The sequence below is a fragment of the Cervus canadensis genome, chromosome 1 (genome assembly GCF_019320065.1).
Source record: "Cervus canadensis isolate Bull #8, Minnesota chromosome 1, ASM1932006v1, whole genome shotgun sequence".
Classification (NCBI taxonomy): Eukaryota; Metazoa; Chordata; class Mammalia; order Artiodactyla; family Cervidae; genus Cervus; species Cervus canadensis.
Window position 1 is genome coordinate 70036290 of NC_057386.1, and position 144179 is coordinate 70180468.

A 144179-nucleotide genomic window follows, 5' to 3' on the forward strand; every position below is an offset into this window, starting at 1 on the left:
TTCTTCAGTTTGTATCACCCCTGTGTGGAGCCTGGTTCTTTCTTTATGGTAGACAGTATCCGCATCTTTATTAAAAGTGAGACAGGAAACTTTTCAAAGCAATTTTTCCAGGTTGCTTTGGGTACTTATTACTGAATGATTTTCTATAAAAAGTTTTTTTGGACAAAAATCTTAAGAGATGTACAAATAAAGTCTAATAAAATAATTTTAGAAGAAAAAAAATGTGAGGCAAGAAAAGCTGACATAGAGGGTACTTGTTTATATAGACTTGATCTAATGTACATAATGTATATGATTTTGTGGACATTTGAGTCTACTACCCTTGTACAGTGTGTGAAGAGATAATACTGTGTGCTGCTAAGTCTAAGATGCCCATTTTCCCTCATATTTGACCAGCTCTGAAATCGAGAGTCACTGTAGAATCGCTGTCAGCCAGGCAGCAGTCATGGTGGAGCAGCCGCTGCCTGCAGACAACGTCATCGCTGTTTTTGTTGCTGTGCCGATTGAGATTATGTGCAGTGCTGGGGAGGTGCATGGTGAGTGTAATTGTTATTTCAATTTCAGATGTCCTCAACAAGAAGCCTATTATTCAGCCTTGCCACGAAAAGTGACCGTCTATGCAGAAAGACAGCAGCTGGCCATGAGTTGGGTAGTAGCTGAAGCCAATGTTTTTTGTAGGAGGAATGACTGCAATTCCTTCTTTTCTTGGAAAGAGCAGCCAGACACTTCAGGAGACTAAGGAGGGGAAAATCTTACAGGTCTAGGAGGCTTTGTTACATTTTGTTACTGAGATAAGTGCAGAAGTATTCCCGTTACAGGCCAAACAGTGCAATAGGAGGCAAGAGAAAATGTCAAATAATTTGGAAGAGATGAAAGAAATTTCTGGCCAAAGCAGACTGTGTGGTCCACCCAGGCTGCAAATAGAACCAACATTATTGTGTCATAGACTGATGGGGAGTGTATATTCTTTTTTGTATTGCTGTGTAAAATTTCAACTCTCTCAGTCAATAATGTCTTAAATTCAAGAAAATATGGTAAAATACCACCTGCTGTTGTTGTTCAGTCTCCAAGTCATATCCGACTCTTCGTGACCCCGTGGACTGCAGCACACCAGGCTTCCTTGTCCCTCACATCTCCTGGAATGTACCCACGTTCATGTCCATTGAATTGGTGATGCCAAGCAACCATCTCATCCTCTGTCACCCTCTTCTCCTTCTGCCTTCAATCTTTCCCAGCATCAGGGTCTTTTCCAATGAGTTGACTGTTTGCATCAGGTGGCCAAAGTATTAGAGCTTCAGCTTCAGCATCAGTCTTTCCAAAGAGTATTCAGGGTTGATTTCCTTTAAGATTGACTGGTTTGATCTCCTTGCCGTCAAAGGGACTCTGTATGACCGTCTCTAGGTAGTATATTAAAAAAAGGCAAAATACCACCGTTTTGTCACAGAGAGTGAAGTCAGTCAGAAAGACAAAAACAAATATCATATATTAACACATGTGTGGACTCTGAAAAAGCTGGTATAGATGATCTTATTTATAATGCAGAAATACAGAAAGACATAGAGAACAAACATATGGACACCAAGGAGGAAAGTGGGCTGGTGGGATAAACTGGGAGATTGGGATTGACATATATACACCATTGATACTATGTATAAAATAGATAACTAGTGAATTGAGAAAGTAGCATGGAAACACATATACCACATGTAGAATAGGTAGCCAGTGGGAGTTTTCTGTATGGCTCAGGCAGCTCAGATGATTCAGTGGTGCTCTGTGATGACCTAGAGGGGTGGGAGGCGGGAGGGAGGCTCAGGAGGGAGGGGACATATGTGTACCTATGGCTGATACAAGTTGATATCTGGCAGAAACCAACACAATACTGTGAAGCAATTGTCCTTCAATTAAAAATAAGTAGATTTTCAAATTAAAAAAAGATGACTTTCGTGAGAATCTGTATAGCACAGAAAACTCTTCACTCGATGCTCTGTGATGACCTAAGTGGAAATAAAACCCCCCAAAGAGGGGATATATGTATATGCGTAGCTGATTCACTTTACGGGGCAGGAGGAACTAACAGGGGAAGCCTGGCGCGCTGCAGTCCATGGGGTCACGAAGAGTCGGACGCAGCTTGGTGACCGAACAACAACAAGAACAAGAAACTCGTGCAAGACTGTAAAGCAACTATACTCCAATAAAAATTAAACAGAATCAAACAAAAAGAAAAATATGGGAAATAAAGCCAAAAATCAGTGTTGAGTGCAAAAAAAAAAAAGAAGGACTACCTGAAAGTTGTGAGTTAAGTTTTGTTTGGAGCCAGATGAGGACTACAGCCTGGGAGACAGCCTCTCAGACAGCTCTGAGGGACTGCTCCGAAGAGGCAGAGGGGAGGTCAGTATACATCTGGTTTTGTTGAAGGATGGTATGTGTAGTTGAGCACACATTTTGGCAGATGGTCGCTGCTAGTCATGAGGAGCAGATGTCACCATTTATGATTATAGTGCTTTTCTAGATAAGTGAAGATACAAGAACCTGGGCTCGTAAAATCTCGTGAAGTTATTTAACTGTCTGAAGACATGTTCTGCCAGTTTTTTCCCAGAGCACAGAGCGTCTCATCCCTGATCTCCACCCTGAACTCCTTTTAGGAGGTGTTGAAAGTCAATGACTGCAGTGGCTAGTGAATTCATTCTTGTAGACAGGCAACAATTTTCAGTTGGCAACAGTAAGAACTAATTGAGCTAGCCATCGACACCATCTTTTCACCTAGCAACTACTCACATTTTTTCGAAATTGCTTCCTTTCCCTTTCTGAGCACTGAGGGAAAGAGAAGTGGAGGCAAAATGAATAAGTGGTGTAGCTCTTAGGAAACAGTAAATGCTGGCAAAGCAGAACACAGAACCTGAGATTGGTGCTCAGTCATAATAAGTAACACAACCTCCCAAGCTGCCTGTAAAATTTTAAAGGAAAAGTAATTAAGACCAAAACACCAGAGAATCATCATCCCAAGTATTTCCGAGTTAAGAAAGGGCATTTTTTAATGCTAAGAGTTTTGGAGGAAGTCACGAGTGAAGGGCGAGGTGAACTTGACTTACTGCCTTTACAGACAGCGAAACCCACTATTCAGGACAGTGACACATCCATCCTTTGTCATATGTTATTACTTACAGTACATGCCATAGGACAAATGTTTGTTATTAGCAGAAGTTTCGTGGACAAGTTTTATCATCCGTTTTCTGGTCCACTCCAATTTAACAACTATTTTCTATTTTGCCTGCAGGCTAGAAAGCCAAGTTTATGCCAAAGACATTTCTATTTTCGCTGTCATGGCCCTAAATGAACATTTTGTTTTGAAAAGGAACTGGAAAAATACATGCAAGAAGGAGAATGTAATTTACTTTTTGACGTTTTCTAAAATAATATAAAGCAATTCCAAGCAACAAATAGCTGCTTGTTTCAGTTATCTTTCCAGAAAGTGAATTACTGGCTTTGGTCTGATTGGAAAAGACTTGTTGTTACTCTGCAAAGGTCTGCGTTGTTAATGCACATATTTGGGGCATTGTCTAGTTTTACCTCTGCTCAAGGGGCTTCCTAGGTGGCTCAAGTGGTAAAGAATCTGCTTACCAGTGCAGGAGTCTCAGGGGACTCAGGTTTGATCCCTAGGTCAGGAAGATCCCCTGGAGGAGGGCATGGAAACCCACTCCAGTATTCTTGCCTGGAGAACCCCATGGACAGAGGAGCCTGGTGGATTATAGTCCATGGGGTCCCAAAGAGTCGGACATGACTTAGTGTCTGAGTATGCATACACCTCTGCTCACAGAACCCCTGAAATGGCCTTGGAAGTTATGAAACTCACTTGGGTATTTAGTGTTTCTTGCATTTTAAAGTTATGATATCAACCAAATAAAATGCTAATTGGAAATAGCCTCATCTTATATCTTTTGGTAAAATCCTTGACTCCCAGGCCTAATTAGCACATCTTTTATTTGGAAAACAAAATGGGAATGGCCTTTCATAAAAGTTAACCACACGTACTCCTCTCTACAGAGGGAAAACCAGAGCACAAGGTAAAAGATGACTTTCCCTAGCAAATTTCTGCTTTCACTTTTAAATTGCTGAATGACTTTGCCCTTGGGCTGACGTGTTTTCATACCCTTTACAGTTTTTTTAAAGTGAGATTTTGGTGATTGTTTCGAGAGTATCACTGTAACATGTTGAAAGCCAATTGAGAAATAGCTGCTGTTCATTGCTAGAAATTTTGCACTTGGATAGAATTAAAGCTGGGAGGTGTCAGAAGCTTAATTGGGCTGGAACATATCAACATACTTTTAGTTTATACAAGTTTGTGATACAGAATAGGCACTTAATAGACATTTGTTGAATAAACTCTATGACTTATGCATACAAAAATGCCTGTGCATGAGCTATACATACTATCAATAAAATTTGAAATTAGGACATGTCCTACAAGTAAAATATTTATGATTAATCAACAGATGAACTCAGTAATGACAACCATACTAGTAACAATTTTTAAGTAATAATAATAATAATTCATTTTGCTCTTCTGCTGTTAACTCCAACACAGATAGTGACTCCCAGACCTCGGTAAATTGTAAGCAGATGAGAAGTCTCTAGAGCAATCACCAGATTCGATCTTTGTTAGGTTACAAAACTCCGTCTTCATCCTCCGGTAGAGTAAGACCAAGAAGGATCTTTTCACTGTTTATACGTGGTTGAGATGAGAAGAGCAAAAAGAGAGACTTTCATTTATTCATTGATACATTCCATGTATCTATGTGAAAGGGGCAAGTTAAATGAAATTTCAGGGGATGGAAGAAAGCCATTCATACATGGACCAGAGCATCCTCTTTCAACTTTACCTAGGAATTCTCAAGAACCTCTCAATTAATTTAAATTAATTTGATTTGAGAGGGATTTGGAAAAGTTTAAGAACCCAAGCCGTTCCCTGGTGGGCTCAGTGGTAAAGAAGCAGCTGGCCAATGCAGGAGATGCAGGTTTCGTCCCTGGGTCGGAAAGACCCCCTGGAGAAGAAGATGGCAATCCACTCCAGTATTTTTGCCTGGGAACTCCCATGGACAGAGGAGCCTGGAGGGCTGCAGTCCATGGGGTCACAGAAGAGTCAGACAGGACTGAGTGACTAAACAACAAGACAATGTGTGCCAAACCAGGTGCAGTGCAAGGGCGGTCAACCAGGAGAAGCTGACACCATCCTGCTCAAATTATTTACTTGGGTGTAAATATTTCCATAGACTATAATTTCAATTGCTAAGTTATTAATTTTATACTCACTTCCAAGCAAATGTAGGTATATTAGATTACAGTAATTAATGCTATGAATAGTTAAGACTTCTATCATAGATTTAAATTTTGGAGAACAAAGAGTTCCATATTGGCCCTTGGAAAGTCAAAAATAATAATAATTGATTTTTTTTTGTAATTCTGTTTTTCATTCCATGCATTTATCTCTTGGTTTCACCAAAGTGTTGAAGAAATCCATGGCACAAAAGTACTTTTAATACAAGGAAACCCTGGACTTGCTATACTGAAATAACTGTTAAAAATAAAATACATGAGGGAGAATGCATTCTACATGCCTTAGTTTGTTAGAACTTTGAACTGATGCTCAGGTCAATGAGCCTTCCTTTTATGACAGCTTTGGATGGATGACTTGGGAGCAGCATGAAACAAGTTGGTGTGGCTTAAATCTTGGTGGAGAGTTATAGGCTTGTCCTGGATGCTACCAAGCACAGTTCTACAGTACACCATAACTGAATTAATTCCCAAGGAAGTTCAAATATGGACACTAAAGGAAAATGGCAAAAACTACTAAATTTCACTTCTGGGAAGTAAATGTTCCTTGTAGTATTACTACAGTATCATGGGCCCAGTTAACTAATTGGGAGAAAATGGTTTGTTTGTTTTTTGGGGGTGCTAAATATCTAACTGTGACACATGTCTCTAGTTATGGGCATAAAGAGAGAAAGGAAATAGTGTGAGCTCTGTATTCTGACTTTGTTGGCTGACAGGATGGTGGATTGTTCATATGTATTGAGCATCCATGTTGCTCAATAAATGGCCCAGGCATTGTGCTAGCTTTTGAAGGGTCTATAAAGTAAATAAGACAATTTAAGAAAATGAGTATATTATTTGGGCCCAGAGAATGATCATTATTTCTTTAGAATGTGAATATTTTGTTAAATGACATTGCTATGACTTTAAACAGTTAATTCTACTAAGATTTCTTACCATCGGGAAACAATTGAATTAACTAGTTCTCCTTTCCTCTAGAAATTCCCAGACTCTCAATATTCATTGTCATGCCAAGCACCAAATATGGACTCCCTGAAGAGGACAGCACATAGAGAAGGGAGCCTCCCTCTATGAGAAGGGAGTTGAGTTGGTGAAGTCACTAGATATCAGTGAGGGATCTGGGGCACTTGGAAGGTTGTCTTGACCCAAAAGATCTCTCCTGGATTGTCTGAGATGGTTCACCTTATTGAATAGCTCTTCCCTAGAGAATCATTGAAGTAAATGAAGCCTCCTTGTTGGTACTGGCCTCAAATGTGGACACACAATTTCTGATAAATCTTCAGAGCAGAGCTAGGTGCAGGCAGAGACTTTGAATAACATTTTATCAACAGTGTATGACTGTCAGAAAGGAAAGACACAGGAATATAAAACTAAGTGATTTGCCATATAAGGAATAATTCCTGGAGACATTACCAAAATAACAACTTAGGGTCTTGAATTCAAGCGTAGAGTCTGAATAGACATTTTTCCAAAGAAGGCATCCAAATGGCCAACCGGTGCATGAAAAGGTGCTCAGCATCACTCATCATCTGAGAAATGCAAATCAAAGGCACAGTGAGATAAGACCTCACAACTGTTGAAATGGATGTTATCAAAAAGTAACGATAACCCTATATGCAAAACAGAAAAAGAGACACAGATGTACAGAACAGACTTTTGGACTCTGTGAGAAGGCGAGGGTGGGATGTTCTGAGAGAAGAGCATTGAAGCAAGTATACTATTAAGGGTGAAACAGATCACCAGCCCAGATTGGATGCATGATTCAAGTGCTCAGGGCTGGTGCACTGGGAAGACCAAGAGGGATCGGATGGGGAGGGAGGTGAGAGGAGGGATCGGGAAGGGGAACACATGTAAATCCGTGGCTGATTCATGTCAATGTATGGCAAAAACCACTACAATATTGTAAAGTAATTAGCCTCCAACTAATAAAAATAAATGAAAAAAAAAAGTTAAGAAATGAAAAGGTTGGCGAGGATGTGGAGAAAAGGGAAATTTTGTGCACTGTTGGTGAAAATATAAACTGGTATAGCCATTGTGGGAGAAACAGTATACAAGTTCCTCAAAAAACTAAAAATAGATCTACCATGTGAGGCAGTGTTTCACTTCTGGGTGTATATCCAAAGGAAATGAAGTCATTACCTGGAAGAGATATCTCTGTACTCCCATATTGATTGCAACATTTTTCATAGTAGTTGAGATGTGAAAACAACCTAAATATCCATCAACAGATGAAAATGGGAGATATCATTCCATTATATATAATATTTCCATATATGTAGTAATATTATTCAGCCACGAGAAAGAAGGAAATCCTGTCATTTGTGGCGACATGGATGGACCTTGTGCATTTTAAATGAAGTGGAATAAACCAGACAGAGAAAGACAAGATATATCACTTATATGTAGAATCTGAAAAAAAAGTTGGACTCATAGAAATCAGGTGCAGAATGGTGATTGCTAGCAGCTGGTGGGGTCAGGGGACTAGGGAGAGGTTGATAAAAGTGTATAAAATTTCAGTTATAAGTTCCATAAGAACTGAGGATCTAATGTGTACCACAGTGACTGTAGTTGATAATCCTTTATTGTATAACTAAAATTGGCTGGGCCTTCCCTAGAGGTCCAGTGGTTAAGGCTCTATGCTTCCACTGCCAGGGCGTAGGTTCAGTCTCTGGTCAGGGAACTGAGATCCCGTGAGCTGATTACAAAAAAAAATTAAAATTTGCTGAGCCAAGAGAGTAGAACTTCAGTGTTCACACCAGAAAAAGAAAAAAGACAATTATGTGAGGTGTAAGGGATATGTTAATGAAGGGGACTTTCACATTATGTACACATATCAAATCACCACGTTGTACACTTTAAATATAATTTTATTTGTCAAATATATGTCGATAAAATTAGGGGGGTTGAGGAATAACTTCTTTCTCTTGAGGTTGTGGTCCAGCAGCTTCTGTCCAGAGAGGCCATGCTTCCTGCTCCACCTGGGGACGCCCTCCGACACCTTCATGCCCCCCAGGCTCATTGGGGTCCCAACCCCGAAAGGAAGCTCAGAGAGAAGAGCTGTCAGTCCTGTGGCCCGTCCCCTTCCTGATGCCAGAGATCACATCTGCTTTGCTTGTCCTTCGCTGAGCAGTTGTTCTTCGAGTGCCCACCCTCTGCCAGATGCTTGGGATGTGTCAGGAAACTGGAGAGACAAAAGCAAAACAAAACTGTCATCGAGCGAAACACAATAAGGAGGTTTGAGTGGAATGAATTCTGTGCCATGGGGAAAAAAAAGAAGAGGGTGAGGAAGGTCAGAAATGCTGGTGGGGAGCTGGTGTGTCCAGGGTGGGCTGTCTTTACCGTATAGGATAGAGTGGTATGCAGAGGACATCTGGAGAAGGTAGAGCTGAGACAGATTGAAAGAGGTACAAGAATTAACCTTGGGAATATATGCTGGTGGGGGAGCGGATTGTGTACCAGGCAGAGGAAGGAACCAGGGCCTAGAGCTTAAGCTGGTTGCTAATTACAGCAAGCATGCAGAGACCAGCATGGCTGGAGGAAGGGACGGGTGACCAGGAGCAAGTGTCAAGGGAGGCTTAGAGGCCGCAGTAAGGACTTTGGCTTTTCCTGAGTGAAATGCAGTCACTGAAGGGATTCGAGCAGAGGTGTGGCATGATTTGAACTTAAATTTTATCAGAATCATTTGAGCTGTACTGTTAAGAGTCCACTATAGGGAAGCAAGGGGAAGGCTGAGGAATTTGTGTGGGGGGTGTTACAATATGCCAGTTGGGACAATTCTGCAATTGTCCACCCTACCAGAGTTTTTTTTTTTTTTTTCCTACCAGAGTTTTAATGGTGGAGGTAGTAGAAAGGAGCCATGCTCTGGTTATATTTTGAAGGTAGAGACAATGGGATTTCTTTCTCTGTTTTTTAATTGGAGGATAATTGTTTTACAATGCTGTGTTGGTTTCGGCTGTACAACAATGTGAATCAGTCATAATTATATATATCTGAAGTGACTTAGCACGCATGCCTCCCTGCCCCCTCCCATCCTATCCCGCTAGGTCATCACAGGCTGGGCTCCCAGTGTTATAGAACAATTTCCCGCTAGTTATCTGTTTTACACATGATAGCGTATATATGTCAATGCTGCTCTGTCAATTACTCCTATGCTCTCCCCCAGCTGTGTCCATATGTCCATTTTCTACATCTCTATCTCCACTCCTTCCCTGCAAATGGGTTCATCAGTACTATTTTTCTAGATTCCGTATATGTGCATTAATATGCAATATTTGCTTTTATCTTTCTGACTTACTTCACTTACTTCACAGGCTGTGGGTTCATCCACCTCACTAAAACTGACTCAAATTATTATGGCTGTGTAATATTCTATTATATATATATAATATATATATATATCATATCTTCTTTATCCATTCATCTGTTGATGGATATCTAGGTTTCTTCCATGTCCTAGCTATTGTAAACAGTACTGCAGTTTTTCTGGATTGTGATTTTCTCAGGGTATACGCCCAGTGATGTAATTGCTGGGTCCTAGGCTAGTTTTATTCCTGGTTTTTAAAGGAATCTCCATACTGTTCTCCATAGTGGCTGTATCAATCTCTGTTTCTGCCAACAGTGCAGGAAGATTCCCTTTTCACATCCTCTCCAGCATTTATTGTTTGTAGTTTTTTTTTTTTTCTGATGGTGTGAGTTGATACCCCATTCTAGTTTTGAGTTGATACCCATTCTAGTTTTGTTTTGTATTTCTCTAATAATGAGCAATATTGAGCATCTTTTCATGTGTTTATTGGCCATCTGTGTGTCTTAGGAGAAATGTTTGTTTAGGTCTTCTGCACATTGTTTTATTGGATTTTTCTGATATTGAGCTGTATGAGCTGCTCATATATTTTGGAGATTAATCCTTAGTCAGTTGCTTCGTTTGCAGTTATTTTCTCCCATTCTGAGGGAGACAACAGGATTTCTTAATGGATTGAATATGGAGTTTGAGAAAAGGGGAGGAATCAGGTATTTTGAGCAACTGGAAACGAGTTGTTAGCAGCTGACCTTGGGAGCATGTTGGGGAGTCAGAATATGAGACCCTTAGTTATGAGCACATTGAATTGGAGGTGCCTTTTAGATTTCCAAAAGGACAAGCTGAGTGGGATGTTGGATATGTGATCTCCAAGGAGTTCAGAATATGCCACTCTAAAATATGCTTCTTTAGCATATTGATTATTTCAAGTCAAGGGTGCTTGAAAAACAGCAGATGCAAGAAAAACAATCTGATCTTCCTTCTTTTTCTTAAAAATAGGACATGAAATTACTATATGAAAGATGTCCTACCTATACAGTAAATCTCCTATGGATGAATAAGTTCTGTTCCAAGAGCATACTCATAGGTCTAATTTTGTTTCTAAGTTACCTAAGGTGTCCAACTAACACATTGAACTATATGCTGCTGCGTTTCCTCTGGCTTCTGGACATCCTGGGCTTGAAATAAAGACACTGCACTACTATCCTCTCTTCAGTGCTGTACTGTGGAAGTCACAAAAGCACAAAGTGCCAATGCATGCCAGACATGTGAGTCAGCTCACGTGACTGGATATGTGAACACTCGTTTGCATCTTTGAACGTTCATAACTTGAAGGTTCATGTGTAGGGGACTTACTGTACCAGAAGGAAAGTAACATTCTCATCCTCAAGGACAAGAAACTGAAATGGAGAAAATTCTACATAAATAAACCTTGTTAAAATAATTCTTACCTTCCTTCAGCCTCCCCACGTGGTTTAGTCACATTTCCACAACTGCCTCTCTTTGTTCAACCTCATGCAAAAAAAAAAAAATAGGTTTTGCCATTTCTTTGGGTTAGAATCCCATGTCACATAAAATTTCTTCTAGATTTGTATGCTTTTCTCCTGTTGCTCTGTCTTATATCAATTTAATTCTCAGGCCCAATTAAAAGAACCCTAAGAGGGTCGAGGTAAAAGTTTTTCTCTCCTACAGTCTTCAGTTTGGACAATGGTTTGGGCTGGAGAACGCGGTCAGGTGTCTAGGAAGACCTCAATAAATATTCATAGAATGAAAGAATGAATGAATTTAAAGTTTGTCTTCCAAGGTCCAGTTTTCTGTCTGAGGACTTTCCTCTTCCCCAGATAGTTATCACAGAAATATTAATTCTCTTTAGTGGAGACATCAGTCTGTTTGACATCACAAGACAACATTGTCAAAACATAGCAGAGTGAGTCTAGCTAACCTACAAAAGTACAGATTTACATTTATATGTAAACTGGGTGTAGGTGGGAATGTTGGTTGGATGGGTGGCTATTATTGTTCAAGGTCATTGAACAAATGGAGAATAAGATGGGGCCAAGGAAAGTGACATGGGTCTTAAATACATAGGGCATACTCCTAAAAAAGGAGATTAAGAGATGTAAAAATCAGTACCATGAGGTCGAAGGCCTCTAGGAGGCACCATATGTTACTGTTTGACCTGAAAATGCTCTCAGCAGTTCAGAGAGGGCAGAGGTGGACATCTAGGTTTTAGATTCTATGATGTATATAGACTCCCTTCTTTCCCCATTTGCTCCATGTGCTTTTCTAGAAAATTGGTCCCTGTGGGAGACAAAATAGCTTAGCTATGGGAGGAATTGGCCTCAATTGTAGTAATACTGTATCACAACTTTACTTTTTAAAAATGAAACTTCCCTATGCAGTCAAAAGTCATGTAGGTCTTTCATACACAAAGTGCTTCTATAAAAGTAATTAAAACAACATGAAAGAATTACCAACTTGGCGGAGAGTCTTTTTAAACAGCCCGACTAGTTTGTTTATGAATGTGGTTTTCTAAAGACATGCTTAGAATTCTTTGCAAATAAATATTTGCATGATATTTTTGTACAAAGATTAATTTGTCCCGGGAGAAAATGAGTTATGAGAAATATTCTTGTGCATAGCTTCACACTTTCAGTGATATAATGAATTTATAGAATTATTAAGTGAAAATTTTGGTGAAATTAATTTAAAATGTAGGCCATAGTCAAATTGTGGGATATGCTGTTTTAAATAATTTACTACAGAGATAAAGGAAAACAAAAAGCATATATAGATGACAGTAGTTTAGCCATTTTAAGAAATCAATCTCACTAGAGGCTAAGTTACCCTCTTTATGAGATCATATATTGAGTTCTGCTACTTATATCTGAGAGTGACTGTACATCTGTGGAATATTGTTAAAAGATAATTCATCTTTTTGTAAAAATAAACACAAATTTGGTTGTTGGACAAGGCTATTTGTACACAAAATATTACTTTTTCACCTAACAAGAAAAGATTTGAAAATTTTGCATCTGAATCATCTTTTTCTTCTACTCAGACTGATTCTTTTGTTTATATCATATTCATCATCAATGAATGTTTTTTACTTGGTTTGGTGATTTATTTTGGCAGTTTCCAGACATTCTATTTGTCTTTACATCAGTTTTCTTATAAAAAGAATAGAATATGTTGGTTAATTTTGGCAACAAAAACTCTTATAGTTTTATGATGTTAAATTAGATGTTATCATGAGGGAAATAAAACTGGAATTTGGAGTAGGTATCAGAAATAAATTTATCAAAGTACAGCAACTGAAACTATGAATTCAGGTAGTAGGTGGCTAGATTTGAACATTTGCATCATTTGAAATGATTATGATTGTCGATTTAGCCTACAAAAGTTCAAATTCCTGAAATGCATGAATTTGTAAATAAGATCTGGTTTCCTAAGCAGGAAGTTGGTATTGCCACACACAGACACAAATAGACCCTAACTTACTCTGGCAGAGTTTAGTTGAACCAGAATAATATTAATATTGTAAGACTCATCCTAGCTTGAAGGATGAGCTCAAGAGAGTATGTTTTTAAGAGAAAACTAGTTCTAAGGAGTGATTTCTCACCATGAATTAAGCTTAATTAAGCTTGGCTTTCTTCCTGGAACTTGATGAGAGGGAGATCCTGACTTAAAAACATCCTGATTCCTTTTGGGGACCAGACTTTTTCAGGCTTATCCTTCACTCACTGCAGGCCAATTTGGTTTGGAGTGTCCTTGCCCCATAGCTCTGGGTTCATGGTAACAAAGTGGGAGTTCTCTGGTGCTTCCAATTGCTCAACAGGCAGTTTCTCTATCATAATGCATCTTTACAGACTGTTCATCTCTCAACTAGAATACAGGAAAACTGCCATCAGGAAGAGCAAGTTGCACCCTTCCCTTACCCCTTCTTCTTGGCGTCTCCTTTTCTTTTTTGTTCTAATTAAGGTTGGGGTCAAAAAGGAGCTGCACTGGGGTGCTCGAGGAGGGGAGAATAAAAATCTAACGTAAATCCTGAGACGCTTTCTTTTCTGTAAACAACTTGCTATTTGTGTTACTGAGTCCAAGCTCATACTGCTCACCATACAACAGGCCAGTGAATCGAGAGATGAATTACTGGGGCAAGGAATAGCAACTTTATTTGGAAAATCAGCATACAGAGGAGATGGTGGACTCTTTTCTCAAAGAGCCATCTTGCCTGGGTTAGAATTCAGGCTTCTTTTATACTGAAAGGTTCATTCATGCATGCATGCTCTGTCATGTCCGACTCTGCGACCCCATGGAGTGTAGTCTGCTAGGCTCATCTGACCATAGGATTTTCCCAGGCAAGAATACTGACACGGGTTGCCATTTCCTCCTTCCAGGGATCTTCCTGACCCAGGGATTGAACCCATGTCTCCTGCATCTCCTGCTTGGCAGGTGATGCCACCTGCGAAGCCCCTTATACTGAAAGAGGATAAAGTAAAGTTAAACATTTCCTGGTTCCGGTCAGCCTCCAGAAGGGGTCTGTTAATTTCATTCTGCATGCAGCCATTCACAGGTGGGCCTGGTCAGGCTGTTTCCTGTGAACTAAACACAGGTATTTTAGTTTGATGCTCATTACCTTAGAGGTAGGATTCCCAGAGATGTGCCTTTATGTATACTTTGAGCTTATAGGCAACGTCCCCTTAGTGATTAACTTCTAATAGAATCTAAAGATTCTTCCCTATTGCACCTGAAGCTACATGTCCAGATGGTAGTTCTCAGCTCCCTTCTCCTTGTTTCTATCTTTATAACATAGCTCATGATGCTTTGAATACTGTGTTTAATTGGACAATATAATGTTTGAAGACATTTAACAAAGGGACTTTATCTCGTTTGTTTGAGGGCAGTTTAGAAAGCATCAGTTATCCTATGCCCTTCTTTGGTATTGTGGGCATAGGTACCCAAGGATATTTTAGCAGCCAATTGAACTGGCAGCCTCAAGGCAGTCTGACCATTGTCGGGCGAGTGTATGCTGCTCGGTTCTTTGTCTCGTCACAACAAAAATTTGGAGTGACGGACATTAAAGCCCCCTTGGTGGGTCACAGCTCTTGGAGGACAAACCATGTTATAGCTCTCAGGTCTAGAACGGACCGTGTTGTAGCTCTTAAATAAATCAGTGTTACAGCTCTATTTTATTTAGATAATAGCAGGAAAATCCATCTTCGATGCGTGAGAGCACGTCGACCCAAAGACGTGAAGAGAAGAGCGCCCCATCGCGTGGGAGAAGAGGGCTTTGGTTCCTCTTTTTATATGTTTCTCTGTCCCTGGGCCAGCCAGGAGTGTTGTTTGTTCTATTTTCGCGGGCTTTTCCCTTCCAGGTCTTTTAGCCACCGCCATTCTGGACTCCTTTTCCCTATTCTATTTTTTTTTTTTTTTTTGAACCTTTGGAATCTATTTATTTATTTATTTTTAATTTTTTTTATTAGTTGGAGGCTAATTACTTCACAACATTTCAGTGGGTTTTGTCATACATTGATATGAATCAGCCATAGATTTACAACTGCCTAACACCATCATTAGGGTTTGTGAAATTTCCTAGTTGACAATACTTCTAAATTTTCTTTTAGTTGGTGAAATTGTAATCAGTTTCTTTAAGTTTCCTGCTTTATGGAGAGCAAAAGGCCTGGATGGAATGAGCAGGGTTAGAGGCTTTTCTGGCTAGCTGGGTGAACTCCAGTCAGAAAGAATGGGACAAGCCAGTTAGAGATGCTAGACATGGCTTTGCTCTTATCTGATCAGTGTGTGTGGTTATTTTCTATTAAGATTTATGTATTTATTTTTGGCTGCTTTGGGGTCTTCATTGCTGCAAATGGGCTTTCTCTAGTTGCTTTGAGAGGGGTCTGCTCATCACTGTAATGTGTGGGCTTCTCATTGCAGTGACTTCTCTTGTGGAGCGTGGATTCTAGGTGCGTGGGCTTCAATAGTTGTGGCTCACAGGCTCAGAATTTGTGGCTTCTGGGCATTAGAGCACAGTCTCAGTAGTTGCAGCTTCTGGACTCTAGAGCTAGGGCTCAGTAGTTGTGGTACACGGGCGTAGTAGCTCTGAAGCATGTGGGATCTTTCTGGACCAGGGATCGAACCCATGTCCCCTGCATTGGCACACACTTAACCACTAGATCACCAGGGGAAGCCCTGATCAGTGTATTTTAATGATCAACAGCCCTTGGGACGTCTCTGGTGCTTCAGTGACTAGGACTCCTCGCTCATGCCATAACTAATAGTCCTGCAATGCTACCACAAAGATCGAAGATCATGTAGGTCCCAACTAAAACCCAGTGCAACCAAATAAATAAGCACTAAAAAATAAATAAATAAATAACAACCCTCAACAAGGACCAAAACCCTTTGTAACTTCTGTGCCCCCTGAGCATAAGTGCTGCTGGGAGGGGCGGTCTCCTGGGCTGGCGATGAATTAGCTGAACTGCTCAAACTCAAGCAGTGGTGAGGGTGCAAGGCAAGGAGGCCTGAGGGGTGGAGATTCCCTGGTGGTGATCTTCACCAGCCTTGCTTGTTCTGGCCTCTAGCTCAACAGCTGGATGGGCATGGATACTGGAGAAACTGGGCAGAGTTATGTTCTGATATGAACCTCCCATGGACCAGGCGTCCTGATCCCACCATCACATTCACAGCATCCTGAGGTCACAGATTCCTCTCCAAGAGCAGAGTGTACTTGTCAGGGGGGAATGTTCCCTTACAAATGATCAGAGAGTGGCAATAACATTGTAATCAGGATACAGAAAGTACTTTTCACCTCTGCCAAGTTTTCCTACTATGTTCTTCAAAGTACATTTTCTCATTTTCATGAATTCTCTTTCCTTAGGCAGAGTTAGAATTCTTCCTCCACAGACAACGCCTTATTGTGTCTGCAGCTTTGAACAATGTTCACCTTTTAAATTGCTAATGTGGATTGTGAAAATGAGAGAATGTTGATGGTAGTCCCTCCCAAGATGAATACACCATGATTCCCCCAGCTGTCCTAATCCTGACCTGATCCTGGAAGGGTTCCATGCCCTTCAGGAGGCGTGTTTTCCAAATTAACACATTTCCATAAAATGGGTTTCCCTTGGTAAGATAATTACTCCTCTGTAATGACCAATGACTAAAATATCTTGACAAAAGGAGGGAAATTGTGTCGATAATAATGTGTCAGATTTTATCTTTTAGAATATCGGTTAACTTAAGGTACTTTGTTCTATGTTATTTTCTATTTACCTTGTCTTTCAGGAAACTTATTAGATGAAGAAATGAAAGACCCTGAATGAGAGAGGGAAGTCTTTTTAATGTAGATGCAGTAAACCTCAGAGCTGGGACCACATGGTAGCTCACATTCGGGTTGTGTTTTATATCCTTCCTCTGGCCACTCTCGACTGTGTGACCTTCAACCAGTTCCTTAACTAGTCCTGCTGTGGGAAGCAGGGACTGAAGAAGGTGGGCATTGCACAAAAGTAAGAATGTGAAATCAGTACCTGAAATAGAGTGGTCACTTAGTACACATGTGCTGGTTGAATAGAATGACCAGCAGGCTAGAGCATCTAAGTCTGGAAGAAGGACAGTGCCATGCAGAGGGTACCTATGAAACAGACAGTGGTGCCATTTCTAGGGGCTTCAAAGAGCTCCAGTCCTTGATGTCTCAGCACAGAAAGAATTCAGCAAGAGGAAAGTGATAGCTAAGAAGTGATTTATTAGAATAGGACACTTGTGAGGTTTACAGGCTGGCAGGTGAGAAGGTGCCATGCCCGAGAACTTAGTGGGTTAAAGCCTTATCATCAAAGGAAAGTGGGGAGGGGGAGATCTTCTTTGTCTTTCTAGTCATCATCGATTCCTCCTCCTGGTTGAGCAGGGGAGTTTTCTTGTCCCTACATGGTCAAACTAGGTCCACAAATGATTGTTTTTATGTGTGCAGGGAAGAAGTCCTAGGGCTCATTAACTTCCTGAGCTCAATGGGCAGGATGTGGGTATCATGGTACCATTATTTTATTGTTTGGGGGCATGCCTCATGCTTCTGTTGCATGGTTTTGTTGCTAAGCAAACCTGCTTGGTTTTGTGGTCAAGCAAGCTTGCGTTCTTGAGTAATCATTAACTTAGGGGTTTCCCATATTTTTCTACTTACAATCCACTAGTGGGATTAACCATTTAATCACCTGCTTTGTTCCTTTGTCTGTCCCTACCACCTAAGTGAAGATACACAATGGTGGGGGGACAGGGACTGAAGCAACACCAAGTGAATTGAAAGCAGAACAAGATGCTCCTATCAGTAATTTGGGGCAAAAGGAGGCTGAATGCTTCTCTGTACTTATACAGATGATCTACTCTGTGATAAGTCACAAATGTGAAAAGCCCTTCCCCACCCTTCCTAATCACCTATACCTGTATTCCAACCAACCCCAAAGTTTGCATGGGCAGTAGAGAGGCCCATATTTTAAAATACCTATTATTTGGTTTTTTTTATGATATAGTTTTTAAGATAAAATTTTGGAATATTATTTTTAATAATTGAGTTTCAACTAGATTGCATCTAGTGTACATTTATTTCATGTCTGTTTTGGAAATGCTCATCGAGAGAGAAAGCTTGAGTTTTTCCAGGTGCATATGATGTGATTATCCAGAAAATGATGATGAAAAAAGCAGGAGGATCAGCAATAGGGGGTGGGGGAGAGGATGGAGAGAGTCCTTATTCCCCAGATATTTGAGATTTGCTGACAAGAAAAGGGTTACATTTGCCTTAGAAGAAGGATGGAAAGGAAGACAGAGCTGTATTTTAGGACCTAATTCTTTCTTAAAGTCTGAATAGAGGAGATCCCTGGTGGTGCAGTGGTTAAGAGGCTTCCTGGTGGCTCAGTGGTAAAGAATCTGCCTGCCATGTAGGGGACGGGGCTTGGGTCCCTGGGTTGGAAAGAGCCCCTGGAGGAGGAAATGGCAACCTACTCCAGTATTCTTGCCTGGAGAGTCCCCATGGGCTGAGGAGCCTGGCGGGCTACAGTTCATACGGTCACAAAGAGGCAGACATGACTGAAGTGACCTAGCACACACACTTACACCAGTGGTCAAGACTCAGCACGTTCATTGCCAGGGCTCCAGGTTCGATCCCTGGTGGGGGAACTAAGATCCTGCAAGCCATGCATCTCAGCCTTAAAAAAACAAAAAACAACAAAACAAACAAACAAACAAACAAAAAAACCTTGAAATAATGAGATTATTTGCCAGACTACACAAGGTCAGTAGAAAAGTTACCACCATAACCATGTCCGAACAGAAATCCATAAATCTGTGGATCTACAGGAAGAAAGTAGGAAGCACAGGAGTCATGATGTTTTGGCCTCAGGTTATAGGAAGGAAAAATCCATAATCCAGGTGTGATTCAGGGAGGTGAAAAGTCCAAAAGCATCAGCTGGAAATCTGGCTTCTTTGCAGGGCAGGAATTTGGCAGTGATGGAGATACACTATCTTACCACCCCCAGAGAAAGCCTCCAGCTCTGAGCTTCACGGGGTTGGCAAGGAAGAATCAGGGAATTGAAGAGTATGTAGCTTTGCTGGACTGTGACTGTACCTACTGGAAGATAAGCAAGTAACCCCAGAGCTCTCTACCACCCTTTGGCCCCAGTAAGGATTACATTTCTCCAGATGCATGGGTATTTTTAAGCCAAAAATGAGAACAGGAACACATCCACTATGGAAAGAGATAAGCTTTGGTCTGCTTAGACAGCGGGAGATCCTGAGAAACTAAATTCCAAGACAAAATGTCACCCTGAGGAGTTTGGAGGGGGGGAAATTCTTAATCTCTGTGAGATGACAGACTGCAATTGATTCCCTCAGCAAATGGAATCACCTGGGATGTGGTCTCAAAAATCAAGAGACACACTTGTTTTAGGCTTAATAAATTTTTTTGTATCACCTATTACAGACATCACTTTGCCAACAAAGGTGCATATAATCACAGCTATGTTTTTTCCAGTAATCATGTACAGATATGAGTTGGACCTCAAAAAAGGCTGAGCACTGAAGAATTGATGCTTTCAAATTGTGGTGCTGGAAAGACTCTTGAGAGTCCCTTGGGCAGCAAGGAGATCCAACCAGTCCATCCTAAAGGAAATCAATCCTGAATATCCATCGGAAGGACTGGTGCTGAAGCTGAAGCTCCAGTACTTTGGCCACCTGATGTTAAGAACTGACTCATTGGAATGTTTTCCAATCTTTCCCTGATGCTGGGAAAGATTGAGGGCAGGGAGAGCAGGGGGCAACAAAGGATGAGATGGTTGGATGTCATCACCAACTCAATGGACGTGAGTTTGGGCAAACTCAGGGAGATAGTGAAGGACAGGGAAGCCTCGCGTGCTGCAGTCCATGGGTCACAAAGAGTTTGACATGACTTAGCAACTGAACAACAGCAACAACTTTGTCAACTGAAGATTTGGCACAATATATGATTTTGAAAAGAATGTGCCCAAAATAAAGGCAGCTTTTCTATAGAGATGCAGCCTGATGTAGCAGAATGAGCATGGATTTGTGGGCCAAAACTGTGGGATAAAATCTGAAATCTTCACCTTGCCACCTTTGTGATCTTACGTAAGTTACTTACTGTCTCTGATTCCACTCCCCACCCGCCACCGCCTTTTTTTGTCTGGTGATGTGAAAACCTACGTACTATTTTGTGGTGAGGATTAAATGAGATACTGCTATGAATGTGCCGGGTTCAGGATAGACATGTTAAATGACAGCTCCTAACATCATGTTGTAGGGTTTGGGGATATAATCTGAATCCTGAAATTCTCAGATGTCCTCAAGTGGCTTCACTGTTCTCTTCTTAGATACAGAATTGGGAGGTGGGGACAAGGATGAAGTAATGGGAGAATTATTTTAAAATGAAAAGAGAGCACCAGAGTTTAAACATAAAGCTTAGAATGTGTTCTCTGTCATCCTCCACTGTTAGCTTGCTCTGCTTTAGTAGATCCATCTCTAAAATGGGAATCTCATTCCTTACAGTGATGAATAATTTATAACAGAGGACAGAAGAGTAATTGGCACTGTGCTTCCCCATGTAGAAGGTCTGTATTTTTAGTATTCTAAGCTCTTCTATCTTTGCCCGTAGCACTCAAAACCATGAGGGGTTTTTAAAGACCCCCCTAAAATGGCCAGGTTTTCTCCTGCTATAGAAACGAGAGATGAGGTGTATTCAAGTGGTAAGTCAGTGACACCCAGTGGCTGTTGCTTTTACATTTACCTTTTCCACTTTCAATGTAACTTTGTAAGGTTCTTCCCCAGAACAAGTGAAAAAGGTGATGAGACCATGGAAGTCATAGGAGGCTTCAAAGGAAGTTTTTCAGCTGATACAGCTTTCCTAGCAGATGGGAATAACCTAAAAGCAATACCAAAAATAGAGTGCCGGAAGGTGGGGAAAACAGTTCCGGGAATTTCCTGCCCTGTCATTTTGCGTTTTATTAAAGTATGTCCTTAAACTTTCCTGTTACTGTTAGATTTCCCAAGAAACATTCCCATCACTGAAGTGATAGGTCAACTGTCCAAATTTCCCCGAAATTCTAATCTGTTAGAGACAGTTGGGAACAACCCTGAGAAATTAGACTCCATAGGTGTCAATAAAACTTAGCTGAAGGTTTAATCCAAAGCTCCACAAAGCTTCTCTTTGACGTCATAATGGTGGTGGGTTAAAGGTCTGCGAACTGCTGCAAGTGCGTGGTGCCCCGTGGATGAAACGGAGTAAACATCAGTGTAATGATGCACAGCTAGGCTCGGGTCCCAGCTTGTACCCTCTGTTGCTGGATGCTCTTGGACCACTCATCACCTCCTGGAGCCTCAATTTCTTCATCTGTACAATGAGACTAATGATACCTAACCTATAGGGTGCTCTAAGGTTTTAATGAAGTAATGTACCCCAAATCATGGACATATAGCCAGTACTTCATAAATAGCAATCGCCCTTATCCTTATTTTTAGTCAGCTGAGGTTCTTTGCCAACCCTGATGGAAGACGATGATGTCTGAGAAAAACCCTTCTGTGAAATTAAGTCACCTGACTCCTCTCTCAGTGACCACATGGGTGGGACTCTACTCACTGTCATTTTTATATCGGGGATAGGACTGTTTTCCATAGAGGACTGCTGGGCTGATCTTGCTACAGTACTTTGGGTTTCTAGAATGAAAGACTCTAAAGAGTGCATTAGAAAATTCTTACCTAAAAACTTACATTGTAAGGATTAGTATTTTCACCATATGAAACATTGAGGAAGTTATCACAGCATAGAGATATGTGAAGCAATTGGGTAACACAGTTCGTAAAGGATTCCACAGAGCATTTGTTAAAAACAGGAGAGTCTTCTAGCTCTTGGTTTGCTGCTCTTTTTAATTGCCTCATAAATATTTTCAACAAATGGTTTATTAAAGTATGTAAATAAGAATATGGTAGCAAGTACAGGTTCCAAACCATGGCCTATTTCTTCCCCTTCCCTTCCTTTCTTTTTTTCCTTCTTTCTTTACACTCATTGAATACATGGGATGGTTAAGATGCCAGGTCTTGCAACCATGTGAACTTGAATTTGAATCCTAGCTTTTCCATGTACTGGTTAACTTAGATTTTCTAAACTCCAGTGGCATCCTCTATAGAGGGGAGATGATAATGCCCACCTTACAGAATGGTTGAGAGGAATAAAGGAGGGAATGTCTGGAAAATATTGAGTGCCTGGCACATAGGAAGTGCTCAGTGCAGAGAGGGGGAAAATGGAGATGACCCAGAGCATAGCTCTTATCCTTACCTGGGTCCAGCTTTCTTTGTATAATAGTTATTTTTCACTCCCCCTTTACTATCTTAAAATGAAATTGTAGAGCTAATATTAACTACCTACTACATTCTTTAAATATCAAGGCAATGCTCTCACTGAAATACAGAGGAGAGATAGAGGAAGTTCGCTGCTCTGTCTGCTGGCAGCACCAGCAGCATAGCCAGGGTCATCTCCTTACCATGCGTGCATCTTCAGTCGTTTCAGGCATGTTCTGCTCTTTGTGACCCTGTGGACTGTAGCCCTTCCAGGCTCCTCAGCCCATGGGATTCTCCAGGCATGTCAGGGTGATCAGGTATCACCCAGGAGATGGTTCACCAGGACTCAGGGACCCCACAAGAGACTAAGCCAGACCTGACTTTGAGTGTCTGAGTGTCTTCTATGGAGGCACGGGTCAGCAGTGGCTGGCCGCGGGGATAGGGGCTCTGGTTGCAGCAGAGCTGGGAAGCATGGTGTGTGAGCCCCACCGTAGAGCCACCGAGCAGACAGCCCACAAACTGGAAAACAATGATACCAAAGAAGCTCCTGCACTGTTGCAAAAATCCTAGGGCCCACAACAGATTTCCCAACCGGGAGATCCAGCAAAGGAACTGAGAAGGCCCAGGGAATTTGACTTTGAAGGCTAGTGGGATTTGATTACAGAAATTCCACAGGACTGGGAAACAGACTCTTGGCAAACAAAACCTTGTGCGCACAAGGACCCAGGAGAAAGGAGCAGTGACCCCACAAGAGACTGAGCCAGACTTGCCTGTGAGCGTCCAGGAGTCTCCAGTGGAGGCTTGGGTTGACGACAGTGGCCTGCCATGGGGTCAGGGGCACTGAATACAACAGTCAGTACTGGCACAAGCCCTTTTGAAGGAGGTCACCATTATTGCTGTTACCCCTACCATAGTTTGGCCTCAGACAATTATAGGGAGGGAACACAGCTCCACCTATCAGCAGAAAATTGGATTAAAGATTTGCCAAGCATGGCCCTGCGCCGCAAAGCGAAACCCAGATTCCCCCACAGACAGTGGCTCCCATCAGGAAGCTTCCACAAGCCTCTTATCCTTCTCCATCAGAGGGCAGGCAGAATGGAAACAACAACTACAGAAAACTAACCAGACTGATCACTTGGACCACAGCCTTGTCTAACTCAGTGAGACTGAGAGCCATGCCGTGCGGGGCCACTGGAGATGGACGGGTCATGGTGGAGAGGTCTGACAAAATGTGGTCCACTGGAGAAGGGAATGGCAAACCACTTCAGTATCCTTGCCTTGTGAGCCCCATGAACAGTATGAAAAGGCAAAAAGATAGGACACTGAAAGATGAGCTCCCCAGGTCAGTAGGTGCCCAATATGCTACTGGAGATCAGTGGAGAAATAACTCCAGAAAGAATGAAGAGATGGAGCCAAAGCAAAAACAACACCCAGTTGTGGATGTAACTGGTGACGGAAGTAAAGTCCATGCTTAAAGAACAATATTGCATAGGAACCTGGAATGTTAGGTCCATGAATCAAGGTAAATTGGAAGTGGTCAAACAAGAGATGGCAAGAGTGAACATGGACATTTTAGGAATCAGTGAACTAAAATGGACTGGAATGTGTGAATTTAACTCAGATGAGCATTGTATCTACTACTGTGGGCAAAAATCCATTAGAAGAAATGGAGTAACCCTGATAATCAACAAAAGATTCTAAAATGCAGTACTTGGATGCCATCTCAAAAACGACAGAATGATCCCTGTTCATTTCCAAGGCAAACTATTCAGTATCACAGTAATCCAAGTCTATGCCCCACCCTTAATGCTGAAGAAGCAGAAGTTGAATGGTTCTATGAGGACCTGCAAGACCTTCTAGAACTAAGATATAAAAACGGCATCCTTTTTATCATTGAGGACTGGAATGCAAAAGTAGGAAGTCAAGAGATACCTGGGGTACCAGGCAAGTTTGGTTTTTGAGTATAAAATGAAGCAGGGCAAAGGCTAACAGAATTTTGCCAAGAGAACACACTGATCGCAGCAAACACCCTCTTCCAACAACACAAGACACGACTCTACACATGGACATCACCAGATGGTCATTACTGAAATCAAATTGATTATATTCTTTGCAGCTGAAGATGCAGAAGTGCCATACAGTCAGCAAAAACAGGACTGGAAACTGACTGTGACTCAGGTCATGAACTCCTTATTACAAAATTCAGACTTAAATTGAAAAAAGTAGGGAAAACCACTGGACCATTCAGGTATGTCCTAAATAAAATCACTTACGATTATACAGTGGAAGTGACAGATAGATTCAAGGGATTAGATCTAATGGATAGAGTGCCTGAAGAGCTATGGATGGAGGTTCGTGACATTGTACAGGAGACAGTGATCAAGACCATCCCCAAGAGAAAGACATGAAAAAAGGCAAAGTGATTGTCTGAGGAGACATTGAAAATAGCTGAGAAAAGAAGAGAAATGAAAGGCAAAGGAGAAAAGGAAAGATACACCCAACTGAATGCTGAGTTCCAAAGAATAGCAAAGAGAGATAAGAAAGCCTTCCTAAGTGACCAATGCAAAGAAATAGAGGAAAACAATAGAATGGGAAAGACTACAGATCACTTCAAGAAAACAAGGGAACATTCCAAAGATGGGCACAAGAAAGGACAGAAATGGTATGGACCTAACAGAAGCAGAAGATATTAAGAAGAGGTAGCAAGAATACACAGAAAAACTATACAAAAAAGATCTTCATGAGTCAGATAATCACGATGGTGTGATCATTCACGTAGAGCCAGACATCCTGGAATATGAAGTCAAGTGGGGCTTAGGAAGCATCACTACAAACAAAGCTAGTGGAGGTGATGGAATTCCAGCTAAGATATTTCAAATCCTAAAAGATGGTGCTGTGAAAGTAATTCACTCAATATACCAGCAAATTTGGAAAACTCAGCAGTGGCCACAGGACTGGAAAAAGTTCCATTTTCATTCCAATGTCAAAGAAAGACAATGCCAAAGAATATTGAAACTACTGCACAATTACACTGATCTCACATGCTAGCAAAGTAATGCTAAAAATTCTCCAAGATAGGCTCAATATCTGTGAACCGAGAACTTCCAGATGTTCAAACTGAATTTAGAAAAGGCAGGAAACCAGAAATTAAATTGCCAACATCCACTGGATCATAGAAAAAGCAAGAGAGCTCCAGAAAAACATTAACTTCTGCTTCTTTGACTGTGCTAAAGACTTTGACTGTGTGGACCACAACCAACTCTGGAAAATTCTTCAAGAGGTGGAGTACCAGACCACCTGACCTGCCTCCTGAGAAATCTGTATGCTGGTCAAGAAGCAGCAGATAGAACTGGACATAGAACAATGGACAGTCCCAAATTGGGAAAGAAGTACGTCAAGGCTGTATATTGTCACTTTGCTAATTTAACTTATATGCAGAGTACATCATGTGAAATGCCAGACTGGATGAAGCACAAGCTGGAATCAAGATTGCTGGGAGAAATATCAATAACCTCAGATATGCAGATGACACCACCCTTATGGCAGAAAGTGAAGAAGAGCTAAAGAGCCTCTTGATGAAAGTGAAAGAGGAGAGTGAAAAAGTTGACTTAAAACTCAGCATTCAAAAAACTAAGATCATGGCATCTGGTCCCATCACTTCATGGCAAATAGATGGGGAAACAATGGAAACAGTGAGAGACTTTATTTTCTTGGCCTCCAAAATCACTGCAGATGGTGACTGCAGCCATGAAATTAAAAGACACTTGCTCCTAGGAAGAAAAGCTTTGACAAACCTAGAGAGTGTATTAAAAAGCAGAGGCATTACTTTTCCAATAAAGGTCCATATAGTCAAAGCTATATTTTCCCAGTAGTCATGTATGGATGTGAAAGTTGGACCGTAAAGAAGGCAGATGAATGGATAAGAAAGCTGTGGTACATATACACAATGGACTGTTACTCAGCTATGTTTTAGCTATGTTCAAAAAGTACACATTTGAATCAGTTCTAATGAGGTGGATGAAACTGGAGCCTATTACACAGAGTGAAGTAAGTCAGAAAGAAAAACACCAATACAGTATATTAACGTATATATATGAAATTTAGAAAGATGGTAATGATGACCCTATATGCGCAACAGCAAAAGAGACACATATATAAAGAAGAGAGTTTTAGACTTTGTGGGAGAAGGTGAGGGTGGGATGATTTGAGAGAATAGCATTGAAACATGTATATTACCATGTGTGAAATAGATCATCAGTCCAAGTTCGATGCATGAAAGAGGGCACTCAAAGCCGGTGCACTGGGATGACCCTGAGGGATGGAATGGGGAGGGAGGTGGGAGGGGGATTCAGGATGGGGGGACACATGTCAATTATGGCAGAAACCACTACAATGTTGTAAAGTAATTAGCCTCCAATTAAAATAGATTAATTAATTTTTTTTAAAAAGAAGGCCGCGAGCTTTTAAACTATGGTGTTGGAGAAGACTCTGGAGAGTTCCTTGGATAGCAACAAGATCAAACCAGTCAATCCTAAAGGAAATCAGCCCTGAATATTCAGTGGAAGGATTGATGCTGCAGCTGAAGCTCCAGTACTTTGGTCACCTGATTGGATGAACTGACTCATTGGAAAAGACTCTGTTGCTGGACAAGATTGAAGTCAGGAGGAGAAGGGGATGACAGAGGATGAGATGGTTGGATAGCCTCACCAACTCGATAGACATGAGTTTGAACAAGCTCTGCGAGCTGGTGATTGACAAGGAAGCTTGGCGTGCCGCGGTCCATGGAGTCGCAGAGTCAGACACGACTGAGCGACTGAACTGAACTGAGAGCTAGTTGACTTCTAATAATATGCATTTCAATATAATGCCTGGGTGCACCTTAAGGCATAAGATTTGTGCTTCCATGATGGCCCTGAATGACAGCTCACCATGCAGACAGAGTCAGCAGTGTGATGCAGCTACAACAAATAGTAGTGGTCTTGGAGATTTTTTGGAATTAGCGGGAAGACTTTTGCTAGTATTGCACACAAGGCAAAGAATCGTATTCTCTTATGTGTGCATTAGTTACAGTGCTGGGAATTTTATACTGGTTTATCTAAACTAAATATTTATATTTAAACCATATAGAAACAGTTTGTTAGAGTTAGATCTTCAAATTATCATTAGAGTTTTCCTCTATATGAACTTTGGAAAGAATGAATTTTCATCATGGAACTGCCTCCTTCGTGACAGGATGTTGAGCATCCTTGGTCCTCAAGTCCCCTAAATGCCAAAAATCTTGTGCTGCCTAATTTTTGTGACAACCAAAATGAAAAACACAACTTTCTAAAATGCCCCCTAGGACCATTGACCTAGAGAGGCTTAAATATCAAAAGTTGACTTGCTTAACTTCTTTGAAAAGCCAAAGGTTTTGAAAACCAGGCTGTGAGGAGCTAGCCTGAGGAAATTTCTAATAACCAAGTGTCTTTAAAATTTCAACCGAGGAAACCAGATCTAAAAGAGACACAAGCACCCCAAAGTTCATCACAGCACTGTTTATAATAGCCAGGACATGGAAGCAACCTAGATGCCCATCACCAGATGAATGGGTAAGGAAACTATGGTACATATACATAATGGAATATTACTCAGCCATTAAAAAGAATACATTTGAATCAGTTCTAATGAGATGGATAAAACTGGAGCCCATTATACAGAGTGAAGTAAGCCAGAAAGATAAACACCAATACAGTATACTAACACATATATATGGAATTTAAAAAGATGGTAACGGTAACCCTATATGCAAAACAGAAAAAGAGACAGATATATAGAACAGACTTTGGGACTCTGTGGGAGAAGGCGAGGTGGAATGTTCTGAGAGAATAGCATTGAAACAAGCATACTATTAAGTGTGAAACAGATCGCCAGCCCAGGTTGGATGCATGAGACAAGTGCTCAGGGCTGGTGCACTGGGAAGACCCAGAGGGATGGGATGAGGGAGGAGGTGGGAGGGGGGATCGGGATGGGGAACACATGTAAATCCATGGGTGATTCATGTCAATGTATGGTGAAAACCACTACAATATTGTAAAGTAATTAGCCTTCAACTGATAAAAATAAATGAAAAAAATTAAATGAACAAACTAGGGAAAAAAAAATTCAAGAGTCAGGAGCAGCTGGCCAGGGTGCAGAGCTTTCACAAGGGAATCCTGGTCCAACCCTTCCCCACCAGGAGACTGTTAGATGGAGGAGAAAATGCAAGAGGCTGGATGAGACACTTACATCCCATCTTTCCTCTTTCAGATTAGGTACTGGGGGAGGAGAGGTGTAAAGTTTAAGGTTGAGAGTCATTAGCCTACTTTGGAACTCTGCAAGGAGCTTCCATACACATCAACAATGTCAACACTGGACTTGGGTAGGGGATGGCTACATCTGAGTAGATTCAATAGCAGAGTGGGATTGAGCAGGGAGGCTAGGCTTGTCTTATCCAGGCCCCTTAGTCTGTTCAGGCTGCTATAACCGAAATACCATTAACTGGATATTTTTGTTACAGCATTCTCACTGATGGTCAGGCTGGAGCCTCTTTTATGAGGGCACTAAACCCCTTCAAACCCACTCCTGACCTCATCACTTTCCAAAGGCCCCAACTCCTAGTAACGTCCCTTTGGGAGTTAGGATGTCAACCAATGAATGTGTGTTTAGCTGGAGGCTGGGGACACAGATATTCAATCTGTAGCAGTTCCCTTGACTCTTCCCAGTGTGAATGGAACTCAGAAAGCTCCACAGTCCTCCAAGGGGAGCTGGTCAGTGGGTCATGGAGCTGCAGCGGGACAAGGGTGAAAAGATGACCCTGCAACAGAGTGGACAGCCTGGCCAAGGGCAGGTGGAAGATGAGGCAGAGACTCTGACGGGACCTGCAATACTTGTGTGAGACGACCTGAAGCCTGGAACACGAGGGAACTCCACAGAACTGGAAAAACTGCAGCCTTTCACAGCAATGCCAGCCGGAAGTCCAGAGATGAATTTTTCATAACTCAGTGTTTAAATCCAGCCTGAACAAGTTGCTTTCTCTGAGTGGTCCATGAAGATCTGGAGGATACCCCCTGGTTCCATGGAACACCTGTCACCTCACCATCATATGATCATATAATCCATACTTCCTGCTGATAAAAGAGATGATCTAGGGTGACATTTGAGAGAACTGACCTTGGCCTGAAGAGATAGAGTATTTACTTAAGGGGTATTTTAAAAAATAATTTATTGAAGTATAGTTGATTTATAGTGTTGTATTAATTTCTGGTACACAAAAGTGATTCTATAATGTATATATGTATATGTATTTTTTCATATTCTTTTCCATTATGGTTTATTGGTGATGGTTTAGTCGCTAAGTTGTGTGCAACTCTTGCAACCCCATGGACTGTAGGTCACCGGGCTCCTCTGTCCATGGATTTCCCAGGCAAGAATACTGGAGTGGGTTGCCATTTCCTTTTCCAGGGGATCTTCCCAACCCAGGGATAGAACCTGTGTCTCCTGCTTTGCAGACGGATTCTTTATCACTGAGCCACCGGGGAAGCCCATGATTTACTACAGGATATTGAATATAGTTCCCTGTGCTATGCAGTTGGACTTTATTGTTTATCCATTCTGTAGTGATACTTTGCATCTGCTAATCTCAAACTCTCAATCCAACCCTCCTCCACCTCCCTTCCTCCTTGGCCAACTACAAGTCTGTTCTCTATGTCTATGAGTGTTTCTGCTTTGTAGATAAGTTCATTTGTGCCATATTTTATATTCCACATATAAGTGATATCATATGATACTTGTCTTTGTCTGACTTACTTTGCTTAGTATAATGATCTCTAGGTCCATCCATGTAGCTGCAAATGGCATTGTTTCATTCTTTTTGTGGCTGAGTAATATTCCATTGTATATATACATCACATCTTCTTTATGCTTTCATCTGCTGATAGACATTCAGGTTGTTGCTCTGTCTTGGCTTTTGTAAGTGGTGCTGCTATGAGCATATATCTTTTTGAATTAGAGTTTTCATCTTTTGTGGATATATGCCCAGAAGTGGGATTGCTGGATCATATGGCAGCTGTATTTTTCATGTTTTGAGGAACTTCCTTACTGTCTTCCATAGTGGCAGCCAGCTGGTACATAGTGCAATACCAACTTATATTGAAGGAGTATTTTTAATTATTGTGCCAGACTAAGTTGATTAAGAGATTTTTCTCCCAGGATCCAGCAAGTGGAGGCCTATGAAAAAGGTAGACTCAATTATAGGGGGATGTGGAAATCTTACTTTCTTTACATATGATTACAGACTGAATAAATTTGTGATCATTCTGTGCTATTATGAACCTGGCATTTACCCCTGGGATCTAGACATTACACAGTTAAAATGCTGTTTTGGTGGGAGATGGTTCAAACTCACATATCATAGCTGCTTGATTTACAGTGTCACTTCTGATTCATATTTGGGTCCAGAATTTACCTTGCTAACAAACAAAAGCAGCTCAGTAATTTCCATTGGAAAATTAAAAGACCATGGAAGTTTTGTTTGAAAACATGGTGTCAATTATTAGTTATCATCTGTAGGCTAGTTAAGCTTGAATCTTGTTTAAAAAAAAATCAAATGCCCATGTTTTGAATTTTCATGACTGTTCTCAGTTTCTGGACTTCATGGCCCTGAACAGGGACCCGTGGGGAGAGGAGGGAGGCTTCTCCTAAGGTGGGCACAGCCTGGAAGCCTGTTCCCCTTGCTCACCCGGGGACACCACCAAGAGTCTGCCAGTCACAGTGGCCATGGCTGAGCGCCCACATTTATAAATAGATTCTTAGTAGTTCTGGGAAGGGTATGGACTCGCCAGAAAATAGAGCAGTTCTGGGTCAGATGGGAGACAGAGGACCGTGATACATGTTAAATTAATGCCAGAACCCAGAGCTCTATTATTAATAGTGTTTTCTTTCTCAGAAGGTCGGGCAGTTCTCTGGCTCCAGGGGATTTTTTTCCCCATCTTGCCAAATCATTTGATTTCTGCCAGTGCCTGTCTTTGCCTCTTCCTGGCAAGCTCCGGGGCTGACTTCCAATCACTTCCCCCAGTGGTCACACACTTCCAGGGTTCCGTGAGCTCATGGAGTTGATTTTTGTCTTCAGGGTTTTGTGGCTACAGTTATTCTAACATGGCTCTTTAAATGCCACCAAAAATACGTATTTCTTAAAGATATGTATACATGGGGAAAATTGTAAGTTTGAATAAAATGTAATGGCTAGAAAAAATTCATTGTAAAACAGAGTTTTAAAAAAGATCAACTATAGTTAAATACACTAAATTTTTTAAAAAGGCAAAACTCCCTCCACACTTTGAATAGACTATGTGGTCCAACTTATGTAATAATATAGAAATAGATTAATGTTTATTTTACTACATAAATGCATAGAGAAAAATGAATGACAACATAAAAGTTGGAAGGAAATCTAATGAAATGTTTATACAAATTGACCTCTATGATGTGAAATTACAAACAATTTTAATTGTTTTCCTTATAATTTTCTTCACTTTCAAGTTTTTCCTATAATAAGTACCCAGAAGTTTTATAATAAGAAAAACCCTTTTAAAACTGCCAGCTATTTTTCATTTCCTTTTCCACATCAACCAGGATTTATATTTCTTTAAAATGACAGTAGATGTGTGTGTGCTGCTGGAGGTGGAGGGTATAATACAGGAAGAGGGAAGGGGGGAAGAACAGTGTTTTCATAAGGAATGAATTTATGCTGTTGTCTTAGATACAAACGATTTTACTTGAATTGCTCCAGGTGTCTCATTTACGAACAAGGGTTATAAACTGTAAAGAAGATTGTCTGGATTTTGGCAATGCAGAAGGCATTTTGCCTTACTTTTTAGAAAATTTTTATTTTATATTGAAGTATAGTTGATTTACAATGTTGTGTTAGTTTCAGGTATATAGCAAATTGACCAGGTGTATATATATGTATGTATGTATATATACACTCTTTTTGAATGTTCTTAAGGACACTGAATATAGTTCTCTGTGCTCTGCAGTAGGACCTTGTTTGTCCATCCCACTAACCCAAGTTCCCCACTCCATCCCTCTTCCAGGCCCCTCCCCCTTGGCAATCACAGGTCTGTTCTATGTCCACGACTCTGTTTCTGCTTCATAGTTAGGTTCATCTGTGTCATGAGTCAGATTCCACATATAAGTGATATCATGTGGTATTTGTGTTTCTCTTTCTCACTTACTTCATTGAGCATGATAATCTCTAGTTGCATCCACGTAGCTACAAATGGCATTATTCTGTTCTTTTTTATGGCCGAGCAGTATTCCGTTGTGTATATTTACCACATTCATCTGTCAGTGGACATTTAGGTTGTCTCCACGTCTTGGCTATTGTGAATAGTGCTGAGGCTAGCAGTCTTCGATAACAGCTCCAGAGAGGGGTAATGTGCCATAATTTCTTCATGAGCGGGCAAAAATCTAAGGGGCACCCTAGATGATTTTTCTAAGATACTGTGAATCATAATGAAGTAGGAGAGACTTGGACCATCTTCTGTGGATGATGTAAACCCCGCCTGTCACTGGAAGGATGTCACAGCTGTGGCTTAATGGCAGAGCTAGTGAGCATATGTTAATTGCTCTTTTTGGATGCTTCTTCTTGGTCCTACCTCCTCCACAAAATTCCATTCTCTGGCTGCATTCTTCATGCCTCTCTAGCATTCTGCAGTTGCGTGGTGAATCTTAAACTAAGATCTAGTGAACTTTTTGAGAATCAGTGAACTATGCGTCCCAAAAATGCTGTTTATGCATGTGGTCAAGCTATAGACTAGTTCTGGTCTACAGAGAATTACAGGATTCACAAGCCCCATAACTCTGTGCCTCTCATTTAGGAAGAATGTTTTGCCTCTTTGTACTGTCACAAAGAGTTATTTTTGCATCTTTTTTATCTCCCCTACTGGCTGTAGGCATCTTGATTGCAGTGACTTATCATTTATCTTCTCATCCCCAACACCATCAAACAAATGCCTTGCACATACTAAGTGTTCAATAAGCATTTATAGAATAAGCATGTGTGTGTTTGGACATCTGATAGACAAACTACCAAAAGCCCCCCAAAACCTATGTTTTGCCTTCTGCTCTATTGTCAAAATTTTGAGAGTGATTAGAAGGAAGTATAAAAATTTAAAATTCAGCATCTAATATTTGGAATAGAGTGATTTTTAATCACATATATCATCGGAGTCCTGGTCCAGATACAACCTAATCTCTTTCCCAATCTATCCAGTACAGCACTGTGGAATGAGTACTGGCATTCCTGATGAGGAGCCGGAGGACTCCCCGAAAGCCTTTAAATTAATCTAGGAAAACATGTTGTGTGCCATATGGTTTCACTTGTGCTTTGTTGAATTCTAATTCTTGAGAAGGGCTGAGGTTCCATACAGTAACACAGCTTTGTACAGCAGCTAGATGCTTCTGGAGACATATGTGGAATCACATTCCGTTCCTACACTTGCTGGTTGTGTCCTTGGGCAAGTCATTTAACCCTGCTGTGCCTTAACTTCGGCATCTGTAAAATGGGGGTGATAAAAGTACGTACCTTTTAGGTGGGCTTCTCCAGTGGCTCAGCAGGTAAAGAACTGCCTACAATGCAGAAGACACAGGAGACTTAGGTTTGATCCCTGAGTGGGGAAGATCCCTGGAGGAGGAAAATGGCAACCCATTCCAGGATTCTTGCCTAAAAAGTCCCATGGAAGAGGAGCCTGGTGAGCTATAGTCCATAGGGTTGCAAAGAGTTGAACGGGACTGAACACCTAAGCGTGCACACACCTTTTAGGTACTTATGAGGATTAAGCCTCCCTCTCCCCCTTTCATGTAATTATTCAAACAAATCCATATCTAAGGCCTCACTAGCCAGGAATTTTGGATACAGTCCACAAGACTGCTGATAAGCTGGTGTCTTTCTCTGGGTTGTCCTTACCTATATTCTCTCCGGCAGGACTTCTGGTGTGCACACATATTGGTACAGTGTGGGCAGAGTCCTATCCCTGTTGGGTGGGGCACCTTTTCATTTTCACAGGACTGGATAACAAATACAGAGGCCCTAAATCAGTTAAAAGGAAAAGGAAATCTTATTTATTTTTTTTTTTTTTGATAGTGGAGTGCAGTTTATTACACCGGCGGGCCCAAGGCAGAGTCTCCTCTTAGCCAAGGACCTGGACCAGCATTTGTGAAAATCTTTTATACCCCATGTGTATGTGTCCAAACCCACCACCACAAATCCCTTGAGGCTTACAAAGGAAGGGTAAATACAATCCCAATAACCCCATCATTCACGTGTTATGTGTTCAAACAGTTAATACTCAATAAGCCCGTGGTTACATTCCAACCAGTTAATAACCGATAAGCCTGTGGTTACATTCTGATAGATACTGTCTGGAGGCAGGGGTGATTAGTGTCTGTTTTCTCTTAGGTGATGAATAACCTGGATACAATCTTCAAGGTTTCCCTGTCTGGAGGGGGTCTTATCTTTCCATTGTCGTTCCCACAGGCACTAAGCAGAGAGTTCAGAGTCCACTGGAGAGGTGACCGAGCACGATCAACACGGACAGGCCTCAGATGGAGTCAAGGCCCTATGAATTCCTTCTTCATTCCTCCCCTTGATGCTCTTAACTCATATTATGAGCATCATTTATAGGGATATATTGCACCCTGGCTCTCCAACTGCCAATTAGGGAGAATGACATCAACCTTCCGGTTACAAAGTTCATAATATATTGTAAAATTCAGGGTCCACAAAGCAGAACTATCAAGGCAACTATAACAGTGGTAAATATAGTTTTCCACCAATCGCCCTTCACCCAATAGGACCGAAGTCCAGAAAGGAATGTTTTCATTTGACTTGTTTTTACCTGATTTTTCATGTCATCTAAAGTAGTCGATACATTGTCAGATAAGTCAGGAATGTATACACAACATTCAACCTTAATTATAGTACAGGTCCCTCTTTGAGCAGCTGTATGTCCAAAGCCATTTTATTATGAATTACTGCTTTTTTCATTTAGATTTGCTCTTCATTTAAGGCTTGGATGGCTTCTGTTTTATCTAGGAGGGCCTGTTTGTGAAATTAGTCAAGATTTCTACTTTAATCATAATATATTTGTTGTCCCTATAGAGGGTACAAAAAAGGCAGCAATATACTCATACCATTGAAACAGATCTTGTCCACCTAGCATGTAAATAAGGTAGATTTACTGGGGCTTGTTGTAGGTTAGGCTTTTGTTACACTAGCATTTATATCAAATGTAACCCCATGACCTGAGTCAATTGACTGTAGGCCTTACACCAAGAGAGCAAGGAGAGGTTATGATTGACAAGAGAGAGGAAAGTCTCTTTGTCATCCCAGAAAAGAGCAGAGTGGTTAAAATCTCCTTGGCTGAGCGGTGACACCCACCAAGGAAGTCCATCCATCACAGACAGAGGCATAGCCCCACGTACCCAGCAGTTGGAGGTGTTGTGGAAGTCCACGTAGGAATGTGCCCATGAGGTGAAAATGTTGTCCTGAGTTGAGACAGAAGTTAAATTCAAAATCATGTTGATGAGGCCAAGCAGCAGGAGTTGATTGTGCGGCTTCATCCTGAAGGGGCTCGTCCGGGATCTTCTTTTCCTTCTTCTTGAGGATGGTCTTAGTCTCTTGAGGATCAATGTGGTCCCTCTGTGCAGTCCACTCAGCGTTTTCTGAGTCTGTGTGGTATGCTCTCTTTACCCTCATATGATGGATCAAGGGACAATACCTGCAACTTTAACTGCAGTAGGGGTAGTTAGAATAACATAAGGGCCCTTTCACCAAAGGGCTAGCAAATCATGTTTCCAATCTTTGACCCATACTTGGTCACCAAGTGTAAACTCATGAATCTGTTCCCCAAGGGGGAACGGCACCCTTTTTTGTACAAACTTAGTTACCCGATTTATTACCTTACCCAGTTCCATCTGCTGTGAAATCCTATCCCCCCTTACCTGAGGCAAACTTGTTGACACCTGTTTTATTATGGGAGGAGGCCTCCCATACACAATTTCGTATGGAGAATAGCCTTGGGACTGTGGGGTCATCCTGAGTCTGAGCAGAGCCATCGGAAGCAAGTCCACCCAGGAGCACTCAGTCTCTCTGATCCACTTGGAGAGTCTCTTTAAGTGTGTGGTTGGTTAATTCCACCATCTCAGAACTCTGGGCCTATATGCAGTGTGCAGTTTCCATTTGATGTTTAAAGTTTTGCTTACTTGTTGTACTAAATCAGCTACAAAAGCTGGGCCATTGCCTGATCCAATGCTGGTAGGAAATCCAAATCTGGGAACTATTTCCCTAAGCAGGCACCGGGCTATTTCTGATGTTCTTTCAGTCCAGGTAGGAGAAGCTTTTACCCATCTCGGGAATGTACATACCATGACCAGCAGGTAACAGTAGTGTCGGTGAGGTTTTATTTCAGTGAAGTCCACTCCCAGGTGTTCAAGGGGCAGCGTGTCTTTCAGCTAAATACCCGGAGGTTTTTGTCTGAATCCCCGAGAGGCAGCATTAACCTGTGAGCAGGCAGCATGGCCTAGGTGGGTCGCTTGGTGTGTTTGGCTTACCAGAGTGTGTGCCAGCTCCTCCAGTACCAATAATTTGCCACTTGGCAATTCCCACCATCCCTTTTCAGTCTTGATGGCCCCTTCCGCTTTGGCTAACCTGACAGCCGTTGTCCTTGTTTTATCAGGCTAGTGCCATCAGTATATAGGACCCAATTAGGGTCTGGAACCTTGAGCCCTTCTTTAAAACAAAACCCAGATATCTTACCTCCTCTTTGAAGATCTGTGCCTTCTTCTTTGACACCGGGTAACCTGCTTCCATCAACAGCTGGAACAGTGCATTTGTCCCTTTCCAGCATTTTTCCTTGGTCTCAGGCAGCCAGCAGCAGGTCATCCCCGTATTGTAGGAGCCGACATCCATACTCTTCCAGATGGAATGAGTCCAGGTCAGAAGCCAAGGCTTCCCCAAAGATGGCTGGGAAGTTTTTAAACCCTTGTGGGGGAGTCCAGATGAGCTGTTGTTTGGTGCTCCTGACTCGATCTTCTCATTCAAAGGCAAAGATGGGCTGTGGAAAAGGAAATCTTAAGTAAGAAGGCCTTTTATTCAGGTAAAGACGGAAGTGTATCCCAAGATGCAAGTGTTAAGTGAAAAGAACAAGGAACAGTTAAGTCCCAGACATGACTGACGTCTCCCTCTAAGAAGTGTATTTGTGAGTTTTGCTGCAGGACGGTCCTTTCTAGCCTTCGCTGGGGGACCCTACTTCGTGTGTAAAGCAGGTTATTTCAGTGCTCTTTGAAAGGCAGCATTATATCCTTCACCTCTTTTTAAAAATTGGAGTGTAGTTGCATTACAGTGCTGTGTTCGTTTCTGCTGGACAATGAAATGAAGCAGCTACGTGTATGCGTGTCCCCTCCCTCTCGGACCTCCCTCCCACTCCCCTGTCCCACCCCTCAGGTCATCACAGGGCACCAGGCTGAGCGTCCTGTGCGAGACACAGGAGGTGCCTGCCAGCTCTCTGTTTCACGCATGTGTGTATATGTCAGTCCCAACCTCCCCGCTCGTCCCACCCTCCTTCTCCCTCGCTGTGACCACGTGTCTGCCCTCTCTGTCTTAAGGTAAACTATGCGTTTAGGTGACTGTGGCTGTGTTCCTGCCCTGCAGATGGGCTCATCTGAGCCATTTTCCTAGGTTTACACGGATGCGTTAATACACCATGTTCGTTTCTCTCTTTCTGGCTCCCTTCACTCCATGTGGCAGGCTCTAGGTCTGTCCACAGCTGTACTACGGCCTTGCCCTTTGAAAGGCACGCGTGATGGCGGCCCCCAAAGTAGTCTTGAAACCCTCAAAAATTAAAAAAATCAATAAATAAGAGTAACACTCAATTTAAGAGATCACTTAGACCAAACTAAATATTTAAAATTAAAATAACTAAAATTGCTGAATAAGATGCCTTTTCTTTGATGGGTGCCTTTTCCTTCCTCTATGATTCAATGTGTGTTAATTCCTAGGGACGAGTGTACATGCATGGGTGGATGCAAAAGCCTCCCTCATCCAGTGATTTGGGAGACCAGCTCCACCATAGAATGGAGTGCTGGTAACATGGGATGTTACTAGAGGAAATGCCTCAAGGAGAGAGTACTGCCCCTGAGAAGTCAGAGGTGGGGAACTGCTGTAGAACCTGCCTTTTAAAGGCTTTGTGTGTTCAGACAGCCTGAGTGATTGGATAAACCAACGGGCCTGCCACTGTTGTGAAGGATGGTGCCACTGATGGCTTGAAAGACCCCTGCTATTAAAATTCACCTTTGGTTGTGGTTTAGTCGCTAAGTCATGTCCGACTCTTGTGACCCCATGGACTGTAGCCTGCCAGACTCCTATGTCCATGAGATTCTCCAAACAAGAATACTGGAGTGGGTTGCCATTTCCTTCTCCAGGAATCTTCCCGAGCCAGGAATTGAACCTGGGTCCATACACTGTAGACAGATTCTTTACCAACTGATTCAAATTCACCTTTGAAGCTACATAAATATGAGCAAATTTACAATGTCATTTTTTAAAAAGCCAAAGGAAACACAATTCTGCTCTCATGTGATTCTAGAAACTGTGATTCTAGAAGCTGACACCAGGGCCCAGAGGGCCCAAGGGTAGTAATCCCTAGTTTAGAAAAAATACTTCAATAATAGAAATCTTTACTGAAATTTGTTTACCTTCCTCCCTTAGGGTTCACTTCCTTCAACTTGACATTTCACAAGACATTCTGAGTCTTTAATGTCTCCACTTGACCACTAGATGGCAACATCGTTCTTTAATGTCACAACTCTGATACAATTAACAGGATGGATTTCTTTTCCCAACAACCAAATTTAAAAAATTAAAAAGCAAAGACTAGTAATTGAAATGCATCCCCCTCAATCCTAGGAGGAAGGTAGAGGATATTAAATTATGATTTTGCAATTTACGTACCTAGAAAGTGTACTAAACAACATTCTGTTTTTATGCCTCCTTTGAAAACAGGTAATTTGTGCTTGATGCTTATAGATCCTAGAGTGGTTTCTGTTCCTCTGGTTTTTATGGCTGCAAGGAACTACCCAGATGTTGGATGATTTTTTAAATAAAACAATCTAACATCTCAATTATGCAATAACCTGGACGCACTGGTTTCCAAATGCAGAGGCATAATATTAAATAAGTAAATGAAAGATTCCAGTGACCTTCCCTCAGAGATCCTCATTCAGTAGGTCTGCAGTGAGGCCTGGGTGTCTGGATTTTTTTTAAAGCACCTTCACATGCTTCCAATTATCAGTAAGTTCGAAAGTGGACCCCATGTCCTTAATTTTTCATATAATTCTTGAAACAAAATGAATTTTAATTTAATTTAAAATTACCATATGCACTTTTTTTTAAAAGAGAAAGTGTACTAACTGAAAAATACTCAAATATCTCAATAACAAAAAAGTTGAATCTGTAAAAATAGTAGAGCTCTAGTAATTGAAATATTTATTCACCTGATGTATCTAAAACAAAGGTTACCAGACCTGCATGTGGCCCAGCATTGATGTGATGAAAAGGTAGCTTTTGAAAAATTCCCTCTCTCCTGTGTGTTTTTTATGATGGAATATTCTTAAACTGGGAAGTGTTGAATTTCTACAGAAATGACTTCAGATTTTCTAGAATGATGCCCCTCTGTTGTTATCTATTAAATATTAGGGTGTATATCCTTAAACATCATTATTTATCTGAAAGTATCTGACAAATTTGAGGAGCCCATCAGCTACATGAAGTATGAGTTTTCTTTGTCATTATTTATTTTCCCTCTCCTCGCCTCCTCTGTCTGTCTGTCTGTCTGTCTGTCTTTCTCTGTGATTCCCTCTCTCTCTTTCTCTCTGTTATTTCTCTAGGTCCTTATTCAGTGTTTGGTTTAATGTGAAAGATTTAGACCAACTCATCACCTTTCAAATATTATTTGCCTTGACGCATTTGAATCCACAAACCTCATGAGTTTTTTCCTGTACCTAATATGATCTTTTCTGAAATTAAACGTTATCGTGGTGATGAGTGTTAGAAAACAAACACCACCCTTTCTGGTGTTAACTCATGGTTTTAAATAAAGTTCCTCATAGTGACAATTTAAAGAGAACAGTGCTTTCTTGAATGTACTTAAAATGAAATTACAGATTCTTCTTAAACACTACAGAGCAATTTTATTTTCATAGCAGAAGAACACCAGAATGCCGTAGCACGATTTCTCCAGTTTAAAAGAATCAAATCAGCTGCTCACCAGACTATACATATATGACGTTTTGTGGCTAGCAGGCAAGATTTGGGGAAACTTACTGCTTTGTTAAATTCCTGTGTCTTCTTTTTTTGTTTGTTTCTTTGGTTCTTTGGAGTTAGTATTTAACAGGGACAGAGTTACAGTTTAGGAAGGTGAAAAATCTGGGAATGGATGATGGTGAGAGCTGCACACCAATGTGAGTGTCCTTAGTACCACTAAATATGGTTAAATACAGTTAAAATAGCATGCTTTATACTATGTGACTTTTACTACAATTAAAAAAAAACACTTAAAAGAAATCCTTGAATTTAAGGACTAGATTCCTATAAGTTTTCTAATTCATGAAAGATATTTCTAATTTTTAAAAAACATTGCAAAAATTTCATCAGAAGATGGAGCATGAATTGCACTGTGCATTGGCTTCAGAGTCAGACACCAGTCAGAGGAATCCTCGCTCGGGCGGCTGCTCGTTCTTCTTGTTGTAAATGGTGTCCGCCTGCTCCCCTCCCTGCATCCCATTGCTGGTCCTTGGTGGTAGGAACAGAGCAAACAGAACATTCTATCTGTCTGTCTATCCCATTCTATCTGGGAAGTTTTGATTCAGAGGCAGCATCTCAGAAGGCAAGCTGATGGGAGATGTTCCCACCGAACAAGGCCAGCAGAGGGACCTGGCGTCCTGCACATCTGTCTAGGGCGGCACGGGAATGTGTGTGTCCAAATAAACATTTATTTTCTGAGAATTGTATCCCCCTTTCCTCTTGTTTAAAAAATGCAAGAGGATTATCTGCAGGAAAACATTCAGCATCAGATCAAAACAGGAAAATGAAGCCATGCTTTCTAGTGAGAAAGCTGTACCTCTTCCCCCCTGAAAAATTGGCAGTGATTTTGATTAGCGGGAGCCACTGACACTACAAACCAACCCTGTGTTAATTTTTAAAAGGCACGTGAGGTTTGTTTCATGGCACCTTGTGCCTGTGCAAACTAAAAAATTAAAATAAATTTTAAAAATATTTTAAGCCTCCCCAAAAAGTGTGTTGGAGGTAGAGGTGGGGAGGACCTCTAAATTTAGAAGGTGCCAGATTGTAAACACCAGAAAACCCTGCCCTGGTTTCCAAATGTTTACCTTTCTACAGGGCTGGCCCCCTGATTAGCTTCTCTCTTCAAAAAGAAATTGTGGTACCCCGAAGATTGGGTTGACAGTGTTAGCAACAACTTGTTTAATGAGCAGCGTGATTGAACCATGCAGGGGATGCTGAAGAGTTTTCTTTAAAGGACTGTGTTTGGTGTTTCCATGTTGCTATGTTGTATGCTCCTACTGTCTCTTATTTTGACAAGCTATCGAAAAGTTTGAGATGAGCATGGGCAATTTTTGTTTGGTTTTAAGACTGGTTGCTAAAAAAGAAATGGAACCCTGACTCACTGGCTTTTAAGGGAACCCAGGCTGTGCCATTTAAGAGAGCATGTGGCATTAATACAGCACCGAAGATTCTCCACGTCTGTACCTACTGCTGGGCAGGAACCACCAGGGATGTGCTTATTTGTTTTAAAACATGAGGCCCCCCTCCTCTAAGGACAGGCTATTTACTAAATGGTAGGCAAATTGCCAGTTCTTAAGGCTGGCAGGAGTTCATCTTCAGAAATCATTAACTGCATTCCAGGCTTCTTCTTGAAGCTGCAAATCCATTTTTCTTGGAGTGCCTGCCTCCTCCCTCCCCTGAGATGTGTATCTACTCCAGCGTTTGTTTATTTTAGATTAATTTTTATTGGAGTGTGCTTACTTTACAATGTTGTACTGGTTTCTATTGTAGAGCAGTGAATCAGCTGTATGTTTACATATATGCCCTCTTTTTTTGAATTTCCTCCCCATCTAGGTCATCACAGAGCCCTGAGCAGGGTTCCCAGAGCTATACAGTAGGTGCTCATTAGTTGCCTATTTTACATATAGTATCAGTAGTGCATATATGTCAATCTCAATTTTCCGCTCAGCTCCAGTCTTAAATCCTGCCATAGACTGTACACATTCTATCTCTCATAACATGTAAGATCACTCTCTTTAGAAGTCTAACCTAAGTTTCCCTTTACAAAATTACAATGATTACCTTTTTTCTTATTAGAAAAATGTATCCCTTTTCTTTGCCAAGACACAACTCCAAATCCTTTTGTTTTGTGTGTTGGCCGTTTTGCTTCTGAGGTTTGGTCTTCTTTCTCAGCTAGTTCGGACTATCTTATGCATTGTTTGGAACTTTCCCCATTTCCCTTATTTGTGGAGCCATGACCTGAGAATAAGATGATGTTAAGCAACTGGGAAATGTTGAGTTAAAAGAAACTCAGGATAATATACTGAAAAACAAACACAGAAATTAGTGCAAACCTACTATTGTAAAATTCTAAATTTCATGGTTGACTAGTAGAATAAAATTGCACATCTTATTAGTAAGCAGCTTTATTCCCTCCCAATTGATAAAATCAGACTTATTTACTTATAGAATCCCTTAAAAGCAAACAAGTGGGTTAAATAGTCTAAAGATCCCAGCCTCTTTTTCTACTTTTGTTTTTCAATTAATTTTTATTGAAGTGTGGTTGCTTTATAATGTTGTTATTTTCTGCTGTGCAGCAAAGTAAATTAGGTATACATATACATATATCCACTCTTTTTGGAATTCCGTCTCGCTTATGTCACCACCTAGCACTGAGTAGACAGCCTTATTATTTTATCCTAGAATTTTCAGATTTTTGCATGTAATATTTTCTTTTTCGTGTCTTCATGGCAAAAAGAAGTCTATATTCAAAGTGAATTAACCATATTTTTACATATATGCCCTCTTTTTTTAAATTTCCTTCCCATCTAGGTCGCCACAGAGCACTGAGAAGACTTCCCTGAGCTAAATAGTAGATTCTCATTAGTCATCTATTTTACACATACTATCGGTAGTGTATACATGTCAATCCCAGTTTCCTGCTCAGCTCAAGTCTTATAAAGTCTAATAAAGACTGAATTATTTACCTACTTCAGAGTCATTTTGTGAGAGTGATTTAAAGATTGAGACATAACTACAAATATGTGCAAGACAAGAGGTGTTTATTTTTAAAAACAGATGCTTAAGTGCAGAGCTTTCAAAGGAAAAGACTATGGAACTGGTTCTGTGGAGATGCAGCAATATTGTGATTAAATTAAACATCTGCTCTCCTTCAGACAGACTTCTGTATTCACAAGGGCAAAGATTTCCCTCCACTGAGCAGTAAACGAGATGGAATAAAATAACTAGTCGTTTTTTAAGGGGAAATGCTACAAGATCGGGAAGCACAGACTGCGGCCAACAGTAACTGGTGAAAAGTACAGTGGGTTCAGAGAAAACTCCAGACTGACTCAGAAAGCAAACGCGCAAACTGGGTTGTGAAATGGACAGTACCACCTGTCATAAAAGAAGGCTCGCATGCACGCGTGTGTGTATGCGTGTGTGTGTGTGTGCGTGCGTGCATGTGCGTGGTGTTTTCTGTGGCCAAGGGCTAGGCAGCAGATAGTAAGAGGGGGTGGCCAGTAGCCGGAACTTCTGGGCTAATTCTTTCTCAGTTTTAATGATCAAGACCCTTAGAAAATCGCAACTTTCACATGGAGAGAAGAATGTTAACGTCTTTTTATTTTTATTTGAAGTATAGTTAATTTACAATGTTGTGTTAGCTTCAAATGTACAGCAAAATGATTCAGTTATACACACACATGTTCTTTCTCAGATTCTTTTCCTTTATAGGTTACTACAAGGTACTGAATATAGTTCCCTGCGCTATACAGTAGGACCTTGTTGATTATCTATGTAATATGTAGCAGTGTGTATATGTTGGGCTTCCCTGCTGGCTCAGACAGTAAAGCATCGGCCTGCAATGCGGGAGACCTGGGTTCGATCCTTGGATTGGGAAGATCCCCTGGAGGAGGGCATGGCATCCCACTCCAGCATTCTTGCCTGAAGGGCAACAGTCCCTGGGGTCCCAATGAATTGGACACAACTGAGCAACTAAGTGGAGAAGGGAATGGCAACCCACTCCAGTGTTCTTGCCTGGAGAATCCCAGGGACAGAGGAGCCTGGTGGGCTGCCTTCTATGGGGTCGCACAGAGTCGGACACGACTGAAGTGACTTAGCAGCAGCAGCAGAGCAACTAAGCAAGCACAGTGTGTATCTATTAGTCCCAGACTCCTAATTTATCTCCCCCTTCCCAGCCCCTGCAGTCCCTGGTAATCATAAGTATGTTTTCTATGCCTGTGAGCCTATTTCTGTTTTGTAAATGAGGTTGTTTGTATCACTTATATATATATATATATATGGAGGGTGTTATAGTAATGATAGTCACTCAGTCGTGTTCAACTCTTTGTGACCCCATGGAGTGTAGCCTGACAGGCTCTCTGTCCAAGGGATTCTCCAGGCAAGGACATTGGAGAGGGTAGCCATTCCCTTCTCCAGGGTATTTTTCTGACCTAGGGATCAAAGGTGTTAACTTCTAAACAAAACCACAGGAAGTGGCACCCAAGCAGAGCAGACCAGCAGGGATTGTTAGAGCAGAAAGGCTCCCTGGGACTCTGGGACCTCCAGGTTACAGAGGAGGAAGCTGGGGCCACTTAATGGATGTGGTCAGAGATCCCTCGGTGAGAGCTTGCTGGCCAATGTAGCTCCCAAGCACGCTGCTGGGTCATTCATTGCTCTTCTAGATCAGATGGGTCACAAGTCCTTGACTTTCTTTCCTACCAATCCTCCTCTTCCTCACTCTTCTCGAGGGGAAAATGATCTTGAAGTGACAGTATGAAAACTAGCTGGGTTTGATTTCAGTGAGTTAAGTAACACCTCGGTTTAAGCTGGATCACCAGAGAACTGTGTATTTCATCTGGTGGAGAATGGACTTTGTGAATTCTGCTTTCTTTGTGTGGTGCCTCTGGCTTGGGTTATACTGTATCTAGGAAGAGGCTCTATGAAATCTGCTGTCTACTCACTTTGGGGATCCCCAGGTTGTCATCCACAAAAATCAGGCACTGGGGAATGCCTTGATATGACTTCAGTTCAGTGAGATCAGTTGTTCAGTTGTGTCCGACTCTTTGTGACCCCATGGACTGCAGCACGCCAGGCCTCCCTGTCCATCACCAACTCCAGGAGTTTACTCAAACTCATGTCCATTGAATCGGTGATGCCATCCAACCATCTCATCCTCTGTCATCCCCTTCTCTTCCCACCTTCAATATTTCCCAGCATCAGGGTCTTTTCAAATGAGGCAGTTCTTCGCATCAGGTGGCCAAAGTATTGGAGTTTCAGCTTCAGCCTCAGTCCTTCCAATGAATATTCAGGACTGATTTCCTTTAGAATGAACTGGTTGGATCTCCTTGTAGTCCAGGGGACTCTCAAGAGTCTTCTACAACACCACAGTTCAAAAGCATCAATTCTTTGGTGCTCAGCTTTCTTTATAGTCCAACTCTCACATCCATACATGACTACTGAAAAAACCATAGCTTTGACTAGACGGACCTTTGTTGGCAAAGTAATGTCTCTGCTTTTGAATATGCTGTCTAGGTTGGTCATAACTTTTCTTCTAAGGAGCCAGCATCTTTTAATTTCATGGCTGCAGTCAGCATCTGCAGTGGTTTTGGAGCCCAGAAAAATAAAGTCAGCCACTGTTTCCATTTTTTCCCCATCTATTTGCCATGAAGTGATGGGACTGGATGGCATGATCTTAGTTTTCTGAATGTTGAGTTTTAAGCCAACTTTTTCACTTAGGGGAATGACATGACTTAGGGGAAGATATTTTTAAAGTTTCAGAACCCAGGAAAAGCCATGTTTCTCTCCAACAATTAGTGTGCGTGTTTTCTTTCAGAGGCTGTGAGTCTCGTAAACTGATTGCTTCTTTTTCGATCAGGCTATTAGGAAGCATCATTTGTCAGTAGAAAGACAGTAGAGGATGGTGATTAGAGCTCAGAACTGAGAACCAGAAAGATCCTGTTTGGGGGCTTAGCATCCACACTCAACTACTGGAAGCATGGGTTTCCTCACCTGTAAAATGAAGATTCTCATAATCTCTCTATGGCTCCACTGTGAAGAACAGACCTTTTCACAGTAATAACAGAGGTAAAACAACGGGCATCTTTGTGGCTCGTGTGTGTGTGTGTGTGTGTGTGTGTGTGTGTGTGTGTGTGAGTGTGCGTGCTTAGTCACTCAGTCATGTCTGACTCATCTTGATCCTTTGGACTATATCTCATCAGGTTCCTCTATCCATACGATTTTTCAGGCAAGAATACTGGAGTGTGTTGCCATTTCCTTGTCTAGGGGATCTTCCTGACCCAGGAATCGAACCCCTGTCTCCTGTATCTCTTGCATTGCAGGCAGATTCTTTACCCACTGAGCCATCAGGGAAACCTGTGACACGTGGTAAATGCTTAATAAATGGCAGTGAGTATTATTTTTTATTCATGCAACAAACAATAACATATAGTTAAGCCATAAATATCAGGCATTCTGCTAGGTGCTGGGAGTAAAATACAGAGCGACTTATACCTCGTTTCTATTCTCAAAGAGTGTATTATCAGACAGCAGAATTAGGCTATTAAGTAAATGGTAAAATGTGACAGATGCCAAGATGAGGGGTGTTAGGTGAGAGCAGATTTCAGGAGTATTGGACCTGGGGATGAACCCAGAACTGGAGGAAGATTGGGTGTAAGTTCACCCAGTGGAGACTCAAGAAAAGCCTCGCTGGCAAAGCTTTGCAGGGAAGGACATACCTGGACTGTTGACCACGGTGCCATGTGGCCAGAGGAATGAGGCTGAGAGCAGTGAGAAATTGGGTCATGAAGCCTTGTGAGCTACACAGAGGAATCCTGACATTATCCTAAATACAATGGAAAGTCATCAATATGCTGTCAGCAGGAATAAGACCTGATCTGATTTGCTTTTTAAAGGTACCTCTCTCCATGGAGAATGAGGATAGATGGGGGCAGTGGTGGGCTCTGGACCAGGGTTGCAGCATCCACAGAGTCAGATGTGTACCTTTCACCTTCCAGCAGCCATACTGGAGTGAATGGTTTGCATTTACATATTTTGGAATATTTCCTTTGGCTTTTTAAAATGACCTATTTTCCCCTTGGCTTTAATTTCAGCTATTTACTGTATACTTTTGTATCATGTGCCTTGGTTTGTCTCCTGAAATATACTTTGTGGAATGAGGATGGAAAGAAAAGAAGAAGAAAGAGAGGAGAGGGTACTTATGAACTGATGCTCCTTTTAAAAGACACATTTGAATGTACGTGTGACTCGGCGGTAAAGAACCTGCCTGCAAAGCAGGAGACTTGCAGGAGATGCAGCTTTAATCCCTGGGTCGGGAAGATCCCCTGGAGGAGGAAATGGCAACCCACTCCAGTATTCTTGCCTGGAGAATCCCATGGACAGAGGAGCCTGGCGGGCTGCAGTCCATGGGGTTGCAAAGAGTCGGACACAACTGAGTGACTAAACACCAACCATGGATGTGTATTAACAGCTGATTTACTTTATTGTACAGCAGAAAGTAGCCCAACGTTGTAAAGCAATTATACTCCAATAAAAAAATGACGCATTTTAAATTTAAAAAGAAAATTAAAAATACATTACTTCTAAAGAACTGAAGGGCTTCTGCCGTGGATGTGATGTGACTGGGGAGAAAGGCCGCAGAGCGGACTCCGTGGCGCGTTTCCACCATCAAGTGCGCTATATTCTTGTTAAGGGTGTGACCCAGAGAGCCTTCCCATTTTAGTCCAGTCCCATCTTTCATCCTCTGTGAAACATCTGACTGTAATTCAGAGAAACCTGTGTGTTAAAGCTGGGGCAGTCAGAATAGTTTTATCGAAATCAGAGTTCATCAGCTCTCTACCCAGCAAGGTGTGTCAGAGAGAAAGATTTGTTCAACCAGGTGATATTCAGCTGCATAATAGGCTAACCTGAGCCCTCTGAATTCAAACAAAAGAAGTTCTCAGCCTGATTGGAATTAACCCACTCTGACTTCTGCTTCATCTTCAATAAAGCAGAGATGATACTGTTGGGCAGGCAGAGAACCTGTTGGGTGTTAATGGGGGGTGGGGTTCAAGTTGGTCTTGCTTTTCTTAAACTATTAAGAAAGAACAAAAAAATTATTTCGAATGAAATCAGTTTCCAGGAATAAGGAAAAAAAAAAAAAAAAACCTTGAGAATTTATTATTAAAGAAAGAAATAGAGCCAAGGTGAAAAAAAGGCCTCCTCACATCTCCTGGCCAGGTGCTCTGTGCATATAAATGTTTCAAGTTAAGCTTTAAGATCAAGGGGAAGTCTGTAGGGAGCCTTGTTTCCTGGAGATCTGCTTGCTGGAGCTGCTCCCGGATACAGGCTGCCCATTTTTATTTGGTTATTAAGGATTAAAGGGGGCAACGATTCTGGAAAGGTAGTTCCTTAGTTTCCATTAACTTGGTACAAGATGATGAAACACAAGTGTCCAAGGGAGAATTTGCATATGTATTCGGGGCGATCAGCTCTCATCCTTGCCTGCCATCCTGTGTGTACGTTTGACATGAAATTGCCCTCTTCTCATGAGCTCAAGCCAGAAAGCAGCTTTGCTGCAACGACTGAGAATCTCGGTGCCTCTCAGAAATCCTCCTGGTTCGCACAGGAGTGCAGAGGGAAGATGAAAAGAATTTCACATGAGATGGTGGTTGCTTGAGGAACCTCGGTGGAGCAGTCACCTCAGAGGGCAGCTGGCCCTTCCCAAGTTTGCTGGGCTTTCAGCGTCTCTGAACATACGAGCAGGGAGGCCACCCATCACTCCATATCCAGATTTTAAAATTGGGTTTGTTATTGCTTGTGTCACAGCATGTCCTCCGAACTAAAGTGTGCCTGAAGTTACTTTTGTCAAGTGCCTAAGAAAGTTTAGTGATAAAATAACACACACTTGAAGAGAAGGCTTTGCCACTGTGGTGGGTCATTTTGTTCCAAAGATCTCAGAGTTTGGGGTCATAAATGCTTATTGCAATAATAGTCATTAAAATAAAAGAATAAAAGTGCCAATGAGGAACTCCATCATCAAAAAAACCAAAATAACCCCTCCCCCAAAAAACAGTTCCAGATTTCAATCCACTCCTAGCAGAATGAGAACTCAGAGTTTATAAAGATTTACACTTTCTGTCATCAACACTTTTCATCCCCACAACAGCTCAGGAAGCTCAAATGTAAAGACCAATGGGCTGAGTCTAAGATACCAAAGTGACTTGTCCCAGATCACATGACTAGCAACTCATCCACTTTGGAATGGAACCTAGATATTTGACTCTGATTCTTGTGACTTCAATACTGCACATTCTTCTTCAATTATTCCCAGTTTTTGTAGCACAGAAATAGGCTGCATAGTTTGAATAGTGAAAGATCAAATAAAGAAATATAGTTTTGGAACAGTATCTCTTACTGACTGTATGTTTTTCATTGAAATTTGAGTGTGCTCAGGGCCTAATTTATTTTATGTTATAACTTCATAGTTTCGTGTTCGTGACTCCCCAGGATCATGGAGATTTTAAATGCATGGGTGCTCAGTTGTGCAGTGGTATCAGACTCTCTGTGACCACATTGACTGTAGCCTGCCAGGCTCCTCTGTCCATGGGATTTCCCAGGCAAGAATACTGGAGTGGATTGCCATTTCCTCCTCCAGGGAATTATACATCCATTACTTCCTGGTAATGAACACAGTTAAAGATTATAGACATGTAGTTTCACTTTGTGGTTATAGCAGTCTTCTGCTAAAACGTGAACTACTTCTGTTTGAGATGGAATAATAACCTAGAAATAAAGACCTAAAAATATTTTACTGCTGTGCGTACAAGTCCTTAGACCTCTGCAAGGTACTTGCTAGCTCTCGGCTTTTAAAATGTTTCTGAATGCTGCTGTTCCAGCCTGTGATATAGAGGTGTTAGAGAAATTCAGGTTGAGAACAGGATTGCTCAGAGCAGTTGACAGTCCACTTCATTTATTATTTGAATATATCTTAAGAAAAAGTCATACACATGCATTTGAGGGTGTTGGGTTTAGCCATGATCAGATGCAGAATCTGACTCCCTCTCTTGGTCCCACCAGCAGTGCCTTAATCTGTGGGTTTTTAAGGAGAAAAGATGTGTTGCCTCACTCACCCATGTAGCAAGTTTTCACCCCATTTCTACTGGGCCTGGGGCATGAGCTGATCACCCAGAAGTCAGCTAGAGAGAAGACCTCAAAGAGCTTTGAGTTGGCAGTTCCAGCGGCTTGTGGGAAGGGGGCATTCCCAGTGGGCAGCCCAGGACCACTCAGACCCTTGTGAAAACCCTGAAGAATCAGTATTGTTTCAGCATGACCATCACTGTTACTTAAATGTGATGGCAATAACTTATTTTCTACTGCAATTCTTGTTGCTAATGCACATGGTGAAAATTTCTAAAATAATTTACCGTTGTATTACTCCAAATTTTTTTCCTAAATAGTATGAATTATTGTAAGACAACTCTGTTTAGGGTTGAATTGTTTGGGGATGAGAATAAGAAAATACATGGAAAATTAAGCTAACAGACAAATTAACAAAATGAAAATTGCAACCTGAGTGATCTAAGAAACCCCAGGCTGCAAATTCTACCAGAGCCATGAATAGGCTCTCTTTAACTTGTTACTTTTCCAGGAACCTCTGTTTTAGTATTATAACAACGTAGATTCCAAAGCACTGGATGGTTTAGAGTTCATTCCCAAGCATTTCTATTTCTAGATATTTAAACAACTCTATGACAATGACCTAGTCAGAGCAGATGTTATTATGGCCGTTATATAGCAGAGTAGCCTGAGACTTAGGGATAGATTAAAGATACCAATTAGTGGTAGAGACTGGAATTTAAGTTCAAATCCAATCATTTTTCTACCTTCTTACCCTGAATTCTAAATCAGGTCTTCAAAAAATTTGAGTATTTAAAACACCCATTATGTCTAGTTAAGTCGCTATTTTGGGAGCTAAGTGATCTTCGAGTCATCCACCTTTGCAAGCAACTCCATCTCAGAACTAAGAGTGAGTTCAGTTTTTCCCAGCTTCAGAATGGAGGAGCCTTTGGGAAAATAAGTTTAAAGGTTCTGGATCACCAGTCACTTTTGACTGGTAATTAAAAAAATAAATAAATAAACCATCTGGCAGTTGTGTCTTAACTTCTTCCTGCTGCCAATAACTGGACCCATACACATTCAGACCTCACACACAAATGCCAATGTCTGCATATTCTCACTATGAAGAGGAATTTTCAGTCAAAGCAGAGAGAAATGAGGCTCTGCCTGTCTGTTGCAATAACATTAATATTATCTCTGTTCAGATGCCTTTAGAAGTACGAAGTTAAATGCAGAGCCCTGGAGATGCCTAGGAGCACACATGAGATAAGTATAGGCATTCACGAAACACCTAAGAAATGGAAGATTTGCAGAATAAACTTCACCATGACTAAGTAGAACAATGTCGCCTTTTCCAATATGAGATTGACAGCAGGAAGTAATGACAATAAGGTTAGTGTAGGATGTATTTGTGATACAGAGATGTGGAAGATATATATATATATATATATATATATATATATATATATGTTATATATGTTCTTGGTCAGAATAAGCCATGATATTATTAACTATCCATGTAAATTTAGGCTTGGGAAATAAAAGGCCTGAAATTTGAGGGAGACCAAATTCAGTCTGGCTATAGATAAGCTAAGGAAGAGTAGATACAAAATAAGTGTCCATTGCAGGTGCTTTGACAAGGAGATGTCATCCATATTAGTGGATAGAATTTCAGAATTTAGAGGAGCAGAGGGTCAGCTTTGCAACAAGAGCTTCAATTGCAGAATGGAATGTGCTGAGTAAGACTGGCCTGAGATGGACCTGGCAAAGGCAGTGATGGGCTGAGTCGGCCCCTTGGGACAGGGAAGAAAATGCTGGTGTCCAGTGGTCTATTGATCACTTCAACTCTTATCTTTTCCACTGCCGTTTAGTGAGAAAAGGATTTTACACACACACGCACATCTATATACATGCTTGCTTATTTATCTATGTAAGACTTAATTTTTAATTAAAAAAATTTTTTAAGACAATTTTTTTTGCTGTTTTAGGTTCCCAGCAAAATTGAGAATACAGAGATTTTCCATGTACTCGACACACGTGTGTAGCCTCCACCCTTATCAACATCCTCCCACAGAGTGGTATACTCACCCAACATCTGTAGTTTACATGTTTCACTCGTGGGCTTGTACATTCTGTGGGTTAGGACAAATGTGTAATGACATGCATGCATCATCATAGTATCATACAGAGATTGTCACTGCCCTTCACATCCTCTGTGCTTTGCCTACTAATTTCTCTCTACTCCCCTACCTTCAATTCCTGGCACCATTGATTCTTTTGCTATCTCCATGCTTTTACCTGTTTCCAGAATGTTGGAATTTTATGGTATGCGGTCGTTTCAGATTGGCTTCTTTCACTTAGTAGTATGTGTTTAAGTTTCCTCCGTGACCTTCATGATTTGATAGCGCATGTCTTTCTTGTCCAGTCACTCAGATGTGTTTGACTTTTTACAACCTCGTGTACTGCAGCACGCCAGGCTTCCCTGGCCTTCACCATCTCCTGGAGCTTGATCAAACTCATGTCCATTGAGTCAGTAATGCCATCCAACCATCTTATCCTCTGTTGTCCCCTTCTCCTCCTGCCTTCAATCTTTCCCAGCATCAGGGTCTTTCCTAATGAGTCAGCTCTTCACATCAGGTGACCAGAGTATTGGAGCTCCAGCTTCATTTCTTTCTGGTGCTGAGTATTATTTCATTGTCTAGATGTATTACAGTTTACATATCCATTTACCTAATGAAAGACATTTTGGTTGCTTCTAAGTTTGCCCTAAATATTGGTGTGCAGGTTTTGGTATAGGCAAAGCTTTTCAACCCCTTTTGGTAAATGCCAAGAATGTACTGGATTGTACACTAAGAGTATGTTTGGTTTTGTAAGAAGCTGCAGAATTGCCTTCTAAATGTCTGTACCATTGTGCATTTCTACCATCAGTGAAAGAAAGCTCTGGTTGGTCCACATCCTCACCAGCATTTGGTATTGCCAGTGTTCTAGATTTTTGGCCCTTTTAGTAGGTGTGCACCTGGATCTTACTGTTGTTTTAATTTGCTTTTCTCTGATGACATATGACGTGGAGCATCTTTTTCTATGCCTACTTGCCATCTGTATATCTTCTTTGGTGAAGTGTTTGTTCAGCTATTTGACTCATTTTTTAAATTGGGCTGTTTGTTTTCTTATTCTTGAGTTTTAAAGGTTTTTTGCATATTTTAAATAACAGTCCTTTATCAGATGTGCCTTTTGTAAATATTTTCTCCCAGTTTGTGGTTTGTCATCTTGTTCTCATGATGGTTTCTTTCACAGAGCAGAAGTTTTTAATTTTGATAAAGTCCAACTTGTTAATTATTTCATAGACCTTGCCTTTGATGTTGTATATGAAAAATTATCACCATACTCAAGGTCATCTAGAAAACCTAGATGTTATCTTCTAGAAGTTTTATAGTTTTGCATTTTACATTTAGATTTGTGATCCATTGGGAATTAAGTTTTGTGAAGGGTATAAGGTCTGTGTCTCGATCTATCTTTTTGTATGTGGATGTCCAGTTGTTCCAGCACAGATGGTTGGAAAGACTATCTTTGCCCCATTGTATTACCTCTGCTCTTTTGTCAAAGATCAATTGACTATATGTATGGAGTTCTTTCTCGGCTCTCTATTCTGTTCCATTCATCTACTTGTCTGTTCTTTCACCAATAGCATACTGTTTCACTACTGTAGCTTTTTAGTAAGTCTTGAAGCTGAGCAATGTCAATCCTCCAACTTTGTTTTTCTTCAATATTGGGTTGGCTCTTCTGGGTCTTTTATCTTTAATACAAATTTTAGAATCACTTTGTTGATATCCACAAAATAGCTGGAATTTTGACTGAGGTTGCATTGACTCTATAGATCAAGTTGGTCAGAAATGACATCTTGAATCTCCTTATCCATGAATATAGACTGTCTCTTCATTTGTTTAGTGCTTTGATTTCATTTATCAGAGTTTTACAGTTTTTAAAATATAGTTATTATTCCTATTTTCCTAGCATTATACCGAAGTATCTCCTTTTTTAGAGTGGTAATGTAAATGGTATTTTGTTTTAAATTTCAAATTCTACTTGTTCATTGCTGATATACAGGAAAGCAATTGACTTTTATAAATTAACCTTGTATTTTATCCTGAACTAGGCTATAAGCCCTTGTTAGTTCCAGGAGTTTTTTGTTGTTGATTCTTCCGAATTTTCTATTAATACGTAGATCATCATGTCATCTATAAACAAAGATAATTTTATTTCTTCTTTTCTAATCTGTGTATCTTTTCTTATCTTGTTTTATTGCATTAGCTAGGACTTTTAGTACAATATTGAAAAGGAGTGGTGAGAGGTGACGTTCTCACTTTTCCTGATCTTAGTGGGAAAGTTTCTAATTTCTCATCATTATGTATAATGTCAGAGGTAGGTATTTTGTAAGTGTTTTAGATCAAGTTGAAAAAGTTCCCCTCTATTCCTAACTTGCTGAGAGTTTTTAAAATCATGATGGGTGTTATATTTTATCAAAATTTACTGATATCATGTGATTTTTATTGATATGATCATGTGATTTTTCATTTTTAGCCTATCAATGTGATGAATTACACCAACTGATTTTGGAATGTTGAACCAGCCTTGCCTACCTGGGATATATCCCATTTGGTCATAGTATATAATTCTTTTTGATACTGTAAGCATGCACATTTATTTAATTTTGCATTTACCCTTTAAGTTTTTTGTGTGTGTGTGTTAGTTCTAGAAGGTCTTGTAGGTCTTCATAGAACTGTTCAGCTTCTTCAGCGTTAGTGGTTGGGGCATAGACTTGGATTACTGTGATATTGAATGGTTTCCTTGGAAATGGAACAGAGCTCATTCTGTCATTTTTGAGATTGCACCCAGGTTCTGCATTTCGGACTCTTTTGTTGACTATGAGGGCTACTCCATTTCTTCTAAGGGATTCTTGCCCACTGTAGTAGATATAATCTAATGGTCATTTGAATTAAATTCATCCATTTAGTTCACTGATTCCTAAAATGTCGATGTTCACTCTTGCCATCTCCTGTTGGACCACTTCCAATTTACCTTGATTCATGGACCTAATATTCCGGGTTCCTATGCAATATTGTTCTTTACAGCATCAGACTTTACTTCCATCACCAGTCATATCTACAACGGGGCGTTGTTTTAGATTTGGCTCCAACTCTTCTTTCTTTCTGGAGTTATTTCTCCACTCATCTCTAGTAGCATAGTGGGGAGTTCATCTTTCAGTATCATATCTTTTTGCCTTTTCATAGTGTTCATGGGGTTCTCAAGGCAAGAATACTGACGTGGCTTGCTATTCCTTTCTCCAATGGACCACATTTTGTCAGGACTCTCGACCATGACCCATCCATATTAGGTGACCCTAAACAGCATGACTTGTAGTTTCATTGAGTTAGACAAGGCTGTGATCCAAGTGGTCAGTTTGGTTAGTTTTCTGTGATGGTGGTTTCCATTCTATCTGCCCTCTGATGGATAAGGATAAAAGGCTTATGGACGCTTCCTGATGGAAGGGACTGGTTGCTAGGGAATTTGGATCTTGCTCTGATAGGTGGGGCAATGCTCAGAAAATCTTTAATCCAATTCTCTGTTGATGGGCAGGGCTGTTTTCCCTCCCTGGAGTTTGACCTGAGGCCAAACTGTGGCAGTGGTAATGGCAGTAATGGTGACCTCCTTCAAAAGGACTTTTGTAAGCATGTCACAGGGCCTAGGACTGTCGTATTCAGTGTCCCTGACCCCATGGCAGGCCACTGTCAACCCATGCCTCCACCAGAGATTCCTGGACATTCACAGGAAAGTCTGGCTCAGTCTCTTGTGGGATCACTGTTCCTTTCTCCTGCATCCTGGGGTGCACAAGGTTTTGTTTGTGCCCTACAAGAGTCAGTTTCCCAATTACTGTGGAAGTTCCACCACCCTGTGGAAGTTCTATAATCAAATCCCTCTGGCCTTCAAAGTCAGGTTCCCTGGGGGTTCTCTGTCCCTTTGCCAGATTACCAGGTCAGGAAATCTGTTGTGGGCCCTGGAATTTTTGTAACAGTGTGAGAACTTCTTTGGTTAATTGTTCTCCCGTTTGTGGATTGTATGCTCAGTAGCTCTATGGTGGGGCTAATGGTGACCTCCTTCCAGAGGACCTATGTCAAACACCATGCATCCCAGGTCTGCTGCAGCAAGAGCCCTGTCCCCGCGGCAGGCCACTGCTGACCCGTGCCTTCACAGGAGACACTCAAACACTCAAAGAGATATCTGGAGTAATAGGCAAGTTTGGCCTTAGAGTACAAAATGAAGCAGCGCAAAGGCTAACAGAGTTTTGCCGAGAGAATGCACTGGTCATAGCAAACACCCTCTTTCAACAACACAAGAGAAAACGCTACACATGAACGTCACCAGATGGCCAACACCAAAATCAGATTGATTATATTCTCTGCAGCCAAAGATAGAGAAGCTCTATACAGTCAGCAAAAACAAGACCGGAAGCTGATTGTGGCTTTGATCATGAATTCTGTATTGCAAAATGAGACTTAAATTGGAAAGAGTAGGGAAAACCACTAGACCATTCAGGTATGCCCTAAATAAAATCCCTTATGATTATACAGTGGAAGTGCCAAATAGATACAAGGGATTAGATCTGATATACAGGTGCCTGAAGAACTATGGACAAGAGGTTCATAGCACTGTACAGTAAGGCGATAATCAAAACCATCCCCAAGAAAAAGAAATGCAAAAAGGTAAAATGGTTGTCTGAGGAGCCCTTACAAATAGCTGACAAAAGAAGAGAAGTGAAAGGAAAAGGAGAAAAGGAAAAATATACCCATCTGAATGCAGAGTTCCAAAGAATAGCAAGGAGAGACAAGAAAGCCTTCCTCAGTGATCAATGCAAAGAAATAGAGGAAAACAATAGAATGGCAAAGACTAGAGATCTCTTCAAGAAAGTTAGAGATACCAAGGGAAAATTTCATGCAAGGATGGGCACAATAAAGGACAGAAGGGATGTGGATCTAACAGAAGCAGAAGATATTAAAAGAGGTGGCAAGTATACACAGAAGAACTATACAGAAAAGATCTTAATGAACCAGATAGCCACAATGGTATGATCACTCATCTAGAGCCAGACATCCTAGAGTGCAAAGTCACGTAGGCCTTAGGAAGCATCATTACAAACATAGCTGGTGGAGGTGATGAAATTCCAGTTGAGCTATTTCAAATGCTTAAAAATGATGTAGTGAAAGTGCTGCATTCAATATGCCAGCAAATTTGGAAAACTCAGCAGTGGCCACAGAACTGGACAAGGGCAGTTTTCATTCCAATCTCAAAGAAAGGCAATGCCAAAAAAATGTTCAAACTACTACACAATTGCACTTATCTCACACACTAGAAAAGTAACACTCAAAATTCTCCAAAGTAATGCTCAAAATTCTCCAAGCTAGGATTCAATAGTACATTAACCAAGAACTTCCAGATGTTCAAGCTGGATTTTAGAAGGAACCAGAGATCAAATTGCCAACATCCACTGTTTCATAGAAAAAGCAAGAGAATTCCAGAAAAACATCTGCTTCATTGACTATGCCTTTGACTGTGTGGATCACAACAAACTGTGGGAAATTCTTCAAGAGATGGGAATACCAGCCACCTTACCTGCCTCCTGAGAAATCTGTGTGCAGGTCAAGAAGCAACAATTTGAACTGGACATGGAACAATGGACTGGTTCCAAATTGGGAAATGAATACGTCAAGGATGTAGATTGTCACTCTGCTTATTTAGCTTTTATGCAGAGTATATCATGTGAAATGCTGGGCTGGATAAAGCACAAGCTGGAATCAAGATTTCCAGGAGAAATATCAATAACCTCAGATATGCAGATGATACCACCCTTATGGCAGAAAGTGAAGAGGAACTGAAGAGCCTCTTGATGAAAGTGAAAGAGGAGAGTGAAAAAGCTGGCTTAAAACTTAACATTCAGAAAACTAAGATCATGGCATCTGATCTCATCATTGCATGGCAATAGATGTGTAAACAATGGAAACAGTGACAGATTTTATATTCTTAGGCTCAAAAATCACTGCAGATGGTGACTGCAGATATGAAATTAAAAGACACTTGCTACTTGGAGGAAAAGCTATGACCAACCTAGACAGCATATTAAAAAGCAGAGACTTGACTTTGCTGACAAAAGTCCATCTAGTGAAAGCTACGGTTTTTCTAGTAGTTGTGTATGGATGTGAGAGTTGGACCATAAAGAAGGCTGAGCACTGAAGAATTGATGCTTTTGAACTGTGGTGTTGGAGAAGACTCTTGAGAGTTCCTTGGACTGCAAGGAGATCCAACCAGTCCATCCTAAAGGAAATCAGTCCTGTGTGTTTGTTGGAAGGACTGATGCTGGAGCAGGAGCTGCAATACTTTGGCCCCCTGATGTGAAGAGCTGACTCATTGGAAAAAACCATGAAGCTGGCAAAGATTGAAGATGGGAGGAGAAGGGGACGACAGAGGATGAGATTGTTGGATAGCATCACCAACTCTATGGACATGAGTTTGAGCAAGCTCTGGGATGGACAGGGAGGCCTGGCGTGCTGCAGTCCATGGGTTTGCAAAGAGTTGGACATGACTGAGTGACTGAACTGAACCTAGTGAACTTCTAACTTTATAAGGGAGAGGAGAATATTTCCTGAATATTTAAAAAGATCTAAATATCTGAAACTGTTGGCTTATGTCACAAACTGAATACAAGTTCTGCATTTTCACATGGATTTTGATCTCTTTATTGAATTCTGCAGGTAATGAGATTGGAAGTTTTCTCTTGGAACATGATGGTAGTGATCAGACTCTCTGCAATCTTGTACTCACCTAAAATTTGAAGCTATGGCCAAAAATTATATTTATCTTATCTTTAAAAAGTACAAACTGTGTTTTTAGGAATATAATTTTAGGATTTCAAGATAATAAATGAACTTAGTAAAGATTTCACTATCCTGCAATTCATGTCTTGCTTTTTATTTTCCATGTAAATAGGACTAACATACAGTTATTTCCAAATTAAGGAAGTTAGATACTGGCATCTAGAAATTAGGAAAGTTGAGGTTCAGTCTTGATTTTGTATTAATACCTTAGTCACTATCTGTTTATTGCATGTTAGAGTTGGATCATTTCTTTTCCTCACTATTGTGAAGTAGAAATAAAAGGATTAGTCACACATTACAGAAGTTATTCAATGTCTATTGATTGGCAAATATATACCAGGGCTATAATAAATAGCAGGGATCAGAGATTAATAAAACAAGGTCTCTGTTCTAGCAGAGCTCACAGTTAAATGACGCGGGTGAGTAAGCAGATTAATAATTAGAGTGCTCTAACTGAGATATACTGGGAGGGATTGGGGGCAGGAGGAGAAGGGGACGACAGAGGATGAGATGGTTGGATGGCATCACCGACTCCATGGACAGGAGTTTGAGTAAACTCCGGAAGTTGGTGATGGACAGGGAGGCCTGGCGTGCTGTGATTCATGGGGTCGCAAAGAGTCGGACACGACTGAGCGACTGAACTGAACCAAGATATGACTAGAGTTTTCTGAAAATTTAGAGGATAATGAATCACTGGTGCTTCCCTGGTGGTCCAGTGGTTAAGAATCTGCCTGCCATTGCAGGGGACGTGGGTTCAGTCCCTGGTTTGGGAAGATTCCACATGCCTGGGGGCAGCTAAGCCCCTGTGTCACAACTACTGAAGTGCTTAGAGCCTGCAAGCCGCAACAAGAGAAGCCACTGCAATGAAAAACCGACACACTGCAACCAGAGAGTGACCCGCGCTTGGCACGACTAGCAAAATCTGTGCACAGCAATGAAGACTCAGCACAGCCAGAATAAATCCTAACATAAATGAATATTTTTTATAAAAGAAGCTCTGTCTTAGGGAGCTCCATTTGACTTGTGTCTTGAGCACTTTTTGTGTATGCTCATCAATTCTCTTAAATGAAGCAAGGATTACTGTCTTCATGTATTTCAGAAACCCTCTCCCCGAATGACTGAGATGTACTCCACACTGACTACCCCTGCTGTAATAATGTGTTCTGTTTTCAGTTTACAGAGCATTTTCTCATATGAGTCTTGACACAGTGCCTGTTACTTGGATGTGATGCTCCTCATTTCACAGGTGAGAAAGCTGAGCTCAGAAAGGTCAGTAATTGGCATGAGGGCCCATTCCCTACCGTCTGGCTTTGAACCTGGGCTTCTTTCTGGTTCCCTCAAACTGAAGTCTTTTCTCTTGTTTAACTGGTTACCTAAATGGCAAAGTCTAACAGCAGTGTTTCATTAAGCTTCCTGTTTCAAATGGAACATTTTTCATTTATGTTTCTGTTGAAGAGATGGGCATTCATGGGCCCAGATACCCAATCTGTTAAAATGAATTTAGGAACCATTCTGCTGGGCAAGCCAGCTGTTCTGTCCAACCCAGTCTAGTGTCGACAACAGAGGCCTCAAGGGATTTGCCAGGAAAGGACGTAGTTTTCCTCCCTGACATTAACCTTAAAGGTTAGGTGTACTCTCAGTAGCCATTTATGGCTCTGACATTCATAAATTTGGTCAAAACCTTTATGAATCCATTTATATTCCTTGCCTGTACCTCTTTTGTGGTAATGAGCTCCATGGGTTTATTATTTTCTTATAAAGTAATACTTCCTTTTATTTGTCCTTAACTCACCTTACTAAGTGTGAAGAAGCCTTCCTCCTCTAGTGAGGAATTGAGAATTCGAAAAAATTGAACTTGCATTTATTTTGCATCCGATCTCCCAAATTCTCTAGGAATTTTTTTTTTCCTTGAGCAAGAATAAAGAAAATTGTGAATTCTATTTCTGTTGCAGAGGGACCAATATTTTATTTAAAGATTAAGAATCTATCTTCTGGCATATTTTCTGTGCACTTTTTGATGATGCTTAAACGTGCTCTGGAGTTCTCTTTTAGAATAACCTCATTTTGGTATTCATAATACATTATTTGCATGTTGAAGGCAGCTCCGATCTGGCCCTCGGGAAACTTGAGGAAATTTTTGTTCTAATCTACAGCCATTTTTGGAGAGTAAGTATATAGTTTATTATGTTGTATGTATTTCATAACTGAGTATAACAGATGTATTATAGAAGCTTATAGCATAGAAGAAGAGCACTGGCCAAGGTGTGAAGAATTTGGTATTCTAGAATCATCTCTGGAATGTGGCCTCCGACTTTATAAAATTAGGGGTTGAATTAAATAAGTTTCAACATCTCTTCATACTTTAAAATTCAGAGTCCCCAGTTTCCTTGGCTGTTGAGTTGCTGATTTAACTGAACACACCCAATCCTCTCTTCTCTAAGTCCCAACGGCTCCCCCAAAACTTCATCACCGCTCATTTGCTCAAAGGCTTTTAGATGGATCAAATACACTGTTTACTTTTCTCCATGTTGCCTATTTCTCACTTCAGAGATCTCTTATTAAATGAAAAAAAAAAAAATTCCCTACCCCACCCCTTTATAGAAATGATGAACTTTCCTATAGATTATTTTCAAGTGATGGGTTTATTTTAGGTTCCACAGACTTGTCTAGTTTGGAAGTAAGTCTTGAAGGTCTCCTCTGGATTTCTTCTGTTCTAGTTATTCACCCTTGTAATTGATCAGCATCACTCTTTAGGAGTTGCTATTGACAAAGGTAAATATGAACCAAAGGCTCTCCATTTGCATCTTTGAGTTTGCTCAAAATTTTAAGGCCCAGCGGTATCTATCCTAGCTATATTTGTTTGTTGACTTGAATTGATCTTTTTTTTGGCATTGGCCTCTTACTGGTTTTGCCATGAAGTGTACACATTGGATAAGAATTATTTTCTTCACTTTTTTTCAAACAGCAAACACAGGGCTGTCAAGTTTTGAATCATTTGAATACATTACCCTGCTCAGCAAATGACACTCATCATACATGCATTTGTGACCAGGCCTTCTCTACGTGGAGGCTCTGATACTTCCAGCACACAACTCATGCTGTGGTGAAAGCATGTGAACTCATGGGGGCAACAGTGTCATCTGTGAAATGGAGCCAGTGGCACCACATTCTAGGACTGCATGTAAGGAATGCGTAACACACCTCTGACACACGGAGGGTATTTCAGTTTACGGATGTTCTCCTCCCTGGTGCTTTCGAGCTCTTTCATCCCACCCTCCAACAATGCCAGTAGGAATGGACCACAGTGGCAGAGGAGTATGAAAGCCTTAGGACCCCGAGTCCAGAGGAAATGGTGCTCACAGATGAATGCTATGGTCTGTGAAAATATAAGTGGATTTTAATATGACTTACAAAATCGACCAGACTGATGGTCACTGTTTTTAGAAAAGTTGCTTTTTATGGTCAGATCGGCTCTAGTTGTCATCACTGGCTAGGCTCTTCAGACTCTGCACCTATTAACTGTGAAGGTCTGAGTCTTTCTCTTCGATAGCAGACTTTATTAGGCTATAAAGCTTCATCTGTCCAGGTTTGAAATCAGAGCCCCTGCTCCTTAAATGATTTCCTTTGACAGTTGAGCACTTCTCCCAACCTCTTTGTGCTGTCAGAGCATTACTGTCAGGAGACAGCTGATTTCTACCACCTGCCCTAGGACAGCCCTTAAAGGACTTTTAATCCCCTCTATTCACCACCAATACTTGTCTCCTTTCTCTGCATCTTTGAATGCAGAGATGAGGGGCTAGGAAGAGGGGAAAAGAGGAAGCATAAATGCTGGCCAGATCTTTAGAAAATCCTAATATTATATAGCATAGTATTTTGTAAAATTCGTCCCTTTTAGTATCTCTAAAGTTAAAACAAAAATGTAACAGTTCAAAGATATCAATCAGGAAATAATGAATGGCTTCCTTACAGAAATAATAAACTACATATTTATTCATAAGGATACTCCACTAATGCTAGAGGTTTCATGAAGCTGATTTTTGAGTTTTAAAAAGCTTGAATCACTCCTTGAGGTTCCTAGTGCAAAGCATTTTGTAGAGACACTGGAGATTATAATCATAAATAAAACACAGATCTTCCCTTAATTCCATTTGTAGTCTGAGAAAAGAAGCTGGGCGTGGACTTATATATCCAAATAAAATTAATATCAAGCTGGGTAACATGATAAAATTCTACATATGATACAGATGAAATGCTACCAGAATGAAATGGAGAGGGAAACCAACTGTGGGGTGGGGATAGGGGTCTGGGAGGTGAGGATTTTAAAACTGGACCCTATGGAAGGGATGAGTTTTAGGCTGACAAGTGGAGGGAAGAGCAGCAGTACTAGAAGAACTAATTCATCGAGAGATGAGGTTCAGTTTTCCCATGTCTGGGGACTTTCTCCTGTTTCCCATTGTTTAAAAGGATCTGGGGAGTGTGAGGGGAGAATTTGGTGGATGATGGGCATGGAAAAGCTGCCCAGTTCTTTTCACCTTTATCTGGCTCCTTCTTCTGAAGGTCATTGTCTCACACACGTTCCTTGAAGATTTTAGATCTCACACTCTAATTCAGAGAAGTCCAAGTTTTTCCTCATGGCACTTTATGATCTGCTGATCTAAATTCAACTGGGCAGGTTAACAGGGTGATAGTTCAGACGTTCACTTCTGAACATTTCTTACTGGGGTATTTTAATATTTTGTTTTTTTTTTTAACTTTCCCTTTGCCCCCCACCCCCCACAACCATAAGTTCATTTTCTAAGTCTGTGAGTCTCTTTCTGTTTTAAGGTCATGTACACACTGCTGTATTTAAAATGAATAACCAACAAGGACCTACTGTATAGCACACGGAACTCTACTCAATGTTATGTGCCAGCCTGGGTGGGAGGGGGTTGGGGAGAGAATGAATACATGTGTATGTATGACTGAGTGCCTTTGCTCTTTACCTGAAACTACCACAACATTGTTAATCCACCACACTGCAAAACGAAGTAAAAAGTTTAAAGTTACCAAAAAAAAAAAAGTGAGTTTTTGTTACTAGCCAGAGGAAGTTGGCAAGTTTAGGATGTGATGGTATTTTATTTTATTATTTTTCTTAAAGAAAACTGATGCTCTGCAGACAGACTGCTTAGGTTTGAATCCTGGTTTCTGAATTCCTTGCCTCAGTTTCTCTAAAGTGGGTAGATCATAATAAGACCTATTTAGCATACTGTAAAATGTGAAAAATCTGTTATTTCACAGAACAGGAAATCCGGAGGGAGGGCAGTTTCAGGGCTTACTCACAGTGAGCAGGCACTGTCTTTGGTTGGGCCCGGGTGGGCGGTGGGGCAGATCATCTCCTTTCTATCTCTTTCTCTGCCATCCTTAGCAAATGGTTTGGTGTCTAGGCTTCTCAACTAATGGTCCCAAGCTGACGGCTGCAGTTCCTGGTTTGACATGGCCATTTCCTGCTGGTGCATCTTCTGACCAATGAGGGAAATCTTTCCTGGAAATGCCCAGAAGACTGCCTCTCATTTCTCCTGGTTTACTGCTTCTCTAAGAATATGCCTACCTTGAATCAGTTGCTGGCAAAAGGGATAATTGACAGAGGCCACGCTCCCTCCACTGGGGCTTGAGGAAGTATCATCTTCTCTGAGCTCTTGGCATGAGGGTGGGAAACACAGGGAAAAATACTGGGACTAAGACAGCAGGGAGGAAGCGGAAGCCTGGCTTTGGGGCTGGCAGCAGATTATCTGCCTCATTTCCGCTGTACTGTTTGGAGGATTAAGTGATAGAAAAGATCCATAAAAATAATTAGCGAAGTGCCTGACACATAATAAGGCCTCGGTAAAATTTGGTGGTTATCCTTATTCTTATTGGTATTTATTATTCTTATTAAATATTAAATTTAAATAATTTAATATTTCATTTAAATGGATATTTTCTCTAAGTGATGTGGGCAGAATCACCTTTCTCTTTTTTTAATGTGGATCACTTTTAATGTCTTTATTGAATTTGTTACACTACTGCTTCTGTTTTTTGGTTCCTTTTTTGGCCAAAAGGCATGTGGGGTCTTAGTTCCCCAACCAGGGATAGAACCCACACCCCCTGCATTGGAAGGTGAAGTCTTAATCATAGACCTCCAGGGAAGTCCCTCATCTTTCCCTTTATAGCTGGTTTTATCTTGAAAAGTGAAAGTTCTAGTCTCTCAGTCCTGTCCGACTGTTTGCAACCCCATGGACTATAGCCTGCCAGGCTCCAAGTCCGTGAAATTCTCCAGACAAGAATATTGGAGTGGGTAGCCATTCCTTTCTCCAGGACTGGTTTTATCTTCCGGGGTGGTAACTCTGATATTCTCTCAAAGATACAAATGGGAATTCATCAGTTTCCCAATCTACCTGGAAGGGCAGTTTTTTTTTTTTCCTTCAAAGTATGTACTCTTCAGGGTATATACTCTGTAGGTTCAGTCTGAGCCATATTGATAATAGTATTCTGCTTCTTATTAGCTGAGTAACCTTGAATTAGTTATTATGTGTCTTCATTGCTTCATCTCTAAATGAGTCTGAACTTGATATTTACCTCATTGGGTTCTTACGAACACTAAGTTAATTCATGTACAGCCACACTTCAAGGGAGCTTAGTATATAGTAAGCACTTAATAAACGTGAACTATAAGAAAGCGAGCACTGGGGGACTTATCATTTAGATTTTCAACCTGCCTTCTGGAACATCATTATTGGTTTAGATTTATGCACAACGCCAGGTAGATTTTGGATTCACCTCACTGTATCCTCATGAGTTTCTGGTGACAGTGCATAGGGAAAAGAGAATGGGCATAACAAACCTTTATTTGTATGGTGACTTGATCAGAGAATAAACAGCTATTTTTATTCTCAGTGCTTTTGGCAGCGAACAACAGAACTGTGGTCTATAAGGTTTAGAGAAACAGGTTTATTTCGGTCCCACAGCAGAATGATGGTGCTGCCTACTGATAGAAGAGATGCTTTACAGTCTCAGAATGATGAGTGCAGTTCCAGAAACACATCCACATTCCAGCAGAAACAAGGGAAAGAAATATTTTCTTTTTAATGAGGAAAGTAAGCACTTTCCCAGGATCCTCCAACCCCCACCCCTGCAAAATTCCCCTTCTGTCCTAGTGGGCAAAACCAGGTGACAGGCCCATGTGAGCCTCAAGGGAATCTGGGAAAATGAATATTCTGTTTTGGCAACTTCTAAGTTACAGGCAGGTCAAGGGAGGATGATGTGGGGAATGGTAATTGGGACCGCCAATCTATGATGTCTGCCGGCATAGTTTTATTTATTCATTTATTTGGCTGCCCTGGGTCTTAATTGCAGCATGCGGGATTTAATTCCCTGATGAAGGATAGAACCCTGGCCCTGTGCATTGGGAGCACAGGGTCTTAGCCACTGGACCACCAGGAAAGTCCCATGCCATTACAGTTTTAAATGTTAGAGCCTCAAATCAATGCTTTGTATTTTCACAAAGTCCAAGGCAGAGAAAGCAAAAGGACACAACTGAGTGAAGATATCACTGCTCTGTTGAAATGGCCCATTAGGTATCTTCTAATTTGTATAGTGGCTTTTAGGAAAAAAAAAAAATTATCTATTTGGTTTGACCATGCTGGGTTTTCCAAAGTCTCTTTCCTTTTGCATAATTTATTATGCAAATGAAAGAACACAAGTCCTGCCATTTGGCATGTGGGAGAAAAGCCTTAAGTTACCTTCTGTTTTAAATATAAAACATCCCCTTGGAGTCCTACCCTGTGATTCTGGGAAGTCAGAGCCTTCCCCCTACTCACCAAGCGAGGCTCACACAGCTTTCCTAGAAAGAGTCCATTTCCCCTCTCTTGGTGTTTGTAAACCCTCTCTTTGAGAAGAAAATGGTCTGGACTAGGAAGTCACAGGAAGACAGAAAAGCGATCTAGGCCACCTCAGTAGTAAAAGATAAAGACATTTAAATTCATTTGGTTGAGAAGATAAATACAGATAAAAGCCCAGTAAAGAGGAACCCGATGCCCTGGCTCAGGAAGCAGGCAGACAGTGGGCTTGGCACTGTCCGCCGGGCCCTTCACCTCTCTTGGTGCTTGGTTCTGAGAAGCTGTAGGTGCCCACCCACCCAGGGGCTTCACCCTCGTGCTGCGTGGGGAAGAGGAGCACTGGGTGATGAGCGCTGGGGAGGGAGGGGCAGGGGTGGGCAGAAAGGGTTTCAGGAGAGTGAGGAAGTGGATGGGAGGGGAGGGAGCCTGCAAGGCTTCAAGAGCTACATGGTCAGAAGAGCCTTGGTCCACGGCGCTCAGAAAACTTTTTCAAATATGCCCTTTGCTTTTAGAAGGAAAGCTCAGAATACCTCTGTCCTTAGTAGTGGAACATCATGTTAAACTAGAAAATATCTTTATTTAGAAAAAACTGAAAGAATGCTATTGACACCGCCTGGGCTGTCTGGCATTATGCTAGAGCAGTGACATATTTTCTGTGATTCAGATCAATTCATTAAGCACAGGTTGAGTGTAGGTTACAAGCTAAGGTCTCTGCTAGTTTCTGAGTTTAATAAGGTGAAAAAGATGAGGCACAACCCTCGAGTGGTTTATACTACACTTGGGGCTAATTTTTGTCCTCCTGGGGACATCTGGAGATGTTTTGGGTTGTTGTGACTTGGAAAAATTCCTACTGGAATGAGGTTGAAAAACTCTGCACTATCTTGAAGATACATGGGGGAAAAAATAAGAATAAATAGTAATATGATTTTAGAAGTGTACACAAAACAAAGAAGTGCCTTGAAGATAGGACTCAGAAATTCCATCCACAGGAAGCCATGAAGGATATCAAAGTGATGTCAGGTTTTCAGTGAGCCTTGAAGTATACTTAGGAGTTCATCGGGAGCAGCGGTGAGAGAGACCTCCTTAAGGGATTACATAAAGAAGAGAAATAAGACTGTAGGCAGAAGCATGTGCAAAAGCAGAGAGCCTCCAAATTGCATGATGTGAGAAGGAAGAAGTACTGGGAAATGATTCTGGGTGGGGTGGGGGGAGGCAAGATTGAATTATTACCAGCCCAGGAAGCCTTAGACTCAGAAGGCTGAATTCAGTTCTATAACTGATTGGGGGCAATTGAAGAATTTCAAGCCAATGAGTGACATAACCAGCATTTTAAGTGAGATAAGTAACTGTTACATTCTGAAATAAATTTAAAAGGATTAGAGTAGGGCCCGCTTATTCTAGCCATTAGCAGTCTACCAGTTCTTTCTCTCCATCTCTGTCTCTTTCTGCCTCTGTCTTTCTTTATGCCTTTATCTCTGCCTCTGCCTTGTTCTCTCTCCCTCTCTCACCTTTAATGATATAACTCCAGAACCATCTATACTTTTATACTTGACCAAAATTGTTGGTTATCAACAAAGAAGTCTGGTCTAGAAGGAAAATAAAGTCAACAAGTGTCTAATCACCTGGGAGAATATGGAAGCATTGAGAGCTTAGAGATTTCTGTGAAGTCAAAAGAATAAAGTTTAACAGGAAAGAGACCATGAGAAAAATTATGAAGGACAGGAGGTTGTGGCTAGAGTTGCTGTTGCTTAGTCGCTCAGTTGTGTCTGGCTCCTTGCAACCCCATGAACTGCAGAAAGCCAGGCTTCCCTGTCCTATACTATCTCCCAGATCTTGTTCAAACTCATGTCCATTGAGTCGGTGATGACATCCAATCATCTCATCCTCGGTCATCCCCTTGACCTCCTGCCTTCAATCTTGCCCAGCTTCAGGATCTTTTGCAGTGAGTCAGCTTTTCACATCAGGTGGCCAAAGTACTGGAGCTTCAGTTTCAGCATTGGTCCTTTCAGTGAATATTCAGGACTGATCTCTTTTAGGATTTACTGGTTTGTTCTCCTTGCAGTCCAAGGGTCTCTGAAGAGTCTTCTCTAACACCACAGTTCAAAAGCATCAATTCTTTGGTGCTCAGCTTTCTTTATGGTCCAACTCTCACATCCATATATGACTACTGGAGAAACCAAAGCTTTGACTAGATGGACCTTTGTCAGTAAAGTAATGTCTCTGCTTTTGAATATACTGTCTAGGTTTGTCATAGCTTTTCTTCCAAGGAGCAAGTGTCCTTTAATTTCATGGCTGCAGTGAGCATATGCAGTGATTTTGGAGCCCAAGGAAAGAGTTTCTCACTGTTTCCATTGTTTCCCCCATCTATTTGCCATGAAGTGATAAGACTGGATTCCATGATCTTAGTTTTTTAAATGTTATGTTTTAAGACAGTTTTTTTTTTTTACTCTCCTCTTTCACCTTCATCAAGTGGCTCTTCAGTTCCTCTTCACTTTCTGCCATAAGGGTGGAGTCATCAGCTACAGAATATTAGAATTTAATGGCTTGTATGTAGAGCAGATCCAGGCAAGACAAGGTGCCTAAGATGTTGGCGAATGAAGCAGAAGACAGTAGCCACTGGGTTTGAAGAGAGCAATGAGTCATTGGATTGAGGAGTTTATTCTTGTGCCCATCAAAGATGCCTGAGATAATGACGGGGCTTGAGGTAAAGATGAAGAATGTGAAGCAGGTGTCACATATATCCATGAGTATAATGGAATGATTGGAAGACCACAGAGATGAGATGGGTAGAAGACATCCAGCGGCTTCACCTGCATAATGAGAAGGAATTTTACACATATCAGGGGAGTAACTCTCTGGAAATACCAACAGGGAGCCAAGAATACTGGCTTAGTACTTAATGAATAGTACTCAGGAGAACCACATGAAAAGCACCATCCTTAAGGGAGTGCCAGAAATCAAGAAGTTATTTGGTGAAGAAAACAAAGAAGTTTGGACATTCATTTAGCATGGAATGTAGGGTCTAGAGATCACAGCTAAACTCCTTGAGAAAAGGAGCTATGTCTTATTCACATACATCTTCCTATTGCCTATAGTATGACACAAAGTAAGTGCTCAATAAATAAATGAACTAATTCCACATGGTTATAATATAGTCATGCTCAAAATTCTCCAAGCCAAAAATATGTAAACTGAGAACTTCCAGATGTTCAAGCTGGATTTAGAAAAGGCAGAGGAACCGGAGATCAAATTGCCAACATCCACTGGATCATAGAAAAAGCAAGAGAGTTCCAGAAAAACATCTACTTCTGCCTTATTGACTATACCAAAGCCTTTGACTGTGTGGATCACAACAAACTGTGGAACATTCTTCAAGAGATGGGAATACAAGACCGCTTTACCTGCCTCCTGAGAAATCTGGATGCAGGTCAAGAAGCAACAGTTAGAACTGGACATGGAACAACAGACTGGTTCCAAATTGGGAAAGGAGTACGTCAAGGCTATATATTGTCACAGTGCTTGTTTAACTTATATGCAGAGTACATCATGCAAAATGCCAGGATGGATGAAACACAAGATGGAATAAAGATTGCTGGGAGAAATACCAATAACCTGTTATGCAGATGACACCACCCTTATGGCAGAAAGCAAAGAGGAACTAAAGAGCCTCTTGATGAAGGTGAAAGAGGAATGTGCAAAACTTGGCTTGAAACTTAACATTCTAAAAAGTAAGATCATGGAATCTAGTTCCATCACTTCACAGAAAATAGATGGGGAAACAATGGGAAAAGTGAGAGACTTTATTTTCTTGGGCTCCAAAATCACTGCAGATGCTGACTGCAGCCATTAAATTAAAAGACCCTTGCTCCTTGGGAAGAAAAACTGTGACCAACTTAGACAGCATATTCAAAAGCAGAGACATTACTTTACTGACAAAGGTCCATCTAGTTAAAGCTATGGTTTTTCCCAGTAGTCATGTATGGATGTGAGAATTGGACTATAAAGAAAGGTGAGCACCAAAGAATTGATGCTTTTGAACTGTGGTGTTGGAGAAGACTCTTGAGAGTCCCTTGGACCACAAGGAGATCCAACCAGTAAATCCTAAAGGAAATCAGTCCTGAATATTCATTGGAAGGACTGAGGCTGAAACTGAAGCTCCAATACTTTGGCCATGTGATGTGAAGAACTTATACATTTGAAAAGACCCTGATGCTGGGAAAGATTGAAGGTGGGAGGAGAAGGGGATGACAGAGGATGAGATGGTTGGATGGCATTGCTAACTCGATGGACATGAGTTTGAGCAAGCTCCAGGAGTTGGTGATGGACAAGGAAGCCTGGCTTTCTGCCGTCCTTGGGGTTGCAAAAAGTCAGACACGACTGAGCGACCGAACTGAACTGAATAATATAGTCACATTTAGTTAACAATGAATTCATAGGGAAGTACTGGGAATGGAAATATATCATTCTTGAAAATTCACTCAATATCCTTTATAATATGGCAGCTTTTGCTGAAAGATGCAGTATGTCTATGGTTTAGACTTAAGCTGACTCTCTGGAATACATATTTTTTCTCTTATACAGTCAACTTCCAGAACCATTTACTACTTGACTGTTTCTAAGAGGTGGCAATCACTTTTATCCAAACAATGTTTGAAAATAAGTGTTCTGGTAGGCAAGGTTTTGGGTGTTTTGTGTGTGTTTTGTTTTTTGTTGGTTTCTTCTTTTTCAGTATTATAAATTTGATAATTCAGATTTGCCTGGTTGCACAAGAAAACTGTTTTGGCATCATTATTTCAATGGAGAAATTCAAATGCCTCTAATAATGGATTATGGTAGGTAGGTGATCTGATTAGTAGCATCAAGTTAATCTGAAAAGTCATAAACTATTTAGCTAAAGTTATCCAGATCATATGAAAAATGGGAAAAAAAGTTCTTGAATGATACATTCCAGGATTTTAAATATAAAAATTTTCTAGAAGGTTAAAATTATGTATCAGTTAGGATCCTTTTCACTTTGAGTAAGAAGTAAATTCAAGTTAAAGTGACTTCAGTGTCTTACTGTCTCATATGAGAAGGAGGAGGTAAGCTGTGCTTGGATTCCACATCTCAGGGATGTCACAGTGAATCTGGGTTCCTTCTGTACCACCTTCTATCACAAGTCAGGAAATTCCTTTAGCTGTAGCAGCTCTAGGCATAATATATGTTCATTTATTCAACAGGGCTTCCCTGGTGGCTCAGATGGTAAAGAATCTGCCTGCAATGCAGGAGACTCAGGTTCATTCCCTAGGTTGGGAAGATCCCTGCAGAACAGAATGGCAACCCATTCTAGTATTCTTCCTTGGAGATTTCCATAGACAGAGGAGCCTGGCAGGCTACAGTCCATGGGGTTGCAAAGAGTTGGACACAATTGAACAACTAACATTCAACAGTAATTTATCTAGTGAACATTATGTGCCAATGTTCTAAGTAGTGGGATATGATGGGACTATGTGGACTCAATGGAATAAGTTGGCCATGAGTTTTCAGATAGATGTTCTGCTATATTATCAGATAAGATTCTCTGCTTTTTTCAAGGTAACATTCCAATGGAAACTGAGACCAAAAAGAAGTGGGAGTGATGGAATAATTATTTATTTCAAGTAATTAAATAGTAAAGAGCAATGAAGCCAGGTTTAGTAATAGAGGCCATTGGAGGGCCTACTTTATAAATGATTGTCCAGGGCATTTCTTTGGCTACCGTGGAAGACTTGAATGAAGGTAGAGAGTGTGCATGGGAACTTCTCAGGGAAGGAATTCCAAGCAAGCAAGCACAAAGTTCCTAGTGTTGTGGTGCGGTTGATATGTTTGAGAAACAGCAAGGAGGCCAGTGTGGCTGAAAAGTAGTGAGTAGGGAGGGGACTTATAGGACCTGAGGTTGCCAAGGTAGGCAAATGTCAAATCATAAGGGCTCTATAGGCCATGGTCCCAGGTGGTGCAGTTGTTAAGAACCCACCTGCCAATGCAGGAGTCACAGGAGAGGTGAATTCAGTCTGTGCATTGGAAGATCTCCTGGAGAAGGAAATGGCAAACCATTCCAGTATTCTTGCCTGGGAAATCCCATGGACAGGATGCGGGTTATAGTCCATGGGGCCACAAAGACTCAGGCACAACTGAGCATGCACATACACACAGAATCTTGAATTTTATTATAAGATAAAATTTGGGGAGAGTTTTAAGCAGGTAGGTGATGATATATGTTTGTAAAGGATAGATTCTTCTTGCTTCATGGAGAATTGACTATAAAGGGATGAGAGGAGAAATATGAGGGTGCTTATAGGCTATTGAAAGCAGTCCAGGTAAGAGGCGACTGGGTTTTGGTGGTGGAGAGAAGGAGAAGTGGTCAGATTCAGGATATACTCAGATAACCATACTCATCAATATCCTGAGACTGGAACAAAAGAAACTTTCCTCCACTGTTCCTTTTTACGTTTGAGGAAAGGTTTTTGAGAAACTTCCCAGCTTATCTCTTCCTACTTCTCATCTGTTTGAACGGTATCTTCTACCCAGATCTAAACCAATTTCCTGGCAACTGGAGTGAAACTAACGTGTGTGGATCAGATGGGTAAAAACGTCCTCTGTGTTACAGAGGGGTCTGTACTTACCTGGAGGACAGGGCCACCTGGAGGAAGGAGAATGAAGAATCTGTGGAGCTCAGTGTGAAATGAAAATGCGAGGCCCTTTGTTGAAAACTGGAGAATTTCAAGATGCACCTCATAACAACAGAACATTAAACCAAGAACAGGGCCCTTCTAGACATGGGGGCCTTGTGACTGCCAGTGAAGCTAGCCCTGGCTGTTAGCAAAGCAATGACTTTGGGTGAACAACTAACATTTTTGTCTCATATCAAAATTGTTTTATGAGAGTAATTGATCAATACACAATCTTGGCGGCAACATCAAGGCTTTCTTTCAGGTCATTGAGTTCTTGGTTATTGTCTTACTGGCCAGAAGGAGAAATTAATACCTGCTTGATATATCAGTTCAGTTCAGTTCAGTCGCTCAGTCACCTCCGACTCTTTGCGACCCCATGAACGGCAGCAGGCCAGGCCTCCCTGTCCATCACCAAATCTCGGAGTCCGCCCAAACCCGTATCCATCAAGTTGATTATGCCATCCAACCATCTCATCCTCTGTCGTCCCCTTCTCCTCCTGCCCTCAATCTTTCCCAGCATCAGGGTCTTTTCAAATGAGTCAGCTCTTCTCATCAGGTGGCCAAAGTATTGGAGTTTCAACTTCAACATCAGTCCTTCCAATGAACAGCCAGGACTGATCTCCTTTAGGATGGACTGATTGGATCTCCTTATAGTCCAAGGGACTCTCAAGAGTCTTCTCCAACACCACAGTTCAAAAGCATCAATTCTTCAATGCTCAGCTTTCTTTATATTCCAACTCTCATATCCCTACATGACCACTGGAAAAACCATAGCCTTGACTAGACGGACATTTGTTGGCAAAGTAATATCTCTGCTTTTTAATATGCTGTCTAGGTTGGTAATAACTTTCCTTCCAAGGAGTAAGCACCTTTTAATTTCATGGCTGCAATCACCATCTGCAGTGATTTTGGAGCCCCGAAAAATAAAGTCAGCCACTGTTTCCACTGTTTCCCCATCTAATCATCCAGCATTAAATTCCTTCTAATTTGTATTCCCCTTTCACTGTCATATTGAGGTGAATCCCTGTGTATAATCTCAGAAACAGTGAACTCATGTTCTACTCCATTTCCTAACTTAATTCTAACTCCAACCACTCAACCCTTTTGAGGTATTGCCCCTCTCCTTAGAATCCACATGTGCTATTGTTTCTCTTTCCCTCTGCCTTGGGATTTCTCGCTATCTTTTTGTTTGTTTGTTTGTTTTGGCCTTTCTAGTCAAGGCAAGCAGGCTGTTGCCCAAGGCATGTGAGATCTTAGTTCCTTGACCAGGGATCAAATCCCTGTTTCCTCCATTGGAAGGTGGATTCTTTTTTTCTTTTTACTGAGATGACTTTATAGCTTTATTTTAAAAAGAAAGAAAAACTTAAATTTTACTTCATATTACACAGAAGAATTAATTTGAGATGGGTTAGGTGGCTCAGAAGGTAGAGAATCTGCTTGCAATGCAAGAGAGTTTGATCCCTGGGTGGGGAAGATTGGAGAAGGGAATGGCTATCCACTCCAGGATTCTTGCCTGGAGAATTCCATGGACAGAAGAGGCTGGTGGGCTATAGTCCATGGGGTCCCAAATGAGTTGGACATGACTAAGCAACTAAGCAATACTCTCTCAGAGACCAAACCTTAAGTCAAAATCATAAAGTTTATAGAAAAAAGATAGGAGAATATATTTGTAAACTTAGTGTAGGCAAACATTTCTTAGGACACAAAAATTATAGCCATAAACTAAAATTTGATAAAGTAGACTTCATCAAAATTAAGAATATAAATGCCTCTATAAAATGGGTGAAAACATCAATGAGATATTTCATAAGGTATAATCAGATTGGCTGTTTAGCACATAAATAGTTACTCAATAGAAGGGGATGACAGAGGATGAGATGGTTGGATGGCATCACCAACCTAATGGACATGAGCTTGAGCAAATTCCAGAAAATGGTGAAGGACAAGGAAACCTGGTGTGCTGCAGTACATGGGGTTGCAAAGAGTCAGACACAACTGAGCAACTGGCAACAACAGTAGAATTAGTCATTAACTAAATGCAGATTAAAACACAATGAGATAACACTACATACCCACTAGAGTTACTATTAAACTTTTTAATATTTAAAAGATTGAAAATACCAAATAGTGAGGCTATAGAGCAAATGGACCTCATATATTTGTAAAATGATCAAGCCCTTTGAAAATCATTTGGCAGTTTCTTATAAAATTAAATATATACCTATTCTCAGAATGAATTATACAAGGATATTAATAGCTACTTGTTGAGAGTTTAACTAAAAACAGCAGATTCTTAACAACTAGACCACCAGAGAAGTCTTAGCCATGTTTTGACAATGCTTTGTGAGATCTAGCAGGGTATTTACCTTTAAGGATGGACATTGGCCCCTGGCATTGTGACCAGGGTCCCTGCAAGGCTTCTCTTTAGCACTCAGATCCTCTTTCCAGACAATTTTGATTTGTGGTTTTTTTTTTTTTTTAACTTGGTCACCCCGTTAGTAGGACATCATGGCTTCCCTGGTGGCTCAGATGGTAAAGAATCTGCCTGCAATGCAGGAGACCTGGATTCGATTCCTGGGTTGGGAAGATCCCCTGAAGAAGGGAATGGCAACCCACTCCAGTACTCTTGCCTGGGAAATCCCATGAACAGAAAAGCCTGGCAGGCTACAGTCCACGGGGCCACAAAGTGTCAGACACGACTAAGCGACTGACACTCATTTTCCTGGAAGTACACACTACTTGCCACCTCAGAGGAATTCTTGACAGTTGTCACTGAATGGATTACTTTAGAGTGTCCCAGAATTTTAACTATATGGTCATCACTTGTGGGATTTTACCACGGATGGGGACAAGGAAAGGAGGGAGAAAATATCTCTGAAGTCAATATTGCTACTTGAGAATAAGCAAATTGTTTTCCAGGGGAGAAAAGTAACTGGCCAGTATGTAGAACAAAAGAAATTGCACATTGCTTTTTTTAAAGATTCTTTTTTAATTTGGACCATTTTTAAAGGTCTGTACTGAATTTGTTACAGTTTTGCTTCTGTTTTACATTTTTGCAGGGTTTTTTGGCCACAAGGCACATGGGATTTTCCCTCCCCCACCAGAAATTGAACCTGCATCCCCTGCATTGGAAGGCAAAGTTTTAACCACTGGACCACCAAGGAAGTCCCAAGAAATTGCACTTTAAATAGGTAAAATTTGGTTTTGGGAAGGAAAGAATGTCTTACCTTTTAGCAGATGTATTTTTTATATCTCTTGAAGGAGAGAACAACCAACTGCTCTGATGATTTAGATATTCACCAGTCAGAATAATTTGGATGTCACTCCCTGAAATCAGCAGTCTTTGATTTTTCTTCTCCCTTGGGTTAGAGTTCCAAGTGAAGGCTGTGGGTTCCCAGGACATTGTCCTTTTAGAATAAGGGCAAGCCTGGTAGCTGCCAAGTCAGGGAGGCCTCTCCGATTGTTAATAGAATTCAGTGTCCTATATGATCATTCTTGTGATCACTGAGGAATGAAAATTATCTCAATATGTTTAAAGATAATCTGGCAGCTTGTTTTTTTCTGTAATTATTATCATTGGCTAATCAGAACAAAATATTTATAGAAACAAAATAAAATATCTGTATTTTATTATTTTAAATTTTTTAATGAACTCTTTCTAAGTTTTCTTCAGAAAATCAATGATGCCCACCCACCCACTTTTGCTTTGGTTAATTCTTTGCTTGGTCCTGAGTGTAAACCTCTAGTGTCAGCTGTCACTTATGACAAATTAGAGCTTCCAGGCTCTCAAACACAGATTTGCAGGTCACATGTCCCAGAGATGGAGAATGTGATTTCTCCCAAGGGCCAGCTCTGCAGACCCATTATATCATCTCACACTCTGAGTGAGTCTCCCCTTTCCAGACTTCCTGAGCACCCTTTGACTGTGCAGCATCTTTGTCTCTGACCTCTAAACAGGGTCAGTGTTGTAACAGCAGAGAGAAAGCTTTCAGGAATGAACAAATGCTCAGAGAAATCAGGTAGCAGACTGTGTCCAGCATGGTGATCATTTCTGACAATGCTGATAGAGGAACTTCCACTGCAGCCCATTGATTTCAGTGTCAGCAGATGAAAAGGAACATATCGATGAGCCTTTGTCGTTGCTTTGCCAAAGGTGTCTTGTCAGATAAAAGACCAATAGAGGAAACCAACTTACAACAGGCCATCACATCAATTTTCTTGGTGCTGAAGGGAAGGGAATGAGCTATGATACTTAAACTAATCGATGCCTATAAAGACACTCTTAAACTCTTACAATAAATTGTTTTGATTTGTTTAAAAAGAAAAAAAAGAGTGGTCTGCCAAAAGGATAAAGGAAAATGGGCCACAGATGTTGAAATAAGAGATTTCCATTCACAGTGACAATGAAGTTGCAATATATAAAAACATTTATTAATGTTTGTCCATATTGTGAGGCTTCCTTGATGGCTCAGCAGGTAAAGAATCTGCCTGCAGTGCAGGAGACACAGAAGATGTGGTTTCAGTCCTTGGGTGGAGAAGACTCCCCTGGAGGAGGAGATGGCAACCCACCCCAGTATTATTGCCTAGAGAATTCCATGGACAGAACAGCCTGGCAGGTTGCAGTCCAGAGGGTCTCAAAGAGTCAGACACGACTGAGTGACTAAGTACACATACGTGGGCTTTTACCATAGCTCGATAGTATAAAACACTTGGTGGAATCTTTTTTAACTTCCCAGTATTGGCTCCTAGAACTCGCAGCTGAGAGCAGAGGCCACTATTCTGCATTTTGAAGTCAGAGATGATAACTTCAGGCTGGGGTGCCAATCATCTTTCTAAAAGACTTGTTGAAAGGTACCATTTCAGCAGGGTGTGTGCGCTAAGTCACTTCAGTCGTGTCTGACTCTTTGTGACTCCATGGACTATAGCCCGCCAGGCTCCTCTGTCCATGGGATTCTCCTGGCAAGAATACTGGAGTGGGTTGCTTTTCCTCCTCTAGGAGATCTTCCTGACCCAGGGATCAAACCCACGTCTCTTGAGTCTCTTGCATTGGCAGGTGGATTCTTTACCACTGAGCCACCTGCAAAGCCCTTTCAGTGGAATCAGAGATCAATACTATTTCTAACTTCTCTCATCCTACTCTCCACTCATGTTGTCTTTGTATATGTTTAGAAAACTGGAAAAGGGCCAGGAGATAACTTTTAGAGGCCCTGTGATTTCCCTAAAGGAGAGAAGGCACTTACTGGTTGCTCCTCTGAAACCAAAGGGAGTGGGAGAGAAGATACTTCTTCACAATGTTTGCAGGTGTCGGTGAGAAATAGACACTCTTCCCCATGTGATGTCTCCTGAGTAACAGGGCTTGCTGGCTTGCTGTGGTGTTTGCAGGCTGGTGTACTGGGGAAGGAAATGGCAACCCACTCCAGTATTCTTGCCTGGAGAATCCCAGGGATGGAGGAGCCTGGTGGGCTGCTGTCTGTGGGATTGCGCAGAGTCGGACATGACTGAAGCATCTTAGCAGCAGCAGCAGCAGCAGCAGTACTGAGGAAACATGGTAGGACTATAAAGCTGGATGAAGAAGGATGAATTGGTTCTCTTTTTTCAGGGTTCCCATGAATGGGATGAGAAAGGATGCAGAGTAGAGAGGAGGTGGGCAGGGATGACCATGAGCTTGCTGGGGGTCACTACAGGCTGGGATGTGATACGGTGGCCAGGTGAGGCTCAACTTTTGAAGATGCATTCAGATTTCTCAAAGACTTGAGATCTCAAATAAACTATTATGTTATTTTCTTTTGTGAATTTTTTGGAGTTAAGGCCAACGCTAGCAGGGTCTTGAGACATCCTCCTACCCACTCCTACTTCAACGATCACAACTTGATTAGTGAAGCTGACCACAGGAAGGCAACAGGAGGGGACTTCGCTCGTGGTCCAGTGGTTACGAATTCACCTTGCAACGCAGGGGATACAGGTTCGACCCCTGGTGGGGGGACTGGGATCCCATGTGCCACTGAGCAGTGAAGCCCATGCAGAGCAACTCGATAGTCTGTGCACCGCAAGGAAATATCCCACTAGCTGCAACTAAGGCCCAGTGCAGCCAAATAAATAAATATTAGAAAAGCAACAAGAAGTTTTGCACTTTTGAAATATAGCCGCTCACGTAAAACAAGAGTATTTTGGTCTAGCAAAGAAAAGGACAGCCTATTTGCCAGGCACAGGGATGTCAGGAGACAGATCTCCCTCCCCCTTCCCCGTGCTAACACCAGAGGAAGAGTACAAGGAGGAAGGGGCACTGCAAGCCCCTGGAGACAGAGGCTGAGCAGACTTCATGGATCTGAGGGGGAGAGCCTCCATTCCAACTAGAGGCTGGTCTGGACCGCGTGTGAATCACTGACGATGACAGCAACGCCATGAGACTGGTGTGAGAGATTGGTAGAGGGAAGAGAGTTGACCGCACAATGGATAGAAATGACTGGAAAATTTAAAACTCCCTTCTTCAAACTCAAGGACTTCAGGCCTCAAATAAACTATTAGGTTATCTTCTTTAGTGAATTTTTAAGCTGAATAACTACAGGTTTATTTTTAACAGGACAAGGAGATTTCATGTTCATCCCACACAACAAAACCACCCTAAAATCACGATAGCAGCAGTGTAAATTCACGCCTTGATGTAGGGAGGACTGGGGTGTCCTGGCTCAGGGTCAGCCTGCTTCTGCTGAACTCAGATCTGACTGCCAACCCAAGAGAACTCAGGTCAAATTGGACAAAGTGGCCCAAGCTGCCAACCGCAGAGCTGTGAATGAAATAGTTTATTTGTGTTTATGCCAAAAACTTTAAGGGTAGTTTGTTATGCAGGTAAAGCGATCGAATACATTGTTATTTTTAAAAATGTATCATTTATTCATTTATTTTTGGCTGCACTGGGTCTTTCTCGCTGAGCACGGGCTTTCTCTAGCTGCAGGTGGTGGGGGATACGGTGCTTGGGCGTCTCTTATTGCCAAGCACGGGCTGTAGGTGCATGGGCTTCAGTAGCTGAGGCACACGGGCTTAGTTGCCCCCGGCATTTGGGATCTGAGTTCCCCTGAACAGGGATCAAACCTGTGTCCCCTGCATTGGCAAGCAGATTCGTAACCACTGGACTGCCAGAGAAGCCCGATACATTATCATTTGATGTTTGAAAATCATAAAGTGCCTGTAAAATAAAATCATCCCATCATCTTATCTCCCTAAAATAGCTCAGCACTTAAGCCTTAGTCTACTACTTACCCTTGGCCTAAAATTCCAGTTGGAGATGCTCCTCTTACAGTTTCTGAGACGACATAGACATTCTGACCAAACGACACTTTTTCTAGCATGCATGCCCAGACAGTGCATGTGTGCATGCATGCATTCTCAGTTGTGTCTGGCTCTTTGAGACCCCTTGAAGCTGTAGCCTGCCAGACTCCTCTGTCCGTGGGATTTCCCACATAAGAATACCAGAGTGGGTTGCCATTTCCTCCTCCAGGGGATCTTCCTGACTCAGGGATTGAACCAATGTATCCTGTGTCTCCTGCATTGGCAGGTAGATTCTTTACCACTGCGCCCCCTGGGAAGCCTCAGACATTCAGAATTCCCTTTTAAGACTCTGGCGTCATTGAGCAATTGCTTGTGTCGGGTACCTTCCACACCAGTGCTTCAACTTCATGGGGATTTAATCCAATTTTCACAGCTTAGCCATGTCCTTGGTCAGATCAGAGGCTTGTTTTGCTCAAAGTAGCACTTATGGTGGCAGCCGAATTGGCAGAAACAGGGGAGAAGACCTTGGCTCACCTTGGTGGCCACTGACATTAAATTCACCCTGAAAAATGTCATCCTCTGTGATTCTTTCTGTCCAATCTCATTTTATGGGGAAAAATATAAATTTTTTCTTGTTTTAAAGGATCATCAATTTCTTATTCCCCCCACTCCCACCATGAGATGCTTTTGTGTTTCAAAACTCTTTTCTCCAATTGGCTAGTTCCTTAATGGCAGTTCATTAACTCAGGCCAAGATAAGAGATATACTTGGCTTGATCCAGGAAAGGACTATAGACCCAGGCAGGAGTCAGGAGATTCCTTTTCCTCTTGGCTCCATCACTGCTTTGTGGAGCTCTAGAACAAATCACTTTAGTCCACTGTGCTTTATTTCCCCCCCCAACTTTAAAGTGAGTAAAGTGTACCTTAACTGGCCTAGTGTGTGGTAATGAGGATGATACAGAGAGAAACCATCTGCCCCCAGACAGACAGAACAGAGGGTGTGGGCGCATGAACTTGGGGGGCAGGTGGAGCTCTAGGCATCTTGTGGATCCAGGAGGAATAGGGGTGACCTCACACGCAGAAAATCAGCTATTGTCACATCTTCTCTCCTTCCTCTCTCTTTTCTTCCCATTCAAAACAACACTGTAGTAGGTTGCGCTAAATAGAAATCATATTCATTGATGGCCAGCCTGGGACCTTGAATATAAAGGTACCAATTTCAACAAGAAAACAAAAGCATTTAACAGCTGAGGAAACAAACTGACAAAGCAAACATAAGTACACTGCATAAGAATTATTATCTTTATCAGGACAATATAATATTCTCATTAGAGTATTGACAAAACAAATAATTTCTGTTAAATAATTAGCAATATGAAAAATAAAATTGTGACTGTAAAAATCAATAAATCCTAAAGAGTGAATATTTATATGTATAGTCCCACTCAGGTCAAACAAAATGAATAAAATATGCAACCTAGGCCATCAAAGTTCAGAGAGAAAGTGACGTTGAACTCCAAGTCTAAACATGGCCAAACTACAGTGAATAGAGGGGGTAGAAATGAAATAAAAGGGCTATAAGAATGCACAAATAAAGAGCATAGGAATGAGGTCACTAGAGGACCATAGACTTTAACACATCTTTGAAAGAATGAGAGCAGGCAGAATAGTGGCTGTTGGTGCAGCAGGGCAGAAAAAGCTGGAGCCTAGAGCATGGAGAGAAGATTTATCCTCCAAGGGAGTTGCTTGTTTCAAATCTATGGTGCCCAAACATTAATACCAGCGGGCATCACGCTTGCCAAAACACAGGTTGCTAGACCCCCATCCTCCAGTTTCTGACTCAGTAGGTCTGAGGTAGAACCTGACCATTTGCATTCCTGATAAGTTCTCAAGCGGTGCTGCTGTTGTAGGTATGAGAACCACACTGGAGAACTCTGGATAATAGTCTTGGGTAGTTTTAGGACATTGAATCATCAGGTATAATAGAGGGCAAGCCTGAGATATAGGCCAGGAAACAGGGTGCTTAGCAAAAGTCTGTGTACAGAACAGTTAATTGTCCGATCAGCTCTTCAAGCACATTCAGAATGCTAAATAATCAGGAATTGCCTCAAACAAGAAATCCAGATTTTTTTTGACTGAAGCTCAAGTGAAAGGGCCTGGTGGGAACTAGTCTGTATTGTTTTATTTTCCTACACTGATAATGTATACACACAGTGTTAGTCACTGAGTTGTGTCTGACTCTTTGCAACCCCATGGACTGTAGCCCACCAGGCTCCTCTGTCCATGGGATTCTCCAGGCAGGAATACTAGAGTGGGTTGCCATTCCCTTCTCCAGGCAATCTTCCCAACCCAGGGATTGAACCTGGGTCTCCCGCATTACAGGCAGATTCTTTACCATCTGAGCCACCTGGGAAGTCCCATATTCATGTAGGACTTGTGCAATTAAAAACCAGGTATGGATACTATACAGGGTGGGGATTTCACCCTAATTTCCATCTTTATGGAGAAGGCAATGGCACCCCACTCCAGTACTCTTGCCTGGAAAATCCCATGGATGGAGGAGCCTGGTAGGCTGCAGTCCATGGGGTTGCTAGGAGTTGGATACAACTGAGCGACTTCACTTTCCCTTTTCACTTTCATGCATTAGAGAAGGAACTGGCAACCCACTCCAGTATTCTTGCCTGGAGAATCCCAGGGACAGGGGAGCCTGGTGGGCTGCTGTCTCTGGGGTCTCACAGAGTTGGACATGACTGAAGCGACTTAGCAGCAGCAGCAGCTCCATCTTTATCCTGAAAGATCAAGGAATATGCTGAAAGAGCCTTGGTCCTTGAGAAATAGGTTTTCACAAAATATGCTTTTTTGGTATCTCTAGAGAAATTGAAAAAGGAAAAGAAGACATCTTCACCAACATATGGAAGGGTACATTTCTCAGTTCTGTCAAGAATCAGATTAGAGTATGTACATACATGAATGATGAACCTTTAATATCTGTTTATAATGAAAACTTCTGCTAGTAGGGACTTGAGTAATTTAACTGCTCTATTTATAACTGTTTGTAATGTGTCTCAGAGTCCAGATTTTCTCACTAAAGTTGCATTATTTAGGGCTAGACAGGAAACCTACAATTCATGAGACAATAATCATTTTCTCACTAAAAAATGAATGAGCACTAGTATACATGAATATGGGCTTATTATTTTAAACAGCTCAAGTCAAATCATCACATCTTCAAATGATATTTTTGCTTCTAAAAATCCTCAGAGTTAACAAATGTTACTTTAAAAATGTAATTATCCAAATTCTGATCCACTCTAAACTGTATCCATCTTTCCTTGTGTGAATTTCAGTTTTTAGTAGGAGTGTCAATGGAAACCAAATGTATATTTTCAAGTAGGTTCTAGGAAAAGAATTTTGCCTCTCAGTAATATGGAACCCTACAAGACCATGTTCACTGGTACCCAAGCTGACATCCAACAGAGCTATTTTCCTTCCATGGGAAGCACCTTGCAAAGCAACTCTTTCTAAGAATTTATGATGGAATCAGTTTGCACTCCAGATGTTTATGCTTTTCCCATATAACTTCATTCTGTTAGCCCATCATCAGCAGTGTAATGAAAAATGGATGCCAAAATACCATGTTGCCAAAATATCATAATTGACATAGCAAAAGTCTAGTCTCTGCTGCCTCACTTGGCTGGATGACTCCAATAACATCTGACTTGGTATGCGCTCTAAGTAGGGAAGAAGGGTCCTTACAAAATGAATGCTTTGACAGAGTACAAAAGAGAGAAAATGAAATAGCCTGTTTAAAAAAAAAAAAAAAAGAGGGGAGAGGGAAAAGGAGAGGGATTTCATACTGCCCTCTACCTCCAAACTCTCAGAGACAAGTTAATTTAATTATCATACATATTTTTGTCTTTTTTTCAACCTGTATGGACTTTTACATTGAAATCAGATTACTAATAATAAAATGAAAAATCAAGAATAGCTACTACTCTTCAGACTCCATTCAAAGCTTTCATGTATTCTTCCCTTTAATTCTCATAACTCTTGAGATGAGTATTGTAAATCCTCATTTGACGTATGATGATCCCGAGGGACAGAAAGGTGAGCTAGCTTGCCTAGAGTGAGGTCTCTATGAATAGTGGGAGTGGAACTCAGTCCCAGGGCAGTCGGACCCTGTCGCCCGTGACTTGAATGCAGAGCTAATTGGAAAGCAGTCAATAGGATGCAAATGTTATACAAATGAAAAACACTTTTAAACAGTCACCTGGATATTTCGTGTGATACACACTAACTTCCTATGGATAAACTGAGTTTTGCCAGATGCAGGATGGTTGATCATTCCTTATTGAAATAAGATGCCCTCATTTTGTCTCTTCTTGGGTCTGGTTTGATAAGAGATAATTTGTCGAGGCACTGACATCCAATGTTATCTCATAACATCTAGGCTGTCCAGAACCTCTAAAGCAAACACAGATCTTCCTCATGTCTAGGGTTACTTCGTTTTTACAAAGGAGAAACTAAGACGTTTATTTAAATGGAAATGAGCTACTGGGTAAGCTATATACCAGAACCAGATTCATTTCGAAGATCTCTGAAGGACTTTGCTTGATATCAGCTTCTATTTTTTTCCTTTAAAAAAATGTTATAGTCCAGTAGGCATTGTGTGTAGGGCTTCTGCCTCAGGAAAAATGATATTAGTAATTGTGCCTGAAAAAAAAATACTTAAATAATAAAGGGGTGAATGAATGTCCAAATTGTTTGGACAACAGCATAATTCCCGACTTTAGAAATTTCAGAGATAAAATGTTTTCAAGGGTAAAAAAGAAAATGATAGAATGTAAATGGATTAGTAACCAATTCCCTCTTATACAGTTCATGAGGTTCTCACGGCAGGTATACTGGGGTAGTTTGCCATTCTCTCCTCTAGAGAATCACATTTTGTCAGAACTCTCCACTATGACCTGTCTGTCTTAGCTGGCCCCACACGGCACGGCTTGTAGCTTCGTTGAGTTATGCAAGCCGCTTTGCCATGACAAGGCAGTGATCCATGAAGGGGAGACAGTGAGGGATGGAGTCCTGGCGTGCTGCAATCCCTGGGGTCACACAGAGTGGGACACGACTGGGCGGCTGAAAAGCAATAACCAATTTTCATTTTACTTGCCTTTCTTGCTTTTTTCCTCTTGAAAATTTTTTACTCTTTATGTGAAAATTCTCTGATACTTACAAACTCTTTAGAAAATGCTCCCTCGCTAATTCTGCAGATGAGCTCCTCTGCACCTTCCCGGGCGCTGCTGTCTTATTGGGCGTGATATCATTCCTCATGGTCCTGGGTAGGTAGCCTCAAAGAGTTAGTATAGTTCCCTGAGCCCTTCATTTCGTGGGCAGGCAGTGGTGAGACCAGAACATATTCACTGTGAAATTGCTTCAAGGGAAACTATGTTTACCTACCATACGATCCAGCAACTCACCTTATGGGAACATATCTAAAAGAAGCATAAACAATACCCTGTAAAGAAATCTGAATCCCCACATTCATAGCAGCATCACTTATAATAACCAAGATGTAGAAACAATCTTAATAAGGAACTAAAAAGTATAATATATTTATATATAATTCCCCAAGAAGAAGAAATGAAAAAGGCAAAATGGTTGTCTGAGGAGGCTTTACAAATAGCTGAGAAAAGAAGAGAAGTGAAAGGCAAAGGAAAAAAGGAAAGATAGATCTATCTGAATGCAGAGTTCCAAAGAATAGCAAGGAGAGATAAAAGCCCCTTCTTAAGTGATCAATACAAAGAAATAGAGGAAAACAATAAAGTGAGAAAGACTGGAGATCTCTTCAAGAAAATTAGAGATACCAAGGGAATATTTCATGCAAAGATGGGCACAAGGAAGGACAGAAATGGTATGGACCTAACAGAAGCAGAAGGTATTAAGAAGAGATGGCAAGAACACACAGAAGAACTATACAAAAAAGATATTCATGACCCAAATAACCACGATGGTGTGATCACTCACCTAGAGCCAGACATCTTGGAGTGCGAAGTCAAGTGGCCCTTAGGAAGCATCACTATGAACAAAGCTAGTGGAGGTGATAGATTTCCAGCTGAGATATTTCAAATCCTAAAAGATGATGCTGTGAAAGTGCTGCACTCAATATGCCAGCAAATTTGGAAAACTCAACAGTGGCCACAGGACTGGACAGGTCAGTTTTCATTCCAATCCCAAAGAAAAGCAATGCCAAAGAATGTTCAGACTACTGCACAATTGCACTCATCTCACACGCTAGCAAAGTAGTGCTCAAAATTCTTCAAACCAGGCTTCAGCAGTACATGAACTGAGAACTTCCAGATATTCAAGCTGGATTTAGAAAAGGCACAGGAACCAGATATCACATTGTCAACATTCATTGGAGCATAGGAAAAGCAAGAGAATTCCAGAAAAGCATCTACTTCTGCTTCATTGACTATGCTAAAGCCTTTGACTCTGTGGATCACAAAAAAATGTGGAAAATTCTTAAAGAGATGGAAATACCAGACCACCTTACCTGCCTCCTGAGAAATCTGTATGCAGGTCAAGAAGCAACAGTTAGAACCAGACATGGAACAACAGACTGGTTCCAAATAGGGAAAGGAGTACGTCAAGGTTATGTATTGTCACCTTGCTTATTTAACTTGTATGCAAAGTACCTTATGTGAAATGTTGGGCTGGAAGAAACACAAGCTAGAATCAAGATTACAGGAAGAAATATCAATAACCTCAGTCATGCAGATGACACCACCCTTATGGCAGAAAATGAAGAGGAACTAAAGAGCCTCTGAGTGAAGAAGGTGAAAGAGGAGAGTGAAAAAGCTGACTTGAAACTCAACATTCAAAAAACAAAGATTGTGATATCCATTCTCATCACTTCATGGCAAATAGATGGGGAAACAATGGAAACAGTGACAGACTTTATTTTCTTAGAAGGCTCCAAAATCACTGAAGATGGTGACTGCAGCAATGAAATTAAAAGATGTTTGCTCCTTGGAAGAAAAGCTATGACAAACCTAGACAGCATATTCAAAAGCAGAAACATTACTTTGCCAACAAAGGTCCATCTAGTCAAAGCTATGTTTTTTCCAGCAGTCATGTATGGATTTGAGCTGGACCATAAAGAAAATGAGCATTGAAGAACTGATGCTTTTAAGCTGTGGTGTTGGAGAAGACTCTTGAGAGTCCCTTGGACTGCAAGGAGATCTAACTAGTCAATCCTAAAAGAAATCAGTCCTGAATATTCATTGGAAGGACTGATGCTAAAGCTGAAGCTCCAATGCTTTGGCCACCTGATGGAAAGAACTTATTCATTGGAAAAGACCCTGATTCTGGGAAAGATTGAAGGCAGGAGGAGCAGGGAACAACAGAGGATGAGATGGTTGGATGGCATCACTGACTCGATTTACATGAGTTTGAGCAAGCCCCGGGAGTTGGTGATGGACATGGAAGCCTGTTGTGCTGCAGTCCTTGGGGTAGCAAAGTATTGGATACGACTGAACGACTGACCTGAACTGGATTCAGTCATAAAAAGGAGGGGATTCTACCATAGTGACAACATGGATGAACCGTGAAGATTTTATGAAAGTGAAAGTCGCTCAGTCGTGTCTGACTCTTTGTGATTCATGGACTATACAGTCCATGGATTCTCCAGACCAGAATTGTGGAGTGGGCAGCCATTCCCTTCTTCAGGGGATCTTCCCAACCTGATATCAAACCCAGGTCTCCCGCATTGCAGGCAAATTCTTCACCAGCTGAGCCACCAGGGAAACCCAAAAAAGGGGACGCTGTGGCTGCCTGGGTCAGGAAGATGTTATACTAAATGAAATAAGTCAGACAATGGACAACAAATACTGTATGACCTCCCTTATCTGTGGAGTCAAAACCAAACAGACAAGCAAAAATCCATACCATCATAGAAAGAAGAAACCAGATTTGTGGTTATGGGGTATGAGTGAGGGGAATTTGGAGGAAGGTGGTCAAGAGGTACAAACTTGCTTTTATAAGATAAATATGTAGGGGTGTAATGTACAACATGATAACTATCATTAACACTATTTTATGATGTGTAGGAAACGTGTTGTGAGTAAATCCTAAAAGTTCTCATCACAAGGAGATTTTATTCTTTTATTTTTATTTTATGTTAACTAAATCCATTGTGGTAATCCTTTCACAATATATGTGAGATTAAACCATCATACTGTTCACCTTCAACTTCAAAGATTTTTAAAAGTTGTGTTAAAAATAAAGTATGTGTGAAAATTAAGCTAATTAATGTTCACAGGAATCTTATTCCATGTGACATGTGAGACTATCACCATAGCTCAAGATGATGCTCTGTGAAGACCTTGAGGAATGGGATGGGGGGTTGGGAGGGAGGGTCCAGAGGGAGGGGATGCATCTATGCTTATGACTGATTCACATTTTTGCATGACAGAAACCAACACAACATTGTAAAGCAATTATCCTCCAATTAAAAATAAATTTAAAAAAAAGCTATCACCCCAGGATACCCAATTTCACCTGTTTACTGACCAAATTCTCAGCTGCCTGACAAACCTCCTCCCTCCATTGCGGACTTTTCAAATTTTACATTTCCAAAATTTAAATTGCCATGTTTCCTCATTACATAACGCTTGTTCTTTTCTAAAGAAAAAAATCCCAATGCTGTGTCACAATCACATTTTATGTGTTTTATACACAATTTTGCGTACCTTAAAAGGTATGCCTTTTGTGTACCTTAGTGGTACACATATTTGTTGAATTAAAGTATTTGCTGAAGTTAAAAGGTTTTCTACCTATAACTAGTAAATAATGGTGCTGCCCACATGGGGGTGGGGATGATGTTCAGAGAATTGTCAGAGATGTAAATAACATACTTTCAGGCTAAGGGACTTGAGAGCTCAATTTTTTCATTTTTTTTCCCCTTCAATTTGTTCAAATTTATTTTTTTGTCACTCATAACTCAAAAACAGTTTAATGGAAAAACTTCAAGTGTTATATATATATTAGTCCTTGATGAGAACTCGAATGTAAGAATAATTTTACCAACACGGAATTTAAAGTTTTTTTATTTATTGAAGGTTAATTTTTCTTTTCAAGAAAGAGGCCCATGAAGTCCCTATGGATAAAATCATTTCCACCAGGCGTCTGGCAATATTTTCACTAATCTAAGGTTTCATTTTGAAAAAATAAAATGCCCAGTCCTTTCTTTGAAAGGACAAACTCTTCACCATAAAACGGTTTCCTATGGGTCAAAGTTTGTCATATTTACTTCTGTAGAGTGACAGGTTATCCCACAGGTTCTATTTTCGTTTGCTCCATGTAGTTCTGCTTCACCTTTGCTTGCAGATCTTTCTAGTGGAAGTCAGCAGAATGCCTCTGTCTGGAGAAGTGTGTTGACCAAAGGGAAAGATTGGGTCAAGTGAGAACCGTGATGGCTATCAGCATCAGCTCCCTAGATACCCTCAAAGCAAGGCCAGGCCCTATCCAGGAAGCAGATGCATTTTTCCTCAGCTCTCCCATTCAGGAGAGACCTCTCCACCTCAGTGAGCAGGGAAGGTCAGGCTTTCCCCACAAGAACGCCTGAGCCACATGCTCTGTGAATGAGTGCGCTTTTCCAACGCTTTCTCCGAAGAAGTTTAGGGTCTAATGGAGACTCTTGGACAGCAGGTAGGAAGGAAAATTGAAGTCACAATTGAAGCTTTCGGGACAAGTGCTTTCTCTTCCCACACACGCTATGGATTGCTTAATGCTCACAAGAAGCCTAAGGCCATAAAATTCCTCCAGAAAGTCCCTACAAGGAAACAGAATAAACCACAACCTGCCCATTATGGAAGGCTTGTAGCCTGCATTATCCTGCAGGAATGAAGGGCCTTTGGCTCCAGAAAGTCTGGTGTTTTTTTTTTTTTTTTTTCCAACTTGATTTGTAGAACTGCTGACCTCTTATCCCTAGGAAGCAGGAGATAATAATAAACAGGTAAAAGCGATCGTTAAGGCCAACCTTGCTCACTGATAATGTTTCCTCTACATTCCTCTTATTAAATGCTTTTAAAGCTGGCCACCAAATATGTTTAGAATGCATTAAAACTCCTGCTGAAAGGATCAACCTAATATAATATGGAAAAACGATAAAGAGCCATGAAGTACTGCTTTGGGTTTATTGGCTCAGGTATGGAATAAGCATCATCTTTGAGGTTCATGCTGCCATTATAAACTCTTCTTGTGGTAAGTAGTTCTTACCACAGTCAATGCAATTGGCAGACAAGATGTGCACTCTTAAGCTACATGACAAACAAAAGGATTTTTTTCCTTCCCAGGAAAGCACACCTTCCCATATTCTGTTGTAATGACACACAGGCCTTCATCACCGGGGATGCCCTGCTTTGTCCGGACTGTCTTGGTGAACACGTCTATGAGCATCAGTTATTCCCTGACCCTGACCTGTGTTCCTACTTGTGTTCTTCCAGAGGGTGAATTGATGCTACAGAGCCCCTACTGGTACATCATGGATTCCAAATAGATTCGGTCATATGTGCTGCCGGTGGGGGTTGTGGATTGGTGGACTGTTCACTCCTAGGATTTTTGCACCCTGAATGTGATCAGGGAGTCACCAAAAGTTGGTGGAAACACACAAGCAAATGGTTGTTGACAGCACAGCGGTAATAATCCTAAAGCTCCAGTTGGGGAATTAGACTGGATTGGAAGAATAGCGGGGCTGACTAGGTCAAGGAGCAATGAACCTCGAAACAGTTTAAAAAGCAGATGAAAAGAAAGAAGAATTCACCAGGAGATACACAGCCTAAAGGCAGACACAGAGGGGTCTTAGCTATACCAACAGGAAGTATGAACTACTGCCAGAGGAGGAGAAATTCAAACTGGCTGTGGACACATTTTTTTTTTTTTTTTAGCAGGCAGTCAGAAGATACAATATTCTACAATGTATATTTGGGGACTTCCTTGGAAGTCCAGTGGTTAAGACGCCATACTCCCAATGATGCAGGGGGCATGGGTTTGATCCCTGGTCAGGGAAGTAAGATCCCAAGTATCAAAATAAAATAAATTTAAAAAAGAATACTATATATTTCAGCTAACAAGGCATGAAGTTGGGTAAACAGATGAATAAGGATGAATGAATAAGGACCTACCCAGTGGCTCAGTGGTAAAGAATCTGCCTGCCAGTGCAGGAGCTGCAGGAGATGTAGGTTCAATCCCTGGGTCAGGGAGATCCCCTGAAGAAGGAAATAGCAACCCACTCCAGTATTCTTGCCTGGAAAATTCTGTGGGCAGAGGAGCCTGGCAGGCTACAGTCCATGGGGTTGCAAAGAGACACACTTAGCAACCAAATAGCAACAATATATATTTTAGCTAAGAGGCATGAAATTAGGTAAATAAGAACTTAACATTATTCAGGTTTGTAAAATAGTAACAAAAATTAGAAATTTCCAAAAAGAACTCAGATTTCCAGTCCACTTCCCATCACATGCCCCATGCCTTTTTGTGTTGTTCCTTGAGCCCATTTTGAACATAGACTACTTATTTCTTCTCTTTGAAATTAAAAAAAAAAATACATTGTAGGTTTCATTTTGCAGATATACATTTTTAGAAGTTTTGTGTATATTTGTAATAGGCTGTGGTTAAGTCTGTTGTGGTTCTAGTGTTGCAATAAAAACAAAATACATTGACACAAAATTGTGCCATTATAGAACAGAAGGGAATTGTTTTATATAGTAGTAGATAGGAAAAGAGGGGGCAAAGGAGGAGATGGTTCACGGACATGAATTTGAGCAGACTCAGGGAGATAGGGAGGACAGAGGAGCCTGGCATGCTGCACTTCATGGGGTCGCAAAGAACTGGACACGACTTTGAGACTGAACCGCAAGATAAAGCCTTGAACGATGATATAATCCCTCTCCTTTTCTAATGCACAAATGGAAGCAAGCTGGTGACTTGGGCTTTTTTGATGTGATGAGTTTCTCATCCTACTCTCTCTTCTTTCAAAATAAACCTTAGGAAGCACCTCTCTGACAAACTAGGCAAAGCTGGGAAACCATATCTACTTTCTCACTTCTGTCTTTATCATATACTTTTTGTTTTAAATGCTTACTGGTTCAACAGGAACTGAAGTGAAGGTCACCATGAATTAGATTTGTCATGATTCCAGGTAGTCTTTGAACTTAAACTTTCTGGTTCAGCTTCACTCTATATTAAAACTGAAATTGGCTTGTAATTATTTTTTATACTCTTCTGATTTTAACTTAAACTTATATTAATCTTAAATGACTTTCTTAAATGTCTTTCTTTTTAAGTTACTTTTGGTAGGTTATGTTTTCCAAGAGGACAATTTCCTTGTCTAAGTTTTCAATTTTTTTAGTTTAAATTTATTTATAGACTATTTCTTCTTTCTGCCCTCTTGAATGAGGAAAGATGCTATATTAGCTGAGATTCTTTTGTTAATAAATAATCAAAATATGACTCCAGCTCTTTTATGTTATTTCATGGAAGAAGGAAATGTACTGATTCCCAAGGCTGATGTTCAGATGTGATTGGACCCAGTTTCTCAAAAGGGCTTCCCTGGTGGCTCAGTGGTAAAGATTCTGTCTTCCAATGCAGGAGACATGAGAGATTCAGGTTTGAACTCTGGGTTGGAAGGATCCCCTGGAGGAGGGCATGGCAACCCACTCCAGTATTCTTGCCTGAAGAATCCCCATGGACAGAGGAGCCTGGTGGGCTACAGTTCATAGGGTTGCAAAAAGTCAGACACAACTGAGCACATGCATCAGTGCTCAAAAGCTGTCATCAAGTATCAGGTGTCATTTTTTAAAAATCTCTTGATTCTGCTCTTCTATATAGGCTTCATTCTACTGACAACCCTTAATGGGAAAGAAATGTCCACCCCTAACTTCGGGCTTATATCCCAAACACTTATCTACTCCAGAAATAAAAGAATGATACTCCTTTCCCCAACTTTTTCAGTAAAATGCCTCACATGTGAATCACTTTTACTACTGATAAAGTCATCTGTCTATCCCTAGAGCAAGTGCATCTTTGATTGGTGAAGCCTAGGGAAGTATGGTATGGTGTGCTGCTCTCAGTGGAAGGAAGAATGTATACTGACCAGGTTGCAGAAATGATATGCAGTGTATGTGCTCAGCAGCCATCACTGTTCTCCATCATCAACTTGCATTGCCTTAGTGCTTCACTAAAGTGATGCTTACGAAAATGTAAGGCCTCCTGGAACTGCTTGTTGGCAATAGAAGAGTATATGGGTAATAGAGTCTAGAATTTACTCCACTGAATTAACTTCTTTATTAAAAAAGTTAACAGTGAGCTTATACAATGAAGATGATGCAAGGTGCAGTGGGAGTTGGAATTGCTGCTTTGGGAAATGGGAGAAGTTGGTGGAAGACATGTGAAAAATTTACAAGTGGGGTTACAGATGGAGTTAAGACTGGAAACCATACATTTAGAGTTATTTCAGCTTAATGTGGTTTGAGATTTTTCTCAAGCTCTGAGTGAAGAAAATAACGTTAAAATTGGATCATGTTGAGATTCTTATGGGGCTTCGTATGTGGCACGGAGGTAAGAATCTGACTGCCAAGGCAAGAGACTCAAGAGACATGGGTTCAATTCCTGGGTCAGGAAGATCCTCAGAAGGAGGAAGTGGCAACCTATTCCAGTATTCTCTCCTGAAAATATTCCATGGATAAGATATCTTTTCCATTTCTTTGAATTTTGTTCAATTTTATTCATTAATATTTTATAGTTTTTAGAGTATAGGTCTTTCCTTGGTAGAGTTTATTCCTATTTTATTTTTGATGAGATTTTAAACAAGATTTTTTTTTTACTTTCTATTTCTGATAGTTCATTATTAGTATATAGAAAAGCAGCAAATTTCTGTATATTAATTTTGAATTCTGCAACTTTGCTGAATTTATTTCCTAGTTCTAATGGTTTGTAGGTGGCAACTATAGGGTTTTCTATATAAAATATCACATCATCTGCAAATAGTGACAGTTTCCCCCTCCAATTTGGATGCCTTTTCTTTCTTTTTCTTGTGTGATTGCTGTGGCTAGGACTTCCAACAGAATAGAAGCGGTGAGAATGGGCATCCTTGTCTTTTTCCCAAACATAAGGAAAAGACTTTCAGCTTTTCACATCTGAGTATGATCTTACCTATGTGTTTGTCATAAATGGTTTTTATTATGTTGTGATTTGTTTCTTCTATACTCATATTGATGACCATTTTTTACCATGAATGGATGTTGAATTTTGTTAAATGTATTTCTGAATTTATTGGGATGATCATGTGATTTTTATAGTTCTTTTTTATAATGTGATGTATTGTGTTGATTGATTTGCAAATATTGAACCACCCTGTGTCCCTGGAATAAATCCAGCTTGATCATGGTGTATAATCTCTTTTATATATTGTTGGATCATGTTTGCTAATATTTTGTTGAAGTTTTTTGCATCAATATTCATCAAAGATATTGGCCTGTAATTTTCTTTTTCTGTGTGATATCTTTGTCTGGTTTTGGTATTAGGGTAACTATGGCCTTGTAGAATGCATTTGGGGGTGTTCTACCCTCTTCAATTTTTTGGAATAGTTTGAGAACAGTAGGTAATAGCTTTTTTTCTATAAATTTGTAGGTCTCCCATGAGAATTCATCTAGTCCTAGACTTTTGTTTGCTATGAGTTTTTCCTTCATAATTACAAATTCAGTTTCACTACTAGTGATCAGTCTGTTCAAATTGTTTGTTTTTTCTTGATTTAGTCTTGGAAGGTTGTATGTTTTTATAAATTTATCAATGGCTTTTAGGTTGTCCAGTTTGTTGGCATAAAATGTTTCATAATATTCTCTTATGATATTTCATATTCCAGTGGAATTGGCTATTATTTCTCTTCTTTCATTTCTAATTGTTTATTTGGGTCCTCTCTCTTCTTGGTGAGCCTGGCTAAAGGTTAATCAATTTGTCTTCAAAAAACCTGCTCTTGTTTCATTGATTTTTTTTCTACTTTTTTATCTTTGTTTTATTTATTTCCTCCCTGATCGTTATTATTTCATTCCTCTGCTGACTTTGATTCTGTTTGTTCTTCTTTTTCTTATCCCTTTAGGTGTGTAGGTTAGCTTGTTTATTTGAAATTTTTCTTGTTTCTTGAGGAAGACCTACATCACTATAAATTTCCCTTTTTGAATTTTGTTGCATCCCATAGATTTTGGAGTGTTGTGTTTCCATTTTCATTTGTCTCAAAATACTTTCTGATTTCCTTTTTGATTTTTTCATTAACTATTTTTTAGTTTTCTTTTTTTTTTAGTATCACATAATTTAGTCTTCATGTGTTTATTGTTTTCCCATTTTCCCTTCTGTAATTAACTTCTATCTTTATACCACTTTGGTTAGAAAAAAATGCTTCATATAATTTCCATCCCCTTAAATTTATTGAGACTACTTTTGTGGCCTAGTGTGTGATTTATTCTGGAGAATGTTCTATGTGCACTTAAAAAGAGTATATATTCTACTATTTTGGCGTGTAATACCCTATAGGTATATATTAAGTCCAACTGGTCTATTGTGTCATTTAAGACTACTATTGCCTTATTGATTTTCTATCAAGATGATTTATCCAGTGATCTAAGGGGGAGTGTTAAAGTCCCCTACTATCTTGCTATTATTGTCAATTTCTCCTTGTTAGTAGTTCCTTTATGCATTTAAGGATAATGTATAAAGGATACATATGTATCCTGTATCGGGTACATATATGTTAACAAGTGTAATGTCCCCTTCTTATATTGATCACTATATCATTTTATAACTCCCTTCTTTGTCTTTTGTTATAGCCTCTGGTTTAAAGTCTACTTTGTCTGATATGAGTATTGCTATCCAAAAATGGAAGATTATAGTTACTCACAGAAGTAGTTTCAGAAGCAAAAGCTGCCATAAAAGAATATTTACTTTTTTTCTGGAGAATCATAAAGACAAGGGTTCCACTGTTTCTATTTATCTGAAGACCTCAAGACATCATTTTCATTAAATTTAAGTTTATTCTCATCCTGTTTTATTCAGATTATATTGTTTTGAAATTTCCTTTCCATGACAGATACATGTCGGTTGTTTTCATTATTATTAATTTCTACTTGGATGAGGCTCTGCATAAGACCTGGTCATACCAAGACAGAAGGGCTCAGACACTGCTCTCAAACTGTCCCTCCACTGTTGTTGGAGATCAACACATACACAGACCTTAAAATGATTAGAGATGTGCAAAAGGTCCAGAGGAGAAGAAAAAAAGTAATACTTAGCTCTTCCTAAGAGAGGCATTCACACAAGTGGTAGTAATTAACGGGTCTTAAAGAACAATAAAATGACAATAATCGTAATAACATGTTTATACAGTCACAGTTATAAATGCCTTCATATATTAACTCTTCTTTAGTCTTCAAGGCAACCTTATGAGTTAGGTTCTAGTATTATTGTCAATTTACAGATGAGGAAGCTAAATCACAGTAAGCTTAAGTAACTTGACCAAGTTCATATAGCTAGTAAGTGTTGGCACCTGGGTTCAAACCAAGGCAGTCTGCTCATAACCACTACCTCACATCGGGCAAGTCGTTGTTTCCCAGGGAGACAAATACAGGAAAGCAAGAGACTATGGAATGCTCTGGAAATCACAAGCAGTTCAGTGTTGCTGGATTTAAGTTACATAATTGAAGGTAAAGAGGTAATTAGGGAGAAGGACATCATCTAAGGGAGTTTAGATGTTAGTCTGTTGACCACGGGGATCGTTGAACAATGTACAGCCTATCTTAGAAAAACTATTCTGGCGAAAGTATGGAGATATTGAAAGGAGGCAAAACTTAAAACAACTCTACAGAGTTTTTTGACAGATACCAGGTAAAAGTGATGAAGTGAACCAGGGCACTGCAGCAGGCAGTTAGTTCCCAGGCTGCCTTGGAAGCATTCTTGCCATTTTTTCTCTCTAGATCTGTTCCCTACCCTGAGCACCCTTGTTCTCTATTCTTGAGGTCAAGAATTGCATTTCTCAGATTTCCTTCCTTCTGGCTTCCATGTAGCCACGGGAAATGGGAGACAACAGCTGGGAGTTAGATTGAGGCAAAATCAAGGGCATTGCTTCCTTCTTAACACTGCTACATCTTCAGCAACATCTCCTCCATGGCTCCAAATCGTCTGGACAGCCTCTTCTATGAGCCCAGGTTCTACTGGAAGGCCTTTGCCATGTTACAGCTCTTGGTCAAAGGTCCCTGCTTCCAGTTTCCGACAGCACTACCTCTTCTCTTTGTCCTCTTATTTGGGTAACGTTCATCACCTCACATAGTTACAAAAGATTTTTTGTGTGTGATGAAAAGAACTATTTTAAAAAATCTTAGATGTTTTGACCTTTGTTTAGGTAATTTAGATAATCTGAAATTAGACCTTGTATGCCTTTTAAAGAAACATAAAGGAGCTAAAATTACCTAAAGAACTGAAGTACAAGTTGCAGCCAAGAGAATAAACTCTGTTTGAACTCTTGTCACTTTCTAAGCTCTTTTCCAAATCTTTGAAGTTTTCATTAGTTATTTATCTGTCACTGGTGTTTCATTCTGAATGTCCTCAAGGAAGATGTTCTTATGTATTTCCAGAGAACTGTGAAAAGCCCCATTTATATATTATTGTCTCTTAATATTAACAATATTATTGTCATAATGATCAGATTACGAGATTTTTTTGAAAAATCTCAATTAGGAACACACTATTGGATATTGTACCATTGGTAATTCTCAATCGGTGAACTCTTCAAAGGGCTTATTTGTTTTAGGTTTTCAAAAATTAGTATCATAATGCCTGTTGTATGTAATATAACAATGTAGTATAATTTGGTTATATTGTCATAATTCTAATACAGTATAATGTATTAAATTACCAAATTCAGCAGATAAAAATGATTATAGAGACTGAATTTTGTCACAAGTTGGCATCATACTCTCTCAATCCTACTATATATCTTTTTTTTTTGTTGTTGTTTTATCTTTTATTTTTAATAACATTTGTGACTCTTCAATTAATGCATCTATTTATATAACATGTATTTTTATTAACAAGAAGGAAATCAAGTGCTATGTTCTTCTAAGTTCAAGTTGTATGTTTCCTATAATTAGCATCTTACTATTATACAGGAGCTGGAAATTAAAAAACATTTAAATTCAACTCAGATGTGCACATGAAGAATATAGCTTAGAACAAGAATCTTGGAGAGTCACCACTTTTTTATGTGACAAGAATCGCAGTAGTAAAGCAACTAATTGAAATTCTAGCTCTAGGGAAAGCCATTAAGGTTAACATACTTCTTCAGGGGGAAAAATATTCTTGAGGCAAAGGAATGCTTACTTGAAAACCTCATACAGTGTTTTCAAAAGAATCTGGATGTTAGTATTTTTTCCTGGTAGTCTTTAGTATTTCTCTCCTGATTTTTTTTTTTTTTTTTTTTGGTGTGTGATTCCCTTTTACATTTCCTTGTTCTATTTTCCTTAGAAATGTTACAGCAATTTATACGTTTAGGCCAAACAAATTGACACATTTGTCCTAAAAAAGCACTGCGAAGAGGATGACGCTCATACAGAAGTATACACAGGCAAGAAATTTCATAGTTTGCTTTTCTTCACATGATTTACTTTTCTTGCTTGAAGATGCTTTGCTCATGAGATCTTCCTGAGTTACTCATATTTTGTATATTTCCTCTGAGTGGATTTTCCCACCTCCGAAGAATTTTATTTTTTGTGAATTTTGTTGCCATTTTACCACTATTTTACATTTTCACTTTCAAAATTCTCTAAGTGAACACAGCCAAGGACCCCAAACTGCCAACCATCTGAATTCTCAGAGCCCTAAATGTGTTATTGGATATCATAGGCTACAGAATTTGTCATCAGATGTTTTTCAGTTAATCCCACTAATTTGAAGCATTGGTTTTCTCCATCACCCTGTACTTTAAGTAAACCCACCAGTAAGACGAAAATACCATTGGATTAATATAAAGGCAACCAAAATCACATATAATTTTGTGTGTTCATTTTTTAGTCTTACACATTTTTTTCAATGTCTCATTTTGTGTTTTAAATGGAACCTGCGGAAGTTGTAGCTAGTTCTTCCTTTGAACACAGGCTCTGCACTCCCTCTAGTGATCCCACCATGTATAAACAGTATTTCTGTTTGTGTGGGAGAGAATTTCCCTAGAGGCCCACAAAACACTTAATGAAGTGCGAAGCACAAACATTTCATTACAACATATTGTGTATTTTTGCCTTTAATAACTACATTCTTCATCCAGGAACTCTCTATGGCTTTCAAAAATGAATTACAGTAGTATTATTTTCCCCAGAATATAGTTTCTCCATGACAGAAACAGCACTTTCCTAAACTATTGTATTTATTAGCAACCTGTTGCCCTTCGACACCAGAGCCGTTTTCATCGACCCCGATCGAGTGTGGATCATTTAAACTTCCTTTAAAAATTATTAAAATAGTTTTATGTTATTGGATTCTCTTTTTCTTCACTGTGCACAGCACCACCAAACACAAGTCACGCAGAGGGAGAGTGTGAATTCGGGGAGGTTACCTGGAGTGGAGAGCTAGTCCTCCGCTGCCAAAGAGCAAGCATCTAATTGAGGAGTGAGCAGGTAGTGGGTGGGAAGATCTTTCCTGTGACTGAGCACAAAAGAGTCAGATAAACTCTGGATTCCTGCATTTGACTACTCCCGACTTAGGCCCCTCCAGAGGAACTCCCCATCTTCTGCCTTCTGTCTCTGCCTCTTCAAGGCAGCCTCCCCTTGGCTCTTTTAAACACATCAGGTGATTAGGAAGCAACTAACCCTACTGACTCTGGTCCTGTAACTGTTAGCAGAAGAGGATCACTGTTGAACTCCATAACTCCACATGGAAATTGCAGATCTTAATGTTCACAGCACGTGTGTGTGTGTGTGTGTGTGTGCCTCTGTACTGTATCCCAAACACCAGCTTTTTGCAAAATTAAACCAAGATAACAAAAAAACAGTCCGCATGTGAACCTGTGGTGTGTAAGGAGGAAGCTGGTCCTTTTGTAGAGGTGTATTTTCTTTTTTTTAAATATAAATTTATTTATTTTAATTGGAGGCTAATTACTTTACAATATTGTAGTGGTTTTTGCCATACATTGACATGAATCTGCCATGGGTGTACATGTGTCCCCCATCCCAATCCCCGCTCCCACCTGCCTCCCCACCCCATCCCTCTGGGTCATCCCAGTGCACCAGCCCTGAGCACCCTGTCTCATGCATCCAACCTGGACTGGCGATTCGTTTCACATGTGATAATTTACATGTTTCAATGCCATTCTCCAAGATCATCCCACCCTTGCCCTCTCGTACAGAGTCCAAAAGACTGTTGTATACATCTGTGTCTCTTTTGCTGTCTCGCATACAGGGTTATCGTTACCATCTTTCTAAATTCCATATATATGCGTTAGTATACTGTATTGGTGTTTTTCTTTCTGGCTTACTTCACTCTGTATAACAGGCTCCAGGTTCATCCACCTCATTAGAACTGATTCAACTGTATTCTATTTAATGGCTGAGTAATATTCCATTATGTATATGTACCACAGCTTTCTTATCCATTCGTCTGCTGATGGGCATCTAGGTTGCTTCCATGTCCTGGCAATTATAAACGGTGCTGTGATGAACATTGGGGTGCACGTGTCTCTTTCAATTCTGGTTTCCTTAGTGTGTATGCCCAGAAGTGGGATTGTATGCCAGTTTTTTTCCAGTTTTTTAAGGAATCTCCACACTGTTCTCCATAGTGGCTGTACTAGTTTGCATTCCCACCAACAGTGTAAGAGGGTTCCCTTTTCTCCACACCCTCTCCAGCATTTATTGCTTGCAGACTTTTGGATAGCAGCCATCCTGACTGGCATGTAATGGTACCTCATTGTGATTTTGATTTGCATTTCTCTGATAATGAGTGATGTTGAGCATCTTTTCATGTGTTTGTTAGCCATCTGTATGTCTTCTTTGGAGAAATGTCTGTTTAGTTCTTTGGCCCATTTTTTGATTGGGTCATTTATTTTTCTGGAATTGAGCTGCAGGAGTTGCTTCTATATTTTTTAGATTAATTCTTTGTCAGTTGCTTCATTTGCTATTATTTTCTCCCAATCTGAGGGCTGTCTTTTCACCTTGCTTGTAGTTTCCTTTGTTGTGCAAAAGCTTTTAAGTTTCATTAGGTCTCATTTGTTTATTTTTGCTTTTATTTCCAATACTCTGGGAGGTGGGTCATAGAGGATCCTGCTGTGATTTATGTCAGAGAGTGTTTTGCCTATGTTTTCCTCTAGGAGTTTTATAGCTTCTGGTCTTACATTTAGATCTTTAATCTATTTTGAATTTATTTTTGTGTATAGTGTTAGAAAGTGTTCTAGTTTCGTTCTTTTACAAGTGGTTGACCAGTTTTCCCAGCACCACTTGTTAAAGAGATTGTCTTTTCTCCATTGTATATCCTTGCCTACTTTGTTGAAGATAAGGTGTCCATAGGTTCATGGATTTATCTCTGGGCTTTCTATTTTGTTCCACTGATCTATATTTCTGTCTTTGTGACAGAACTAAAACAAATAATTTCAACAGAACTAGAACAAATAATTTCACAATTTGTATGGAAATATTTTCTTAATTTCAAATGCCACAGGATTTCTCAGATGAAGTAGGTTGTGTAATGTTTTCTATTTTCTTTAGAATCATAGCTGCATCTCATAGCTTCCCTGAATATCGGTTTCTACTAGTAGTCTGTTCATAGTTTGAGAAAATTAAAAAGAAAACTCTGAAGATTATATAGAGTTTTAGGGGCTTTAGGTAAATGTTTGTGCAAGTGGATATTAAGCCAGCTTCCTTTCTTCCAGAATCCTTTTTACTACAATGAATTACCATGGAGCTTAGAAAAACAACCATCTTACCTCTCTCTTCTCTAACAAAGCAATATGTCACTAAGCAAAAATATATTTTTTAAGTTTCTTGAAATATTTCATTTGTGTTTGCTAGAATGGGAGATTTTTTATCCACCTCTATTTCCATTAGATGGGACCCTTGAAGCTGCTCTTGAATCTCTTAACAATCCTGGTGTTAGAGTGATAGGTAGCCATGAACTCATTAGGGAAGGCAGAAGGGATAAAGCTTGTTGATAGTTGTAAACTTGGGGATGGCAATTTTCAATGGCCAACGTTATGACTACAACATGAAGTAGTTTGCCTTTGGCCTGTGATAGCCTTTGTAGTTTGATCAGTGAAGTAAGTTATCTAAATGTTGTTAACATCACTGATTTAACTCACCTTACATTGTTAATAATTTATGTCTAAATTATCTTTAATACAAAACACCCATCTTTTTTACTTTCTTGGATTTTTTCCTTAGAAGATAACCTTTTAAGAATGTTATCAAAATCTGTTACTAACTTGTAAATGAAATTAAACAGGCCCTTGATAATGGTTCTTTCAGACAGATTTTGAATGGAAGAAATAAGTAATTTCAGTGATTTATAAATTTACTCTATATTACATAAATTAATATAGTCAGTTGTTTAAGGTTTAATTATTTGGTCTGTAAACTTTCTTAAAAACACATATTTTTTTATTTTTGGAGACAGAAAGAACAATTTGTTCAAAATAGCAATTTGCTGTTTTCCTTGCATGAAGAACATCCAAGCAATTTTTCTTCAGTGGTGAAAGAAAAAGTAGACAGTTGGTGATGGGTATCCTTTCTCTGCCACTTGCTTCTTATAGTTTTCAGTAAATAGTTTATTTTAAAGGTTTGTGTGTGTGTGTGCTCAGTCAGTCATGTCCGTCTCTTTATGGCCCCATGGGCTATAGTCCACCAGGCTCATCTATCCATGGGATTTCCTAGGCGAGAATACTGAAGTGGGTTGCCATTGCCTCCTCCAGGCGATCTTGCCAATCCAAGGATCAAACGTGCATCTCTTGTGTCTCCCACATTGCAGGCAGATTCTTTACTGGCTGAGCCAAAGATTGGTAGTTTGATGATTTAAATAAAACTCTTAGAATGAAATGTTTGGTTTTACTAACTCTGAGTCCCTTTTCTTGACTCTCTTTTGCCCCTATTTTGCATACCGTACTTGTAATACACATTCACTCATACACTCATTTATTCTATATAGTCATTGAGCACTGCCTGTGGGCCAATGGGAAGCACAGAGCTGAACAAGACATGAGTTATGTTCCCAGTGTGCCTACTCGACGTGGTAGGTATTGTAGACTGGATCAATCTTCTCTGTCCTAGTTCATGCCTTTCTGTATTACAGACAATGGATACCTAGAAGTAACACTTTTCAGATTCCCTTGTAGCTAGAATTCCATGTAGGCACTCACTTTCACTTAATTAACACACCCCCACTTAAAACTTTGAAAATGGAAGTGGGTAACATGAGTTTGGGGTCATGTACGGGGAGGTTGAATGTTGTGGTGGAAGCATTTGGTTTTCCCAAGGCATCTGAAATTTTAGACTCTATGTTATTTTCCTGGTAGGTGCCATGAACTGAGAGGAGGCAGTAGAAATGGAATTTCTATACAAGTAGTTCCTTTGGTGGAGCCAAACCGTTCTTTTGGCTGCATTGCTCCTTGGATGTAAATGATCCAAGCTTGATTCCCTGGTCTTCCCAGTAATTCTGTAAATTGGGAAATAATCTGTAATAGATACCATTCTCTGTAAGCTAGCTGGAGTGGATTCTGTTGTCTGCATCAAAGTGCTCCGACCTTTACACTATGCAGTTGGCAGACATTGTGGGTGTAGATTATTTTCATATCAAGTAAACATTAGCTAGTGCTATAGAAAGGTGAGGATATATATGTATGAAAGTTGGGAGGAAGAGATTATTCCTTGCTTGGGTGTTCAGAAAGAAAGAGCTATTGATTCTTGAGAAAGATTTTGAAAACTTCTGGAATGGGGAAAACGGTATACCAAGTGAAGAGGGCCCACAGAATAAGATACAATAGGAGTGAAGCTAGAACACAGACACATAATAAGCAATACACCTGTAGTGAGACAATGAGATGAAATGTTAGAAAGAGAAAAAAGAAAATAACGAGAAACTGACATTATTGTGTAGGATGGAAAAGAATCACTGATTGGTTAGTTCATTTAACAATTGTTTCTTGAGACCCTATCCTATGCCAGACACTGCCAGACAGAACTCTGTCTCATTATGATTAATCTAATAGGAAGCTAAACAATGAATTTTAGTGATAAGAGCACTTAACACAGGGAGCCAGAAGGCTTTTACCATAGTCTAATGACAGATAATTATCTGTGGCAATAGGAAGTTTACTACAGTTTTACTGTCAACTTCTCTACAACTTCTACAACTTCTCCCGTTTTCTTTACACAGCACAATTTTTGACTTCATTATATTAGTTTAAAAGTTCCATTGTATGTAATGACACACACATGATGAGTTCTGGTTTGCTTATAACTTTTATGTATGCATGCTTTATCACCTCGCATGAGATTGCTATTTCCCAATGAATAAATGACTCTGGTATTTTAGGCATATACTAGACATTTAATAAAAATCTTGATAAAAATCTCCAAATCTACATAAGATTTGCAGAAATTATCTGAGAACTCTATGACCCCATAAAACCATATATAAGCTAGAGATTAGCACAGGTCATCCAGGCTTTTGTGATTCAAGAAAAATTGGCTCAGACCTTCATCTCACCTGCAGTGGAAGACCTGGCCTCCCTGAGAGCCTCTGAGGGTCCTCCTGGGACAGGTTTGGGGTGGGTGAGAAAGGCTGAGATTATCCAGGTCTTGTCTGGTCCCAGGTTCTGAGTCCTCTAACTGTCCCAGTTTTGCCATTCCATCCCATGGTGAATAGTACCTCAACTCATTCACTGACCCAAATGTCAACACCAGCCTTGATGTCAACTTACTGATGAGTTTGAGCCGCAGAGAGGGTTTATGTGGCTTATATTACAGTAGGCAAATGCTTTTCTGCTGGTTACTAAGAAGTTCTCTTTCTAATAGTCTTTTCGAGCTCCTGAACTCTGTCAATCTTCCTCCAGTCATTTCTTTGTCAGATCCAGCTTCTTAACACGCTGCTGTCTTTTTTGGTTCTGTGGTGCTCTCCTTTTCGTCGATTTTACTCCCATCTCCAATCCTCACTAATTGTGTGAGTGGAACAATCTGATTATTTGTTGGTTTACTACTCTCTCCTCCAGGGCATCCTCTTGGATTAAGTTAAAACCTAATTTCCTCACTCAGGGAATTTTCCCAAACAAACAGGGAACAAACCTCTTGTATTATTTTGTATAATCTATATTTATTCAGCTATGCAAGCAGTAACAGAGACCATGTATTCCAGATTCTTCTGTTGGAGGAGAACTTAAATTCCTGTCAGGAAAAAAGAGGTAAAATTGGGAGAATAAATTATGCTAATTTATGAAAAATCATATAGACAAAATTAAAATGTCAGTTGCTAAATTGTGATATATTTTTGAGTTCTGTCCCCTACTGGAAAAAGCAGTAAGATATTATTAAAACTTTCTCTCTTTTTAAAAACTTTGTCTAAAACTGTAAGAAGTGAACCTAGCTTACTAGAATTCCATCATGACAACACTGAAATCCTGGAATTTACAATAAAATGTAAATTTGTTTCAATGCCTTTAGAATTTTAAATTCTAAATATTAAAATATTTTGCTATGGATCAATCAAACTTTTGAAAATTTAAAAACCCTTCCAAAACATAGGATTTTAATGTATTAGATGGTTTAAAATAAACAAAAAGCCTTATGCCCTTGCCCATCAGTGAGCCAGATATATATTGGCTGCTAGGAAATCACAAATCAATTAACAAAGGCGTCAGAGATTTCTAAAGCAAGGGAAAGCATTCAATTAAGCCAGAAAAGCTTTTTCCCTCTGCCTGATGAGTCTTCTGTGGCTGGTTCACACTGATACTCTGCAAAACCTGAAAAGAGAACAGCAGACAGTGCCAAATGAGCAATTTTTCTCCGACCTGCTCATTGGCTTCCAAATCTCCTGCTTTGTCTTATGAACAAACAAGCCTCGGGCATCTTTCCTACTTTGGGTTAAATTCAGACTGTCTGTGGTAGATGGTATGTGACCTGTCTCAATTTACTTCTCTCCACATATATAATACTTTCAGCTCAGAGTTCTGACTACTTTAGATAACTAAACAGTCATTTATTCTAGAGCAAAAGATACACGTGCCTAGGGAGGGAAGTGGTCTCAAGCTCCCCTGTTTTGGACTAGGGAAAGGCATTTCTCTAAGGCAGTTTTTAAAATAGGGTTTGTTGTATGCTTCTTTGGAATATGGAAATGATACATCTTCATTTTGGAAAATACTGAAAAAGAAAAAAGTAATTATACTCAGAAATGATCACTGTTATTATTTTTCTTTTACTCTAGTCTTACAGATACATTTAAATGTGTATAAATGTACATATTCTACATAAAAGAAATAATACTATTTTGTAAACTTTTTTTATAGTACATTATGAAATCATTCTATGTTATTGGGTATTCTCCTAGAGTATTATTTTCATTGGCTAATAATATAAACATATACCATAATTTATTTTAATTAACCCCACACTGTTACATATTTTGGGTTTTTTCCCTGTTTACTGTTTCAAATCATACTTCAAAAAATGCACATGCTCGTATATATGTATGAAATTGCAGCTTTTTCATTATAAAAAAATCCTGATAAGCACAGCTTCTTCATTGAGAAATACGGTACATTTTTAAACTGTTCTCAATAAATAGTGCTCAGTTGTCCTCAAGAAGTGCTGTACTGCCAGTAGTGTAGGAAAGTGGGCTTTTTCTTGGTGGTCATTTTGATTGACATTGTTTACCTTAAGCTTGTTTATTTCAATTTTTTATCACTTTTATGCTTTTTCTAGAGATTGCATAAATGGCATTATATCAGTTTTCTGTTACTGCTATAACAAGTTACCACAGATTTAGTGGCTTTAAAATCCCCCACGAATTTATCATCTTATAGTATCATCATATAGTTCAAGACCAGAAGTTTGAAGTGATCTCATGGGGCTAAAATGAAGGCACCAGTAGAATTCTAGGGGATAATCAGTTTTCTTGCCTTTCCTAGCTTCTAGAGGCTGCCTGCATTCCTTGGCTAGTGGCTCCACTCCATTGTTAAAGTCAGAAAGGACTGATTGAGTCTTTCTCCTAACACTGTCTCTATGGTTCTGATTCTTCTGCCTCTCTAACCCCCTTTTATGAATCACTGTGATTATGTTGGCCTACCTGGGTAATCCAGAATGATTTCTAGCTGATTAGCAACCTTAGTTCCATCTGCAACCTTAGTTTCCCCTTGCCTGTAATGTAACACGTTCCATTCACGAGCTCTTGGGATAGGACATGGATATTTTGGGGCCATGTTATTCTGCCTACAACCTGTTTCATTTCTTACAAGGAAAAATACAGCATAGCAAAGAATTTTTAATGAATAGGTATACATGCAATTTGAATTCTACATTCATATTACCTAAATGCATATATATGTATGTCATTTTATATATACAGATGATCCCCAACTTAGATGGTTCAATTTGCAATTTTTTGAATTTATCATGGTGCAAAAGCGATATGTATTTAGCAGAATCTGTATTCACATTATGACTTTTGATTGTTTCCTAGGCTAGTGATATATGGTAGGATATGGTATGATCATCATACCATCATGGGAAATGCTGGGCTGGATGAAGCCCAAGCTGGAATCAAGATTGCCGGGAGAAATATCAATAACCTCAGATATGCAGCTGACATCACCCTTATGGCAGAAAGTGAAGAAGAACTAAAGAGCCTCTTGATGAAAGTGAAAGAGGAGAGTGAAAAATTTGGCTTAAAACTCAGCTTTCAGAAAACTAAGATCATGGCACCTGGTACCATCACTTCATGGCAAATAGATGGGGAAACAATGGAAACAGTGACAGACTTTATTTTGGGGGCCTCCAAAATCACTGCTGATGCTGACTGCATCCTTGAAATTAAAAGGTGTTTGCTCCTTGGAAGAAAAGTTCTGACCAACCTAGACAGCATATTCAAAAGCAGAGACATTACTCTGCCAACAAAAGTCCATCTAGTCAAAGTTATGTTTTCTCAAGTAGTCATGAATGTGAGAGTTGGACTATAAAGAAAGCTGAACACTGAAGAATTGATGCTTTTGAACCATGGTGTTGGAGAAGACTCTTGAGAGTCCCCTGGACTACAAGGAGATCCAACCAGTCCAGCCTAAAGGAAATCAGTCCTGAATATTCATTGGAAGGACTGAGGCTAAAGCTGAAACTCCAATACTTTGGCCCCCTGATGTGAAGAACTGACTCATTTGAAAAGACCCTGATGCTGGGAAAGATTGAAGGTAGGAGGAGAAGGGGATGACAGAGGATGAGATGGTTGGATGGCATCACTGACTCAATGGACATGAGCTTGAGTAAGCTCCAGGAGTTGGTGATGGACAGGGAGGCCTGGCATGTTGTAGTCCATGGGGTCACAAGGAGTCGGACATGACTGAGCAACTGAACTGAACTGAACTGATGGTATGATCACAAGGGTAAACAGCTGATACACTGACAACCATTCTGTTTTTCACTTTCAATACAATATTCAATAGACTACATGAAATGTGCAACATTTTATTATAAAATAGGCCTTGCATTAGATGATCTTGCCCAAGTGTAGGCTAATGTAGTGTTCTGAGGACTTTAATACAGGTGAGGCTATACTATGATATTCAGTAAGTTGCTGCTGCTGCTGCTGCTGCTGAGTCACTTCAGTCGTGTCCGACTCTGTGCGACCCCATAGACGGAAGCCCACCAGGCTCCCCCATCCCTGGGATTCTCCAAGCAAGAGTACTGGAGTGGGGTGCCATTGCCTTCTCCTATTTAATAAGTTAGGCACATTCAATGCATTTTCAACTTACAATATTTTCAATTTATGATGGGTTTATCAGAATATAACCCTGTTTTAAATTGAGGAAGATTTGTATTGTACTTCTGTATATTTGGTTCTAGGCAAAATCCTTAAGCTTCCTTCTGGATAATTTCTCCATTAAAATTAGGACTCTGATACCAGCCCTATCAACTTCACTGGAATACCTATACATTTTGATAAGCAACAATGATAGGTGAGCTTTACAAAGAAAATCTGGAAAAATCATTATTTGAAAAGAAATTGCTGCATTGGTATGTTCCATATTCCAGCACTAAAAAATTATGTTTTGGTTGTATTTTCTTGGCTGTTTTTCTATCATTGATGCCCTGAAGCAGCAGTACCCAACCTTTTTGGCACCAGGGACCAGTTTCATAGGAGACAATCTTTCTACAGATCAGGGGTGGGATGATTTCGGGATGAATCAAGTATATTACATTGTTTAAATTGGAATATAATTATTTTACAATGTAGTATTAGCTTCTGCCATGCAAAAGCATGAGCCAGCCATGTGTATACGCATATCCCCTCCCTCGTGAGCCTCCCTCCCACCCTGCCCGACCCCATCCCTTGAGGTCATCACAGAGCACCGAGTAAGCTCCCTGGCTATACAGCAGCTTCCTGCTACCTGGTGGGATGAATTGAGAGATTAGCATCAACATATTAATATATACACAACCATGCGCATTACATTTAGCATGCACCTTATTCCTATTGTTATTACATCAGCTCCTCCTCAGATCTTCAGGCATTAGATCCTGGAGGTGGGGGACCCCTGACCTATGGGATCTCAGAGTATTTTCATTATTTTAACATGGCTTTCTGGCAAGGGACAAACCAGTACATTGAATTTTGCAGTAGCCATTTGAAATGTATTCGAATCCAAAGGTTTAGAATGTATATTGCTTTTTTTGTGACTATTAAAAATAATTGTGTAACTTTCCATGGACAGGATACACCCCACAGAGATCAGTGATACTGTAGTCTACTGAAATATACCAAGACTGGAGCAGAGTGTCAACAAGAACCAGCCCAAATTAAATGAGTGTGAGGAGACTTCCTGTAATAAGGTTTAAAGTGAAGTGATCAAAAATGTTTTTTCCTTTAGCATACAGTTGAAAGGAAGGGCTGAAAAGGGGGAAAGCCAACCACCATGTCTCAACTTCATCAAGAAGCACTCCAAAGCAAGAGAGAACAGCCCAGACACAGTTTTAACACCTCTGGTTTTCAGAACACAGTTGGATGTAATGTCAACATCAAGGAACTGACAGAATGAAGCTAACTGGTGTGAGAAAAAAGATCCACCCCACTTCTTGTGAAGACGCTTCTAAATACCAGTTGTCTAAACCTATTGATAAGCATGGATGCATTATTAATAAAGCCAGCAGTCTGCCTGGTGCTACTCAGATGGTTCAAGCATTTAGTAGGAAGCGTTGCTGTGAAGTTCTGCACAAAATAATGACAGTGTCTGTCTTAAATCGAAACAAATGGCTGTTGCAGGCTCTGGGGAGGCTAGGCGGAAGCAGCTGCTTTCCAGAGAAAGGCAGAGGGCCACCACCTGCTGAAGACAGGCGGGCAAGCAGTGGTCCACTGAACATTGACTACTTAATAATTCAGGATAACAGGAACCCCTGGCTCTTCAAACATGGCACTGCCCCTTCATCATGGGCTTTTCATTCCCCTAATGAGCTCCTTGAAGAATGAGATGCTAAAATGTCTTCCAGCAATTCTCCGAAGACTGGGACTCAGACTGCCATAATGGAAAGTTCTCTGCAACTAAAGGGTCTAATTTTATACTTTCTCTCTCTCTTTCTTTCTCTTTTTTTTCCTTCTCTCTCCTTCTTACCCTCTCATATTCCCTTTCTCTCCTTGTTTGTATTGAATATTTCTTCCGTACTTCCATGGACATCATAAGAATGCCAGGTAAAATACTAAGTCAAAGGCAAGCTTGAGAATCACTTTCTCCATCAACTTCTGATGGATTTTAAGTGTTAAAGTGTTAGTCGCTCAATCGTCCAACTCTTTGCAACCCCATGGACTGTAGCCCACCAGGCTCCTCTATCCATGGATTCTCCAGGCAAGAATACTGGAGTGGGTTGCTGTTCCCTTCTCCAGGGGAACTTCCTGACCCAGGGATTGAACACAGGTCTCCTGCATTGCAGGCAGATTCTTGACCATCTGAGCCATGGATGGGACTTCCCTCTGATCCATTAATGGAACAAAGATACCTGGGTGTTCTGACTAGGTTCCTATGAAAATCACTTGGAGAAGATCGTGTGTTCCATGGGGCATTTCTCACACTTGCAGACTTTCATAGCCAATCTTGAAGATGAATCCAACTTTCCTATCATGTCATGCCAAAGGAGAGAAACTCTTGGGCTCAGCAGAATGATTCTAGCCAACGGAACTGCCTGTGTTGTCACATATGAAGCCTGATTCTCCTGACTCAAACAAATCAGAACTGCAAGAGAGAATTTGAGGTTTAACTGGTCACACCAAAGAAAAATATTGGCAAAGTGATGTTTTCATTTATTTGTTGAATAACAGTTTCTTAGTTCTTCCCCCTCCCACCTTTGTTTAACAAGGGTTTATTGGACACTGCAATGCATGAGGCATGAGACTGGGTTCTGAGAAAACAACAGTGATGAAGGCCAACCTCTGCTCCTTTGGGGTTCACACTCTCTTTGCGCTGTGCTTAGTCGATCAGTCATGTCCGACTCTTTGCTACCCCATGGACTGTAGCCCAGGCTCCTCTGTCCATTGGGATTCTCCAGGCAAGAACACTGGAGTGGATTGCCATGTCCTTCTCCAGGAGTGTCCCAACCCAGGGAACACTCTCTTTATGGATACGCAAATAATAAGCTAGTAAAAATGTATAAAGGCTGGAATACTGACTGTGTCAAGTGCTTTGGAAGATGTAGCAGAGTCTCATGGAGGGCATAACAGGGCTAGGGAAGGAGGTTCCTACAGACAAGAGTCGTGAGGACAGTCTCACAGAGGAGGTGACATTTTACCCACGTGAGAAGGAACCAGCCACAAAAGAAGTCAGATGTCAGACTTTCCATGGAGAAGGAAAGCAGTTGTAGGAATTCTACAGGTCCTACCAGAAAGCTGTTGTGTTGGGAGCAGAGCGAGTGAACAGGATAAGGTTGAAAATATTTATCCTCAAGTACATGTCGCTACATCATTACAGGATGTGACTTTCCCAATGTTCATTCTTCTGTCATTCATTAGTAACAAAGTTGATTTTTAAAAATAATAGCATGTCTAAATAAAAAATTACATTTCCTGGCCTCTTTTGGTAAGGATGGTTAAGGAGGTGTAAGCAGAAGATATTAAGAAATTGGGTAGGATTTCTGGGCAATCTTTTTAAGGGGATTGACTCAGCTAGAAAACATGACCTTTTGACCTTCCTTCCCTTCCTCTTTTTTCTTGCCTGGAATTCAGGAGTTAAGCCAGAGCTCCAGCAGCCATGGGGGCCATGTATTAATCTTGAGAATAAGAACTGTGATTAACAATAGTGGAGCACAAACTGGAAGAAGCAGACATCATGTTGACTAGGGCACCTCCATTTTAGCCTATGAGTGCCTAGCCTCATAAAAGAGAAAAATAAACCTCTATTTTACTCCATCCAATTCAATTTATACTGAATTGCTTCATGCAGCAGAATATAATTCTTTCAGAAACACCGCACCTGGTGCCTTAGACTTTACCTTTTGTATTCAAATACTGGTTATTGAAAGAATGAACATGTTTACTAGGAAAGAAGACATTGGTAAGATTTTTTTTTTTAAAGAAGTATTTTGAAAATAATTTTCTCGGTACTAATAATACTCTTGAAAAACTATTTTCAGAGATGATGCACATATACATCCTTTCATCCTTTTAATGTTTAAAATGAGACAACTTGAAAGATCTTACAAGTAGAGAAATGAAAATCTCAAAATGTTCAATGAGCCAAGAGGGACTTGGCTATGTCTTTCTTTTGATATTATTAAGCACCATATATCATCTTAGGACTTATGGACCCATGTTGTAAGTGAGACCTCATAATGTTTATAGTCCTATGAAATACCATCCACAGTAGCAATGCCTATTGACAAATTTTTGTTCTCCATTTTTACCCAGAGAAAGGTAAAAATGTAAAGGTGGAAATATAATTGTTCTCCTTAAGTTGCCATTATTTGTCAAATGACATTTGAATTGCTTTACAATTAACCTGCTTATGGTTGAAGTCTCAAATAACAAAGATTTGAGACATTTAAATGAAAATTCTGACAGAGAAAACCATTGACTTTACCAGTTTTGTTTAGTAAGTGGAAATATCGTTTGTCTACTAATTTATTTGTTGAAAGGAGATGAAGCATAAAATCAATGCCATTTAAAATTTAGAAAACTCATACTGAGAAAAATACCCCAAACCATCAATTTTTTAAAACTATTTTATACAACTAATTCTGGGAATGAGTTTGGTAAAAGGTAAATATGACTAGATGACCTACTTTTATTCCTGCACAAAAGAATAGTTATAATAAGTAATAATACATTAAACTCAAAAGATCAGGGATTTAGGATTGACAAAGTCCCTCTTGGCTCATTGAACATTTTGAGATTTTCATTTCTCTACTTGGAAGATCTTTTAAAAATACCCCAAACCATCAGAGGTGTGGTTATGAAGGTGACAAATCTGTGTATAACTAACTTTGGTTCAAACGAAGATGTGTCTGTCTGTGTGTTAGTTGCTCAGTTGTGTTTGACTCTTTGCAACTCCATCAACTCCTCTGTCCGTGGGATTCTCCAGGCAAGAAGACTGGAGTGGGTTGCCATTTCTTTCTCCAGGGGAGCGTCCCAACCCAGGGATCAAACCTGGGTCTCCTGCATTGCAGGCAGATTCTTTATGATCTGAGCCACCAGGGAAGCCCAAACCAAGATGTGATTAATTCTATAAATAAAGTGATGCTGAGACTCAAGGAGAAATTAATTCTGAATATGGGAATCAAAGAAGGCTTCTGAGATGAGAGGGCATTTGAGTGGAGTCTTGAAAGACAAAAAAGGGAATCCCCTGCTGGTCCAGGGGTAGGACTCTGTACTCTCACTGCCTGCCAAAGGCCCAGGTTCAGTCCCAGGTTGGGGAGCTAAGATTCCAGAAGCCACGTGGTGCACGCCCCCCAAAAGAATACAAAGATGAGATTATGAAGGTCTGCAGTTTGCAGACTGTGAGGGGGCCATCCAGGCGGAGAGTAGCATATTCAGTCTGGTGAGGTGCAAATGTTTGGTGAATTTGGGAGAAGGGGACAGGTTCGATTCTTGGAGGCAGGAGATGGGGGAGTAGATGTGGTTTTGGGCTTAGCATGACTCTTCTTGAAAAACCACACGTTATGAAGGATACAGAAATTGGAAAACCTCACTCAAATACCTGAGGGAGAATTAAAGCGGGAAGAATGAAAAGGGAAGTAGGGTGCTGGGCAAGAGAACAGCCTTGTCCAGGCAGGCAGCCACAGGCACTTCAGTGGCAGTGAAACTGGCATGAAAGGAACAAGCCATGGATTATTTGGGAAGGATCGTTTAGGCAGACAGGGCAGAGCACAGTATTTTTAAGAGATTGAAAGTGTGTTGAGAGTTGATGGGAGTGGCAGGCAGTAAGGTTGGAGACAGGTGCAAGAATCAGACCATGGCTAGTTCCTTATGCCGTGTAAGGAGTTGGGATTCACTCTGAGTGCATAGGGAAACCATGGGGAGGACTTATTCCTGGAGATGGAAAGGTTTAGTTTATGATTTACAAGGTCATTAACTGATTAATGAAGAGTAGATTGGAGAGGAAGCAGAAAGTCATTGCAGGAATCTGAGTGAGCCGTGACCATGGTTTAGACTGAGGGATGGCCTTGAATGTGAGAGATGTTTGGGAGGTGGTCAAGTGTTAGTCATTCAGTTGTGTCTGATTCCTTGCAACCCTGTGGAAGGAACCCACCAGGTTCCTCTGTCCATGCAATTCTCCAGGCAAGATTACTGGAGTGAATATGCATTTCCTACTCCAGGGGATCTTCCTGACTCAGGAATTGAACCCAGGTCTGCTGCATTGCAGGCAGAGTCAAGAGGATTTACTTAAAAGACTGAACGCTGCTGCTGCTGCTGTTAAGTCACTTCAGTCGTGGCCGACTCTGCGACCCCATAGATGGCAGCCCACCAGGCTCCTCTGCCCCTGGGATTTTCCAGGCAAGAACACTGGAGTGGGTTGCCATTTCCTTCTCCAGACTGAATGCTGGGTCAGAGGAAAAAGAAGAATCAAGAGGAATCAAGTATGACTCCCTTAAAGTCTCGGAACTAAAGTTATAGTGAAATTCCTCAAGTCATCAAATTCAGGAAGAAGTTTTTAAAGAAGTTGGGAATTCCCTAGAATTTTCAAGATTCCCATCCTACTTAGAAATTATAGAACAATAAATGAAGATAGGGACTCCGATGTTATAAAAGTCAAACTTATTTAAATCGTAGTCTCCCTTCAGTGGGCCCACTGCTCTAAAAATAAATTGTTCTTAATGAATTAATCTCACTTACAATCTAAAAGTGAATGTCCTAAAATAAGCATAGTACTTTGTGGTAGTTGTAGGTTAATTTTTGGTTTGTCTTGCCCCACTGTTGGATGTTTTCTTTAGCCAGTGACATTTTCTTGTTGATTCTGACAATTTATAGCTTAATCTCTTTTTTTCTGATGCTCATGATGAAATATTTATCTCCTGTGATGGTGGTCAGATTCAGTTGAATAACTGAATATTTCAAAACTAATTTTAAGCATCTAATTATTTTCCTACTAAGACTTTGACTGGTTTGTTAAAAAGAGTGAAGAAAAAGGATTTGTTGCCCTTCTGAGTTTTGTACATGATTTGGTGGAATGAAGTTCTGAGCAAATCCAAAAAGAGTAGAAAAGGAGCCATACTGTGTGAGTGCCATGACTTTACCTATGTAATTGCTTTTTGGCTAAAACCGATCTTTCGATAGTCTACCTGTTAAAATCTCAGGCATGCACAGGTTTTTAAACATCTGAAAAGTCACATATGTTTTTGTTTGCAAATTTCAAAATAAAAGTTTTCAGAGCTCAGGTAAATGAGAAGGTCAGTAATGTTTTTCTTGATTACCGCTGTTCCACCATCTAGAAAGAAAAATTTCTTTTGAAAGATGTATTTTTAAGTGTCTTTCAAAGAAGTTTGGATGTGGGCTCCTGGTGGTGCCCAGGAAGTGAAATGAACCATAAATGAGACACATCAAAAGTAACTTACAAAGAACTTTTTTAATATTAAAGTGATGAATCAGAGCTCAAATTAACAAGTGAAGGAGTCCGCCTATATAATGAAAATCTTTTTCCAACATAACACTTCATTATAAAGGGAGTTTTTCTATAATAGAAGCAAGTGTAATTACATTTTTATATATAATTAGGACATTATTATCATTTCACCATATCAAAGTTCATTATAAGACATCTCCGATACATTTTTCATAGAGCAAAAATAAAAAGAGAACAGGAGTCCTTCAATTAGACTCATATAAGGACATCCGCAGAGACTGAGAGAAGCTGATCAAACAGCTTACTTAGCCCAAAAGGGACCAGGTAGAACCCACGTTGCTTTTATGACACAGAAGTTGCTTTTTTTGTATCCCATATAATTTCTAATTACGGTTTTTCACCCCATTCGTATTCAACCATGAGAAATTAAAGGTGCAACGTTCCCAGCTGGAACCCAACTTTCCCCAGTATTTCAAACTCTGCATCCCGGCTCCCTGGTGTTTACTGGGCTGTGTGGAATTCTTACTCTGCCCAATGCAAACACCTGTCAAGCAGGAGGCAAGCTACAAACTGTTCTGTTTCACCAGTTTTATGAAAATGAAAAAGGTTCCCTTCTTCCCTTGCCCCCATCACCTTGCAATATTTTTGGAAGATAATTAACGTAACTTCTAAAAAAATTTAAAAGTCACACATTTTTAGAATAGATCATCTAACAGAAATGTCTAGTTGAGTGTGAAAAATGTGTCATGAGTCAGGATTTATAAATGTGAGAGCAAATAAATTTTGACTTGTAGAAGTAGCATATTAACATGTTCGAAGTTAGTTAACACAAAATGCATCTTTTATACATGAGTTTACAGTGAATGTTGCTTTTGGTGCAGATGAAATGATGAAGATAGCATGATCTGAGGAACTGACTCTTAGTACTGCAACCTCAGGATTTCTGCTTTTTGGCTTATTTAAAGGCCACTCACTGAGCAATGCCCCCATGAATTTATCATTTATGTTCAGCTTGGTTTTAAGATGTTCAGCCGGATATATGTTCAGCCCACATATGCAGGATGTGTGGGATGTGCCAGAGAAAGATTTATCTCTGTCCCTCGTGATTGGAACATGGGAAGGTCAGCACTGGGTGCTCAAGGGCTTCCGCTTTGTACAGACAGGGAAACTGAAATGGACAAATCGCTGTTCCTGCTCCTAGAACTGGGCTTTCCTGTCTCCATGTCCAGGGACCTCTCTGTCCCACCACATTCCAGTGGCACCTGTCATGTGTCTCTACAGTTCTCACCGTTTCGTAGAAGGTTTTAAACATCGATTTGTTATTTCTTCTGCACTAAATAACAGTCTTTGTTTGTTTGCTTGTTGCTGCCCTGCAAGGCATGTAGGACCTTTAGTCCCCAACCAGGGTTTGAACCTGCCTCTCCCGCACTGGGAATGAGACGTCTTAAACGCTGAACCACTGGGGGAGTCCTAATATATCTTTATTTTAGAGATCTTGTGTGTGTATATGTGTGTTTATGGTATACCATTGCCAACTTCCCACCCTTTTTTTTTTAGATAATAATTTGGTATGAATTAATATGTATAAACAAACAAAAGACATGTATGCTATCTCCCAAACTAATGATTCAGAAGATATTTCAAGGATGCTAGATTTATAATTCTGAATACCAATTTTTATTATTATTGTTAAACTATTAACAGAAATGTCACAGTTAATTGGACTTACTGATGCACAGAATTTAAATAAATAGACAAATTATATATGACGGTTTTACCTGGGTTTTATTGATCACTTCATTCTGTGTTTTTGATTCTTCTGGGTGCATATGACTTCCTATAAAATTCCCATGGACTACATATCAAAATGTTAAAGAAGACTACAAATAAACTGGTCATTTATGGCGGAGATGAATTTGAAATAAAGCCTTTATTATAAATCTAAGCACATCACTTCTTAAAATAAATGGTAACTCACAGATCTCACAATGGTGAGTAACTCGTTTGACCAGTCACTTACACAGCTATAAGTACAGTTAGTCAGACATAGAGAATCCTGTTAGGAATTAACTTGTCTCCCTAATTTCTTAACTCAAATATAGTGATCAGTAACTTCTCAGGGTACTCACAATCCTGCCTGTAATCCTGCTGTGTATACAGTTGCGTCATCATTGTCTTACAGATTAAATCTTTATCAAAAGTAGCAGCCAGTACTTTTTTTCTGTACTCAGATAGAACTTCTTATTCCTTTTGAATGTTTATGAAATTTGGTTCTAAATACTAGAATTTTCTATGAGAAATTATTTCTTAAAACCAGATGCTTTCTTCTTTCTCCATCCTAATCAAATTCTAAATGTTCAGATTATAATAAAATTAAGATGACAGTCTCTATGTAACAGTCTTAATATAATGGGGAAAATCTGTTTAAATGCTTTCTTATTCCTTGCCTCATAAATTTAAAAATCCCAACATTAGCGTAGAGATATGTCACATTTCCCTCCAAATAACCTAAAAAATATCATATTTCTGGCACATTATTTAAATATGACAAGTTAAAAGTCTACAGGCTACCTCCTTTTTAGCTAAAGCAATAAATATATATTAAAATAAATATAATATTAAAATAGCTAAACTATAGTCCATTGAGAACAATCAACAGAAGAGTGTGTAAATCAATTATTGGATTCATTTTATTAAATTTTTATCATATTATCAAACCATGGAGCTACTCCCTCATCTCATAATAAATAAATGCTTTGACAGAAAATGACTAAGTTTCTATTGTGGACAGTATTGTCATCGGCTGTGTTTCTGTGCCTGACAGCCTAAGTTTTGAGGCTGTCTCATATGAATTCAGCCTGCCAGTGAGGTGCCTTTGCACAAATTTGTGTGCATTCACGTGTAATTTGGTTTTGCACGCTCTGATTTTTTTTAAGGTTCACATGCATTTGTTTATATATGATTCTTCCATTTGACTTTAGGCCTTTTGAGGAAAAGGAACTATATTTGCTATTTGAGTTATACTTTTCCATGGTGCCTGGTAATGAGCCCTGCCCATCACAAATCTTTAGTAAATATTACTGAGTCATTTTCCAACTGCTGATCACTATTACATGATGGGCTTTTGTTTGTTTCTTTTACTTTAGTTCTAATGATACTGCTATCTCCCAAGTTAGCCGAAAATTTTCCTTTTCAGAACATATGCATTTTAAATATAGCAGTATGTACGTGTCGATCCCAAACTGTTTAGCACAGGGAATTCTGCTTAATGTTATGTGGCAGCCTGGATGGGAGGGAGGTTTGGGGGAGACGGGTTACCTGTATATTTAAGGCTGAATTCCTTTGCTATACACCTGAAACTATCACATTGTTAATTGGCTATACTCTAAAATAAAAAGTTAAAGAAGTTAAAATGAAAAATGTTATATATATTTCACTCACTAAAAATATGTTTATAAGAGATAATATTTTTAAAAAATTTTAGTGCTAATAAATTTGTGGATTATACATATTAAAAAAAAAAAGAACATATGAATGCTGGTGGGGAAAACTGGGACTGAAGGACTGTAATGTACTATAATGCCCCCACTGCATTTGTGATAAATTCTAAGGTTTCAGATGTCTTTCTAAGGAAATGTCAAGTAGGTGCTTCTTATTTACAGCAGATGCATCTTTTCACAAATCAAAGGCAGTGTAGGTTTCCCACTTTGCTTTCAGAATGCGGGGCTAGATGAAGCACTCTTTTAACCTATCAAAGGACTGATCCTGCGTTCAGAGTCTAAAGTTATGTGGATTCATATTTAATTATGTTGGCCAATTATTTTGCTTCACTCACAGGATGGGGAGGGATGGTGACATAGAAGAGAATTCCCAAACCACATAAACTATTGCTATTCCTCCCTGCCATCACTACCACACCATCTACATATTCCTGTACCTTTTCTTTTTTTTAAATGAAACTTTCATCTGTGGAAAGAATAGTATTAACATAAAGTGCAACAGAAGGAGGCTGCATTTGGCATAGAGCAATGTGCTGGAAGGGCTTGCAGTTTAGAAATGCAGTTTTTGCTTCTTCAGAAAGAAAAATTCTTCATCTCATTATGTTTACAAGTGTAAAGCTCTAGACATGTTTTTACAGCGTTAATTCAAACTTGGACTGATTTAGTGTACTTGGAAATGGGAACTCTTGTTTTTAATCTTTGGCTCCTTGAGGTTACTATTACTTAGTATTTTTCACAAAGAATGTGTGTATTATATTTGTATTTCTTTCTAAGTTGTGGCTATCATTGGGACAGCATTTAGGTGGAATGAAAAAGGTGCTTTGCAAAACTTAATGAAGTCACCAATTCTCAAGTCAATATGTTACTTTCTTGTGCAAGAAACTAGAAATTTTATGAAGGATAAATATAAGTATGTAGACCTATTCCCTTTTTTTATTTCTGGATATAGATAAGGGGCCATTCATAAAAGGCCAGAATGATTTTGTTTTAAGGGTTTTTTTTGTGGCTTCATGTTTAAGATAGAGTAAATCCTGTTATAATTCTCCAAGTCAACTTCTAACTATATTTCCCCTCTAGAAAATTAGGTAAACAGCAGTAAACTATCACTCACAGGGCAGACCTTTTTATTTGACTATACAACCAAAGAAACATAGACTTAAAATGTTTTTTCTTCCATGAGATTTGTTCTGAGAAAGCTCACTTCTCAACTTTGCACCAAGGTTTATGCGTTTTGCAGTCATCAAGTTGTCTGTTCATTCATGCCTGTATGTGTACTTTCATTCGGAGAGATGCTTAAGGATTTGCCACAATGCTAATAGCTCCTCTCATGGAGCTACCAGCCTGGCAGTAAAGCTCACTAGACAAGCAGAAACAGGAGGTTAATGCTTTCCACATTTCAGAAGCAGTGTTTGCTGGCTTTTCCTGCATGCTCCTCCAGGAGAGTTGCTTTGCCTGGGAGACTCGCCGCAGGGTTGAAACACCACAGCAGCAGCGATTCTGGTGGGCAGAACCTCCTCTCCAAGAGAAAATGCAGTTCTGGCTCCAATGTTGTAAGCTGCATCTCAAGGGCAGCTTGGACAGCTGTCATGGCCAGCTCATCTCTTGTCTTTTTCTGACCTCTTCTGACCTCATTTCATCCATAAGTAATGTCTGGAGTTTCATCTAGTGGCTGGTGCTCTGGCTTCAATAATGTAATTATTAGGGTCCCGCAGTCGACCAGTTGGCCAGATGAGCATGGTGCACATCTCTCCCAGATGCCCTTGGCGCCTGACAGATGGCGGTGTCAGTCGTGTTTAAGGACCTTGCGTGCGTCGGTTTCCTTTTAGGTCCCTCTAAAGCTGTACCAGCCAAGTTGAGTGTGAGAGAGAAGGTCCAAACATCAGGGCTGAAATGAAGCTCAAAAACTGTTGAGAAAAAATAGGGGGAAAGATACTTTGAAAGGACACGATACAGACAGGGGAGGAGGGCATAGATATGACTGGGTCTTTGTCTGTGAAACTGGCCCCAGCAATACCCTTTTCCATTCATTCTAGTCATTTTAACTCGAGTCCAGGATCCCGTTCTCCCATCCAGCTCTTAGCTACAATTAAGGAAAAGCCCCCCTCAAGACCGACACAACTTCTCGATTTCACTTGCCCCTTGGCGCAGTATCCTGGTGCAGTGCCCAACCTACCCAACAGTCCCTGCCAGCCACACCCACCTAGTGTTTCTTTAATAATATCAACAGAAGGCAATGAATCTCCTCTCTTATATCACCACTCGTCCAAAAAGCCCAGGCCTGGATAGTCATTCCTTGAAGCGCATCTTCCGTGTAACCACATATACCTCCTCTGTGCGTCACATAAGAAGCCAAGAAATCAGCATTCTAGGTGACCACCTAAATAACATACACTTAGTTTTATTTCTGCAAAGAGACAGAGACTCATTTCCGAAAAGCACCAGAGGGTAGCATTTTTTAACTGTTCACAATAAATTGACTACTTCCCTTCTCTCAAAATTAAAAAAGTAAATGCATTTTACAATCCAGCAACTACTTTAAGCAAACACAGTGCTTTTTTTTTTACAGTCTGGGGCAGGGGAGGTGTTGCATTCAGTTTTATCACTCATTGTGAGTCATTCATTCAGGAAAACAACATAAAGTTTCTGTTCTCAGTGCTCTATTTAGATGCTGTCCGAGGTAACGGAGGAGATGAGGCAGAGCTGTCGTCTGTGTTCACGAAGCTCACGGTGGAAGAGGGAAGATGAGTGAGCTCCTTTCATGTATCTTATTAGACTCTTATGCATTGAGTGCCATGTACCTGGAAAGGAGCTTGGAATTCCCAGCAAGTTCCCTTGGAACTGCAAGATAGCTGTGAGATCATCCAGGAGGGGCAGGGGACAAGGTGGTCACGGAGAGAAGTTTTCCTCTAAGTTTCTCCATAGTGTATTTTGAATCCGGCCTCTTTTCTTCAGCTGACTGTGGTCATCACAGTCTAGAGAATCGCACATGTCCCTAACAGTCTCTTCTAGAGGGCCATGTCCTTCCTTTCAGCCATTAATTATCACAGAAAAGTCATCAGACTGTGTCACCCTTTTCTTTTGGCAAAGCTTTCTGTTGGCTTTCTGTTGCCTGCAGTGTAAATTCTAAAAACCTTAGTTCCGTGTAGGAGGCTTGGTGGAGCCTGCTTCAGTGACTAATCTTAGTGCCTACCATGCTGTTCCCCTCACTCAGCCTCCCCCAAATACAGCCTAAGCTCCAGCCATGCTGACGTCCTCCTCATCCATGACTCCAGGTCTCAACACCTGCTTCTCCTTCTTGTCTGTCCTCACATTTCTCTTCACACATTAAAGATGCACAACTCAGATGCAACCTTGCCCCATTTGGCCTGGCAGTCAGTGCTATTCCTTCCCAGGAGAACCCACGGCATTTCTTCATTCCTTTAAAAGTTGATAGTACAGGTTTTCTGCTTCCACTGGACTATGAGTTTCTTGAGGAAAGGGATTGTGTCTCACCTGACCTTATATCCTGGGGACCTAGCAAGACCCCTGGCACAGAATGGCATACTGACAAATCCTCCTTAAATGAACAGATACGTGAAAGAGAAATTGACTGTATTCTCCAAGGCCTTATGTCATCAATACCCTCCTTTTATTCATTGTTTAAGAGAGCTCAATGACTCATTGGGTCATTCCTTGGATGTTTCCAGAGTGAGTGTGTGACCACCTCTGGCACACACCTCATTCAACATCAGGCTACAAATGCACAGAATATAGCTACAAAAAGTCAAGTTCAGAATATGAGCAGATTACTTCTTAAGCCCAGAACCTCTGTCCCTGATTCTCTCAGCTCCCACATTATTAGCATCTGGGTCAGGTCCCTGTGTACCGAGCCGCTGACAGTCTTTATTTTCTTTATTATTATTTTCCTCTGGCTTCGAAGAAGTGCAGCAGGGCTGTTTGCCTGCTTGTGGTTCTGTGATGCCAAGATGTTTTAGAACAATGTTGTGATGCCTGGTCCACACCTACTACCACTGAGACAAGCCCAGAAGTTAAATTATGAAGCAAACGTAAGCTTTGAAGAAATTTTTATTTAATCTGTATTCCCCTGTTTCATCTGCACATCCATCCAGCACAATCTGCATCATTATTAGCCATATCAACTTGCTAAAAAAAAAAAAAAAGAGAGAGTAAAAAGTAAGACATCTGTGTTATAGCATTAATATATTCAAAGGTTTTTACTTTCATCTTGCAGGCATTAACAGTGTGTAAATGCAATGTAAGTGCAACCTACAACAGCACCAAGTTAGCAGAAGGAAAATGGACTCAGGAGCCTAGGAAAATAAGGGAGCCTACAAAAAAAAAGCAAACAAGGATAAAATAAAAGGTATGTTTGTGTGGAGGGGACAACCAGGTTAGGAATTATGTAAAAAGCAGAGTTTTATCAAGAAATCAAGTATTTTGCCTATTGCTCTCACAGAGCCTTCTAATTGCCAGCACACTTTCTAAGGCACTGAGGCAACCCTCAAGCAGTGTGCTGAAGGTGTGTTTGTGCGGCTATGCCCTCTGGCTTGGCTGCCAGCCTATTTCCTTAGATCAGAGCCAGAAGGCAGACTGTTTTCGAATACCGATCACCTCACCCGGACCTAATCCTTTGAGTTCTCTTTGGCATCTATTCCTTCTGCCAGTTTCCTCTTCTGTTCCTCTCTTTTCTTCTGAAGTTGACAACAAAGACATCCTCAGGGCCCTCCTTGATGTAAGACCACTCTTGATGTTATTACAGTGTGGTTTTTTTTTTGTAACCTAAAGTTGTGCTACTTTTATATTCAGCTAGCACAATATTTGCACACCAGAAGATAAAGAAAATGTGAATATGTTATCCAGAGTGATCGTTCCTTTTTAATTTGTACCCCTCAGTGTTTTTTGATGTAAACCCCTTTCCTTTTCCTGTCACTCATCTCCATACCTGATCAAGAACCCGACGGTCTCTCTTTAGAGACGATGTTACTTCTATACCTTAAATTGGCCTGACCTGCCAGTTTTAATTTTAAAAATATGGCTGTACGTGATATGGATGAATATGGAATTTCTATGAAGCACAAAACTTTTGAACGGTTCCTGTCCTCTGTGATAGTGGGTTTTTAAAGGGAAATCTCCAAAGAGCTAATTAGTAGACAAGTAGAGCTCAGGCTGAACAAAGCTGAAAAGATAGCAGATAACTAAAAGGACCTGGCCATAGCTGACAAAAATCAAAGCCCTGACAGAGAGCTGGCAGTAACCTTGGGCTGCTAACTGACAGAGACAATAAAAAAAAAAAAAAAACCATCTGAACCTGGCGGAGAGTGACAGCCCCTCTAGAGATTCTCGGAAAAGCACGGGATCTCCACCACAAGGAAGCAGGAATCTTCCAGCAGGCAGAACCCAAGGCTCTGGCTGCCCATCTCAACTCCAAAAGATGTGAACTGGCTCCGTTCCGACCGCCCCTTACGGAGGAGGCAGAGAGAGACAGGAGGCCCAGGAGCTTTTGAAAGTTGCTCAAAAAAGTTGCAGGCTGGCCTTGAACTTGAGGGTGGAGTCATGGGAAGGAAGAATGGGGTGGGGGGCAGCCTGAGATGGAGAAAGAGCCCCCCCCACCCCCTGGTTGTTGCCTGGGGCTCAGGCAGAGGAGCGGTGAAGAAGAGCTGAGGGGAAGCGCTGGCTGGGAAAAGCCAATGCAGGCCAGGACTTAAGGAGCCCAACAACCAACGAAATCCAGTCAGAAATACAATGGAAAGACTCTTGAAAGAAACTTGAGGCATGCCAGGGAAAAAAAGAAAGTGGGGATCAAGGACAAAAGTCATGGCAAGGGCAAGAGTCCTTCTATGTTAGAACACAGAATTTATAAGAAGCGTGTAGAACAGACAGCTGCAGTTTCTAACCCGTAGAAGTGAGAAGTAACACAAAAATGATGATCTTTTTAAAACCTTCTTTGATTTGCTAAGAAGAGAGAGGAAGCTCTGATAGGTTTGTTAGTTTTAGACACTAATGAGCCCTCTTCTAAAGTTCCAAGGGTGTAAAGGGTGGTAAGAAAGGATGCATCTGTTAACTGAGTGATCTGAAAATATCTCTCTGCATTCATGAGATTCCGTGATGTATTTCTGGGCATACAAATAATTTCTGTTTAGGAAAGAAGCCAAGCCCTAACAAAGTGCTGCAGCTACGAGGAGGGAGAAAACTTGAAAGCAAGCACTTAAAAAGCATTCTGCTTTGAAACCCAAATGCTAATAACATACATTAGGTGATTTTCATTATCCCTAAAGAAGGTCTTAGTTCCAGACAAGTTCTTCTGGTTCTGTATTTATTCCTTTCTGAGACACTGAACTCTGAATCCTTACAGACATTGCAGCCCTTGAAGACACGACCAGTGCTTGCAAACCCCAGGGACCTCATCTCAGAGGAAACAAGCGGACCAGGTGAAAGCTTTAGAAGGATAAACCCGAGGGATGTTTTGAAAAGATAGGCATGTATTAAAAAAAAAAAAAGGCATATAAATATGCTTACATTCAGGGAAAATGTGTCTCAGTTATCTTGTTCAGACTCCAGTGTCTGCCATCATATACTTCAAAATGTTTATCATATTGATATGATTATATTTTAATGGTAAATATGATTACATGTACCATTCATCTTAAGCGTGTCTTTGAATCCTCCCTAAACTGCAGTCGTATTTCCACGAAGAATACGTTGGACGAGTTAAGAAGCTTGGCTTGGCTCAGAATGAGTCTGATCTCAGACATTTGTTGGAATCTGAGCAATACTGACAGATAACTGAGCAAGGTCTCCCTGAGTCAAGCAGGTATTTGAAGATTTGGCTCATGGAAAATCTGCCCTGTCTTAAACTCAGAGTAAAGAGGAAGTTTTCTCTTCTGATTTGGGTTTGAGATTCAACATCAAGTTTGAAAAAAATTAATGTATATCAGAACACGGTGTTTTTTTTTAAATGGATCTGCTCCAATTTAGAGCTGAGAGCATAATCTCTAAAACAAGCTTTTAAAAAAATCATTTATAAAAACAAGGCAAGTGACTTAGAAGCTATTATAAAGCACAGCCTGGCAAACTGGGTTTTGTGGTCTCCTTAACTCATACCTGCAAGAAAAGTTGAGGGTTCTCTGTTTCATATTTAATAATTCAGGCATGATGGAACATGTAGTGAGTTATTTTCTCTAGGAATGGAAATAGATTTTCAGTGAGCCATTGTTAGGGCTAAGCCAAACCTCTTCATCCCAGACCATAGCACATATTTGAGGTGTCTGCAGGATTCAGAATAATTATAGGGAGAATCGGAAAGGATTTGGGTCTGTGGCTGTACAGATGAGGTTCCCAAGGCCCGGACGGGTTAGGAAATTGAAGCCACGTGTTAAGCTGCTCAGTGGCTAAGCAGAAGCAGGCCTGATTCTCTTCACCATTTCATCATTGAGACACATGAACTATACCGCTTTAGTCCCATCTAGCTTATTAATCTGCTTTGGTGTTAATCAATTACTCCTTTTTAAAAATTATAGATAAAATAAACTGTCCAAATATAAAGGCCTTAATGACCATCTCAAGGTAGTGTTATCTTACTGCTGAAATCTGCCTCCTGAAATTACCTCCCTCTCTTGCTGGCTGAGTCTGCTTGGGCTGCTGTAACAAAATGTCACAGTGTGGGTGATTTAAACAGCAGACCTTTATTTCTCAGTTCTGAGGTCTGGAAATTCTCCAGTGCAGGATGCCAGCATGGTCAGGTTCTTGGGGAGGGAATCCCGGCTGCTGTCCTGCAGTGGCCTCACATGGGGGACAGAGAACAAGCTTTCTGGTCTCTTCTTATAAGGATATTCATCCCATTTGGAGGGTTCTTTGCTCATGACCTCAGCTAATGCTAATCACCTCCCAAAGGCCCTACTTCCAAATACCATCACATTGGGGATTAGGGTTTTAACATGAATTTAGGGGAGAACACAAGCATACAGTATGTAACACTTGCTATTGTTTGTGGTTCTTGCTTTTATTTATCTTCCTAAGATGTGTCCATCTGAGAAAACACGTCAGTTATTGGTTTTTCCCCTCTAGCAGGTATAGGGGTGTCTGGCACATAGATACAATGATATCGGGCATGCAGAAGGTGTTCAGTAATAATTTTTGAATATGTGGATGAACCAGTTTTCGGTTCTTAGTTGAAAATCAGAGAGTGGCTCACCTGATTTTTTAAAAATAACTCTCCTTATGAATCTTAGAACTCATGAAAATGTCCCTAACAGGCTCCCTGCTTCCTCTCTCAACTTACGCCTTGCTGATCACCCATCTTGCTAATTGAAACCTCTTCTAAGATGGATTGACTGATGCAAATGCTGAAAGTCCCTCCCCTCTGAACACAAGTGTTTGTTTGTGTATTTAAGTGGTTTTTCCTTGGTGGCTCCCTGTGACAAAACCTTGATGGATGTCACAGCAAAACAGAAGAAAGAGTGGGAAACACACTATCACGTAGGCACCAATTATATATGCCTCACTTACATAATATTGGACAGATTTCATTTTTTTTCTCTGAATTTCTTCAGTGGGAAATCTTTAATGAATTCTTCAAATTCTTCAATGACTTTGAATAGATGTTTTCCATCCTTTTTCAGTCATCCAACTCAGCTTGTTTTTAAACAGTCTCTGTGGCAGGACCCATGTACAATGCTATCAACATAAAATTATACAAATATGATATTTTCCCAGTTTTCACACACTGCAATGAACTCATCTCAGCATTGACTTTCTTTTTCTTTTCCTTTTAGCATAGAGAACAAAAACAATTTTTGAAGAACAATATGGCTTAAAAAAATAGGTTGGCCTGAATAGTAAAAGTTTTGCAGCTACTCTATGATAATTTCAGTATCCTTCAGGGAAATTCTCAAAAGATATCAATGTTAAATGCCAAAACATCTCTTAAAAATGACAGAAAGAACATTCAATATCATTATGTTAATATGGAGTGTCAGCCTTGCCTCTAAGTAGTCAGTGTAACCGTGGTCCATTATTTTCATGGTAGAAACATAATCTTTCTTTCTTTCTCTCTCTCCCCTCCTTCCTTCTATCTCAATATATCATTTGAAAGTATGGAAAAATCATGTTTGAGATCTTTTAAATACATTTGTTAATATAATTTTCTTTGCTCCTTTTTAAACATTTACCTAAAGGCTTTTTCTTTAAAGTCCATGTATTTCAGTGGAGGTTATGTTATAACCAATCATTAAATTGCATCTAGAGATTACTTATAAGCTAAAATTTCCTATATTACTGACTGACTTTGGTGTAAGGATTCTTGATGGGAAATGTTTCTGTATGTATTTTTATGTGAATGCTCCTACATTTCAACAAATGGAATAAGTCACAAGGCAGTTATCCATAAAGTTGATGCTACGAAGAAAACTAAGACCTGTGGTTCTTAGAAAAACTTTTGCTAACTATTTAAAAAAATAATTCATTTATTTTTATGATGAATGGTATGTTTTTTCCTAGATATAGAGAATTAATGTAGAGAATCCTTTATGATCATTTTTAAATTTAATTTTACAAGGTTCTGCCTCATGAAACAGAATAAATAAATTAAAGGTCTTGAATATAAATTGAGTCTACATCATCAAATTAACTTGACAAAACTAGCTGAATTGAATAAAACAGTTGTGCTCAGAACAACAAGCTGAATTCAATCAAATGCTATTGATAAAAGGATTCTTTTAATGAACTCTGTTTCATATGTTTGTGTGTGCATGTGTATGTATGTACACATATCCACACATAAGTACAAATATGCATACGGAAGAGGTAAATAATCTCTAACTCCCCAAACAGTTCTTCAAAGTACATCACTTCTGAACACACAGCTCCAGTATGTTCTGAACACACAGCTCCAGTATGTGTGGAACTGTCTGAAAAAGCATGGTAGAACAGCTTGTAGAACACAGCATATAGAACAATCTAGGAAAGCTGATTGAACAAGAATAGTGAACATTCACAGTGAAAATTTGAATATATCCTCTTAGCCAAATTTTACCTGTATAATTTGAAAAAAATATAATTGTGCCTATGACATGGTTTTTATTACCCTTTATCATCTAAAATATGATTTATTAAGTTTCTACTTCTCTTTGTAGCTGGGTGGGATTAAGAATGAAGTTTATAAATCGGTGAGCTATTTATATCTTATCCTTATCTAACTCATGGTGGCTTTGCAGGTTTCTCCTTTCCTCAGTTATTTGTAAAACAATGATTCCAATTAGAGATGAGAAATACATACACTCATAAAATACAAGGTGGCATAGACTACTGCTTGTAATGATTATATGAGATGCCTCCCAAGCTTTTCCACTTCTCAAATACTTGAACCACCCTAAATAGAATCTACTGAAAGACCTCCAATTACTGGCTCCACATCATGATGGTGTTTAAAGTTAGAACTGTACTCTGAGAACTACACTTTGTATATACGTGGTAACAGTATTCATCTTAAAGTGCTTCAGTTAGTGCTTGTTGAGGATTTTCTCTCCCAATTTCATAGTTGGTGAAAGTAGACAGTGTATTATGTCAAGCTTTGGAGTTATAATTCATGATTTCCTGAGTCCCTGTTTATCCATGAGACCCATACTCATGATTCAGTTGCCTCTCTGAACATACTGATGAGAAATGCACTGTCTCTTCTTTTTTTGTAAATAGTCACAGAATAATATTTAATGTTAAAACTTTAAAAATTAATTAAAAAGTAAAATAGCTTTCCAGTATAAGCCTTTTAGTATAATTACTTCAAAGTTATTTTTTTTTAGATGAAGATCAATGTACCATGCTTTTCTCTAGGTAATGCTTTTTTTATGTTTTATGATCAAATCAAGGGCTGCATATATCACAGAACTGACTAAATGCTCACAGTAGTGCCAACAATGGGTGCACTCAGCACTGGATGGAAAGCATTGTAAAAGCCAGCAGCTGTTCTATGTAAGGGGCAAATTATGCATGATGAGTGTCTAATTTGAGAACAACACAAAGCTCATTTCATCCAAACAGCACAAAGATTGATGTGACATACTCAATGTATCTCTTATGGATTTTTTGATTGACCTCACTAAGATGAGAAGTAAATGAATGCCACTCCCTACTCATGGCTCAGAAACCAGGGAAGGGGGGTATATTTTCCCCTGGGAATGACTTCTGACTTGTTCATGCTGCTGAATGATTGATTCTAAGTACCTTACTATTTAAATAGGAACTTCTTGGCTCAGTACTGAGATGCTGTACATTGAAATGGAAGGCCTATGACGCCTTTCCTTAATACCTCTGCAAAATACAAAGGTACTCGGTGGGGTATGCTCATTGATGAATTCAGATAATCAACCACAAGCTTTTCCTTTAATGACTTATCTCATATTTATGAAATATCATGGTTAAAGTCTATCTAATAAAATAAATATTTTAAGCCTGACTAAATAGAAACATTACTGATCCTGCTACCTTCTTTAAATCTCATACATTATTTCAAAGAAGCAGCAGCTATTTGTACTTGACTTCTCATCCTCTGAGGCAGGCCTCTAGGGGCCGTATACCACTTCAGAATCCAGAGGTCGATGTATGCTTTGCTGTCCTCTGTTGAACGTTTCCATCTTGTTTCTCACTCTATCTCAAATGTCTATCCCAGGGCTTGGCACATAGCTGGCAATCAAAATGTTTTTGGTGAAGAAAACATGAATGGATGGAAATAGAGCAGTTATGGCCATGCAATTCCTTTGAGTTCTAATGACATGGCTAGGTAGTTGGGTAGACAATTTCCATTTTTTATCACTATTTTTTTGCCTTCTACAGGAAATATAGCATCATATATCATGCACGGTGAGGTGAGACCCTTAGAAGGGTTGAATCATTCAAATGATGTGCTATCATTAGGTAAGTGACAAGACCACTTGGCAGAAAGAATACATATTTTTGAAGCAAACAGACTTAAGCTTATATCCCAAGATATTTCAACTCTCAGCCCCTGTGGTCCCTTATCTTAAAATATTCACTGTGAAAATTTTCTTAGAAAATGAATATACACTCTAGCATCACTCCTGATATATAGTAGATCAGGATTACATATCAGCTCCTTCCCTCTCCTTTCTAACTATTTATAGGTGGTTGTTATGTGGAGAATTTGAGGGAAAGAATTAAGAATGCATTAAAATATTAACCTTTCCTTTTAACTTCACTGTAACCTGTGAATGACGCACCATTCTGTTTCTACTTACAGCTCTGGACAGTCTGTCCTCTGCTTGTTTGATCTAGGCTGTTTATAAAACACAGAAACTGGCTCTTGCCGCCAATGGATTCATCAACCAAATTAAGCATAGACACATAGACATAGATTTTCAGGAAGAAGACAGTTACTTAAAGGAAATCAACACGAAACTCAGCTGCCCATATTAAACACTTATTAAATCCACCTGAGCTGCACTCACTCTCCTCTTGACAGGATAATTGCAGGGGTGAGTTGTCAGGCTGGAGGGTGAAGTGATCACACAGATGGTGGGAGGGGGTAAGACAGGTGTTTGAGCAGACTCACTAGTCTGTCCAAGTCAATGATTTTCAATATATTTTTTTGCCCTACAAGCTCTGTTTTTTCATTCATATTGGTTCTGCAGATGACCACTGAGTAAACAGATACAAATGACAATAGAGCGTATTTAAATATTAAACATGACATTGACATGAGTTGATCTAACCATTGGAAAGATAATCATGTACATGGTGTCCTTTTGTGATGAGAGGCTCTTAGTGTTTAATGCCATCATTGAGCATGAGTTCTGAAAGCTACAAGTAGGTTTGACTGTCAGAAGAGAACCACCAAATCCTAATCACCAATCGTATTCACAATTATCTGATCACTTATTGTTGTTGTTCAGTCGCTAAGTCATGTCCAGTTCTTTGCCACCCCATGGACTGCACTGTGGTAGGCTTCTCTGTCCTTCAGTATCTCCTGGAGTTTGCTCTGACTCATGTCCATTGAATCAGTGATGCCATCCAACCATCTCATCCTCTGTCAACCCTCTCTCCTCCTGCCCTCAGTCTTTCCCAGCATCCGGGTCTTTTCTAATGAGTTGGCTCTTCGCATCAGGTGGCCAAAGTATTGGGGCTTCAGCTTCAGCATCAGTCCTTCTAATGAACATTCAGGGTTTATTTCCTTTAGGATTGACCGGTTTGATCTCCTTGCTGTCCAAGGAATTCTCAAGAGTCTTCTCCTGCACCATAATTCAAAAGCATCAATTCTTCTGCACTTAGCCTTTATGGTCAAACACTTACATTCATACATGACTACTAGAAAAAGCATAGCTTTCACTATATAGACCTTTGTCAACAAAGTGACGTCTCTGCTTTTTAATACACTGTCTAGGTTTGTCATAGCTTTTCTTCCAAGGAACAAGCATCTTTTGATTTCTGGCTGCAGTCACCATCTGCAGTGATTTTAGAGTCCAAGAAAATAAAACCTGCCACACTTTCTACTTTTTTGCCATCTATTTGCCATGAAATGATGGAACCAGGTGCCATGATCTTAGTTTTTTGAATGTTAAGTTTTAAGCCAGCTTTTTCACTCTCCTCTTTCACTTTAATCAAGAGGCTCTTTTGTTCCTCTTTGCTTTCTGCCATTAGTGTGGTATCATCTGCATATCTGAGGTTGTTGATATTTCTCCTGGCAATCTTGATTCTAGCTTGTGATTCATTCAGCCCAGCACTTATGTTGGAGTTAAAAATGCATTGTCTGCCCAAGTCCTCATCAACACTAGAAAGGAACAAGCATGTGTAATAGTTCAGCTGAAGTCAGTAGCTTTAAAGCAATATTTGGGGACACGGGAGGACAACTGAAAGCTGCATTAGATTGAATCTGGCCCTTCTGGAGAGACTGCACCAACCCAACTGGCAACATTAGGTCAAAAGTCCTTGAGCTATTAGAAATCAGTTATTACACTAAGAAGCACAGATTTTTTAATTGAAATATAGTTAATTTACAATGTTGTGTTAGTTTCAGGTATACTGCAAGGTGCTTCAGTTATATGTGCTGTGGTCAGTCATTTGTCACATCTGACTCTTTACAATCCCATGGGCTATAGCTTGCCAAGCTCCTCTGTCTGTGGAATTTTCCAAGGAAGAATACTTGAGTGGGTTGTCATTTTCTGCTCCAGGGGATCTTCCCAACCCAGAAATTGAACCCATGTCTCTTTGGCAGGCAGATTCCTTACCACTGTGCCACCTGGGAAACCTTGATTCAGTGATGTATATGTGTATATATATATATATATAATTTTATAGATTCTTTTCCATTACAGCTTATTATATATATTCTTTTATAGATTCTTTTATACTGCAAACTATAATATTTTACACACAGTAGTGTGTATATGCTAATCCAAAACTCCTAATTTATCCTTCCCTATCTTTCCTCTTTGATAACCATCAGTTGTTTTCTATGTCTGTGAGTTGATTTCTGTTTGTAAGTTCATTTGTATCATTTTTTTAGATTCCACACATAAGCAATATAATATAATACCTGTGTTCCTCTGACTTACTTGATTTTGTATGATAATGTCTGGATCCATCCATGTTACTGCAAATGACAGTATTTTATTCCTTTTAATGACTGAGTAATATTCCATTGTATATATATGTACCGCACCTTCTTTATCCATTCATCTGTCAATAGATACTTAGGTCAGAAGCACAGATTTTGAATGCTGTTGTTTCAGAATAAAGCCTGAGAGACTGGTGACCAGAATGAAAGAAGATGTGCAACTCACACGTCAGGAGCGGATAACAGGAGAGTGGTGTCAGGAAAGCAGAGAAGCAGAGACACTGTCTCCTTCATCTCACAGAGTGGGCTGGCAGTGCTTCTCTTTTCTCCAGGTACGTTCTTCCCTTCAGCCAGATTCCACCTTAACTAAGAAGCACTGCAACTTAATAAGATTAAGTGGAACACCTAGATGCATCATAAATAGTATAAGCCATCAGAGTTATAAATGAACAATGCACATTTTATTTGCCATCAAGCCTTTCTCATCTCGGGCACTGACAGCTGGCTCCTCCACGTCTTAATGCATTTGCATCCTGTCTTTCTCTTCACCCTCCTTTCTCTGCCGGGTGGTCTCAAGCGCCTGGTGGGATCCTCTTCATTTCATCCTCTTGCTGTGTTCATTCTCCTGCTCTCCGCTTTTCCCTTGCGCTTTCTCCTTTTCCCTCTTCACTTCGCTGCTCTCTCTTGTCCTCCCGCTTCCCTCCAGCCTGGTCTGCCCTTTCTCTCCTGCCGCCGCGCCCTGCGCTGATTTCTTGTTCTCTCCTGCTCTGTGTTCTTTCTTCTTTTCTGTCTTCACTCACGGTTTCTCTCAGGAAGCTCTGCTACTTTGCAAAGGAGAGAAGGAAGTGAGATTCCAGATTTACCCAGCTGGGAATGAAGCTTGTGTTTCTACACAGTCAAGAGAAGAAACTGCTTGGATGAGAGAGCCACAGTCCTACTTTCAGAAAGCAAAAACAAGCTCTTGAGTTGGCCAGAAACTACATATGGGTTTTAAAAGTTAGTATGGGTCTTTCTGTAAGATCTTAATATGAACTTTTTGGCCAACCCCATATGCTGACCAGGGATTTTTCAAGGCTCCATCAGCATACTTTTCCCCCAAGAAGTTAGCCTTGTTCTACCACTGAAGCTCCTCCTCTGGGTGAAGGTATTCCCTTCTTCTTTACCTTCTTCATTACCAGATTTGGGGTGATTATTAGCATATTTTTTGATAAACTAATATCATCACACATACGGGTGATTATTAGCATATTTTTTGATAAACTAATATCATCACACATACAGCAAACTGAAACAACTATACAGTCACATGGGATCAGGATTTTTAGGACTTAAAATGAAAAGGATGCTAGAAAAATTTGAACAGCATGTTAGTTGGCAAGAGTAATTAGATACCACCTACCAAGAAGGAGGCTTTAGGGCAATACAATTAAGGAGAGGTTTCATTTTTATGGGATGGAGAGAAGAGGACAGACTGAAGGGAGTGAAGAATGACTCAGCTGTCCTCAGGGTCTCTGGGGAGAAGATGTCAGGAGAGAAGGCCATCAGCATGATTCAGATTATAAGTGGTATCCACTTTCTCTCTGGGCATATGGGGGTTTTGGACAAACGGGGACACCAGACCAGGTATGTGCAGCTTTGACAATGGAGACTGTGTTCACCCCCTTGCGAACTTTAGCTCTCATGTCCCGAAAGTCACAGAAAAAGGAATTGGAAGGCTTGAAGTCATTTATGTAGTCATGCGTTTAACAAATGCTTATTAAGGCTTTACTGTGTGCTCTACACTAGTTTTAATTTTTTGACCATGCCACACGGCATATGGGATTTTAGTTCCCCAACCAGAGATTGAGCCTGTGCCCCCTGCATTGGAAGCAAGATTCTTAACCACTGCACTGCTAGGAAACTCCCTCAGCGCTGTTCTTGACAAGGAGAATACACAGTAAACTAAACAAAGTTTCTGCCTTGAAGGAGCTTATGCTGTAGTGAAGGAGACAGATAATAAATGCCTGAACAAATAAATGAGCCACTACAGCCATTACCACTGTTGTCATCACCACCCACTGCCATTCCTGTACTGGGGTGGGGAGCCTTTCCCTTCTCCAGGGGATCTTCCCAACGCAGGGATTGAACCCAGGTCTCCCTCACTGCAGATGGATTCTTTACCAGCTGAGTTACAAGAGAAGCCCACTAATAGCAATTATCAACCCTAATCTGATGCTTACAGTTGGCCAAGCATGGTTCTGATTCTTTTATGTAGATTAACTCTCTTAATTCCCATAACTTTCTTGTAAGGTAGGTGCTAAAATAATAATCATTTTTCTAGATGAAGCATAAATAGTTTAAGTATTTGTGGTATGAAGGTCTTCTGGCCATAAGTGGAAGGGTAACATAATGTCAGTGGTGAATATTATGAATAAAAAGTCAATGCCCACTATCCACAGATCTGGCAGATGGAAGTAATAGAATGTAGAGAGTAACAGCATAACATTTGGAGTCTGAGATCTTAGGCCAGTGTTCTGTATCTGAGCCCTGTGATTTTTGGCAAAAGGTATTGCTTATTTAGAACTTCTGATTTCCCATATTTTAAATGAGGATAAGGAAACCTAGTTAGCGGGGTTTCTGCAAGCATAAAATAAGATTGTGCAATGATCAAATAGCACTTAGCACAGGCATAACATTCAATATATACATAAAAATTTTTAAATGGGGCAAAAATAGAGTAAGGAGAAAACAAATGGCTTGTGGTTGAATATGTCTGGGTCAGGAAATAATTGTGTTTCTTTAAGGGACACCAAAAAAAGATGTCCTTTTCATCATAGGGGACTGGAATGCAAAAGTAGGAAGTCAAGAGCTACCTGGAATAACAGGCAAGTTTGACCTTGGAGTACAGAATGAAGCAGGGCAAAGGCCAGCAGAGTTTTGCCAAGAGAACGCACACTGGTCATGGCAGACCCCTTTTCCAATAACACAAGAGACGACTCTCCACATGGACATCACCAGATGGTCAATACCAAAATCAGATTGATTATATTCCTTGCAGTCAAAGATGGAGAAGCTCTATACAACCAGCAAAAACAAGACTGGGAGCTGACTGTGACTCAAATCATGAACTCCTTATTGCAAAATTCAGACTTAAATTGAAGAAAGTAGGGAAAACCACTAGACCTTTCAGGTATGACCTAAATAAAATCCCTTATGATTATACAGTGGAAGTGACAAATAGATTCAAGGGACTAGACCTGATAGAGAGTTCCTGAAGAACTATGGCTGGAGCTTTCTTAACATTGTATAGAAGGTGGTGATAAAAAAAAAAATCCCAAAGAGGATAAAATGCAAAAAGGCAAAATGGTTGTATGAGGAGGCCTTACTTTGTAAGCTGAGAAAAGAAGAGAAGTGAAAGGAAAAGGAAAAAAGGAAAGACATACTCATTTGAATGAAGAGTTTCAAAGAATACCAAGGAGAGATAAGAAAGCCTTACTAAGTGATCAGTGCAAAGAAATAGAGGAAAACAATAGAATGGGAAAGAGTAGAGATCTCTTCAAGAAAATAGAGATACCAAGGGAACATTTCATGCAAAGATGGGCTCAATAAAGGACAGAAATGGTATGGACCTAACAGAAGAAAAAGATATTAAGAAGAGGTGGCAAGAATACACAGAAAATCTATACAAAAAAGATCTTCATGACCCAGATAACCACGATGGTGTGATCACTCTTTCTAGAGCCAGACATCCTGGAGTGCAAAGTCAAGTGGGCCTTAGGAAGCATCACTACAAACAAAGCTAGTGGAGGTGATGGAATTCCAGTTGAGCTATTTCAAATCCTAAAAGGTGATGCTGTGAAAGTGCTGCACTTAATATGCCAGCAAATTTAGAAAACTCAACAGTGGCCACAGGACTGGAAAAGGTCAGTTTCCATTCCAATCCCAAAAAAGGCAGTGCCAAAGAATGCTCAAACTACTGCACAACTGCATGCGTCTCACATGCTAGCCTAGCAATGTAATACTCAAAATTCTCCAAGCTAGTCTTCAGCCATGAACCGAGAACTTCCAGATATTCCAGCTGGATTTAGAAAAGGAAGAAGAACCAGAGATCAAATTGCCAACATCCATTGGATTATAAAAAAAAAGCAAGAGAATTCCAGAAAAACATCTACTTCTGCTTCATTGACTAAGCTAAAGAGTGTGGATCACAACAAACTGTGGAAAATTCTTAAAGAGATAGGAATACTAGACCACCTTACCTGCTTCTGGAAAATCAATGTGCAGGTCAAGAAGCAACAGTTAGAACAGGACATGAAACAAAGGACTGGTTCCATATTGGGAAAGGAGTATGTCAAGGCTGTATATTGTCACCTTGCTTATTTAACTTACATGCAGAGTACATCATGTTAAATGCTGGATGGGATGAAATACAAGCCAGAATCAAGATTGTAGGAAGAAATATCAATAACCTCAGTTATGCAGCTGACACCACCCTTATGTCAGAAAGCAAAGAGGAACTAAAGAGCCTCTTGATGAATGTGAAAGAGGAGAGTGGAAAAGCTGGCTTAAAACTCAACATTCAAAAAATGAAGGTCATGTCATCTGGTCCCATCACTTTATGCAAATAGATGGGGAAACAATGGAAACAGTGACAGACTTCATTTTCTTGGGCTCCAAAATCATTGCAGATGCTGACTGCAGCCCTGAAATTAAAAGATGCTTGCTTCTTGGAAGAAAAGCTAAACCAAGCTAGATAGTATATTCAAAAGCAGAAACATTACTCTACTGACAAAGGTCCATCTAGTCAATGCTTTGGTTTTTCCAGTGGTCATGTATGGATGTGAGAGTTGGACCATAAAGAAAGCTGAGCACCGAAAAACTGATGCTTTTGAACTGTGGTGTTGGAAAAGACTCTTGAGAGTCCCTTGGACTACAAGGAGATCTAGCCAGTCAATCCTAAAGGAAATCAGTCCTGAATATTCATTGGAAGGACTGATGCTAAAGCTGAAGCTCCAATACTTTGGCCACCAGATGTTAAGAACTGACTCCTTGGAAAAGACCCTGATGCTGGGAAAGATTGAAGGCAGTAGGAAGAGATGACCGAGGATGAGATGGTTGGATGGCATCACTGCTCGATGGACATGAGTTTGAGCATGCTCTGGGAGTTGATGACGGACAGGGAGGCCTGGCGCGCTACAGTCCATGGGGTAGCAAAGAATCAGACACAACTGAGCAACTGAAATGACTGACTGACTAAAGGATTAAGTAAGTCAGAAGACTAAGAAGAAATAGAAGAGATTCCGATCTTTCTGAGGCAAATGGACTGTTTAAAGAGATGATCATTTCTGGAAGAAGAAATGAAGGTGAGCCGCCTCTGAGGAGCTCAGGCTCCTAGAAGAGAGCATCAGATCTCTAAACAGGGGTTGAACCTGGGCCTCCTGCATTCAGACCACAGAGTCTCAGCCACTGGACCACCAAGGAAGTCCCTAAGAATTTTATTAAAAAATAAACACAGTCTTTAAAACCACTTGATTTTTTTAGTGCATATGAGAAGTATACTAAGTGTAAAGTTTTAGGAGGAGAGTTCCCACATATTTGTCATTAGCAATATTAATGTGCTTCAATTAAATGACTAAGTATATGTGACTCTTTTTTTGGAACACCTAGAAAATGCTTGCAGGTGTCATGTGTCAGTAAGGCCAGCCTTGATTTAGCCTCCTTGGTCTACCAGATGTTCTGTGGGCACTTGTGAGCATTTTCTAAGTGAGTCAGATCTGGACCTCCCAGTTGCTTCTTGTCTACTTTTTTAATTATAAAATTTATTTTATTTCTAGCCTTGGCCTCCGTATTTTCTCCTGATTCAAATGCCCAACAATTTTTAGTTTAATTTTCTGACACAAATCATATGGAATGACTAATCAGTCAAAGTCACCATTGCAGACTCAAACTGTATTCATTAACACAAATGATTCTTACATGTAAGTCTAAGTCAGTGCCCAGTAATTATGTGTAAGCCTATTAATAGTCATCCCCCATGTGATTGGCATTCTCCTCCTTTCTTTGAAAGACCCCATCCTTTGAGTGTGAAGCCACTGGGGCGTATGGAGATCAGCACTTTATAGAGTGTTGTGATTCACTCCGAGGAGTTACGATAAGAGATTCAAAACAGAGACAACGTACAAAGAACAAGATTCTTTAAAGGCTTCAGGAAACTGGCCTATAAACCAGACAAGCTTTAAGTGGGGATGGGACTGTAGTCTCTTTGAGATAGACACACGTTAGTAGCTCTAGACAGGACTGATGGACTTGTAGGCAACACCTGAGCAAAAGCAATCCCTCTTTCAGTATAAAAGTCAGTTTCACACTAACTTCTCACATTTTCTTTTGCTGAGTTTCTAGCATATCAAAAGTATCATTCCTCTATTTTTCAAAAAGTAGAGTACAATCTGTGAAATATTTTGAGCTTTGGGGGTTCAAAAAAAGAAGCATTCACTTTCCTTTTTCCCCTAAGTTTATTAGAGCCCACTCTCCACAAGGGCAGTTATCTGAGTCAGCTCTGCCTCTCTCCCCACCAAGGCCGATAGCGGGCTATGGAAGGGGTGGTGAGGACACCCCATTCACCAGTTGGTGTTGTTATCCTCTACTTTTGTGTGTCACTACATTCTTTCATTAATTCACCAATTATTTATTCAGAGCCTACTATGCCAGACGCTGATGTAATCTATGGTTGACGTGAACTCACTAAACCACAGTGGGTTTTTTCACTGTTTCTTATGTAACCCTTTCAAAGAGAAAAACTTACCTGTGAAATACCCACACCTGTATTATTCTGTCCTATGAAGACATAGTCCTCTTAATATTTTAAAAAATTATACGAAAAAATAGAGAATGATCCTTTGCTAGAAACTCAGCAAATAGTATTTGGAAAATTTGATGTGAAATTGACTTTTTTTATATAATGAAAAGGCAATCATTTTTTTCAGATGTTACCTACTAGGACTAGGGAGGCTAGATGTGGGTGTCCACCCTTTCTAGTCCTCATTTACATTCACAGGCTGCTCTCCTGCTGAAGGTGCGTCTGCTTCTCTTCCAGGACTGAAATCATGCTATTACAGTATGTGTGTGCATGCTCAGTTGGGTCCAACTCTTTGTGACCCCATAGTCACTACAGCCCACCAGGTTTCTCTGTTCAGGCAAGAATACTGGAGTGGGTTGTATTTCCTACTGCAGGGGATCTTCCCAACCCAGGGACTGAACCCATGTCTCTTGCATCTCCTGCGTTGGCTGGCAGATTCTCTATGACTGCGCCAAAGTATTCTGAGGCAATGCAGAATAAAGGCCAGGAGCTAAGGTCTTGGAGGTACCCTTCATGGATTCCAAGCCTGATTCCTCCCCGTGTGACTCTGAGACTTTGAGCAATTTGTGTAAACTATAATTTGCTTAAATCTGTAATTCAGATTCTTCCTTACAAAGTAAAATTTCATCATACAACAATTATTTGTTGTGCTCCTTGTCAGGGAAGGCTACTATTTGGGGGGCTGCTGAGGATACAGCCATAAGCAAACTAGATAAGTTCTCTGTTGCTGTGGAACTTAAGTTCTGGAGGGGAAGTAGACAATGCACGAATAATATTAATATATACTGTCAGAGAAGAGCTATGCAGAAAAATAAAGCATGGTAAGAGAATAAAGAGTATTCAGGTAGAGTCATCAGAACAATCTTCTCTTAGAAGATGATATTTGATCAGAGGTCTCAATGATGTGAAGAATAAGTTGTGCATGTAACTGGTGCTTCTTTGATAGAAAGGAGCAGGTGCAAAGGCCCTGAGGCTAACGCATGCCTAAGATAATGATATTACTGATTAAATACAGTTGTTGGGAGATTGAATGAGTTAATTCACTTAAGAACTTTAAATAGAACCTATACATAAATTTGCTATTGTTGTTGTTTACTTGTCAAGTAGTGTCTGACTCTTTTGCGACCCCATGGACTGTAGCCCACCAGGCTTCTCTGTCCATGGGGTTTCCTTCTTGATAAATGCTAATTCTTAGTTTTGTAAGCCTGCTACATATGTTCTGGCCCAGCTAGTGCAGGCCCCCACCTGGCCAGAGGCTACTCTGGTGTTTGGGGACACTGCCACCTGCTGCTTGCTGCTGGTAAAACTAGTTGGTACAGGTAACA